The 144179-nt window shown below is 34.3% G+C and overlaps 1 long non-coding RNA gene across 1 annotated transcript; it reads left to right on the forward strand.

The window, feature by feature from the left end:
• Positions 1–14036: 14036 nt before the first annotated feature.
• Positions 14037–90876, forward strand: LOC123632201. The gene is made up of 3 exons (XR_006733294.1): positions 14037–14170; positions 32686–32740; positions 90548–90876. It is a non-coding gene; the product is annotated as an uncharacterized LOC123632201 (long non-coding RNA).
• The last annotated feature ends 53303 nt before the right edge of the window (positions 90877–144179 follow it).

A 144179-nucleotide genomic window follows, 5' to 3' on the forward strand; every position in this document is an offset into this window, starting at 1 on the left:
GATATTACATTCATGTCTTTAGAAAGTTCATCTAAGGCAATTGCTTGTCTGGCCTTAAATTCTGGTCACCTTGATCAAACACCCTCAAAATTCAATCCTTCCTTTGCTCATGCAGTATATGACAGCTAATTCTTATAATTTTTTTGAGTACAGCCTCTTTACTCCCTTATCAGGCCTAGCATATCCTTAGCCAGATTATGCTGTGATTTAACTGTAGTTATAACCTGCCAGGCAGAAGGCGAGGTGGGGGCAGCTTCTAAAGCAGGGGGTTACCTGTTAACTTTATGAGGAAGAAGCTTCTGCAGCATTTTCCAGCCCAGTAGAAGCACTGGCTCTCATTAAGGAAGGATGAGCTACCTTTGCAAGTTCAGAGGGTCCAAGGGTTGAATAGTCAGCATCCTGAGGGTCATCCATTTAAATTACCCTGTCCTATTTTTTGAGATCTTAGGTTTTCCTTAATGGGGCCCTCATCTTTATTTAACAAACCTGCCTTAGCTGAGCATTTAAGCATCTCTGGAGATCTGTGACTCTGACAATAATCTTTAGTCTGTCACTTAATTGTGTTTAGTCTTTCACTACAGGTGATAAGATCCTCTTTGTAAGGTACAACTGAGACTCTCTAGTTCACAAACTTAGCCATAAACTCCTTATTAACAATGATCAGTCTCTCAATATCCTTCTGAAAGGCATCCTACCTTGCTGTCTTTGTAGACATTGTTTCCCCCCGTTTTTTAAATGTCAGAATCATTACACCTGCCATAGTCTTTTGCTTCACAAAGACATTTTCCTATTTCACCACTGGTGAAATCTTCAGCAATTGAGCCACCACATTGTACGGAAGACTACCCATGCCCCACATACTAACTAGGATATTGTCCTCTTAACCTACCCAGTAGTGATAAATCTTCATCTTACACATTTGCTCAGATCAGTTTTAGTACCAGTGCCTAGTTCTCCAAGAAGTAGACCCAAGATGGATTAAACATGCAAGTATTTTATTAGAGAAAACACCTCTGAGAGCTAAAATAGTGAGGAAGTCTGGTAAGGCTGGGGGTACCTTCAAACAACAATCTGAATGAAAGACAGGGGGAGGGGAATGCTCTTATCAGTGATGCTGCCTAAGGAAGTTTCAACAAGGGCTTTAAGGAGTCTTCAAGCCAAAGTCAGCCATCAGAGGAGTCCCATGCCTTTCAGGAATGGGCATCACTTAATATCCCTGCTATGCTCCATCACTAGCTGAGAGCAGCCCAGAGGCTCTGTGCAAATGCCACAGTAGATTTCACAACATACCAGCTGGGGCCCTTGGTTAGTTGCTTTCTCCCTAGAGGGAGGTAGACAATGCACATGCTCATGGCTATCACACAGAGAAAATCTTTTACTTCCAAAGTCCTTTCCCATTCTGCCTACATTTTCTTCCTTGTTTGTTTTAATTTATGAATTTAGTAATTGTTTTCTGATTATTTTTACTAATATAAACGTGTATAGCAAGGGATTCCCTGTCAAGAGGACCTGGGTTAAATTGCTATCATACTACCACATGACTTTAGGTGGACAAGTAAGATGACTTCTCTAGTTTCAATTTCCTCATTTAAAAAATACTCAAATTGCAAACTTGTGCTGAGAATAAATGAAACTGGGTCTGTAATGGGACATAATGATATATACTAATTTATTTGTTTATTGTCTTTTCCTTTCCTGCTCCCCCAACTCCATGTGCCTTCCACTAGAATGTAAGATCCATGAATCCGAAGGGCATTTCTGAATTGTTTACTGCTGTATCGCCAGCATGAGTATGATGACTGATACATAGTAGGTCCTAAAACAATATCTGTTAAATGGATGAGTTAACTTGTTTAGCTCAGTATTTGAGATATAGTAGGTCTCGAATACATGAGATTTCTCATTTTACCTTAGTCTGAATGAGTACTTTTTTACTGTATTTTATATTGCTTCCTATGTACATGCCAAGAATGACTTCCCTGATAGAAAAATTTTCAGGAAAATACTGAAAGAAATCATGATGGCCAAAGATTTCTGTGACCATTTGAGCAGGGATATGAAAGAAGCAGATATAGATAAATCACAGGTAACTATTTGGGGGATTATTTTAAATTCTAATCATTGTACAATTTTGTAACTGAACATTAAACTTATTATTGACATAGAATGTTTTATTTCAAATACATATTTTTAATTCACTCCACCATCTAACAAATGTTTACTATATTCTAGGTACTGTATGTTAGACTTATAAACTAGCACACATTTGGAAGTTAAGTTGGCTGTCTGTTTCTGGCAAGTGTTCTTAAATAGTAAACTAGAAAAAGACAAGTCATTATTAGAATTCGATTCTTGACACAGAGCTCTCCTTTATTTGATACAAGTGTATGTTATTGTGCCTGGCCTGCCAACACGCCTAAGGCCCTAGTTTTTCAAAGGACTGTGAAGTTTCTACCAGTAGTATATCAGGGCACAAGAGTATATTTTAGCAATAGTAAACAAGTTCTTATCAAGTGTGTGCTCTAATATAGAGCTGGGCAGAAAGAAAATCAGGCTGACATTGTAGATTGTGAAACCCACTGAGTAGGGACCATGTCTAATTCTGTGTTCAACACTTGATTTTTAAATGAAAGAAAAGTGAAACAATTTCATTTCTGACTATTGGAGTTTCTCATTTGAAGAAAAATAAGGTTTTCACCAGAGCTTAGTAGAAGACTACACAGTAGGAGTTTGGAACTTATTTTAAAACATATGAGTTTTTGTGTAATAACTATTTATTTCAGTTTCTTGATGGTTTAACAAGTTTAATACCTTCCCTGAATTATATTACAAATGTTATAAAAAATTTTATTCATCTTAAAAATGAATAATAGACAAATGTGCTTTTGAAATGTGAACTGAATTTATTAATTTAAACCCTGATTTTTAAACCTGGATTGGGGCTGATTTAAAATGAATAATTTTTTAAAATTATTTACTGAGTATCAATATGTATAAAATAGTATTGAATCCACAGGATTTTCCCATTGTTAAAGCCTTTTTCTCAGGATAACACATTTTATTAAACTACCTTTTAAAAATAATGCTTAAAAACGACATTTTATTGTTGAGTAGTATTCCATTGTAGGTATATAGTATATACAATAATTTCTTTATCCTTTAACTTGTTGATAGACATTAAGTTGTTTCTAGCCATGACTGTGTTTCTAATTCAGCTGCCATTATTATTTACATACATATCTTTTTGTGGACGTATATTTTCACTTCTCTTAAATAAATATCTAGGTATAGAATTGCTGAGTTATATGGCAAGCATATGTTTAACTTTATAGAAATTCCAAATTGTTTTCTAAAGTGTCTAAACCATCTTACATTCCATTGGCAATATAGTTTGATTTCCTCTGCTTCCTCACTGACACTTGATATCATAAATCTTAATTTTTAACCATTCTAAAGTGTAGGTAATAGCATCCCATACTGATACATGCAACAATGTGGATAGGTCTTAAAAACTTTAAGATGAATTAAATAAATCATTTACCAAAAAAGAGTATATATTATAAAATTTAATTTAGAAGGAAAATCTAATGTGTAGTGACAGAAAGCAGATCAGTAGCTGTTTGGTGCCAGGAATAGGGCTAAGGATTACCTGCAAAGCAGCGCAATGAGGGGAACTTTTGGGGATCATGGAGATATTCTGCATTTTTATTAAAATAGTGGTTGCATTAGTGTATATATTTATCAGAATTCATCAAACTGTACACTTAAAATGGGTGAATTTAATTGTATGTATCCTACATATCAGTAAAATTGATATACGAAGAAACATCAAACCTGCCTTTGATTATTAACAAAAAATCTTAAACATGTCTGCTTACCATTTTTAGGCATAGCAAGCATTTTAAGAAAGTGAAGCAAGGTTACAAGCACTCCACAAAATCAGGCATTTTTTCCTTCCAGGGAAGCATATCTATAAAAGCTGTCTGAATGACTTGCATTCTGTCAGACTCAATCAAGTCCTTACGCCTGGAGAGTAAAATTCTGATCAGTTGGTCCATTGGGTCAGGTTCTGATATTTCTTGTTTACCCAAATCTGAGTGTTTGTTAATGATAGTTAAATTAATACATGTTATTTGTAAAAAGCAATGCAGGGGAAGAGAGCATCCATCATTCTACCACCTAATGGCAATTACTGTTCATATTTTGGAGTATTTCTTCATTTTTAATGCAATTTTTACATGTCTCAGATAATATGGTAAGTGCTATTTTGTAAGTGCATTTTCACTCAATATTAAATCATTAGCATTTTCCCAAGTCATTAAACATTCCATAAACATCATTTTAATAACTGCGTAATAGCTTATTATGTGCCTGTACCATCGTTAAATATCACTATGTCATTTAGAAATTTTTTTTCTGAACAGCAGACACATTGCCTGGCCCACTGAAAGTTCTCCAAAAATTTTGTTGAATGAATGAATTAGTCATAAATAATATTGTGAAGAACATCTTTGCACCACAATCTTTGTATTTTGTGATTAACCTTAAGATAAATTCCCAGAACTAGAATGTCTGTGACAAACACATAAAAAATGTTAAAGGCACTTGATTCAGTTGTCAAAAGTTTTTACCTTGGAAAAAAAGGCAAAACAATATACTGTATATGGGATTCCAAAAGTTAACTAAGGCAGATTTTAAAATAATTAAATGTGTTTTAGAGAGTTATGGTTCATTTTTAACTATTACTTTTAATAGTATTAATATATTGGTATGATCAATTAGAGACAAAACATTGGCCTTTTTTCTTTTTTAAATATAACCTCACGGTGATCCTATCTCTAAGAGCATCTTGGTTTTAGAGTGCTTCTGATCCCTCTACATTTCTTTCAGTCCAGTTTCTAAATTCAAGGCTTTTTGCCTTGATTGTGTCTTGTGCTGCTATGTTTTGCAACCACTGCCTTCTTTCTCCTCTTTTTGTAATTTGGCTGCCGTTCTGACATTTACTGAGCAGCAGATACCATGAAAATGCATAACTTCTCTGTGGTGGTGGTTGTGGTGGAAGAGTTCACACTTTTTTACTTGGTGCTCTGCTATGCATAAATCTTCCCTGGCTAATTTTCCCAATGCAGCATTAATCATAAGCCTGTGATCTCTTTTGGTACTCATCCCTCTTGGCACATGTCTCTTCAAGTCAAACTTTCTTGTTGCCCAAACTGGCCGGTCTTGAGCCTTAGTGAACACATTTCAGGTCTTGCTCTTCAAGCTGGCTGTACAGGTAAGAGTGCTGCCCTACCTGTAGCACTCTCGGGCTCTATGGCTAGTGACTGCCCCGATGCTGGCCTCTGTCTTCCAGACTGTTCTCCTTCTGATTTCTGCCCTTAATATGTGGGGAGTGGCTCTTTATCCTGTGGCAATGATAGGGAGCTGGAAAAAAACATTTTCTTACCATATTGCTGTAAGCACATTAACCTTTGAAAGGCTCTTGATTTCTTTATGGCATTTTCCAGTTTCACCATTTCCAATTCTCTTTATTTATAGTTTTGGGACAGTTGCTTAACACAAAAATATTGTGATTTATTTTCAAACTTCTACTCCCAGGAAAGCTGGGAGAGAAGCCATTTTTTAAACACCAATTAACAATTAAATAATGTCATATACCCATGTAGGCCATGTGCAAGCCTTAAATCCACATCTATATGACCAAAATAACCAAACTAGTATGTTGTCTTGTTGTTTAGCCATCATAAGAACTAAATCCATATTGCACATACACAGCTTGGTTGGCTTTTGCAAAGATGAGTCTGGAAAAAATAAAATGATTGGAGTAGCTGAAATGAGAAAGTGACAACATCTCCATATTTCATATATGTTTCAACTTAGGAAGGGACGTTTATTCTTTCAGTTCCTTTGAATAGAGTTCAGTAAATTCCTATTTTATTGAACTTTAAAGTTTTTATGTAGATTTGTAAAACCTGTGAGAAAAAACTGGTTTGCTGTTTCCTCCTGGGATATGTATTAAAACTGAGGTTAAAAAGCCTGAATGTTTTTTCGGAAAGGCTCAAATATGTCACAAGGTCACATTGCTTACATGTGACGGTGAATAAAGCTGTGATATTTTGAAACCCAATTCAAAGCTTTTTAGACTAATTATTACTGCTCTTCAGTTTTAAGATATTTTTCTCTTCATTATAAATGAGGTAAGAGAGAATATATAAGTGGTTAGTCAAAAGTGTGGCAAAATTCTCCTGGCAACTGCCCATTTTCTTGACTCCGTTTCTGTGCACTTCATGAGGACATTATCAGAACTGCTGGCTGAGTAAGGGTCGAGGGTTCTGGGAAAACAGGTGTCACTCAGACCATTTTACTTGACAGTGGCAAGCACCAAGGCCTAACAACAGTGGCAAGCTGTACATTTGACATTTTTTGCCCTCCTTTTTACATTTTTTTCTTTTTGATTCACACTGAATCTTCTCTTTTTTGAACAACATGGGGAATACGTGTTGTTTCTGTGCTCTAGAAGGGCTCAAGTCAAATGATACCTGTAGAATTTTGAAATTAAGACAGGATAAAAAGTTATTTGTGGTTAGTGCTTGGGTAATTTGATGATAAACTCTGACTTCTGTCAAGTTATATAAATAAAATACACCTTACAGATGAATTAGAGACAATGAAATATCTTTTTTGGTTCAGTATACTTTGACTTTATTATTCCTACAAACATTAAGTGGATACAACATATTACTTTTTCATTTGACTTCTTTTATATTTTTCTCTTTTTGTTTTTTTCTGATTTCTATTTCTCCACTTCTCTCAATCTCAATCTTTTATACCCTCACACACACACACACACACACACACACACACAAAATTACACTTCCTTCTTTGAATAACAAAGAAGTTTTATATAATATTTTGAGATTTTTATCTTAAGTATATGTATTAAGGGATAAAAGTTGAACACACTTTGATATATTCCTTGAAAAATAGCTGTAAGTCATCTTTCTATTTGGTGCGTACCACAAAAAATTAAAAATTCCTGTTTTTTTCTGTATTGTTAAATTCCTTTTAAAGTAGCAATCCTCTATAAAGATGCCGTCAGGAAGCATTAAGTGACTTTAAATAATTCTGTAAAATATCATAAAGAGTAGATATTTCACCAGATAATCCCAATAATAATTTATAGGTTATGTGGATTGCAACCCTCTAATACTCTGGAATATTTATGAAGACAATTGGGAATTAATTTACTAAGTATTGAGTTTAAAACCACTAGAGAATATTCCATTGCTAAAATAGTATCAGTACAGATGAAAAAAATTTTAAAGAGTATATCAAGATGCAAATGACAGTTAAAAGAAATATCACGATGTACTGTGATGGAATGGTAATGTTATGAATATCTATTGGTATATGCTAGAATTTAAAAAGCCTGTTTTTTGTAAACAGAATAGACACATTTAATCCACATCTGTCAAATTCAGACTTGAACAGCTAAAGGAGAAACTAAAGGCAATGACTTACACTTTTCATATTTATAAGGAAATTTTATACAGATCAATTTGTAAGCTTCCTTCTTTTCTGATAAAATAAAATACATCAATTGTTACCATTTTGTACATGTTTCGTTGTTTTATTTTTCCGGCTCAACTTTACTACACAATTAAGAATTTGCAGTTTGGGCAATGCCAAGAACCACATCTGTACTGAAATCAATTATCTGTGTTTGGTAAGTGGGGCAGAAAATACTTGATAAATATTTTTCATGTGCAGCAAACTCCATGTTCATGTTTTATCCATGATTTTATTGAAGACGCTTAAGAAAATTTCTAAGCAACACTTAAGATTGTGTTGTCTAAACTGCTTTATATTTTGGCCACAGGTAGGGGACTTACTCAAAGCCAAGAAGTCAGATTTTCTGCCATTTTTAAATAAAAGATAGGTAAGAACAACAATAAATGCCTTTGTATAATCTATTTGAATCTGGCACTTTAACTTTTCATCAGAATTGACTTCAAAGCAAAGTAGTTCTAATTGATCATAAAAAAGAAAATACACCTCTTCATTATTATTTCTTTCATCATTTTATTTTGTAAAGGATAAGAATTTAGAAGTCCTGGGACATTTTGTCTCAACTGTTTATTCCCTCTTCCTTAGATAGTAAGAATTCATAAAATTTGTCAGTATTTTATTGTCATCTATTCGATCATTTACAGAAATGATGACAAAACAGTGGGCAACTGTAGGAAAAGTAATAATGGAGAATATTGAAGAATTAATACAAGATAGCAGGATACAAAAACAAAGTACAAGGAAACAAAAACGTTTCCGTTTGTTTTGTAGAGAAACAAAAACGATGATAAAATGTAAAATAATTAGTATGGAGTGCTAATCATTCATTCGATAAGTATCACTGAATACCTACTATGTTCTAGATGCCAATCTATTTCTATGATTTGCCACCAACCACTTTATAGAGAAATAATTTTTCTGATATTAAAATTGTTATGATAAATATTTTCTGATATTGAAACAATGGCTATTTATTGTAAAAAATTTCTAATATAGAAAAGTTTAAAGAGAAAAATTTTTTTAAATCTTTACTAACATCTTTGAATAGGAGCATTACAATATTTAGTATATTTTTTGCATATATATTGTTTTTGTTGAATTGCAAATCTTCTGAATATTGAGCTCTATATTCCACTTTTATGAAGTTAACATTGTTTTGTGATCATTTTCCCATTATATTAACTATTTAAATTATAATTTTAAATGATAATATTTCAACAGTTGTACATATGCACTAAAATCTATTTAATCCTTTCCCTACTCTTGAACATTTGAGTTATTTACAGTGTTTTGTTGCTTTAGGTGACATTACAATGAATTTTCTTATTATTTATAAATGTTTGTTGTGCTTCAACATACTTTCATAAAATAAATTTTTGAAAATGTAACTATGACTATAAAACTGATAATCAGCAAAATTATTTCAATTTAAATGTCTACCAGTAGTTTGAGATTATACCTAATTCCTCTCACTCACACCCCACTATGTATAACACTTAAAAAAGGCAATTACTGGAAAAGGTTTGTTGATAAAAAGGATGAAAACTGGTATTTTGCTTTAATTTGCATTTCTTTGATTACCAGTGTGGTTGAATATTTTTCACATATTTTTCATATATTCATTAAGCATTTACAGTCCTTTTCATATCATAATAGCTTTATGGAATGATTAGTCTTTTTCTCATTGATTGTTAATTATATAATTAATAATATATATTACATAATTATATATTATATATAATTATATATAGCATATAATATAAATATGTTACATATTATATATGATTATATAAATTATATGATTATATATTTTTTATATTATAAATTTTCTTGTATATTTGTACAAATTTTCCCAAATATTGTTTGCCTTTTCATTTTTTTTATATCTTTGTCTTACTGAATTTTGACCATACTCAAATCCTTGGAGTTTTCCATTATAGTTTCTTTATTTACACTTCTGCTTCAAGTTGGTTTCCATCTAGAGAATAGAAAGGTAAAATGATAGAATTTTCTTCCAATTTTTATTTTATCATTAAACACTTTAATCCTTGTGAAATAATTTTGGATTATGACATGAGGTATGAGTTCTGACTAACACAGCTATTTTTACTAGTGATTTTTTCCAGGTGAACTGCTTTAAAAAATAGGAAAATAAACCTATTAAAATAAATAGAATATTGTAAGGTTTTTTGGATTGGCCGGTGCCAGAGAAAGAAAGATGAGCAGAGCTGAAAGGGATAAGTAAAGAGGCTTTATTGGAGCGCTCCTGGGTGAGGGTAACGAGTCCCAAGAGAGAGGGACCCTGGCAAGCTTCACAGTCCCATGGAGTGGGACCAGAGAAGTTGCCCCGCCCAGAAGTCTGAGTGTGCTTATATATGTTTTTAGGGCTGGGGGTGGGGGTTTCTTTGGCGGAAAGATTTATGGCAGGGAGAGCAAGGAATTTTCTGTTGCAGTTTTAGAGCAGGTGTGGAGAAATAGGAGGGGCTGGTGGTATGGGTGGACTCCAGGAACCATGATGGACTCCAGGAGCTGAGACCTTTGTCAGGGTAACCATCCAGGTCTGGTTATTCTTTTAACTCCGCTGGGCCTAGCAGGCATTGTTCTTGGCAGGTCTTGTGGGCTTTTTCTTTTTTTCATTAGGGAGGGGAGGGGTGCCTGCCACCAGCCTTACAAATATAAAGGATAGGAAATTTATCTTTCAAATATTGATTAGGATTGCATTAAGTATCTACATTTAAGTAATTGTGTTAATGTAAGAAAGAATTGATATTCTTTAAATTTTACAGCTACATCCAGGAAAACTTTATGTCTGTTTATTCAAATAACACTATAAAGATTAAAGTAATATTTCACTGGATTATTTACTAGGTAATCTCAAGTTTTTGTTTAAGTTGTTTTTTGTGTATTATCATTTTGATGACATTTAATTTCTATTTTACACAAATTTATAACTTATTATTAAAGGTGATAGCAGAGAGATTAAAAGTGGAATATAGCATTATGTTAAGAGCTTATACTTTTCTCCTTAGGACTGCTTTTGCTGAATCTCATAGATTTTGATACCTTGTGTGCCCTTTGTCATTCAGTTCAAGGAATCTTTTGATTTCCATCTTAATTTCATCATTGATCCAATAATCATTCAGCTCTAGGTTGTTTAATTTCCATGACTTTGTGTAAAATTGGTTGTTTCTCTTGGTGCTGATTTCTAGTTTTATTCCACTGTGATCTAAGAAGATACATGGTATGATTTCTACTTTTTTGAATTTGGTAAGCTACAATTTGTGGCCTAAAATATGATCAAACTTGGAAAATGTTCCATGTGCTGATGAGAAGAATGTGTAATCAGTAGTTTTTGGGTAAAATATAAAAGCTATATATGACAGACCCACAGCCAACATCATACTGAATGGGAAAAGCTGAAACAATTACCACTAAGAACTGGAACAAGACAAGGATGCCCATTATCACTACTTGTATTCAAAATAGCACTGTTGGTGAGACTGCAAATCAGTACAACTTCTATAGAAAACAATGTGTAGATGCCTGAAAGAACTAAAGGTAGACCTAGTAATCCCACTACTGGGCATATACCCAAAGGAAAGGAAATCATTTTATCAAAAGGATACCTGTACTCAAATATTCATTGCAACGCAATTCATAATGTGGCAAAGATGTGGCATTAACCCAAGTGCCCATCAATTCATGAATGGATTAACAAAATGTGGTATATGTATACCATGAAATACTACTCACCCATGAAGGATGACTTAATGCCTTTTGCAACAGTCTGTATGGAACTAGAGACCATTATCCTAAGTGAAGTATCAATGGAGAAACAAACACCACATGTACTCACTAGTAAATTGGAACTAACCAATGAGCACTCATATGCATAGAGGAAAGTAAAACTCAACGGAAATAAAGCAGAGGGTAGTGGGTAGAAGGGGATAGGCAATAATTTTCTTAACAGGTATAATGAACACTATCTGGGTGACGGGCACACTTATAACTATGACTCAAACATTGTAAAAGTGATCCATTTAACTAAAAATATTTGTATCCCTGTAATACTTTGAAATTAAAAAAAACAAAAGAAAACATTGAAAAGAAAGAAAAAAAAGGAAAAGGAAACTGCTTTTGTTTCCAGGTGATCTGGGTGCAATGGTTTTCACACCCACCCATCAAGTGGAACGTCTGCTCTAGTTTTAACTTTTCATTCAGAATTGTGTAAGCTGAACTAATTGAGATGTGTATGGTTTTGGCTATTGTTGATGCTAACAAGATTAGTTTTTTCCTCACAAATTATTGTGGATGGTCTGCCACTTCAAGCTTTATGTTCAATATTGTCTTTTCCCTTCTTAAAATGAGTTATCTGTCTTTAAACTTCTGATTTCTTTGGGTCATTGTCCTCAGAAGCTTTTCTTAAAGCATTAAGGATTTCGCCATTCTTTGACCCAAGGTTCACCATAAATTTGATGTTTTTTGGTGGTTCAATTTTAGCAGAATTCATGTGGCTCTGATACAGGCTCTTTTCAAACTGATATCTTATCCTTCTTAGTGTCTCAAACTAGATCCTGTTCAGACATGATGTAACATATTAGTATGAATTTATTTTGCTCCAAAAAAATCTAAAGTATGTATATAGTTTTGCATATATGAATTTTCCATAAACTTTTTGAAAACTCCTCACATTTCTCTGGGTTAATCTGGCTGTAGTGGAAAGAAGTCTTAGGGAAAAGGAAAGTAAAGCATTTTAATTTACATAGGAATGCAACTGAGTGGGAAAAATAGCATTTTCTTTTCTAATTGTGATTGAGAAGTATGTGCCTGATTATGCAAATAGAAAAAGGAGGCTGAACAACAAAATGGTAAATTATAGTATTACTTTTAAATTTACATAGGTAAAATGGAATAAAAACAACCTTGTCAAATAAGTAAAAAAGATCAATATATAAGAAACATAATTAAGGTAGAAGCAACAAAGTCAAGTTTATAAGATAACACTACATGTGAATGGACTGAATTTTCTCCTTGTAAGACAGAGACTGTCAGGTTGAGTTGAAACACACAATAGGCTTTAAAGACACACACTTAAGACAATGCATCAGATAAAGTATAAAGATTTTAGTATAACTAAAATAAGAACACTTCCCCACTGGCTGACTGAATGGACTCCCTCTTGGCCAAGGGGATACCCTAAAACTGACTTAATAGCCATTAGAAGGGAGGTTAGACATGCCGCATCATGCCCCCCTCCTTTCTTGTAGATATCCTTTGTAACTCATTAACAGGCCTAAGGCTATGCAAAACAAACCTGCAGGTCCTCAATTTATACAACAAATATATGGCTGGTAGCTCATCTCTCATTAACAGATTTCCTTATCTTAACTTAAAACATTCCAAGCTTTTAGACAAAGCTTCATTTATTCAACCAATTACAAGTCAAAGAGTCTACAAACCCATCTATAACCTGTAAGCCCCCCCTCCCCTTGGAGATGTCCCATCTTTTCAGGCCAAACCAATGTCTGTCTTCCATGTATTGATTTATAACTTTACCTGTAACCCCTGTCTCCCTGAAATGTATAAAACCAAACTGTAACCCAGCCACGGAGAGTCCACTTGCTCAAGGTTCTTAGGTGTGGCTCCGGGCCCTGGTCCCCAAATTTGGCTCAGAATAAACCTCTTTAAATTATTTTACAGAGTTTGGCTTCTTTTCCTTGACAAGATAGACAAATGAAAAGGAAGCAAAAATAAAGATGATAGAAGTGTAAGGGTAATATCAGTTATGATGCAATGAATATTAACAGGCTAAAAATGAAAGAAGATACGAGCTAATAATAAAAGGCACAAATTATAAAGAAGATATTACATTAACTTGTATTCAAGAAGCAACAAATAGCTGAATCTGTTTGGAGAGGAATATTTTAATTACTCTTTTTCAGATTTGGAGAGACAGAGGAAACAAATGGTCATAAAAGAAATAAGTTGAATAATGAAATCAATAATATTGAATAATTAGCCAGACATAGAAGTTTACCTCAGTTGGAAAGGGGAGACACTTATTTTGTATATTCCAGAGGATTTGTAAAAACCTGTCTAAAAGTGTTGTCTAAAAAACACTTAGGAAAGTGTTTCCACAAAGGAAACCTTAAGAAATTTAAAATGGGGATTTTTACAGGTCCCGTTCTTTGACTATTACCAAATGTATAAATAAAACATAATAAAAATAAAAACAAAAGTATTTTGGGGTTATTTTGAAATTTGATAATTATTGGATCAAATTTTTTCAAAAGCAGGGAAATTATATCTCTAGAAAGCAAAAGTTCTGAGAGGGATATCATAAATATGTTAATTAAAAACTGTAGAGGAGACCAGACCAGACGAGGAAGAGGAGATGAGACCAGACCAGATGAGGAAGAGGAAACCAGACCAGAGGAGAAAGAGGAGACCAGACCAGAAGAAAAGACTAGACTGGGTGAGGAAGAGGAGATGAGACCAGACCAGACCAGAGGAGGAAGAGGAGACCAGATAGGACAAGGAAGAGAGTGCTAAATATTTAATACGCAATACCTCATTCAGACCTCATGAACCATCCTATAAGGTAGGTATTGTTCTTTACCTTGTTTACGTAAGAGGAAACTAAGGCTTAGAGAAGTTAACATAATCTGCCCAAGGGAACACCTTAACTCATGAAACTGAGAATCAAAACCAGGCCTGACTCCAGAGTCTGCTCTTAGCCATTATGCAAGTTCTGTCTGCCTATATGGTTGTTCCCACAGCTTCCTGCAAAGGCATCCTTAGGCTGGCCCTGGGGCTGAGCCACAGCTGCTGTCCTGGTGATTTCCAACCCCAGATTTTATTTTTACTATGGATGGGGGAGGGGCACAGTCTTGGGCTGGAGGGTAGAAGTTGGGCTTCTTGTGCTGCTCTGTCTCTGGACACAAGAGTGTGAACTCTCAGCAGGCATCTCTTGCACTAGGCCTCAATTGCCCCATCGGTAACACAGGAAGAATAACCCTACTCCTGGTGCCTGCCAAAATTACTCCTTTTTGAGATCATATATGGAAAAAGTCTGCTTAAAGGATTAGCACTTATTAGACTATGTATAGATCTAGCCCCCAACCAAAGTTCCAGACTTAATTCCCAAAGTTCCCAGCAAACTTGGAAAACCTCCAGAGGATCCTTACCTCCCTGCCTTTGTTCATGCCTTTCCACGTATCTGAAAGGCCTCCTCATCTTCACCTACCATAATCCTACCTATCCAAAAGGCCTAGTTCATAGGCTTCCTCCTAGAAGGGGTTTGTGGACAGCTGTCCTTGAAGTGATCCATTTCTCCTACCTAATGTTTGCCTGTAAGCACCTAAGACAAGCATCACTCCTAGCTTTACCATATAATTACTGATGTACAGGACATCTTCTCTGTGGAGGACATGTGTTGGTTTTTTCTTGCCTAATATCTTCTCCCCCTTTTAGTAACAGCAACTTGATTTTCCTCTGGTGAACAACCTTCCCTCACTTTTAATCCTTATGATTTGGTGGGTCAACCTCACTTCCAAATCCAGAGGTAGGCATGTATTGTGGGCCTATTCAGAGTTATTATAGTGGATTCAGTGAAGGGCAGGTGACTCAATTGAAACCATTGAGAATTACTCCTAGGACTTTTGCTAGGACCATTGGCATAAAAACCTCTATTTTTGCTATAATTAGATGTAAATGTGGAACTGTGAGGGGCTTTCACATGAAAAAAAAATTCCTGAGCATGAAGCCACCCAAGTGCAGGTTATAGAAAGAGACCTAATCTGGAAGATAACAGTGATGGAAACTCTTGGATCTTAGATTCAGCTATTCCTGAAATAGAAGTAAACTGCCTAGGACAAATAAATTCTGTCCCCTGCTCACATTCTTTTTTTCCTTTTAAGCTAGTTTGTGTTGGGTTTCTGTAATGTAAAATTGAAAGATAGGAACAGATCCTCCATTTGTTTATGAACTTTAAGGGGCCAAGGGCCTGATCTTTTTAACTTGACATTTCTTAGCATGGTACCTGGTAAGACAGAGGGTTCTTGAGGTATGATGGTTGATTCATTCAATCTCACTTCACCTGAGTGCCTACAATGAGCTGAGCTAAGCACTGGAACCAAAAGGAATAATTAGACAGTCCTTGCCCTCAAGGAGTTCTGAATTTAGAACAACGAGGAAGTATGAAAATGAACACTTTGTAATATAAGTTGGGCTATAATAGAAAAAAAAACCCAAATCTATAAAAGTGTTAATCAGCTGATTAGCCCAAAGAAACATTCTGCATGTCTGTTAAAAACTGATTGCTTTAAAAGTGTTTTATTCCCCCAGACTGAAGAAATGACTTCAACTGCATAAAAGCTTCCCCCTCACTCCTGCCCCATCTCTTACACCTTTAGGGTAATAATAAAGGTATATACCTGCTTACTTTAGGTATATATGGTAACTTTCTTCGGCAGAGCATGAGGTACCTTCAAGGGTATGATCAAATGTCTTTGCAATATCATCAAGAGATATGAAGGGGAGACTGAGGAACAGAGAGAGTTTGGTAAAGTGATGGCCTGAAGTCACCCAAGTGATGCAGGACAATTTAAACCAGGGTTTCCTGATCCTCTATTTATTCAGTTCTCTTGACCTTCAACCTAGTTAGTTCTCTCTTCACTGAGATTACAAGGTAGAAAATGTTTATGAACTGGCATAACTTCCTTGTTTGTGTCAGCTTTACTATAAAGGCTGAGAAAGATGCTTTAATGCCCCAGATCTGGCTGCATCATTCACTATAAAGTACGTCAACACTGCTTAATGCAGTAATGAGCAATGCAGCCATTTGGCCACACTTCCCAGGTATTTAAATGAATGCTGCTTACACCTCTGGTGAAGCAGAATACTACTTCCTGGTTAATCAGCAACTAGGAAAACCAACCCTGGGAACACCAGAAGCATCTGGAAAAGCAACACATTCATATATTCCAAATTCATCCAGAGCATCTTCATGGCCTGAAATGTAAAACAAATACTACTTACAAACCAAATGCTTTGATGTGCTATTGTTGCTTTTAAAAACCTTTGTAAAACTTAAAAAAGAATAAAAACTGTAGAAATTATTTTATGAAATTAGAGAAATGATAGCAAAAGAATACAAAATGAGGAAGACAGAGGACATACCATACAGAAGTTAAAATTTAAAATTAATAAAATCGAGTATAGAAAATACTAAATGATAAATAAAATCAAACTTGTTTGTTAAACAGGTATAATATAAAGGGAAACACCTCATGATATTTATTAAGAATAAGAGTATATAAATATTGTAGGTTTAGTTTCAGACCACTGCAATAAAGTGAATGTTGACATAAAGTCAGTTACATAAATTGTTTTGGTTTCCTAGTGCATATAAAAGTTATGTTAACACTATACTATAGCCTTTTAAGAGTATAATAGCATTATGTCTGAAAAAATGTGCATACCTTGATTAAAAAATATTTTATGACTAAAAAATGCTAATGATCTTTTTGCTTTTGGAGGGTCTTAATGTTGGTGGCTACTGACTGACCAGAGTGGTAGATGTTGCAGGTTGGGATAGCTGTGGCAATTTCATAACATAAAACAATGATAAAGTTTGCTACATCAATTGGCTCTTCCTTTAAAGAAAGATTTCTCTGTAGCATTCAATGCTGTTCGATAGCATTTTACCCACAGCAGAACTTCTTTCAAAGTGAGAGTCAACCCTCTCAAATCTTGTCAGTGCTTTAAGAGCTAAGTTTATGTAATATTCTAAATCCTTTGTTGTCATTTCAGTGATGTTCACAGTATCTTCACTAAGAGTAGTTTACATATGAAAAAACCACTCCTCATCCGTTAAAATTTTATCATGTGGGTGCAAGCAATTTAGTCACATCTTCTGGCTACATTTCTAATTCCAGTTCTTTTGCTCTTTCTACCACATATGCAGTTACTTCCTCCACTGAAGTCTTGAACACCCCTCAAATTTACCCATGAGAGTTGGTATCAGTGTCTCTCAAACTTTTGTTAATGTTGATTTTTCCCTCGTCCCATGAATCAAAAAATTTTTTAATGGCTTGTGGAGTGGTCAATCCTTTCCAGAAGGTTTTCAATTTACTTTGCCCAGATACTTCAGAAGAATCACCATCTATGGCACCTATAACCTTACAAAATATATTTTGTAAATAATAAGATTTGAAAGTAGAAACTCCTTGATCCTTGGGTTGCAGAATGGATTTTGTGTTACCAGGAATGAAAACAACATTAATCTTCTTGTATATCTTCATAAGAGCTCTTGGGTGCCCAGGTGTATTGTCTATGGAGCAGTAATATTTGGAAAGGAATCTTTTTTTGTCTGAGCAGTAAATCTCAACAGTGGGCTTGAAATATTCAGTAAACCATACTATAAACAGATGTACTGTCACTCAGGCTTTGTTGTTTTATTTATAAGGTAAAAGCAGAGTAGATTAAGCATAATTCTTAAGTGCTGTAGGATTTTTGCAATGGTAATTGAGCATTGACTTCAACTTAAAGTCATTAGCTGGATTAGTCCCTAAAAAGAGTCAGCTTGTCCTTTGAAGTTTGAAGCCAGACATCGACTTCTCCTCTCTAGTTATGAAAGTCCAAGATGGCATCTTCTTCCAGTAGAAGACTGTTTCATTGACATTGAAAATCTGTTTCGTGTAGCTGCCTTCATCAGTGATCTAACTTAGATCTTTTGGATAGCTTGCGTTAGCTTCTCCATCAGTACTAACTGCACCACCTTGCATTTTTATGTTAAGAAAATGGCTTCTTTCCTTAAACCTCATGATCCAACCTCTGCTAACTTCCAACTTTCCTTCTACAGCTTCTGTACCTCTCTCAGCCTTCATAAAATTGAAAAGAATTGGGGCCTTGCTCTGGATTAGGCTTTATAACAAGGGAAAGTTGTGGCTGGTTTGATCTTTTATCCAAACCTCTAAAACTTTTGTCTCCATATCAGCAATAAGCTGTTTCACTTTCTTATCATTTGTGTGTTCATTGGAGTATCACTTTTAATTTCCTTCAATAACTTTTCCTTTGTATTTACCACTTTGTTAACTATTTGGCACAAAAGGTATAGCTTTAAGCCTATCTGGGCTTTCAGCATGCCTTCCTCTATAAACTTAATCATTTCTAGCTTTTGATTGAAGGTGAGAGACATGTGACTCTTCCTTTCACTTCAACACTTACAGGCCATATTAGGGTTATAAATCGGCCTACTTTCAATATTGTTGTGTCTCAGGGAATAGGGAGGCCTGAGGACAGAGAGAGAGAAGGGAGAATGGCCCATCTGTGGAGTAGTCAGAACGTACACAACATTTACTAAGTTTGTTGTCTTATATGGGTACAGTTCATGGTGCCCCAAAACAATGACCATAATAACATCAAAGATCACTGAACTCAGATCACCATAATAGATATAATGATAATGAAAAAGTTTGAAATATTGTGAGAATCACCAAAATGTGACACAGAGACATGAAGTGAGCACATGATGATGGAAAAATTGTACCAATAAATGCTTGCTTGACGTAAGGTTGCCACAATCCTTCAATTTGTAAAAAGCACAGTATCCACAAAGCACAGTAAAGAGAAGCCCAATAAAATGAGGTATGCCTGTATCAAGTACTCCATGGAAATAAATGGCAGAAAGGATGGTTAATGTCCGTGCAAATACAGTTGATCCTTGAACAACCTTGCTTTTAATTGTGTGGGTCCAATTTTATGTGGATTTTTTCAATAAATGTATTGGAACATTTTTTGGAGATTTGCAACAATTTGAAAACCTTGCAGATGAACTGCATATAGCCTAGAAATATCAAAAAATTAAGAAAAATGTATGTATGTCATGAATGCATAGAATATGTGTAGATATTAGTCTATTTTATCACTTACTACCATAAGATATACATAAATCTATTATAAAAAGTTAAAGTTATTAAAATTTACACAAACACTTACTGACTATATATGGAGCCATTCTCAGTCAAGAAAAAAGTAATCAAATGTAAAGATTTGGTATTAAATTATAATTACGTAAAATTAACAGTAGTGATACTGTAGTACTGTACTTCTGTAATAATTTTATAGCTACCTCCTTTTGCCATAGCAGTGAGCTCAGAGGTTGACAGTAACACCATGAGATGCTAATCATCTGCACGTGAGTTTTTCATCTCTCTGGTAAATTGCATATTATGGCAAAAAGTGATCCCTTGTGGTTCTTATGTATTTTTCATTGTGTTTAGTGCAATACTGTAAACTTTGAATAATGCCATGTGTCCTATACAAAGTGCCACTAGTGATGCTGGAAGTGCTCCCAAGAAACAGGAAAAAAGTCATGACATTAAAAGAAAAAGTTGAATTGCTTGATATGTACCCATAGATTGAGATCTGCTGTTCCAGTTGCCCTCCATTTCAGACAGATGACTCAGCTTGTAAACAGACAGTGTAAACTTAAGGTATCAATAAGTATAGTATAGTACTGTAAACGCATTCTCTTTTTTATCATTTTTCTCTTTTTTCTTCTTTCTTTTTTGACAGGCTTTCACTTTATTGCCCAGGCTGGAGTGCAGTGGTGTGATCACAGCTCACTGCAATCTCCAACTCCCAGGCTCAAGTGATCCACCTGGCTCAGCCTTCTGAGTAGCTAAGACTGTAGATAAGAGCCACCATACCTGGTTGATTGTTTTTTCTTTTTTGTGGCCATGGGGCTTTTGCTTTTTGCCCAAGCTGTTCTTGAGCTCCTGAACTCAAATGATCTTCTCACCTAGGCCTCCCAAAGTACTGGGAGGCATGGGCCATTGCACCCAGCTCTTTATGATTTTCTTCATATCATTTACTTTTCTCTAGCTCATTTTATTGTAAGAATGCAGCATATAATACATATAACACAAAAACTATGTATTAATTCACAATTTATATTATTGGTAAGGCTTCAGGTCACTAGTAGGTTATTAGGAGTTAAGTTTTGGAGGAGTCAAAAGTTATATACTATGTGGAAGATTGACATCCCTAAGCCCCATGTTGTTCAAGGATCAACTGTATAGAATTTCAAAAAATGAGTCACTAATTGCTAGAGAAGAATTTGAAAAAATAATTAAAGGCCTATCTTTGAAAACTATACCAGGTAATTTCATTTCTGATCATTTTATGGACTATATACTATAAAAATATTCCTACTTTATTACAAAACAAAACAAAATAAATCTGTTATATAAAATACATTGTCAATAAAATAAAACCCAACACACACACTTGGAATAATATATTTGTTAATGATGTGTATTTCAAATAAGTAAAATACACTTTAAAAATCAACAATAAAAAGTCAATCTTTAAAAAAAAGGATTTTACTGTTTAAAATAGATTTTAAAAATTGAGCAAATCATTCACAAAATAGCCTATGCACACTAATAAGAATATAAAAATTTGCTCAACTTTTTTTAATTTTATCAGAAACATGCAAATTAAAACAACATTGGAACATCCTTCACACCCACTAGAGAAGCAAAAAAATAAATGACTGGCAGTTACCAAAGTGTCAGAGCAATCAGTAGTTCTTAAATTACTGATGGGAGTGTAAGATAATATAATACAACTACCCAGGAAAACTACTTGGCAATTCCAAATCCCATCCTACATATTTATCAAAGTGAATTAAAACCTATTAATAAAAATCTTGTACAAAGATGTACGTAGCATCTTTATTCTTGACACCTAAAATGTAAAATCAACAGAAATGTACATAATATGTGAATGTATAAACACAGAGTGTTACATTTATATGGTGGATTACTACTTAGTAGTATAAAAATAACAAATTACTGGTACATCCAAAAAAAATGGATGAAACTCAAAAAAACAATTTTCTTTTTTGCTAAGAATAAGTAGTTACCTATAAATGTCAGACACAAAAGAATACTTTCTGTATGATTTCATTTAAATGAAATTCAGGACCATGCAAGATTAGTTTATAGAGGTAAAATTCAGAAAGATGACTGCCTCTGGAAAGAAAAATGAAAGAACTTTCTGAAGAAATAAAAATATTCTATAACTTGATTGAGGCTGCAGTGATATGTGTGTATACATTTGTCAAAACCTATTTAACTATGCACTAAAATATATCCATATTATGGTATGTGCCTTATATCTCAATAAAAATGTATATGAGGATATTTACAACCAAGGAAGTAGGAAAACTTTATAGAGGAAATGACAAACTCTGATGAAAGGTAAAACTAATAAAAAACACATGAGTATTTTGTGTGGAGTTTAACTGCTTGATTTAAAGTGTATGTGGGGGAGCTAAAGACTAGCCAAAATCATTTTAAACAACATTGTGTGAGAATTCGCCAATTTTCAAGCATAATTGTAAAGATATTGTAATAAAAGTGCATAGCTTAGTCTCAGAAATAGACAACTATATCAAGAAACATAATAAAAATCCCAGAAATGAAACTAATATATGTAAAATTTAAGATGTAAAAGAGGTAGTACTATAGATCAGTGAGGAAAAGATGGACTATTTAATAACTAGACAGAGGACAATATATTATTCACATTAAAAAGTAAACTAAATTTAAATCCCACATTATATAAAAATTGAAACCAAATGGATGAAAAACTTAAATGCAAAACAACACTTAAAAATTTAAGAAGCAAATATGAAAGACTATCTTTTGACCTTTGTATAGGGAAAGATTTCTTAAATACAACAGAAAAAGAATAATCTGCAAAGTAAAATATTAAAAATGTTAACATTAAAATTAAAACTTCTGTTCACTTATCTAGGGAAGAGAAAGCATAATCAGAATTATACCTCATATCTGAATAAAGCAGTTTAAAAAAAAAGGAAGGGGCACAGAAAGGCAGAGCACATTTGAATACATTTGCCTCATGTATAAATAACAAAGAGTCCATATTTACAATACATAAAATCTTTTAAAAATCAATTAGCATGAAAAAGAATAAAAAAATAAAATGAACATTTTTGTATCAAAAATACATAAATGATGAATTATATATGAAATTTGCACAACTTCATTAACAATCAAAGAAGTACACTCACCAAATCCAATAAAACAGTATTTTATATATACCAGAATTTTAGATTATAAATTGACAATGACAAATTTTTATAAGGATACAGAACAATGGAAACACTTATGTACTGATGGTGTGTTTTAAATTATAATATTATTGAAAATTTTAAACTATTTCAGGAAAAATTTATTTCTATTTTATAAATTTGTACATGTGCATATACAACAAGCCAGCAATTTAACTTGTACCTGTATACCCTCAAAAAACTCTTGTACGTGTGTGCAAAGTCATAAGAAAGACAATGTTCATCAAATAATTATTTGTGAAAGAAAATCATCATTGTAATTAACAATGAAAAACTAGAAATATACTAAATATCCATCTATATAGAATAGTTAAATGATGCCTAAGAAACTGTAGTGTAATATTATAATGATACTATAATTCAGTAAAAAGTTAATGAATTACAGATATGCACAATAATATGAGTTTTATTCAAATCCAAAGAATTCAATTCTACTGTGATTAAAATGGACACAAAATATAGATAAGGATAGAAATCTGCCTAAAACCTGCTAAGAAAAGTATAAACTAGAAAACTATAAATCCACCTCATATATCAGTCTTGAGTTAGTATGATAAAAATGTTATTCTTTAACTATTAATAAATTTAATGAAATCCAATCAGAACTATTATGGAAATTGGATAAAATGATCTTAAATTTTATATGAAAGTCTAAATAAATAGGTGTATAAATAGGAGTAATTAATCTATGAATTAGATTGATGTAATACAACAGGTACAAAAATAAACTTCAGATAGTTGTAAAAGAATATGTACAAGTACCTAGGAGATTACATACACAATCTGGGGTCTATGATTAGAGAGGCAGTCTAATCAAGAATGGAAATACAGTTGCCAGAAAAGAATAGATAGGCATGCTTGATGAAATAAAAATGGAAACTTTGCATAGCAAAAGATCAAGTTGTCCACAAAGTTGAGTGGCAATATTAGGGTAGAAAGAGAGAAATAAAAATCCCTTACATTGTTTGTTATCATGCTCACTAGAACACTATATATGACCTTTGAAGGAATTATTTCATTATTATAATTAGATGAATACTTTCCAGTGAAAGGAAGTTATTACCCATTTACTTAATTATTCAACAAACATGTTTTGGGCACCTATTATGTTCTAGTCTTGTTTAAGGTCCTGGGGATGTTGTTATAAACAGAGCTGAAAAAGAAAAACATGCCTTCATGGAGCTCACATTCTAACTGAAAAAACAAAAAAAGGAATAGATAGTAAGTAAATATATAATGAAAAAATAAGTAAAATATATATTAAAGAAAACAGTAAGTAAAATTTCTAATATAATTTATAATATGGTTTCATTTAAGGTAGCAATGGATATGAACATTGTGAAATATTACTGGTAGCAGAACTATAATGGATAACAAGAATTGACCACTGAATTTGACAAAATAGAGTTTATTAGTGACTTAGTTTTCATACTGTGTATAGTGGCAAAAGCCTGAGTGGAGTGGGTTACATGGGGAGGGGAGGATGACGTGAGATTAGATGTCTTAAAAGCAGTTTTGATGTAAAATGAAGGAAGAAATTAGGCAGAAGCTGGAAGACAAAATGGGGACATGAGAGAGCTGGTGAGAGAAGTAAATGAGTGGTATGAGAGAACAGAAATAAGTGCTTGAATAGTGTACTTGATTAGGCCATATGTGATACAATCCAGCAGAGAAAGGAGGGATTTGGTCTTATGTAAGAGTATGGACAATTCACCCACAGTAATAGAAGAAAAGGCAAAGGCAAAATATAAAGTCACAAAAGCAGGTTGTTAGAAGTGTGAAAAAAAAATGAGATAAGCTTGTGGAAATTCTGTTATATTGGTTTTGTATTTTCTCAGTGAAATAGAAAGTAAGGAAGGATATGTCAGAGAGTGAATATGGGGGAGGACATATGGGAGAATTGAAGAGGATGAGGTATGAATCAGACCTTCTTCTAGGTGACTGAGAGCATGAATGGAAATATAGAACAATCAAACACTAAGGACAATTCAACAAGAAGAAATATCAATCCTAAATATTTATGCACCTAATGCAGGAGTGCCCAGATTCATAAAGCAAACCCTACTACATCTAAGCAAGGAGATAAACAGCAGCATCTTAACACATTGACTACCCCAATGAAATAATACCATGTATCTTCTCAGACCACAGTAGAAAAAACTAGCAATCAATTCCAAGAGAAATACTCAATTCTACACAATGTTATAACATTAAACAACCTGCTGTTGAACAATAATTGGGTCAATAATGAAACTAAGATGGAAATCAAAATATTCCTTGAACTGAATGACAAAAGGGTAAAAGCTATTAAAACCTATGGGATCTAGCAAAAGCAGTACTAAGGAGAAAATTCATAGCTTTAAATGCCTACATCAAAAAGACAGAAAGATCACAAATCAAAAATCTAATGACACATCTCAAGGAACTAGAAAAGGATAGCATACCAAACCCAAAGCCAGCAGAAGAAAAGAAATAACTAAGGTCAGAGTAGGACTAAATGAAATGGAAAATAAAAAAGAATACAAAGAATCAAAGAAACAAAAATTTGGTTCTTTCAAAAGATAAACAAAATTGATACACCTCTTGCTAAATTAACCAGGAATAGAAGAGAAATGACCCAAATAAACTCAATTAGAAATGAAAAAGGAGATATTACATCTACCACAGAAATACAAAATATCATATGGGAATACTACGAAAATCTCTATGCATATAAACTCAAAAATGTAGTGGAAATGGACAAATTCCTGGAAACATACAAACTCAAAAGACTCAATCAGAAAAAATGGGACTCCTGTATAGACCAATAATGAGCAACAAGATTGAAGCAGTAACAAAAAAATCTTCAAACAAAAGCAAGCCTCAGACCAGATAGATTCACAGGTGAATTTGACCAGACATACAAAGAAGAGCTGTTACCAATACTGCAGAAATTATTTTATAACATTGAGAAGGAGGGAATTGTCCCTAACTTATTCTATGAAGCCAGTATCATCTTGATACCAAATCAAGGAAAGGACACACCCAAAAGGAAATTAGAAATCAATATGCCATATGAATATAGATGGAAAAATCCTCAATAAAATACTAGCAAACCAAATTCAACAGCACATCAAAAAAATAATCCACCATGACCAAATGGGCTTCATTCCAGGTATGCAAAGATGGTTCAACATACAGAAATGATTAAATGTGATTTACCACATAAACAGAAGTAAAAATCATATGATCATCTCAATAGATGCAGAAAAAGCATTCAACCAAATTCAGCATCATTTTATGATTAAAAACCCTCAAGAAACTAGGCATAGAAGGAATATTTCTTAAAATTATAAAAGCCATATACGACAAACCCACAGCCAACATCATACTGAATGGGGAAAAGATGAAGGCATTCCCACTAAGAACTGGAACAGGACAAGGCTGCCCACTGTCCCACTTTTATTCAACATAGTGCTGGAAATCCTAGCCAGAGCAATCAAGCAAGAGAAAGAAATTAAGGGTATCCAAATTGGGAAAGAAGACGTCAAGCTATAACTTTTTGCTGATGATATGACCTTATATTTACAACACCCCAAAAACTCCACCAAGAGACTCCTGGAATTGATAAATAAATTCAGAAAAGTCTCAGTTTACAAAATTAATATACACAAATTAGTAGGATTCCTATACACCAATAATAGTCAAGCTGACAGTCCAATTAAAGACTTCATACGATTCACAGTTGCTACAAAGAAAATAAAACACCTAGGGATATATGTAACCAAGGAGGTGAAAGGTCTCTACAAAGAAAACTATGAAACACTGAGGAAAGAAATCATAGATGACAGAAACAAAAAGAAAAGCATATCATGTTCATGGATCAGTAGAATCAACATTGTTAAAATATCCATACTACCCAAAGTGATTTACAGATTCAATGTAATCCCTATCAAAATACTAATGTAACATTTCACAGATCTAGAAAAAATAATTCTATGCTTCGTTTGGAAGCAGTGAAGAGCCCGAATAGCTAAAGCAATCTTAACCTGAAAGAACAAATCTGGAGGCATCACATACCAGACTTCAAACTATACAACAAGGCTATAGTAACCAAAACAGCATGGCATTGGCATAAAAATAGAGACATAGACCAATGGAGCAGATCAGAGAACTCAGTTATTAAACTATCCACACAGCCAACTGATCTTTGACAAAGCAGACAATATACACTGGAGAAAAGAAGCCCCATTCAATAAATGGTGCTGAGAAAATTGGGTAGCCATGTACAGAAAAGTGAAACAGGATCCCTATCTCTTACCACTTACAAAAATTAATTTAAGATGGATAAAGGACTTAAATGTAAGCCACAAAACCGTAAGAATTCTAAAAGAAAATGTTGGAAAAACTCTTGTAGATGTCAGCCTGGTCAAAGAATTTATGAAGAAGACCCCAGTGGCAATCACAGCAACAACAATGTAAGTAAATGGGACTTTATTAAATTAAAAAGTTTCCACACAGCCAATTAAATAATCAACAGCACATACAGACAACCTACAGAATGTCAGGAAATATTTGCTAGCTATACATCCAATAAAGGCTAATAACCAGAATCTACAAAAAACTCAAGCAAATTTTCAAGGAAAAAACAATAACCCCATTAAAAATTGGGCAAAAGACATGAACAGTAGCTTTTCAAAAGAAAATAGAATGGCCAATAAGCATATCAAAAAGTGCTCAATGTCACTAATCAGGGAAATGTAAATTAAAACCACAATGAAATATCACCTTACCCCAGTTAGAATGGCTTTTAGTAAAACGTCCAAAAACAATAGATGCTGATGTGGATGCAGAGAGAAAGGAACACTTATACACTATTGGAGGAACTGCAAATTAGTATAACCTCTATGGAAAATAGTATGGAAATTCCTCAAAGAACTAAAAGTAGACCCACCATTTGATCTAGTAATGCCACTGCTGGGTATTTACCCAAAGGAAAAGAAATCATTTTATCAAAAAGACACCTGCACTTGAATGTTTATTGCAGCACGATTCACAATTGCAAAGATGTGGCATTAACCCAAGTGCCCATCAATTCTTGAGTGGATTAACAAAATGTATATGTATGCTACAGAATACTACTGAGCCATGAAGAAGGATAACTTAATGCCTTTTGCCACAGTTGGAGAATGGAACTGGAGACCATTATCCTAATCAAACACCACATGTACTTGCCATTAAATTGGAACTAACTAATAAGCACACATATGCACAGAGGGAAGTAAAACCCAGTGGAAAAGCAAGGGGGATGGGAGAAAACCTTTCCAGTGGATACAATGAACACTATCTGAGTGATGGGCAGACTTATAACGCTGACTCAAGCATAACAAAATAGATACGTGTAACCAAAACCATTTGTACCCCCATAATATTTGAAAGAAAATAAATAAAAAAGCACTAAGAACACAATTGAGGTCTGTGATCCTAAATGTAAAGTGATTTCGGAAAGCATTGTGTGTATGCATGGGAGAGTATTTGTTTTATTCATTTTTTGTTTCATCATCTGGTAGGATGAATTAAAAGAATTGCAAGGCTCCTTGGTATTTACACAAATGAGTTGGAAACTTATGTCCACATAAAAATGGGTGTATGTATGTTTATAGCTGCTTTATTCATAATTGCCACAATTTGAAAGCAATCACATGTTCTTCAGTAGGTAAATGGATAAACTGTGGTACATTCAGACAATAGGATATTATTCAGTGCTAAAATGAACTATCAGACCATGAAAAGACATGGAGGAACCTTAACACATATCACTAAGTGAAAGAAGCCAATCTGAAAAGGCTACATGCTGTGTGATTCCAACTATATGACATTCTGGAGAAGGCAAAACTATAAAGATAATGAAAAGATCAGTGATTGCCAGAGGTTGGGAGAGAGAAGAATGAATAGCCATAGCACACAGAATTTTTAGGGCAGTGAAACTACTCTGTGTGATACCATAATAGTGGATACATGTCATAATGTATTTGCCCAAACTCATAAAATTGTATAGCACCAAGAGTGAAACCTAATGTAAACTATGGGCTTTTGGTGACAATAATATATCAATGTGGTTCAGTTGTAAGAAATGTGCCATGATGGTAGGGGATGTTGATAATGGGGGAGGCCATGTAAGGGTGGGGACAGTAGATATATCAACCTTTTGTTCAGTTTTGCTGTGATAGTGGTAGTTATAGATTGAGATCTTACAAAATTGTAGGGGGGTTATACAGGAAAATAATTGAAATTTTCAAAAATTTCAAAAAGAGGATATAATGTCTATGTTGAGATACATGAAAATTCCAATTTAGTAGTCTGTTTTGCACACAGGTTCCATGAGACACTTTGAACAATATTTACCTGTGCTACTAGATATGGAACTCCTCCAAAAAATCTGCTAGATGTATTTAATATTATTAAACTATTATAGATTTATTTTTTATTATTTTTCTAAAGCATTTTGGAAGCTATTGATATAATTTCTTGAGAGTGATGTCATTTTATCATCTCTGAGTTCATTTTATATAACTTAAGAGTATTCGTTTCAAGCTTTAATGCCCACTTGTTCATATATATGTATTTGTATTAACATATAGGTATATATATGTGTGTGGTTTATGATTGATAAACTTTCATATTGTTTCTCTAAACATATTGTTTCTCAAACTTCAAATTCATATACTGAAGCATCTTTAAAAATATATGTCCCCATAAAATAACACTTGCCATCTACTCTCATCTACTTAGGATGGTTTATTTTCTACTCTGTTCATTTTCCATCCTTTATATGCCCTTTATAAGGTTTCAATACCAGAACTTCAGCCCTAATCCAATGTTTGTTTTTGGCTGTTGAAGCCAACTTGTAGAATCTCTGTTTTTTATGGACTTCAATACGAAATCACTTCACTAGGCTACAAATTATCTGCTGAACTATATATTTCTTTATGCATAGTTAAAATTATTTTTTATGAGATGTTAATTTGTACTAAATTTCTATTTATTCTGTGCATGTTACCTCTAAAACATCTCTAGAATTTTAAAGTTTTCCAGAGAGGAGGGAACTTAAGATCATTTTGTTCAGTACTTTGCATACTGTGCATAAGATGTTAATAAATGGTCTAGTTGTCCCATACTCTTTCTTATAAGACAGTGATGAAACATAGTAACATGTTAAAACATCTGTGAAGTCCTGAAGTAAAGAAACCTGATCAAATTCAACACAGCTTTTCCCAAAAGTATCTGATATCAAAATTATTACCCATCTTTCTCTTTTCTTTGAACAGCTATAAACATCTCATTGAATGAATGCTTCTCAGAACACTTTGAGAAGTACCATTCTCTTTATAAATGAGCACACAGAAGCACGTATATTTACATGTTTTTCTAAAGTTGTATGGCTATTTATTAACAGAAAGAATCAGAACTAATTTGGCCACCCAATTAAATGCTTCTTTCTTCCTGCAGTTTGTCTCCTGGTGCTTTCTTATCCCAGTGCTGTGCTGAGCCACATTGGAGCCTGAGGCAAAAGAAAACATCAGTAACACTAATCCCATCTTTATTTAAAAGTTTGATATTTTGTTCATTGTGGATTTATTTTCATAAATCTTAATATTTAAAAATATCAGTTAAAATAGTATGCCCCTTGATTACTGGGTTTTTTGTTACCCCTTCTGTTCTTAAGAAGGATCCTTATCTGGCCCTAGTCCCCGCCCTTCAAAACTACATGTATCTCCAGTTTTAGAATATCCAAACCATTTCATATTCCAAGTTATCTAAAAACATGATGAATTAGTCAAGTTCCCATATCAAAACTCAATCATTGGTGACTTCGATTTCTCACATTTGTAGGCAGAAACATGCCAATATCCTTTGCCTTTTTACTCCTGAAAATAAAAGTATCTTTTCAATTATTTTGTATATTAATTTATAAATACCATGCACACTATTGCACACTTTCTGAGAATTTGAAATTTTAATTACATTATAATTAACAACCTATATGTTCTATTAACTAGTTCCTATGTGCAAGGGAATAAGCTTGAGGCAGAGATTATATCTACTAGTTCCACTTGATGAAAATACATACTCAGTAACTCGGTGAACTCTAATATGGCATTGCCCAAAGTGTGTTTCAGCAAGGAGTATGATAAGAGTTTCAGGGGAAGAAAAAGTAATAGAATTAGTTAAATAGATAAAGATCTGAAAAAAATAAAAAGATTCTTCATGTCAGGACTTCTCAGAGCCTTTAATGTGCTAATGATCTTTAGTAATGTAAAAGAAAAACTTACAGAATGCAGTATTTTTAAAACATTTGACTATAGAATATTTATATCTATGTCTGCATATATGTAAGCTTTTGCATTGAACATCTGTAGTGGCGCTATTGTTTCACAGATCATCTTTGGAAAGCACATCTCTGATAGACCAGTCAAGCTTGGATTTTGTTTTATAGAAAGTGTTTTTCAGATGATATGTAACTCAATGTTCAATTATACCACTTTGCTTTCTGGTAATGGCTCACTAATCCCAAAGCCTAGCTAGGACTCTTCTTGTGCATGGGAAAAATATTGAAAATTAATCAATTGTTTTACCAAGTAGCAATTTATAAGAATAGATTTTATTTTTCTGGTCAACACTTGTGCCTTTTCACAGTTGAATTTTTTTTAACTCTTGGGGAGCTGTTAACTGTTTAATGATAGAGTTCCCCCGAATCAGTCATATTTGGCACAGCTTTATTGTTTATTCCTATTGGCTGGTACCTCTGACCTATTTACTTCAAATGAAATTTTGAAAATTGAAACCTCCTTCCTTGCCAAACTTCTATTGTTTCCCATATACAAGTCACCCCTCTCATCTGGCCATCCCTGAAGCCTGGAAGAACTCTTATTTTCCTTCTTTTCCTTAGTTTCAGATATGCTTAACAAAAATAATTTCTTGCTCCCTATGCCCAATTACTAATTTGAAAAAAATATTAATCTGCTGAAAAATTAATATGCAGCCTAAACTTGCCATTGTTGAAAATAAATGTAAAAATTTAGAGAAATTTTGGATAAGACGCGATAGTGGTGCTTTCAACTACAAAGATTGAACATTGATCATAATTTCAAATCATTTCCTCTAACTCCCTCTTCATGTCTCTTCTTTTAGGTGTGAAACCTTTGATAACATATCACAGTACATGATGATATACCATCTAACAATAGTATCACAGCAAACAACCACAACACACTTGAACTTATTTTTATCAATTAGTTTTCCGATAAGAACATCCAATCTACAGTTTTATTCATTTATTTGGCCACACACTGGGACTGTATTTGGATTAGAAAGCAATTTGCTCACCCTACTTGGCATCTTTAGCAGAATTACTTTAGAAGTTTGAGTTTTTCAAAATGTAACAGGTAATTGTTGTTTATAAAATATTAGGATGGCAGAGAGTCGGTGGCAACTAAAAACATTCCAGTGTTTGCTGCAAGGCATGAGGAGACAGTGACACAGCTCATTTCCTCAGCCGAACTCTCTTTGCTGCCTTGTACAACACTTATTTCAAAGCACGCCACAGCTTAGAACTGTCGTGATCCCCATTAATATAAAATCATTGACCCCTGCTCCCGCTGGTGCGACTAAATTACATTCTGCTGCTCAGCGGCAGCCGCACATGGGGCCAGCGCTTTTAGTTGTCGCCAGGTGCCTTGATGCCAGCGCAGCCCCTCCTACGCCCAGGGTTTGCCTTTAATGAGGATTAGGCACCTTCAAAGAGGAGGACCCACTCCCAGGATGGAAGCCTTTCTAATGGTGTCTGGGCTTATCGTAGGCAGTAATTTAGTATCTCAGCCGAGACTGCAGAGAGATTCATTTCCCCCTCTAAGAAATTGCAAGAGTGTGTGGTTTTGTGATTGGCCTTTTTTTCTCTCCCTCTCCACCAGCACAAATTCAAGAGAATGATGCCTAACGACATCACGTTTTTATGAGACCTAGAAGGTGAGTGTGGTGAACCAACATCCCAAATCCTGGCGTATCCCAGGTAGGGAAGTTACTCTTTTATACTATCTTTATGTTATGCTTTATTAATAGTACTAAACTCACTCACAATGCCCCACACTGAATTCATCTTTGCAGTTGGGGTGGTGGAATTCCTTTATAAAAGAGTTGATAGCCAGACCTGGAGTGTGGTCTATTTTCTCACTGTGTGGTCTTCCTGGACATCAGCTCCTGACCCTCTGGGCCTTCCCTTCAACACAGTACCCTTGCCCACTGACAGTGAGCTGATCAAGGTATAAACCAACTAGAGGGGGTTGGAATTTGCAGGAATCTTCTCTGTACAGTCCTAGCAATGATTTTTGCCTCGATTGTTAAGGGATAAAGCTGGAGAGTTAGGTAGTGAAATGTAGAAAACAGTCAATGGATGTAGAAAACATAGTAAGTTTAGGTAGGAAAATACAGGAAAAATTTCTCCCTTACATAAATTGCACAAAAATGAAAAAAGAAGTAATTTGATATTAAACCATATTAAAGTATGATTATTTGAATGTATATACATATATTTGCACAATTATTTGCAATATGTTTAGATAAATTCTGTATATAGCAAACTGTTACCCAATAAAAAGCTTAGAAATAATTTGTTGTCAGGATAAAATATGGTGTTTGAAGCATTATTTGTGGGAAAATCAGATGTGTTTGGTGAGGGAAGGAATAGATATATCAAAGTAAAACTCATGAGTTTAATCCAGGAAAATTTGTACTCTTTTGAGTCAGTCGGTTTCATTTCTATTTCATTTTCAGTAGTGAAACCAAATCATAGTATTTTATCTATGTAGTAAATGACAACACTTAATTTTTAGTTTTAAAATGTATTTCAATAAGAAAGTGGTGCCTTAACTCAGTCCTCATGCACATTGGAACCAATCAGCAACATAAAATGGGACAGAGTTTAATCAATACTATGCTGGTCACACTTACTGTGTACGGAGACTTTGTCTGAATTTTCTACTTCATGATTCCTATCAGAAGAAACAAATTAAGTTTTATGGCCGTAGGGAGTATCTGCAGAGAGTTCTTACTAAATGGAGAGAGGTTAAATGGTCTATACTATTTAATTACAAACTTTATAAACACTGTTTGTTGATAAAAATCCACTTTCAATAAAAATTTACAAAAGTCAACAATAATATAGGGAAAATGTAAAATTTCTGAGGGTTGCATTTATCTCTGTAATATATAAATAAATATAAATAGGATAAATAAAAATAATATTTTTTTTCACTGTATGTTTTATAGGGACTTGCTTTTGGTTTCTGAAATTATTTTTTCCCCGAGGTTTAATTGTGTTTCATGAAATTCAGTCTCTAGATTAACAACTTGCTTCTGAAAGCTGATACCCAAACAGAGGGCTTTCTTTCTAGAAGAGTGTCCTAACCCCAGTCACACGTCTGCTAATTTGGCCTTTCTCTTAATCTCTGAAGAACTTGCTGAACAGAAGTGAAACTATGCACATGCTAATGGCTTGCACTCTGCAAACTCCTGTCTCTCCCTGAGAGTGTCTGGTGTGCAAAGCTGAGCTGGAACAAAGATACACTAATTATTCCCCATTAATTTGTCTGCTTGAATGGTCCTAAATACCAGAGTGATTAATTAGCACAAGGCAGCCGGGGCAGGATGTCACACCCTTCTCTGCGTTTAAGTGTCGGCAAGGTTGTGCTCAAGTGTTGACAACAGCATATCTTTAATTTTCTCCAAGAAGAAAAGTTTAGTCAGTACAATTAATTTGAGCTTGGCTGGCTTGCAGGAATAAATGTAACGTGTGGAATGATATTACTGCTGTATAGGCATTTTTTTTTGCCTCCTTAGGGTGCAGTAAAACTTTTTTGGCAACTGAGTTATTGAATAGTGTATTTCTATAATTGTTTCAATTTGGCTTAATTACTTTTGAGCATTTTGCAGCAAAAACATGGATGATAAAATAGAAATAATTATTCATAATAGGCTAGGATGGACATAGATGAATGCATAGATAAGAATTAGAGGCAGACAAAGAATGACATTACATTTGATATCCTTTTAATGAAATGCAACTTGCTCTCAAAAGTTAAAATGTATATCAGTGTTATCAAAAATAATTTGAGACCACTCAACCGATTAAAGATATGAATCAACTTATTTAAAAATGTATAACTGAAAAGTTGCTTATGTGACTTTTTTTCAGACAAGTTTTGATGAGATTTTAAACCTGATTAAACAATATTTTTCCTAGACTAGTCTTCCAACTAGTAACACAGATAAATCAGCTGTAAAGAATAATAAAACATAATAGGTGACATTTAACATTTTCATTATATTCCTTTCTTTTTTTGGTAATTTTATTTGTCAGAGTGCTTTCCTTAAAAAAATTAACTCCATTTTAAAGCAATTATATACTGTTTAGAGAAATAAAATGAAGCAAATAAGTTGCTGCCGCTCACACTATTTTCCTCTTGTTTTTAAGATTGAACTACAAACATGACTCTGGAACAGAAACATAATATTATATAACCAGGCAGTAGTGTGTTTCATTTGTTACATTATATTTCTTTGCTGTTACTGAAATTTTGAATTAATTCATTTTGCAATAGGCATGCTGTTTTGTTTTGAAACAGTGGAAAGAGGAAAAAAAAAAAATAGAGAGTGCCATGCAGCCGGTCCATGGATGTTCTCATCATTTCTTTCACAGGCTTCCTCAGGCTCTATACAAACCTAAAAGGCTATTCAGCAGCAGGGATGTGAGCACTGAGGGAGGGAAGGGGAATCCTATCCCATCCCTCCGTGTATCTCATTGTTCATCGCTTGTCAATGTATTTCCCACACACCCTCTCCAGCCACGCTGTGCCTCATCCGGCTGCCACTTCCATGACCTCCATGACATTATTCTCTCTTTCTCCACTCCCCAGGTCTACAGTTTTGTTTTGTTTTGTTTTTTAAATTTTTCCCAGACTGTGTTACTATAAGACTCTGTCACCCTGGTAGTATAGGATTGTAGAACATATTTGGAATAACCAACAATCAAATGAAAGTCGCTAGCACAACATGCCCTGGCTCCTACTGCATCTTCTGGCCCTAGCTCCATGCTTTCACCTCCAATTTCTTCACAAGTTTTCACAGTATTAACTTTTTTTTAAACCAACATGTTTAACAAAAGAACAAAATTTGGGGGCTGTAATCTCGGTTTTACTATTTATGAAGTGTGTCATTTTAGGGGAAAAAAATACTGCATTTTGAGCCCCATCTTTAAAATAGGATAATGAATATTTGCTCTATTGAGATGTACATGAAATAATATGGAATATGGTCTTTCATGGACTTTGTTTCACAATCTGTCACTCTAGGTAAGACAAGGGTAATTATATGCTCTTGATATTTCACAGTTTATAAAATATTTGCCATATCTACAGAAGGACATAAAATTATTGGCAATGTTCAGTGTTCGATACTTAATTGAAATAAGGTAAATTCCATTTGAGGGTTTTGCTACTTTTCCTCTGCCTCAAGAACAAATAAATCTGCAAGGAGTTAAAATGGTATTGGGTTTCTTTATACCAGAGGGAGAAGTTCTTTGACTAAAATATCTCACTTTAATTTTGAAACATGTTTATGTCTTTGTAGAGACAAGAACCATAAAAAGCTGTAATATTCAAAGCTAAATTCCATTAATTCCTTCCCTCCCTGTATGGATATACTGCTTCCCACACTAAGAGAATCTAGTTCCCCTCTTCTTGAATCATACCTAGATTTAGTTATTTGCCTTTTCCTATAGAATACAGCAAAGTGATGTCCTGGAATTTCTTAGACTAGGTTATGCTAAGCCTTGCAGTTTCCCCCTGGATCTCTTTGTATACTTACATTTAAGGTGCTTCCTCTAAGAACCTGTAAGAAGCCTGAGCCACACACAGAGGTCCCGTGTAGATATGCTCTATTGCTCTAGCTGAGCTCCCATTTGACATACAGCATTAACTGCCTCTCATCTTGAATGTCCAGCCCAATCAAACTTTCAGATGACATCAGCTACCATTTGTTTACAATGTTATGAGAAAACTCAAATGAAAACTCCCCAGCTAAGTCCAGTCAATTGATAGAAATGTGAGAGATAATAATAAATTGTTGTTTTTAGCCACTATGACTGGGGATGTTACATAGATAGACTAATAAAATGACAACATGTTAGCATAATTTAAACTTTTTATATCACAGTGGCAAATCAAGACAATATTCACTGTCAAGGTCAGATAGAACTTGCATAATTGAGGGAGGAATTCTATTTGTGTATATCAGCTACCTTCATTTATTTATTTATCCATCAATCACTTGACTAGCATGATAGAATTTTTGAAGAATTCTTATAAATAAGAGGTTTTAGTTTTTCAATGTATATTGATTTAGAAATGTGCATTACCAATATCATTTTTACAGATTAAAAAACTGAGGTTAAAATTGACATTTTTAATAAATGCATTATAAATCACATTAGGGTCTGAGGTTAGATGTCAGGTTTCAAACTATGATGATTTATCCTTAACTGTAAATTAAGGATAAATTACACTGATTCCTAAGTATAAGAATTCCCTGAACGGAAGTTATAGTTTTGTCAAGTATTTGTCCATATAGAATGTGAGAATTAGAAAGAAAACTCTAACTGGCTACTAGAAAAATGGCACCTTTTCCCTCAACAATTCTTCAGTTAAACTATCCTAATAATGTGGCATTACTCTTGACTTTTTTTAGAAAGATCAGTGCTAATATCATCTTATGTGCTGTGTGACAACGTTGGTCACACAAATCACACCTTTTCAAGGGAGAGGTGGGTGAAAACAATTTAATTTTTGGACTGACTTTTTCAGAAAATATGCATATTTCCCTTTACTTCTTGCCTTTGGCCTTTGACAGTTCTATCTGCTTTTTTGTTTGTTTAAATTACTTTTGTGGGGTGTTCCTTGCTGAAACTTAAGTTGCAATATTCAAAGAGTAGGAGCCTGTATAAACAGATGTGGTGCATAGTAGCGTGTTTGGTATTTAGATACCCAGCAGCTTGTAATATCTTAAGCAATGGAGCACCTCTACTCAGTTCTCTTTAATGAGCACATGGCTACTTAGAGCCAGGGAGGGGAAGAGAGTGTTTTTTGCTTTGTTAAGAGAAAAAAAGGAAAAGAAAGGAATGGGACTTGAGAGTCTGCATTTGTTCTTATCTACCACCGGATGTGTCTTTGCCCAAGCTTTGGTCCATGGAACTACAGTCCCTTGAGATGCTCTGTAAGAGGAATGTTTTCTCCTAGAGATTCAAAAAGCAGTACATGATCTTACTAAAACCCTAAAGATGTTTAACTTGTATTAATCTAGTATTTCTAGACTCACTGGACCTTCAAAACATTTTTTTAAGATAACATTCCATGGAGGAGCTCACTTTGAGAAGTGAGTTTCAAGGAATACGGAGATGTGCCTTCCATAAAAATTAAGCAAAAGCAAAAAAAAAAAAAAAAAAAAAAACAGAAAACTTCCTTTGCTTTCATATATACTCATGTAATATCACCTTGACATTTAATTTCACTAGCCAATTGCTTACTCTCTGCTGTTAACTAATATATGTTTTTTGATAATGGTTTAAAGTTGAAATTACCTTAAAATTATATGTCTGCCTAAAATGCTCAGCCTTTTTCAAAGATCACATGTATTATTTATTACTTCAAAAGATCTAATTCTAAGAACTTACAAAAACACAATCAAAATATTCTGCTACAGAGTAAATGGTCACTAGAACAACTGGCCATAGCCTGTCTTGTATTATAATTAGTTATTGTCATGAATTTTTCTTTGCTGGCCACCAAAGCTACTTTAAGGCAAAGACAATATCTTATCCACCTTGCCACAGTGAAAAGCCTTTGTTGAATCATGTTGATTCCTGAGACCAGGTTTCTTATGAATTGTGATATAAATATATAGGTGCTGTTTAATGTTCTGAGTCATACAATTTAGTAGTGTGCTGACTTTATCAGGTTTCTGTATTTTTTAAAGATTACTGACATTTTATCCTCAGTTTGTATATTGGAAACATTATAAACCCACATCAGCTCATCATCCACTTCAGCATAGAAACACAATCTGTTGTACCCTTGATAAGCTCCTTGAGGACAGGGATTATGTTTTCTAGCTTCTCTTTCTGTCCCTCCCTCATAGACCTTCAGCAATATTTTGCACAAAAGAATTCAATAAGTAGTTGTGGAGTGAGTATAAATAACCAAACGAAATATGCTGAGCAATTTGTGACTATTATGACTTCCTCAATATAATGTTATTTTCTAAAAATCAAAATCCTAGACTTGATGTTTATGGCAACAGATGTGCCAACCTTGGGCTGCTTTATGCACTAAATGGATTTTTCCTGTTTGCTTTTTCTTCCTTGCTCTGGTTCCTGCTTATTTCCAAAGCTCTGAATATTCAGCTTATGCAGTTAAAAGTTAAATTTCAAAGATAATGAATTTCAAAGTGGGTGTTTTATTAACTGCAGCAATGAACAAGTGAGAGTTGCATTACACTGTGACAAAAGTTCTTCAGCTTCTATGGGCCCTTGTGTTCCCAGATGAAGAGCCAAATGGAAATGTTCAATAAAACATGTGTGAGACTGCACAATAGAACAGTCCTTACATTTTACATCAAGCTACATCAGGGTCACGAGAGGTGTTTTATTAGCACAGTCAACAATAATATCGTGATTTTTATTAGGAGGAAAAGATAGTGAGAGACTACTAATTATTTTTCAGCCTGAGGGGCATTTTTTCTTGAAATGACTGTTAATTTGATCATTGTCGTGCAGTTCACAGATTTACATGAACTTATTTCACTGTGACACATGGTTAAGAACCAGACTAAGATTGTTGCTTTATTAATGGTTTTCAGTAAATGTATTCAAAAGTGCTAACTGTGTGGGTGTATGGATGATATTGATAGCACTCGGAAGGTTGAATCCTTTTGGAAGTAGCTAGCCTGAAGCCCTTTTCACATGATATTTTCTTTGTTCATGCAGTGAGATGTTAAGCCTACAAGAATGAAATGAAATCCCAGTGAAATAAGAATGGTGTTGTCTCAGATATTACCAAAGTGGCTTTTCCAGAAATGTTTCCTTTCTTGTTTTTCTCTCCCCCTAAAAGGGCAAGCATTAGAGTACACGAAAAAGCCAGTGATTTTTCAAAACACTTCCTTTGGCATAATCAAGAAAATACTGCACAAGGTTTTTGTTGTTAAATGTTATAGAATAAGCATAATCTAAAAAACTAATAATTTTTTCTTGTTGTATGTATAAATCTAAATTATTATAATTTTTTAAATCTGCAATTTTTTTAAAACTGAAAATGAGAATTTTAAGCTAGTACTGAATGGGCTCATTTTTATTAATATTTTATCTGTCATTTTTACAAATGTTATTAATCTGTTAAAATGTCCTATAAAATCTTCTCCTGGTTTGATACTACAAGAGAGTCCACATAGACATATTTTTAATAGTGGAAGAAGTCTTCAAAAAGGGGAAAAGTTTAACACGTAGAAGGACAGAACCAGTGGTGCATCCTGCAGTGTTCTCTATTTAATTTAAAATTATCTTGTTCTAAATAATGTAATGCATTCAGAAAAAAAAAATCCTGAATTGGATTCAGAGAAAATTGGTACTTTTCTTGACATAAGAATGTTATTAAAAATCTGTTTCTTAAGATAACAAATTTTTAATGTGAAATTACCAATGTAAAAATGATTTGTAAATTATAAGATATATCAAGATTCTAAGCTATAATATCATTATTAAATGAAAAGTTAATCTATATGTTGAGCATGAATACCAGCCTTGAGCATAAAAGACCAGTATATCTTTGTTATATACTTTTAAATGATCAAAAACTACAGGAAATTTGGCATATATCATCTACATAACAGAATGATCTTAAAAGGAGTATAGTGAGTGGATGCCATTAAAGTCTGAATCCCATCATGTTTATCCATGGCAAGTGTACATAATTCATATTTTTAAGGACATCCTTATTGTTAAAACTGCTTGATGCAGCTTTTCTTAACTCTTACTAATGGGAATTGGACTTGACAAGAAATGGATTGAAACTTCAATTTAATCTTGCTACAAAAGAGGGAGAAAATACACTATAGCATACCAATGTTATTATTGTCAAAAATAATTAAAGAGTATTATGAGGAAATGATCCCAATTATAACTTTGCCTCTGTTTACAGAGGGAAAAAGTGATTTTCCCCCCAAGTGCAGTGTATATGCTTGGATTGATGAGTAAACTTTCTTTTGAATTATTTTTCTTAAGTTGGGGGATATACCTATATAAAAAAAGAAAAATTTGTCATGTGTATATTACCCATAATTAACCAGTCTCTTTTCAAAGCATGTCACAATGCCAAATTGTGACACATGAAACTTCTCATCCTAAGAATTCAAAAACACAATTACTATTAGGATTTTTTGGCTTACTTACAGCATCCTTGAAAGTCACTGAATCTATTTGTCAGATTCTCAGCAGGACTTGGGAAATTTTGCTTATTTTTTCGTTGTGCTTTCTCACAACTGACTTTCAAAGATCTCATAGCTTTGAATTGTGGCAACAGTCTGTGGTCCAGACATTAATGACATGTTTCTGCTTGTAAGCAATATCAGCCCCCTTAATATGGTAAACCTCCAGTATTCTGAGTCTTCCAGAGCCCCTGCACCTGGCACTGGGCCACATCTGGTCAGAGACAGTTGCTGATGTAATTCACACTCTTATCTGAAAGCAATTTTGATTGGGAACATCTTGAAATCACTTCAGTTATTTCTCAGAAATCTCACAAAAAAATGAGCTATAGATGATTAAACTAGAGGGTCATCTGAAGATCTCACTGAAGATATTTTGATAGAGAAAGTTTGTATTTGTGCACACTGACTTGGTGGGCAAGTGGTAATAATTGAATAATGACTCTTGGGTTGTATTAGTGAAGAAGAGAACTTATCCCATTGCTGGTGCTAGCACATGCTTTTTTATTCAGGCTCATTTGTCACCATAAAGCCTGATTCTTGCAAAAAAAAAAAAAAAAATTATTGCCCAAGTCTCTAAATGACACTGTAAATTAAGACAAAAATCAAAACCATAACCCAAACCTTACACTAGGACAAAAACCATCACATCATAGTCTGTATTTCTTCTAGACTATTTGTTATACTTCTTTAATTTTCATTTAGTCCATATACTTATGGTAATTTAGAAATAAGTATGAGTACTTTGCAAACTTTTATCTACAAAGGAAAGAATTAGAGTTAATCTTAAGAATTAAAAGAGCTAATGCTACCTAAAATTTCTATGTAGTTTTGATTCCTACTTCATAGTTGCAATCATTCATGAGTGAAATCTACATATATTACCACTGTGATTATATGCCTCCCTTCTAAAACTGCTTTCATTTTCCTATGAGACCTGCAAGAGTTAAAAGATTTTTTTTTCCTGGTATCAAGTTACAAGGTACTTTTGTCTTGAATATCTAGAAAAGTAAAAAGAAATAGTTGATAATAATAAGAATAATAACAATAATTGACAGTTAAAGCTTTTACTTTGTACGAGGTCCTGTGCTAAGCGTTTATGTGCATTGTCACATTTCAAGACACAGGCAATATCCTCATGGCAGAGACTTGTTACAAAAAAGAAAATATAAAAACTTAAAAATAAAAAAAAACCACAGGCAATAAAATAAAAGACCATAAAAGTGTTTCTTAAAATCCTGAAGCTTGACTGCATTCAGTGTTCCAGTGATTAGTATTTTGACTAGCATGGCTTTTCTTGCAAACACATGCAAACTTAGGCTCCGGACACTGAAAAAGATTCTACTGAAGACACACTTGGTCATTAATGCAGTCTTGAGCTTTGAGTATTTCTTGCACGTGGATAAGAAGCAATGAGAGCAGCCCATGTTTGTTACTCAGGGAAAGAAGTTGACAGGCAACAAAGGCAGGGACATGACTTTGAACTCTGCTCCAGAATGGTAGGAAAAAAAAGGAAAGTGTGGAAGGAGCCACAGCAGCAAAAGTCCCAGGAAAGAGCCAGAATCTTTTTGGTGAAAGCATCAGAGGCCCAAGAGCTACGATATACTGTGTCCTGGGGGCGTGTTATTCCATTCCTATGTCTACATTGGAAAGTAGATTAAGAAGAATATGATAACACTTATACCATTTCAGCTCTGTTAAGAGTCAGTGTTTTATTTGGGTTGTTTGTTTGTTTGTTTGTTTTCTCTCTCTGTTTCTCTCTGCATTACTTTAAGTCACATCCCTGTAAGGCTACGTTAGTGGTTCTCAGTCATATGCCTGCACTTTGTATGGAAAGCAGCAGCTATCAAGTGCAGACCCATTCGTGTGTGTTGCCGCAGCAATGCATGTAGGAGTGGCATTGCCACAGGTGTTAAATGTGTTATGAAACGGCAAACGACTTTTAAACAGTCTGAAAAAAATAAAGGACATACCTTCATTGTATATCATAGATCAATTTCTGAAAAGTTCCCAAACCAATTATGTTAAGACTGTACAAATAATAGTTTAAGTTTATTAGTAAAACTGAGTTATGCTTTAGGTGCCATTCACAGCTATATAAGTCTCTTAGCAAACTTTAAAATTTGTGCAGGATTCAGGGCGATTCTTTGCAGGATATCTAGCGTCCTTACCCTGTACCCAACAAAATGCTAAAAGTACCCCCAATCATTGTAACAACCAAAAGATGCCTCCACAAATTTCCATTATCATATTCTTGGTGTGACAATGAAAACTAACGGCCTTTATGATCCAGCTACTCTGGCCTATCTGTGCTTCTCAGCCAAGTTTGTCCAAACAAACAATTGATAGCTTTTGTAACTCGAAAACTCAGAAAAGATGTTTATGATAAATTCACAGGCTGATATGATATTTGATTTTTAAATGAGCTCAATCATCCCAATGTTCTATTCCTGCACACATCCGCTTGCCGCTCGTTCCCTTTTTCCTGCGTAAAGAGTGATTTGTTATAAATAAATGGGTGGCAACTCAAAGAAGGCAACTTTAGTTGTTCATCATTTTACATACATAAAACATTCTAAGAAAGTTCTATTTCCAAGTGTCCATGCAGATGAAATGCAGGGGTGTCACAGGTGTCACACAATTCCTTCTGGGCATTAAGGTGCTCTGTGGTGCATGTGTTCATCCCTTGTTTGAGGTGCTAGTTCTTTCTGAAGGCTTGCCATCACAACCTGGAGGGAAACTCCTAATATCCTACTGGTAGGTAGGGTTCTCTTATGCCAGGAGGTCTTGTCAGTCAGTATCTTGAATGGTAAAAGCACTTTATGTAGAGAAATGTCTTCGGCTAAGTATTCCTGTTGAATTCTTTGGAATAACTCTATCTTCCAGAAGTTTCTGCAGGATAATTTTGTTCACTCAGCAAATATTTGTTGAGCAAGTAAAATAAGCCTTAAACTAGGGTAGACACTGAAATCCTTTCCTGCATGGACCAAATAATAAAGTATAATTTTCAAGTTCATTATTACAATAGGAATTTCAATTTAAAACTAATATATTCATTCATACCTATTATAATACTTATTCTATTCATTTTATGACACTTCATAGTATTATAGATAAAATAATCTAAATCTGTTTTCCTTGATATTGCCAATAATGTGGCGTATAACACCAGTCCTGCCCAACTTATGCTGTATTAAAAAATCCACAGGCACAAATTATAGAAAACAATGCTCTTTAAATCCCAAAGCTTCCCCAAATCATTAACATCTGTGAGCTTAATAAATACATTGTTTAGTCTTTCCTAAAAGTGAAATAAAATATTTTTAAACCCAATATACTTTGTATAGACTAGCTTCACTCATCTTGTGGAACAGTTGAAAAAAAAATTTATTATATAAATATACAATCTTCTGGGTATTAATTTCTATTTTTTTAACTAAATATAAGAAGAATTACTTTGTACTGTACTTCACATGCCACATACTATGCCAAATAACATTTGTGTGTTATTTAATTTATTCTCCATAATGCTATGTGAGAATTTCATAATCCACATTCTAGGGATGAGGAAACAGAGAGAGAATGTAAGAGCCATAATTTGAAACCATGACTGAAAGAGAATAAGGCCTCAACCATCGAAACCACAGTATGCAGCCTGGGCAACATAGCAAGACTCTGTCTCTGAATGGTGGCACATGACTATAGTCCTAGCTACTTGGGAGGCTGAGGCAGGAGGATCACCTGAGCCAGGAGTTCAGGCTGCAGTGAACTGCCATCATGCCACTGCACTCCAGCCTACATGACAGAACCAAAACAAAACAACCCCCTCCCACCACAGAACCCATAGTATGCAGTATGTTGGATCAGAACTGCCTCTCTGGGGACCTATGGAGCAACAGCAACTACAAGGGGGTCTGGTCCTGGGACTTGGATTCAGGGAATCCTCAAGGCAACAAGAAACAAGAGTCAAAAGGTGAGTGTGGGGTCAAGTCTTCCAAGAAAAACAAGAATTTCACCAGTTACAATCTATGTCTAAATGACAAATCAGAAGTGTAAGAATAGGCTAAAAATAGGAAAACAAAAATGTGGAGAACAATAACTATGTTATTAAATGAATAACATTTTTGGAGAAGTCACAGTCATAAATTCTTTATGTAAATTATCTGAAATTCCCACAAAAGCCTGTAAATAAGTTTGTTATCATAGTCTCATACTCAAGGATACTGAGGTCCAGAAAGATTAACAGACTTGTTCCAGGGAACAAACCCATTAGGACAGGTTTGAGATTCCATTCAGGACTGTGTGACGTCATGTCCAATGCTGTTCTCCCTGCTGCCTTAAAACCAGGAGTCAGAGGCTGTTTGGAACTGAGGTGAAGGTGGGGAAGGGGCAATCAGGGTGGACACAAAGTTGCTAGGGCACTGAGAATAGTCCTGGGTGAATGCTAGGGAAGAAAACTAAAGCATCTCAGTTTACTCTTTTGGCCTGCATTGTGGAGACAGGCTGGGTTAACCAAGCAGGGTATTGCAAACAGAGTTACATGAAGCCTGCAATAAATGTTTTGAATAATTCATTTTCTGGTCACAAAATTCTAGTGAGAAAGCAAAATTGATATCTTGTCCTGCCTCCATGATGACTAAGCACATCATACCACTTTCAGAAATAAAAACAAAACACATATATAAACTAAAACCATTGCATTATGGGATAACCTAAAGCAAACTAAACAAGAACCCCTGTCTAGCACCAGTCCCTCAAATCAATGAAGCTTTTAGTCCTTTCCCTAAAGTTTGCCAAACTCCTAGGAAAACAAAGTAAATCCTGACTTTATATTACTGATACCTGCAGATAGGTGCAGCCCCATGCAAATATTAATATGATAGTCATTTGAGAAAAAAAACTGATTTTCTTCCCTTGTGAACAAGCAAAACACAGACTTGGTAACCCTGTATTTGGGGTGTTTATTTTTGTTTACACACCTGCTTCAAACTGTGTTCAGGGAGCTAGTTTTTCAGGTTTCCTTATAAACAGTTTGCTTTTGTAAACAAATATGCAACATTTTCTTAATGGTTTTGTCTCTGAATTATTCTTTGACACTAACCTAATGATATATATTCAAAGAGAGAGCATTAATTTATAAACAAATAAAGAAAATTACAAACTTTGTGTATACTTACTGTAAACCTTATATTCATTAAAGAAGAAGCATTTAGAACTGTTTTCTGATGTATATTTCAATTAATTTAACTCAGTTGAAATATGAATTAAAATATTTTTCCTTTCCATATATTTAGGCAGCTGCAGGAAATTATGTCAAATTCAGTAATTTCAGCATTTGTTTATTCAATAAACACTCTCAGCATCTATTATGTGTCAGGCACTATTTTGATCACTGAAAATGAAGGAATGAATAAAACAGATACAGGCGCTGTCCCCACACGGCTCATATTCTAATAAACCATTAATTATTATAAATTACATGTAATATTAAGGATAACCGATTTTATATAATGCAAACATAAGTAAGCAAATGGGACTTCGGATTTCATTCAGAAATTATTATCCTACTATTTTCATGTATTTTTGGAGATGTTTTAAATCAATGTTTAATATTTACTGACCATTACTTGAAAGGCAGACTCTGGAGAAAAGACTGTATTACACAACAAAGAGGAAACACGCTTAGTTCTCCTTTCAATATGAAGGTAGTTAAGATGGCTGACACCTACTTTAAAGCCTTCATATTTTGACAGAAGATTGAAAAATCGAACAGTCCGACTATAAAAGTCATAAACAAATTAGTTAACTGAATTTCATAAAAACGTTTTAGACATTAGAATATCTCTGTATCATTGCAAAACTCATTTCTATTTTGGGGAATAAGAAAGAAGACTAAAGCGACAATAATTGCAGCTTTCATCATTATGAGCTTCCTGAGCTTGCTTTCTGACGTGGATATAGTTGGAAGATAGCAACAGCTTTTGGAGGAGCATATGTCCCTTGAAAATGAAAAACAAAGTGATTTATCACTGACCTTACTAAATGTTACTAATGCAGAAATAAAGCGTATTCCACCACTCTTTGCTGTGTGCTCACAAGATATGCCTTACATGGAGCATCAATGCGCCCATGTATAGATGATCTTTGCTCATTACCAGTCTAGAACCTCCAGTTCATATCATTGAAGTCAGGAACTTGGGGTGCATCTGCAGGGTCATTGAAACACTTGCTCTGAACATAAATTGTCTTAATGGCTTTAGTTCTTTGTTTCGGATTCTTCTCCTTATCTCCATAGGGAATTCGGGGAGGGTGGGTCTGTTACTCTGATGGAAGGCTCAGTGAGGTCTGTATCACCTTGTTGAGGATGCCAGGAGAGGCTGGGGCAGTTTGAGGTATCCTGCAGGGTTTGTGGAGAGGGCGCTAGAGCCTACAGATCATTGTGGATTTCATCCTGGATGGTTTACTGAGCTCTTAGGGGTGCCTGAGGTGAAAATTACAGCAATTTTAAGAGTCTGACACACTTTCCAGCTGATAGCACTAAAACATGACTTGTAGCCTCCTCTCTTCTCCTTGTTTGCTTCTCTGAATGAAAATGGCAGAACTGCTCTCTATGAACTATTAACTCTTATGTGAATTTTCATGAATTAAACTAATTTATCTTTTAAAAATCCATTTATTTTTTTCCTTCTCTATGAGCAACCTATACAATGGAGCAGGCCCACTGTATTTATCAAAGTTATTAGAGCCCCGGGTTTTTAATTACTGGTTTAAACCCCACTGCCCTTCTGGTAAAACGTAAACTGCATCCTGAAGGATGCGGGGAGGTGGGGGGAGAAAAGAAATAACTGATTATACAGTATGCAAATAGGATTATCAGTGACTCATTCGCATTTAAGGCAACTTTTAATGCAATGGATGTTGCCCTGGAGTCCATATCCCTTTTATTTTGTATTGGGGGGGAGGAGTTCTGATGTTGTCAACCAATAAAACAAATTATAAACTCAGATGACAGAGGTTCTTAACAAAATTAAAATAATGAAGAATAGAAATTTGCATGAATAAATAATTAAATGTTTTGATTTGAAAGCAAAAACTTGATCCTGTACTAAAAGTTTTAAGTACATTTCTCCTTAGAATGAAATTATATGCTTGCAAAGAGATCCTTTACCTGGTCTTACTCTTTTGAAATTGTTCTTCACTCTGTATAAAATTATGAATTTACATAATTTTACAGGTTAAGGAATAAATTAGTTATTGTTCTTTCTTTTATACAATTTTAGAAACTATGTGGAACCCAAAGTAAGCATAAAGTATCTATTATAAAATGAACCAAATTTAGGAGTGCATTTAGCAATTCCTATGGATAGTTTTGTGCAGTGCACAAAATATTAGGCTTCTGGGTAGATATGAATTACATTTATACTTCTGACATCAGAATCTACGTGTTAGTTTGAATGCCTCCATGAATTAAGGACCAGGTATTATTTTTCTCCTTTCTTATTATTTTTCAGGAACGTAATAAGGTGAACTGTAAATATTTTACGGATAAAGCTAAGCATAACTAGTAAAGGTCACAGGATCTTTATATTATTAAAAGAAAATATATTTAATATAAGAGATGTTTAGTTATTAATTACAAGGAAGTTGACTAAACTTAATCCCCTTGTGAAAAATGATATAGCTCTATTCTAGTTCTCAAAATTTTTATATTTCTTATATGCATGGGTAATTCAATGAAGACCTTTACTTATAATAATTAAATGTCCTTACTCCTCCCTACAACAACTGCATCTCTCTTAACCCTAATTCTGCTCTTTGTTTTTCCCAAAAGTCTGCTATCAGCTCTTCCATTTCATATCTCCTTTTGGTATTTCATAATACTTCTAGAAATCTTTAACAGCCCTCAGCAATCACATCATAAATCTTAGAGTACAATCTAAAACCTAATTGTTCCCATGCTGTCAAATAAGAGTGGCCAGTAAAAAAATCTATGACTAAAATTATCACTTCTGAGTATACATTCAGCTCTTGATACAGTCAAAAACCTCAATTCATAAAATATCAGTACAATGAATGAAATGCAACTTTGTAATTATTTGCATAGAAGTTACCACTTAAAATGAGCACCAATACCTGTGACATTTGGGCTGTCTAGACAAAGGTTGTTTACCCAAACTAAATCCATTAAAGGTATGTCTCACACTGTTAGCTAAATCCTACTAAAAATATTCTTATTGAGTTCAGCTTGCTCTGGTGCCTAACTCCATGGCATAAATTAAGGTTCAGAGAAAGTCTCTTAACTCTTTCGGATCATTAAAGCAGTATTCAAAAAGAGCAATTCAAGTGATCATTGGATTAATTCAAAATGCAAGCATGCATATAAAGGTTTATTTATCTTTGCAAGTCTTCATCTACATTTAAGACACAAAATTTAGCATTTGAAAATAAACCATAAAAATGATATTTATTAAAGGAAAACAGATAAGAGTGTGTGTGTGTGTGAGAGAGAGAGAGAGAGAGAGAGAGAGAGAGAGAGAGGGAGAGAGTTTGTGTAGAATAAAGAGTTTGTGAGGTTTTCCCTATACGATTTTATATAGATGAAATGATAATCATAGCAAAATAATAACATTAAGTACTGTACCTGTAAGAAGGAATGAGCAGGATTTGACATCTATGCCAAGAGTTTACTGTAATTGCTAAACACTTAGATTTACTTCCTTTATGAAATTTAAAAATTAGAGTTTCATTTGTGATTTTTCATTTCCTTGTCTTTTCTACATTTTAGTCTCACATTCTACAGACTAGTTCCCTGACTCTTATTTCATAGATTTTCATAGGTACATTTATTTGTACCTTATATCTTAAGTCATTACTTTCTTTCTGAAAACATAGACTACAATAGATGAAGCCTGAAACTTTTCAACCAAAGTTAAGAAAAGACTGCTGAATTATCAATGAATTGAAAACCAGACTCAGAGGTATTACCACTTAAATTTTCTCCACTTGGCAAAAATGTGAGGAATGTGAAAAAAACTGGATTTTGAGAATCCATATAGTCTGGTTGTTCTCTCATTGTTGCTTTGATTTTCTTGGTACTCAAGTCATTGGTTTTATTAAAAATATTTTAAAATTGTGTTTATTCCTCCATACCGTGTACTTCTGGGGTTGTTTCTTCAAATCGAAACATGAGCCAGTGTACCCTGTTCCTCATCCATCCAGACTGAACAAAAAATAACAACTTCTTGAAAAATATTTGGGTAGAGTGATTGTAATCATTATTGGTTTGGTTTTTGTTAACCTTTATTTTTTGTTTGAGGAAGATTAAGTCAATCCACCTGGAGTTTAATACTGTATGTTACTATAGTAACTTTATAGCCTGTTTGGCGGTGACAAAGGGGCTTCATCTCGTCCATTTCATGCTCCTGTGTCGACCTACTCCCTCCCAGTGTTTTATTATATCTGTCTTTAAGGGTATCTGCGGGAGCCACAGCTGCTGTGCTTTTGTAACAGAAAGCAGCTTTCACCGTGTGAAATGCTCAGCTCTAAGAGGTCTTACAGGCTGATGGCATTATTGAATTTCAAAGCAAAGACAAACAACATTAAATTGTTTAAAGCTAATATTCATGTTTTCCTGCATACCATGTATTTTTCTAGAGATAGTATATAATCTATTTTTCCAGGAAAAAAGTACGTAATTGTTATCTAATGGAATTATAAATGAAAAGATAGGGAATAACCTTAAGGCAATATAACTTGAAAAAACAAATACAAAATATATTCAGGATAGGAAATCTACCAACTTAGTATACCAAGGGGTGATTTTATTTTAATCAAGTAACTTGATCGCTTTCTTTCTTTCAAGTTTTATAGATATCTAAATGTTGCTTACTGAGTAATTTCTGAATATACTCCTATGATCTATGTATAGAAACTGACTAGTATTATTCACTTTACCAGAACTTTGGCTATTTAGGTTCTATTCTTAAATCAAATTTTAGTCTTGTTCTTTTGTGAGAAAATGTGTTAAACTCAGTTATTCCCAAAGATGAAACTATGTATTTGTAAGGGTCACACTGAATATAGTTTTAATGTACTCACAAATTTTATATATATACATATGTGTACTGAGAAAATATTTTTGATAATATTTCTGTTTTTTACTCTCTCTCATTTATTTAGCCAAATCACTTGCCCAACTTGAAACTTCAAAACATTTGTCTTCCTAATGTGTGGTCCAGAATTTATTGTTTGCTTCTGTTCCATAAAAGTCAACTTTGGTGAGAATTTTTTTTTTTTTCAGATTATCAGTACAGTGATTTTCCAGTTGTGTTAATTGTTGTGTTGGAAAAAGTCGTGAATGCTCAGAGTCTTGTTAACTTGCTAAGCATCTGGTCAGCAGGGTAGTTGAGTTCCAGCAAGGCTCTTGACACCTCTGCCAAGGGTTATTGATACCTCACACACCCCAGCTGAGGCAGATTGTTTTAGTTGGGCTTCATATCCATAGTGTAGCCTGTAGTTAGGAGGGGAAAAAAAGCAAACATGTGATTGACAGCCCACACCTCCTGGGCCCTTCTTACTACCAGACACAACATCTGCTATGCCCTGTGGAGCAGTGAACCAATACACACCAAGAGAATGGTTTCTAGTATTGTCAGGGTGGATTTTGTTTAACCCTTTGTAGTTACTCTCTGGAGAAAAGTGTGAGATGGCTTTTCATGAAGGGTGAGAATGGGAGTAAATTTAGATTGAAGGGGGCAGAGATTAGAATGCTTTGCTTTAAAAAGAATTTTACTTAATAAAACATTGTAAAAAGTGACAAAAAAGGAATCTAGTTTAAGTACATAGAAATAAACTTATTGTTGTGTTTTTCATTGTAAAATGAAGATTTCTTCTATTCTTTGCCATCTTTATATCAGAATCAGGAAAACTGAATTTGTCCAGAGTAATGAATTAGTTGCAAATGGTTTTGATTTTTGTTCACACAGTGTCCTCAAACATGTAAGATTTTTCACATCTAAGCTTATGGAAATTATTACCCAAAATTCAGAAAAATGAGGAAGCCAGTATATTTGTTAAGTAGATTTTTAAAAGCCACAATTTGTTTATGCCAAAGCTTTTAAGGCAAAAGTAAGGTGCATCTAGTATTCTGTACTTTTGAAGTTATAATACTGAAATATGGGAGACTGTATGTGATTTGAGGAAACTTTATTTTTGTTATTGCCAACCTACCTGCCCCACTGATGTAATACAAAAACTTGTATTTGATAATAAATATGATTCATTAAAAATGAATCAAAAAGGTTTTGTAGGCTGCCAGCGATGTATAAGAACATTTAAGGGTTCCCAAAAGCAATTTCCAGGTTAAAATTGTTTTGACATTTTTGAAGGGCTCATTTTTGTATCTGGATATTTTAAGATGTCTTCTGAAACATTTTCACATTTAGAACATATTAGTAAAAAGGTAAAGAATGGGAATAATGTTGAGGCAAAAGCATCTAATTTCTTTACATATGTGCTCTTTGCTACTGATATGAATAAAAATCTGGACACGGAGCTTCTGCATTGAAAAGATATAGCAATGGATATATGAGTACTTTTCACTTGGGCCAGTATTTGTCAGACTAACTCTCCATCATGATACCATATATCAACACTAATTCTTAATAGCCATGATATCTCTGTTTACAATACTGTTAGGACAAGCTATGTTACCGAAGAGCTAGTAGCATTTTATTATGTCTTTACTACAGCAATGTAATTAGCAATATTATTATTGTTATATATTACTCTCAACTCTTGTCAGCCTTATGTTACTCCCACATAATTCATTCAATATTAGGTAGACAAAAATTATTACTTGATTTATATAATGCTAAGCTATTGTTATCATTCCGAGATATATTAATGAATGAGTGTATATATGTCTGGAATTTAAGATCCAGTTGTTTTCAATAAACTTGTTCTCATGCCAAAAGTCTTAGCCAAAAACAGGTTATCTTCTAACAATGAAAATTAAGAAGTACTAATATACAGACAGTTTAAGAAACAGTTTTCTTTTTTCCCACTATTTTGGAATTTTTTTATCTATTATAGTTCTAACGCCACATAGTTCTTATTATTATAGTTTTACTTTATGTCTAGATGTGTGATGGGAAAGTACTTTATTTTTTTCATCATTTTTTCCTTGAGTATTTGTACATACTCAGAAATACAAAAGAAAAAAATTTAGGTATAATAGTTTAATTGCTTTTATTTGATACAATCATATAAACTCTGGGAATAGGAGAATTTAGCTCATTGTGATCACTGATTACTGATGTCTGTCATCTCACTTTGTGTTTTTTATTTGCCATTCATTCTCTGTTTTTCTATCTTGTAGTGTACTAAGTTTCATTTGGTCCCCGTTTTGATATCTGTTTTTATATCTATTCTTTCCATTGTTATGCTTAATTTTCAGCATACATTTAAATATATTTTTCTAAAAAGGTCAAGAATTTATCAGTATCTTCATTCCACTTCTGCTATCCCTCTCTCTCTTTCCCAAACCCTTGCCTTTTGTAGCTGTCATCTGGAATTTTACTTCCAGATTATTATTTAAAACAGTTAACTTCCTTCATTTTTTCTTGTCTTTGATTGCATTGTTCCCTTTTCTTTCTACCCTGTATCCTCTTTGTCCTCTCCCTTCTCCTTTTTCTCCTAATATAAACTTACTAAATTCTAACACTCTTTTTACTTAATTTTTTGTTCATCATTTCTTCTTCTCCTTGTTCTTTTCTGAATTCATTTTTTTCCTTTTGGAGGAATATGTCCTTAAATATGGGTTTTAAAAAATTCTTTCAGAAAGTTTCTCATTGTACTTATCTTGCTCTTGAAAATAGACTTCTTGGAACATTTCCTTTCCTGTGTTATTATAGTCTTGTTCTACTAATAAATAAGTGTTTCCTCCCACTCTGCTTAATAGTTACATTTTAAAAATGTATTTTTACTGTACGTTGACATAATTATTTCACTGTTCATTTAGCTCACTTTGTTTTTTACTAATGTACAATTATTAATCTATTTATTTTTGTATTAAAATTACATTTTTCATTTCAAACACTTCTAACCTTTACAATGATCTGTTCTTATCTCATGAGTATTATTTTCTTCCTTATATTTCTACATATGTAAAATATACATAGTTTGAAGTAACTCTGATTTCCCCATTAACTCTGCTTCTTTGGGAAACATTTCTTTTTGTATAGTGTTTTTTCCTCTTTTATGATTCAATTAACCTCTGAATTTTGTTTATTTTTTTAGTATTTTATCTATCTTTGTGATTTTTCCAATCCAGTGGTAAATTAGTGTTTTATGGATGCTATAGGTAATTACCACAAACTTAACGTCATAAGACAACACAGATATATTGCCTTACCATTATGTAGCTCAGAAGTCTGAAATGGGTCTCACGGGGGCAAAATCAAGGTATTATCCGGGCTGCCCTTCTTATGAAGACTTTACAAGAGACTTTGTTTCCTTGTCCTATCTAGCTTTGAAAGGCCACTCATATTCCTTGGTTCTTAGCCCTCTTTCTCCATCTTAAACAGGAACAGTGTGGTCTGAGTCCTTGTTTGCCTGCCATATCCCTATTTTTCTCTTCTGTGTTCTTCTTCCACCCTTGTGATTACATTGAGTCCACTTAGATAATGCAGGATAATCTGCCTATTTTAAGGTCACCTGATTGGCAACCTTAGTTCTACCTTTTTTCTCCGTTGCAGTGTAATTGGTTTCCCTCATCATCACCTAAAAGTGCACATTTGGGAATAACACCAATTGGGTATCGGACAGAGGTGGGAGGTGAGGGGAGGGGATGGGTGTATACCTACATGATGAGTGCACTGTCTGGGGAATGGACATGCTTGAAGCTCAGACTTGGGGGTATGGGGGGGCATGGGCAATATATATATTATAACCTGAACTTTTGTACCCCCATAATAAACTGAAATTTAAAAAAAAGATGAAAAATAAATAAATAAATATAAAATGCCAAAAAAAATTACTGTATTTCAGATTCTTGCTAAATGAGTATATTTTAGCTGTTCTTGCAAATAAAAACAAAATTGATAACTATGTGAGATGATGGATACGTTAATTTTCTTCACTATAGTAACCATATACATACATATGGTTACTAGAGTGTATGTATATGTATATACATATATGTATGTATATGTAACTATATGTACACTATAATATCGTTTTATACTTTAAATATGCACAATAAAATGCATTTTTTTAAAAAAGCCATCATAATGAAGAAAAAATAGGGATTCAAAAAGTCATCAGTACATTTTAATATTGTGCTCCATCATCAAAGTTTATACAATAAGACCAAAAAAGTAGATACAAGAAAGTAAAGAACAACTACGTTATAAAAAAGAAAAAGAGAGAGAGAAGAAAAAAAAGTGTTGCCACTATTTCTATGATTTTGCAAAGCCAAAAACATTAACTAATAAATGTCTTAGAAATGGTAAGTTGAAAAGGTCACCTAATACATTTTATACATCCCCGTTGAAAATTTAGTGGGAGAAAAAAAGATCATATTTTAAACAGCTACCAAAGCTGTGCCTGGGCATTAACTTAAATGGAAATGTACAGCTGAGAGGAAAGTAACAAACTCTTACCAATACATTTACAAACACTTGCAAAATTGGATATACTTTCTGGATTCTCCTAATGGAAAACTGAATAAAGATGTAATCTTTTTCTGAAATTAGTTTGCACATCCTGCAAATCCAATTATTATCCAAAGAAATTTTCAAAACTTTCCTGTGATTCTGAAAACCATCTAGAAGGAAAAACAAATGGTTATAGTCAAAATTTAAAAAAAAAGAACACAATTATAAAGGAGAATTTACATGACTAGACAGCAAATACATATTGCTCACCTCTAATAATTTAAATAGGGGAACTGTTACATGAATACTATCCATGGAATAGTAAATCTAAACATGGACCTAAAATGGCATCTTCCAATGAGGGCTATTCTAGCCACACTATTTAATGTTGAGACTAACCTTCATCTTCTTTTTTACCACCTAATAAATCATTTAAGTTACTTTTTCCCATTCATTAGAATATAAAGTTCTATAAGATAGAGTTTTTGGTCTTTGATCACTAATATATTTGAACAGTATTTGGAGCATAGAAAGTACCTAACAAATGTAAGCAGAATTAATTAATTATTTCAAAATCAGTAGAGGAAAAAATGTAGTAACCCATAAATAGTGCTGGCACATTTGATTGACTATTTGATTTAAAAATTGAGGTATGCCAAAAAACTAAAATATAAGTACAGCTAATTCATACCATACATAAGACTATATATAGACTAAATAATGGAATGGTTCAAATTAAATATAAAAATATACTAAGGGAAATTTATTTTTAAAATATACATAAAATATGGCATTTCTGTTAAGTTGGAAAGAGCTCACTTAGAAAACCCAGCTTAGAAACATAGTAATCAGTTTCACCACTGGTGAAATTTTCAAGTTGTTTCAGACCTGTGACTCTGGTTATTTATATATGTTCCTTCTATTTGAAGCTTTTTTAAGTTTCTTACATTTATTATTATTAAATTTTGATATCTTATTAAAAATTACATGAATTACCCACTAAAATATATTTGATGATCATGAATAATACAAGGATTTCCATCTCTGGCCATAACACTAACTAGTACTGGAGTTAGCCCCATACTGTAAATAAAAAGAAAACAATATGTGTGTGTGTGTGTGTGTGTGTGTGTGTGTGTGTGTGTGTGTGTACAGTTTGCAGGTGTGGGAAACATACAGGAAAGGCCTTTGATCGCTGAGAAATGGGAAATGCATGAGATGAGATCTACAGTTGGTCTAGCTTTGTACTTGAGCACAATCTAGGTACTATCTGGACATCTCTGTGTAAATGTAGAGTAAAAACAAAGCACAAAGGCACAGTGCTTTCATTGATCTAGATAGGCAAAGATTGGAGTTTGGCAACATTGGAATGTTTTCAAGGTAGGGTATTAGAGAAAAGTGAGCTGTGCAGGAATAGAGTTACCAAAATCTGCATAAGGACTCTATCAAACGTTTGCCTAAAAACAATGCAGAACATGAGCAGGGAGAGATTTTACAAGGCCTGGTACAGAACACCTCCTGGAGACCTGTGAATTGAATGGAAACTGGAGATTTCACAGTGACAAGAGGCATACAGTTTCTAACTAGCTAATGTAAAGAGATCGTAAAGATATGAGTCATTCAATTGACAACCAAGGGAGGCCACTCTTTAGAAAGGCTATTGTAGCCCTAAAGTAAGTGCTACTATAGACAAACCTAACAATACAAGACTAAAGAATCAAGCTCTGAGGTAGGAGGAACTATGATGATGCTACTGCACTGTAGCCCAGGATAGAGTGAGACTGAGACTCTGTCTAAAAAAAAAAAGAAGAAGAAGAAGAAGAAAAGAAAAGAATCAAGCTGATTCCCAGTAAATTAAGTGACTGCCAGAACAAAACACAGCACTAGTTAGAGGAAGAATATGAAATACAGACTTTCAGCTATGTAGAATCCACAATATCCAGCAAAGAATAAAAAATTATTAGTCATGTAAAGAAGCAACAAAATATGTCCTTTGGCCAGGAAAAAGGCAGTTAATAGAAATGACTATGACATCATGCCGACATTGAATTTAGCACAAACAGGCAAACAACAACAAAAATGTGTTAAAGTTACTGTTGTACAGTGACATTAAGGACTTAAGTCAAGGCCTTAAAAGAAAATGTGGCCATGATGAATGAACAGATGAGGCATAAACAGGCTTATTACAAGAAACAAAAAGGTTAAATTAAAAGGGTCAATTCACCAAGAAGACATATGATTAAGTGATTTACCTAGTACAAGAGCTTCAAAATACATGAAAGAAAAACTAGCAAAACTAAAAGGAGAAAGACAAATTAAAAGACATAGTTAAAAATGTTAACTAACATCCCCTCCCTCAGTAATTAAAAAAAAAAACTAGACCAAAGATGTCATATAGAAAATCTAAAAAGTACTATCTACCCTCTTGACCTAAATGAATCACAGAATACTCACACAATACCCACAAAATATACATAGTTTTAAGTGCTTATGAACAATTTACCTAGGTAAACCATATTACAGGAAAGAGTACACTATCTGATCATAACAAATATAAGCAAAAAATCAATAACAAGAAATATTAGAAATTCCCACACATTTTAATATAAAAGAAACCACATCTAAATAATCCATGGGTCAATGACAAATCACAAAGGAATTAGAATATATTTCAACATGAATGATAATAAAATACAATATATCAATTCTTGGAGAAGTACCTAAAGCAAACACTGCTTAGAAATGAGTTTATAGCTTTATAGCCTTATAGGAGAGGAGATTAAATGTTTAAAATAAATGACCTAAGGTTTCATTATAATGTTAAAGATGAATAAATTAGATTCAAAATCTATAGAATAAAGAAAATAATAAAAGGCAGGAATAAATAGAGAAATTGAACAAAGCCAAAATTGATTCTCATAAAAGATAATAAAATGAATCAAATATTAGAAATATTGATCAAGAAAAAAATAGGGAAACCAAAACACTGATACAATGTAAGAAGAGAGATCTCACTACAGATTTTACAGGCAATAATAGATTAATAAGAGAATATTATTAATGGCTTTTTTCAATATGTTTGACAACTTAGATGAAATGAATGAATCTCTCAGAACACAATTTCTAAAAACAAAAGATTAAATAGAAAATCTGAAGAGTTAACATGTCTAGTAAAAATTAGAATTTATTATTTAAAAAGATGTATATATACACATAAAACAAAACTTTTTCATAAAGAAAATTCAAGGCTGGAATCATTTTATTGTCTAATTTAAATTCTACTAAGATATTTAAAAGTACTAATATCACACAAAGTTTCTCTGGAGATAAAATGAACACTTCAAAACTAATTTTATGAGGCCAACATTACCCAACACCTGACAAAAAAATTACCAGAAAAAAAATTTAAAACTAATATCTATCACAAATAAAGATGTAAAAATTGTTAACAAAATGTTAGAAAATGAAGCCAGCAATATATAAAAGGATAATACATACTAAGCAAATGGAGAATCTTCAAGGCATGCAAAGTGTTTTAACATTTGAAAATAAATTATTGTAATTCAGTATATTATCAGACTGAAGGAGAAATAGCTTGGAATCCTCTGAATAGATGCAGGGAATGAATTTTCTTGATCTTGTAAAGGGCATACCTAAAATACCCATAGCTAATATCATGCATAATGATGAAATATAGAGTGATTTTTTTGTAAAAGGTAAAGATGTCTGCTTTTACCACTACTACTCCACATCGTGCCAATAAGGCAGGAAAAAAAATAAACATAAATTTTGGAAAGAAAAAATTAAATCTGTCTCTACTTGCAGATAACAGAATTGTTTACATAGAAAATCACAAGGAATTTTTAAAACAACTGCTTGAACCAGTAGGTGAATTTAGCAGAATTGCAGGGTACAAGATTAATATACTAGCAGCATATAACCAGAACATGAATTTAAAAATCAATCCTGTATACAATAATATCTAAAAACATGAAAAATCTGGCAAAAAGTATAACAAAGACTGCAAAAATTCACAATGAAAATCATAAAACACTGCTGAGAGAAATTAACAGAAGTCTTAATCAATGAAGAAATACACCATGTTTGTGGAATAGAGGGTTCAAAATTGTTGAAATGTTGATTTTCTACCCTTCCTCAACTGATCTATAGATTTAACACAATCCCAATGTAAATCACAACAGGCTTTTCTTATAGAAATATAAAAGCTGATTCAAAATTTATTTGGAAGTGCAAAATACCTAGCCTAGCCAAAATTCTTGGGAAAAGATATGGTGGAGGATTTGCACCATCCAACTTCAAGATTGCTATAAAGCTACAATAATTAAGACAGCTTGAATTTTCTTTAATGATAGATAATGGCATTAATAGAATAGACTAGAGAGTTAAAAAATAGACCCACACTTACACAGCACAATTGAATTTCCACAAAGGCATAAAAGCAAATCATTGGAAAAAGTCTTTTTAACAAATGAATCTAGATCAACTGAATATCCATATGGCAAAACATGAAGCTCAAACTCTACCCAACACCAAACATAAAAATTAATTTGGGAGGCATCATAACCTAAATGCTAAAGCTAAAGTTATAATGCCTCTTAAGGCAAACAAAAGAGATTATCTTGGTGAAGCGTGGGTAGGCAAATATTTCTTAGGACATAAGTAAACAATTACTGTGAGAAAACAAAATGAATAAGAATGATTAATACATTTGGGAAATAAAAATTATCATTATGAGATTGTACTATACAGCCACTCAAATTACTGAAATTTAAAAATGAAAATACCAAATGTCACTGAGGATTTGAAGCAATTGGAATACTCACATATTGCTGCTGAGAGCACAAATGGTACAGCCATTTAGGAAAAAAATTACAGCAGTTTCTTACAAAGTTAGATTTACACTTACCATATGACTCAGTAACTCCATTATTAGGTATTTTCCAAGACAAGAAAAAACATATGTCTACAGAAAGCCTTCATAAAAGCAAAATGTTGAAAACAACCCAAATGTCCATTAAGAGGAAAATGAATAAATGAGTTGTATATTATACAAAGGAATACTAATCAGCAATAAAATGGAGCAAACTCCTAATACCCCCAGCAACATGGACAAATTTTACTGATATTATACTGAATAAATGTAGTCAAACACCAAAGAGTATATACTGTATTACTCCACTATATGATAACTATTCTAAATTTTAATAGGAATATGGGTTTCATGAGCGTATCCATTTTCAAAAGTTGTAGAATTTTACACTTATTATTTATGAATTTTGCTATATACAAATTTTACCTCTAAATTAAAGCAAACATTAAAACTTGTCAGTAGGCTTGCTTTTCACAGTGGCATGGATTAGCAATCCTGAAAGTACCTTCTATGTATTCTAGACATTAGTGAATAAGTAAATATATTGAGGATAATGGAAGGCAGCCTTCTTTGTTGAGGAAAGGAGTTACAAATATAGAAAGAAGGAATACTAGAATGTACCCTGTGGCACTGGATTGCAGTCAAAAGTATCAATATAAAACTAATTTCATATATATTTAAAATATGTAATACATATATTCATATATACTTACATCATATAGAATATGATTACATATAGAATATATTTTTATTTATCTATGTTACGTAAACACATGTGAGTGCACACACACATGCATTTCCTAGCTCTGTAAGCTAACAGCTAACACTAATAGCAATTAAGAAAACTAGTATGTAAATCTTGTTTTCTAAGTATCATTTTCCAGAAAAAGAAACCAAGGATACTTGGAAAAAATGGTTGAATCTTAGGGCTTTGACCAAAAAAAAATAATAATATAAAAGTAAAAAGAAAAAAATCACTACAAGATGAATCCACAACATCTTTGTGTAACACCAATTAATCAAGTCCTAAGAAATTATTGGGGACTTGTCAAAAGGACACAGTGGCTAACTTGAAGGGGCTCATACTTGATCAAATCTAGTACAATTTGAGTATCATAATAAATAGTGACAGTAAATAAATAATGATACTAGTGGATTATAAATCATTGAATAAAACAAGGATCCATGAGTCCATATAATACATAAATAAATAATTAGGTAAATAATAAAAGTTCTCCTTTACAGTAGAATTCCAACTATTCATTGTAGAAAAAAATGATGGAGTTGGAAATCATCAATGAATGCTAGAATTAGTGGGTAAAAATTTTGATGTGGAACAGGATGTTGTATAGAAATTATCTCACCATAAATTATACTCAAAACATGTCCATGTAAGTTACAAGTGAATTACAAAAAAAATAATAACTTTATAGTGGAGAAACCTAAAGGATGCAGCATTCACTAAATAGTCAAAGTTAGCATACTTAACATTGGGTTTTGTGTCTCCTGCTATAATGCCCCAATGACGGCACAACGTTTGTGTTACTCCTGCCAAAAACACAAACCTAAATCTAGTCGTGAGGAAATATTAGACAAACCCACTTGAAGTTATACCCAAAAGAGTATAACTAGTTTATACTCTTCAAAATCTCAAGGACAAGAAATACAAAGAATGCAGAGCAACTCTTCCATATTAAAGGATTCTAAAGTTCTATAACAATATATGATACCAGATTTTACCATAAATGGAAAAACATTGTTATAAAATGCATTCCTGCATCAACTTATAAAATTTAAATATGAACTCTGGATTATATAATAATGCTGTATTACTGAAATTCTGTGGTTTTGATCATTTTACTGTGGTTTAATGGAATATCTTTGTTCTTCAGAATATACACTGAAATATTTGGGGGAAAAAGAAAACAATGTCTCCAACTGTGTTTCAAACAGTTCATAAAATATATAAATGTACAAATGAAATAAAGATAGAACCATAACAAAATTGGCACAATAGGTAAACCATTAGTAAATCTGGACAAAAGGCTTACTGGAATCTTAGAAATATTCTTGTGACTTCTCTGTAAGTCTGAAACAATGTTAAAATAAATACTTAGAAGAAAAGTAATACACAATCTTTTCACTTGAGGATTCACAAATATTCTTTCAATCTTGTTAAGTATAATTTTATCTATCTTCTGCAAATACTTTTTAGAAAAGGATATCAAAGACAACCCCAAGGTTAACTGATAATTGTATATAATTCTGAAAGGGACATTTTTAACCCTGCAGCATATGTGCACATTATTTTCTGAATTATATTTTTATTTTAGTCAAAAATTTGTATTTTAAAGGAGATTTCTTCATAACTTGCATCTCATTTCCTCTGTAATTTGTCTGTAATATAATGATTTTTCATGGATACTATTTTAATTTTATATTGCACATTTAGAAATTGTGATTTAGCACCTGTGAAATTTCCTGATTTTATATGATTTCCAAATTCAGATTATTCTACTACATTTTTTTTTTTTTTTGAGACAGGGTCTTACCCTGTCACTCAAGCTGGAGTGCAGTGGTGTCATCATGGCTCACTGAAGCCTCAAACTCCTGAGCTCAAGCAATCCTTTTGCTTCAACCTCCCGAGTAGCTAGGACTACAGCCATATACCACCACACCTGGCTAATTTTTCTTGTTTTTTGTAGAGACGGGGGTTTCACTATGTTGCCCAGGCTGGTTGAGCACCTGGCCTCAAGCTGTCCTCCCACCTCGGCCTCCCAAAGTGCTGGGATTACAGGCATGAGCCACTGCACCCAGCTCTACTATTAATACTTTTTAACTTATCTCTTTACTTTACTAACCTGTAACTTTGCTATTGTATTGTTTTTTTTCCAGTACAGACATTGGTTGGTAATAAAGTATGTTGTGCCTCAACAATGCAGGTTTTCTTCTAAAACTCAGAGGTCAAAGTAGAACACATGGGTCTAATAATTTTGGACTACAGAGAATATTGACATGATCTGTTCTTATTATTTCACAATTCTCTTCTTAACCATAACTTCCTTCATTTAGCTGATTCAAACTAAATAATGTATTATTTATTAAGTATAGTCATTAATAAAATAAATATAATCAAGGGAGAATATGCATCAACAATAATAGTAATACTTCAAAAATAGAAGTTAGAAGATTTAAACACACTCTTGTCTTTTAAAGGAAAATCTAGTTCATCACTCTCATTGCTAATTGAATTAAATGACATTCCAAAATATCATTGAAGAACAATTTGTTCCTTCATTAACTTATTTTTATATATTATCCATAACTGGTCATTATGCACATGAAGTTATTCTTAATTATTATAAAGTTAAAAAAATTACTTGTGTCAGAGGTACTACTCCCAAATAGAGAGCTATCAAGGGCAGTATCCAAAACATATGACACAGATATACAGACAATTAGCTCTACTCCTTATCATGTCTGGATATGGAAAGTCATAAAAATACATTAAATATTCTTCTTGACTGTATGTGCTATCAGGGTATATTTTTGTACTCTATTTTATATTCCTAGCTCAATTAAATGCTAATGGTATATTCCTGATAGGTTTTCATTTTTAGATTCCAATTTTCTACTATTTCTGTAAGAAAGTCATGGTAGTTAAACCCTCATCTCTCACAAATAATGTTTCTGATGATCAGGTTGACCTCCTTTGTTTAATTAATTCAAGAGCTAAGCTGCCCACATTTTTAAGTTATCTTCAATTATACGGGATATAATTACTTCTATGTTGGGTTTTGTTTTACTTTTTATTTAAATTATATTATATTTGAATGGTAAAATGGTGAGTATTTTTCACAGGAAATAGATACCTAAAATATTACCAATTAATGCCTATTTTTCTAAAATATACAATTATAAATATAATTTACATTATTAACATATTACTTTTTTCCATATTTTATAGGCATGCTAATTTCATTATCTTTTCCTGTGTGCGATGATGCTTAAGAACTAGACTGTTTTAAGATAGCACCCACATCTTCCCCATCTTTTACTTCATTCCCTCTAGTGGCTAGCACACTGCACTTATCAATTAATAAATGTCTTCTAAATAGGAAGTTACTACTTTATCCCAATCAGGGATGTGAAAGGATATCACCGTTAATGCTCAGAAGAGGGTGTGTTTTGAAAGTGATGTTGCAGAACCCACCAAAACAATTTAGTTAGAAAAGTATATTTTGGAATGCCTCTTTATTTAGGCAAAATAGTCTTGTTTCCATCCAATCACATATGTAGTGCTCAGGAGCAAAAAATGGATATACATATTTTGTTGTAAAACAGATGCTATGTTTCCCTTTGGTAATATGTCTGTCATAGAGCTTTAATGTCATTGTGCAGAACCTCATGTCATTTACCTTAGAGTAAGAGGTAGTAAAGAAGAGGGTAACAACTATTAATTGGGCACTTATGATGTAGTATATTTCTGCTAAGTACTTGCCAAGTACCTTAAAGTGTATGTTAGATATATAGTGTTTGATTTGCATGCTCAAGTTTGAATAATGGGATACTTCTCATGCCAACTTTTGTGTAATAATACCCAACATTTGTAACTTACTAAATACAAAGTAGATACTATTAATTGCTTCATTTTGCAGATGAGGAAACTATTATAACTCACAAGTACTTGCAGAAAAAAAGTGGAGCCAGAATTAGAATTCTGTTTCCAGAACTCACAAACTTAACGTCTACGTTCTATTATTCTCTAAAACTAGATGGAAGAATAGATGAGTGGAAAGACAATTATGACACAATGAGGGATAAATACTGTCTCTTTGGACCATCTAACATACTTGAATTAACTTCTGTAAGCATTTACTTATTTACTTACCGTGTGCCAGGGAATGTTCACAAAAGAGAAAAAGAAAGGAGAATTACTTCGAAGGCCAGAAAGCATGCTTAAATTCAAAAGAATAAACATGTAATGAAAGCTTACTACAAACCAAATGATGTCCTCATCCCAACTGATACAAGATTTTTGCCTGGTAGAGCATCTTATAACACAGTTGGAGATTAACAAAGTTGTCACACAGGTATAGCAGAGCACCAAAGAAGATGTAGGTGATCTTGAAGATCCCTTATGCTGAATTGTAAAGAAAAGATCTAAATTTTGAACTGGACATAGTGGTGAGGGAACACCAGATATTAGAAACAGTATGAAAAGGCACAGAAGTTTCAATTAGCAGAGTATATTCAGAGCACGCAGACAACATATTAAGAGCAGATTATAGGGTGTTTCATGAGAGAGGATGAATATTATTAAATGAATTTTGAGAGCAGACAGGAGCCAGAAATAACTGGTACAAATGAGCCATGGTTTCATTGGTTAGCTTTGCTCAGAAACACTATTATGTCCTAAAAAACAAAGGCTAATAAATATATGATCAGCAGAGATAGTAAGAATTGACCAGCAGGACATATCCATCTAGGTATTAAATACTCAATTCGGTGTACCTGCCCTGCTCCTTGGCTTTGGAAAAGTAAAACAACTCTTTAAAAACTGCATCAACTTATAGCCATCAAAGACCTGGATAGAATTTTTATAAAGCAAAATCAAAACAAACAAACTGTAGTATTACTAGGAGATCCTGTCTGTCATATAGGCTAAATAGCTCCTTATGCAAAATATAGAGCACCTGGTAACTTTTGACTTGCTGAGGTTATTTCATTTATTGTATAAATACTAACAGCACGATGGAAACTATTGTGTTTTTTTTATTATTTTTTTATGTTTTTTATTTCAGGATATTACAGGGGTACAAATGTTTAGGTTACATATATTGCCTTTGCCTCATCCGAGTCATAGCTTCAAACCTGCCCATCCCCCAGACGGTGTGCACCACATCCATTAAGTATGAATATACCTATGCCCTCCTCTTCCCTTCCATCTGCCTGACACCTGATGAATGTTACTACTATGTGTGCACTTTAGTGTTGGTCAAGGAACAGAAGACATTCTGTAAGGAAGCTACTGTTTTTGACTTAACTCTTGCCAAAATGATATGGCACTTACCTCTGACCAAAACAATCACATAATAGTAGAAGTAACAGAAGTGGCTATATTATCTTACCATTTTTGTCTTAGCATTTATCACATTTTTGCTCCCCTTAGTAACATAATTAGTACAGTGAAGAAGTTTTAAGTACCTTATTGTCAGTTCTTAGTGTGTTTCATAAAACTTGCACACTCAACCACCTTACAGCACAACCAGAAACAGGAGAGTTTTCTAGATAAACATGGAAAGTACATTTCCAGAAGTTCAGTGACAAAAGACTCTTAAAAAGCAAATTATTTTAAAATTAGTTGTGAATTATACACTGACCCCATACAGAAGAAATGCTGTCTAAATAAAGCAGTGCGGCTTCACGCAGACTTTCCTAATGAGAGAAGATTTCAAAAGGGTGTGTGAATCAGGCAGCAGGAGTAGCACATGAGGAAGATGAAGGAGGAGAAAGAACATGTGCTTTCCAAGTCTTCAGCATTAAGAATAAACTATAAAAATAAAATAAACTATAACTTTATAACAGTTTTAGATTTAAAGAAAAAAAGTGAAGATAGTAGAGAGAGTTCCTATAAACCAAATACCCAGTGTTCCCTATTGTTAACAACTTAGTATGGTGTGTTTGTCACTATTAATAAATCAATAATGATACATTATTATTAATTCATTTCCATATTCTACTCAAGTTCCTTTAGTTTTTACCTAATGTCCTTTTCATGTTCCAGGATCTCATTCAGGATACTTCACCTCAAGCATTTATCATTTCTTTGTGTTAGGAATATTCCAGTTCTACTCTTTTAGTTATTTTAATGTATACCATAACTTTTTATTGACTATAATCACTTTGTTGTGCTATAACATATTGTTCATTCTGTCTATCTATATTTTTGCACTCATTAACCATTCCCACTTTATCGCCTCCTTCCCACTACCTTTCCCAGCCTTTGGTAGCCATCATTCTACTCTCTGTCTCCGTAAGATCAATTATTTTAATATTTAGCTCCCACATATGAGTGAAAACATGCAAGATTTATCTTTCTGTGCTTGGCTTAACTCAATATAATGTTCTCCAGTTCCATCCATGTTGTTGCAAATGACAGGATTATCCATGATTATTAAAAATAGAAATTTAAAAAATTGATTTATACTGGTTTGCACAAAAGCTCTCAAGTGGTATTGAATATGGTATCTATATCAGGTAATCAGGAGGTCTCTGATATAATGCTACTAAACTAGTTCCTTTACCCGAGCTAGTTGACATTTTTATCAATAAACTCAGAATAGTTAGGAAAAGTAAATATAATAGTTAGGCAGCATTCAGATAATTAAATATATTGAGAGTGGTGAGATGAAACATTATTTCTAACTGGGCCATCCCTTACTTGGTGTGTGATGCTCAAGGGCTGTACTCATCAAGATAAATAGCCTTTTATTAAGGGAGGAGAAAGAAGAAATGTAATGAGAAAGCCTTGGCTTGTTAGAGAAGATTGTAGAAAGCAGATACTAAGCACAGAGCAGCAGAAGTGGGGATGTGGCCAAGGAAGTTGATTTCTTGACCTGCCTTTTATACATGTCAATAGATAGATTTAATAACACAGTAGACACTGCAATAGAGTGAGAGTGAGACAAAGCACAGAAAGAAAAAAAAAGGATAAATATAGAAAATATCATAACAGATAAAAGGGACACATATATAATTAGTAAAAAGGGTATAACATACATAATTGATCTCAAAAGGAGAAGAGACATTAGGGTAAAAAACAATATTGGTAGCTATCTTAATCGAGAACTTTTTCAAACTGACAAAAAACATCAAGCCACAAATACAAAAATTTCCAAGAAACTAAACAGAATAAATACAAACTACACAAACCATATCATAGAAAAAATGTTGAAAACTGAAGTCAAAGAGAAAATCTTGAAAACAGGGAAAAAATAAAACAACATAACACATTAACTTTAAAGGAGCAAAAATAAGATCGACAGCCAATTTTCCACAGCAATGATGAAAACCAGAAGAAATTAAAATGGCAGCTTAAAGCTATGAAAGAATATGAAGACCAATCTAGAAATATACATACATATATATACAAATATACTTATGTACACACATATACAGGCATTTATTTATATATATGCATATATATACATCTTTCAAAAATCACTTATTTCTATATAAGGATATTTCCTGACAAATATTGAAAGATTGTCTTCAGGAAGTATCAGCTAAAGGAAATTGCAAGTATGACCTTCTAAGGCCAAAGGAAAACACTGAAAGTTTCATAAATTACTGGTGGGAATATAAATTTATGTAATAACTTTGGAAAAATGTTAGGCAGTATCAACTAAAGCTGAACGTGGGAATGCCTGTGAACAAGCTAATCCACTCCTAGGTAAGTATTCAACGGAAATGTATGGATTGATGTACCAAATACCAAAATATCATAGCAGCTTTATTCAAATAGTACCTGAAAATAACGTGAATATCCCTTGTCAGAGAAATGGATGAATAAATTATAAGATACTCATACAATATAATACCACACACCAGTGCAACCAGTGAATCTCTCTTCTTTGCACCATCATGAATAATTTTTTTTTTTTTTTTTTTTTTGAGACAGAGTCTCACTTTGTTGCCCGAGCTAGAGTGAGTGAACCTCAAACTCCTGGGCTTAAGCGATCCTCCTGCCTCAGCCTCCCAAGTAGCTGGGACTACAGGCATGCGCCACCATGCCCGGCTAATTTTTTCTATATATATATTTTTAGTTGTCCAGATAATTTTTATCTCTATTCTTAGTAGAGACGGGGTCTCGCTTAGGCTGGTCTTGAACTCCTGACCTCAAGCGATCCACCTGCCTCGGCCTCCTAGAGGGCTAGGATTACAGGCGTGAGCCACGGCGCCTGGCCTAACCTACTCTTTAATGGACCTTTTATTGACCTCTCTCTTTCTTGTCTCACTTCCATTCTCACTTGTGAACCCTGGGATCTCCTCTCAAATATACCACCTGCACCCAAACCCTCATCTTACAGTGTATTCATGAGAAATACAAAGTAAGATCAGTGGTCACTTTTGTAGTTGATGATATCTGGGATGGGAAAAGAGGGATATTTCTGGGACGCTGCAAAGAACACAACACACATGTTATTTGTCTTAATCTGGAGGCTGTTAAACTAATATGTTCACTTAGTAAAAATTCATTGTGTGTGTATGGCTTGTTCACTTTTTCTTATATTTGGTATAAATCAAAGAATGGGTTTATACAAATTAGTAATGTATATTAAAATGCATAATAAATATTAAATTTAAATAATTATAAATAATTATACTTGTTGACTTTTCATGTATTGCTTTTGGTATTAGAGTATTAAAATAATCTAGTTTATAAAACAGCAAGTTTTTTTATTTTATTATTTTGTTTTTTCCAAATCTTCTGTGAATTAAAAAATAATATGTACCTATATTTCAATTTTTATGTATGTATACACACATATTATTTTAAAATTGATTTAATCCCATTAAATAATTGAAAATTAAATCACTCACATACATATATTACTATACTTACCTATAGATAAGAAATTAAAGAGCTATATGACTTAAATTTTATATCCACAGTATTCATTTCAGGCTATATCAAATATTTAATACCAGCTATTCTTTGGGATTTGTTAGCAAATCTTTTAAAACTTGCCTGCGGCAGTTACAAGAAGGAATGTAAAAAGTAGTTTTGATTATCGTTTTGGATCGTCAACCTTGACAGTTTGGTTGGGATTTATAGGTATGAAAAAAGAATACACAGACACTCACACCAGTATACCTTTATCCTATTCCTGGGGAAGATCCTCTCCCAAAATAACCAAAGAGCTTGTTATTTGTCAGAAGAATTACAGAGCGGAGCTCTTGGGGAGTAACCCGGGGCATAGGTGTCTAGAAACAAGAATCTACTAATGACCAGTTTGCATCTATAGGCACCTATGAAGAGATTTTTTTTAATGTTTGCTTTTTGGCAGACATAAAACCCCTTTTATTTTATTTTATAGCCACAATCAGGAAAAATATGACACTTTTTACTTTCATTTCTTTATTTAGAAACACCAAAAGAGTTTAAATTTAAAAACAGGAGTAAAAAAATGGGTTGATACCTGGCTTACTGTTAAGAAAAAAGAAAACAAAGTCACTAATTTATTATTTGGATATAATCAGAGGGTGCACTTCCAATATGCACATGTTTTAGAGAAGCTACTCAGGGTTATCGTCCCCTCTAGGGAGGAATCTGAAAGAAACGGAACTATGAACTTTATGACTATAGGAATCCAGCAGTGCCCCTGCAAATAAGGTTGTTTGTTTTCTCTTACCTAATGCTTAACCAGTGCTTTAATGATTCATTAACATGAGGGTTCCAAAGGATTGACTGTTGAAATATCCGTCTTGTTTTTATGGCAGTCAGTTTCTGACTAAGGTCTTCTCTGCTCTTATACTAGAGCATGAATAAAATATATTCATAAGAGGATGATGGTGCCAGGGTAATAGAACTAAAGAATGTTGCATTCAGGTTTTTCCTTAAACTCTTTCACAATTTGATTGGAAGCTGAATTTCAAGATTCTTTGTTACTAACACCCGTGCATCATAATTGCCGAGGCATATTATCATCCATCCTTACATTGAGTCTGCATACAGCTTTACCCTGAAATCCACATGTCTTTGTGAGGCACACATTTTTTTTTTTCATTTAAGTCCTTTTATTACAGTGGTGCCAGCTACTGCTGCTATCGTTAAATGCCTGTCAGCATTTCCATTATAAACCTTATTTTCAGGGGATTTATAACCTAGCCATTTTAATTCACATTCGGCTGAAAGTTGCCATCGAAATTCTCAACATACAGTAGGTGCTGTTTTCTTTTATCACCAAATTTTATTTGAATCTGTTTATCTGCCTGAGATTTAGCAATATGTAAAACCATAACATTGATGTAGAAGGAAAGTCGAGATGTTTTGGTAGATGTTTTCTAAAGTAAAAATGCACACATGAAAAGTTAGAAAGGAGTTATAAAAATTGTTAGACCCTTGGCAAGCAAAAGTCTTAATGGATAATTTTAAATCATTATTATTTACAGTATACTACTATTTTATACTCATAGTTTTTAAAAATATATTTTTGTGTGAACACCAATTCATATCATGAAAAAGTTATGGCCAATTTAGCATAGCATCCTGCTCACCATAATGGGCTTATTGACATCATAAAACAAAATATAAAGCCATAGCCCTTTTGTAGTAAAATAAAATGTCCTAATGTGCAAATTGGATATCTAACTTTAAAAAAAAATTCTAACTTTATTTTGATTCTTCATGAAGAAAATCATGCTTTAATTGAAAAAACATATATATATAATGTTTTATATGTCCTCTGGCTTCTTTAATTTGTTTTTATTGTTAGTGTGAGTATATACTGGACATTTTTAAACACTGTAAAAACAATCATGTAGATATTTCACAAGCTCAGGAAAAAACTAAGATCACCTCAAGTCTTATTACTGGAGGTGACAAAACATAAGAAACAGGCAATCTAAACTTGTAGAGATTTTATAACAATGAATAAAAACTGAGGTATGGCAAAACAGTGTGCATTATGAATACAGACAGCTAAAATCCTAAAGAAAACCATGCAAAACATACAATGTAGGCATAAAAATATTTGGACTTCCTCAGAAGAGTAAGAGCAATATGACAAAGGTAAATAATTGAAAGTCTAGTGGTATGTTTGACGTTATTTTATAGTGACAAAGACATTCTCCTTGATCAAACTTTAGTCAAGGTCTTCTGAGCCCTCTTCTTGACTAGGCTAAGACTTTGTCCCCACTCTCTGTCCTCCCTCCTGCCCTGGGCCAGCCCAGTCCAATCTTAGCAAGAATCTTACTAAATTGGTTTACAGAGAATCCCTGACTTGTCTCTGATAAAGTTCTTCATCTCCTACCTTTGATATCTAAGACCATGGCCTGTCTTTAGAAAGAATCCTGTTAGGCCAGTTTAGCAAGAATCTTGCTACTCTTGATGTCTCCTCTTAGTAATTTTCCATCCACTGACCCCATCACTCTGCTCCCTGGCTACAAATCCACAGCTATCTTAGCAAAGATTTGGAGTTGAGCCCAGATCTCCCTTTTGTATTGCAATACTACCATTGTAATTGTCCTGAATAAAGTCTTCCTAACCATTTTAACAAGTATCAGAATAATTTTTTATTTAAAAATAGTTATCATTTAGCATTTGCCTGGCACTGGCTGTATGCTTTATACTACCTTATTTAAGAATAATAATAAATTTTTGATATGGGAATTATTATTATGCTCATTTTACATATGAGGAAAATGAGGTTAAGCATATTAAAAGCACTTTGTTCAACATCATACAGAGTGAGATGGCAGAGCCAAAACTTAATCCTAGACCAGCCTAATTCATAAGCCTGTGACCTCTTGACCAAAAGGTACAAAAATTGAATATAAGAAAATTATATTCATTTTGTGTATGCATTTGTGCATATCTGTGTACTAAAAAGAAAAGTAAAATTAAATTACATTAAGTGGCTCTCCACTTCTCTGTTTCTTTATGTCTATATCACACTGGGTAGACATCTAAAGGAAAGCTTTTTTTAAACCAGCAATCTGCTGCCCAGAAATCGCTTTCTTTATAGTGCTTTATTTCATGGACTGTGAGGCATGGAACCTTCTTCTAATGATAGCATTTTATGTTTGCAATTTGCTTTTTGAACTTGAGGTTTTCCCCCCATTTATCTACAGGTTTGGCACAACTTTTAGTGATCATTCTCAAAAATGATATAGGGTTAAACACAGAAGTATCAGTTACTATCACTATTTTTCAAATCTAACGTCAAATTTTTGCAACACTATTTTGCCATTTTCAATATGGAAACTGAATTTAATTGCAATGTTGGGGCCAAATCTCTTATTCTTCTTTGATTTTGACCATGCCCTTGAGTTTATAGATACCAAGTTTGATCTTTCACAGCACCATATTTCTCTGTTAGAGCTGTACCTCTAATTTACTGTTTTAGATAACAGACATCTTTGTCGTGGCTCTAGAATAGAATTACTAAAAAGTTTAGCTATAGGAGTTTTTTGTTGATTTCCTTTTAGACCAACAGTTTTTTCCTTTGTACAGTGAAAACTAGTAGGACTTTCTTTGTTCATATGAGCTTTCAGATTGTGCTCATTAACATAATATCAAAATATATTAGCAATTTCTATATAACTGCTTTAAGAATATTGGTTAAGTTCAGAGCACCATCAGAGTTGGTTACCTTGTTTTCAGTGTGTTATTTCATACATGATCTCATGAAGTTAATCCTAGCAAACTACCTCTATCACCTACATTTTGTTTTCTGGATTTCTTGAAATAACACATGACCAATGTTAGCCTTAAAGGCATCTTTAAATCCGGTAAGACTTACACCTATGAGAATGGATACCGATGTAGAAAAAAAGTTTAGTTTTCTAAATTTATTTTTCCATCTTTTCATCTCATCCTCCTTTTCTTCTTAAGTTCTCCCCTCCCTATTTTCCTCCTTAGCAAATTATGGTCAGTTGAGATACACCAAACTGCTCAGAGCTTTTAATATGCATCCATAATAATTAAAATTAAAAACTTTCAAAAAATTCTTTTAAAAATGAAATTTATAACCTCCTCCCCCAAGAAACATATGTTTGTTACTTTCTTGGAGAATAAATGAACTTATGTTTCTTTTTTTGACTAATATGATACATTCTGTATAGTTTTATCACCTTTCTGCCATTATAGTATTTTTCTTGTGGAAGTGGACAGTCACATGAACTTCCACTCCATAATACTATATTATTATAAATTCTTTGCCAAACTTCCATGGAACACTTTACTTGGCATTATAGTTATCTAAATGACTGCCTCTCACTTTAGTTTTCATTTTTGTGGCCATAAAATAGTACCTGATACTAAATCAATATTCAATAAATTTATACTCATTTATTTGAAAAATACTTCCCCCAAATGAGAACAAAAGTAATTTTTAAAAAGTATATGAAATCCATCATCAGAAGAATGACTATTTTATTTATTTAAATGAACATACATGATATAATTAAGTCACACAAAAAGAATAAAAATTACCTTTGGTATGTTCTGAAAAGATAAAGTTGCAGAATTATAGGAGGGTTTCATTTAGTTAAAACAGTCATCTGCACAGACACATAGGCACACACACAAACACATTTCCCTACATACCACACATACATAGGTGCACACATGTATGCATACATATGTACTCCTAACTTTTTAGAAGTTACCTGTAAGGGGGACTATGGAACAGTGGCATGTGTGAGGGTTCATGCTGAATGTTGGTGCTTTTCATTCTGTTTTTAAGTTTATTTTCTATTTTCATCTAAGTTATAAATGAATATGATTCTAAGTGAAAATTTTATGAGTTTTATAAACAACATGCAGACACACCCACCTCTGCCCACCTCAGATTTCAGTTTATCAAAGGTAATTACTTTTTAAAAATGCAGCTATTTCTTCCTATATCACATTTAGCCCTTTCTGTTTCTTATAATGTCACCATATTTCTAAATATCTTGCTAACATTTGATTTTTTTCTTCATTTTTCAAGTTTGTATTATCTATTAATTTTTAACATGGACCTCTCTGACTATACTCCATTCCTGCCATCCTCTCATTATATAATAATTATTTAAGTCATTAATTATGAAATGTCTGATTTCGAATCAAAAGTATAGTTTATTCTATCTCAAACAAGAAGCACTGCAATTAATCGAAGTATGCGTCTAAACTATCAACACAGTTTTGCCGCCTTAGTGGTGGCTTATTTATGCCAGCAGCAAAGAAGCCTGGGGAGCAAGTGGCAATGAAATCCCGAAAGGTGTTTTCCACAGCTTCTTGAGAACTGAGTATTTTTCCTTGCAAGAAGTGGTCCAAAGCGTGGAAGAAGTGGTAATCAGTTGGCACAAGGTCTGGTGAATACAGTGGATGACAGAGAGTTTCCAAATCCAGCCTCTATAGTTTGAACAACGTTGTTTGTGAGACATGTGGTCGAGTGTTGTCTTGCAAGAGGATTGGCCTGTCTCTGTTGACAAATCTTGGCTGTTTAGTTCCAAGCATCCTCATCATTTCATCCAATTGGTTGCAGTAGACATCCACTGTAATGGATTGACCAGGTTTCATGAAGCAGTAGTGGGTAATCCTGGTGCTGGACCACCAGATAGACACCATCTGCTCTTTTTTTAAAATGAATACTTGGTTTTGGACTGTGTTTCGGCACTTCATCTTTATCTAACCATTGTGCTGACGTTTGTGATTGTCAAAAAGAATCCATTTTTCATCACATGTAACAAAACGTTGTAGAAATGTTTCACCTTTAGGTTGTGACAGCAAAGAAAGGCAAGCTTCAAGATGATTTCTCTTCTGACACTTGTTTAATTCATGGGGTGCCCATCTATCCAGCTTCTGTATCTTACCAATTTGTTTCAAATGGCCCCATACTGTTGGAATAGTAACATCAAACTTTGCTACTAATTCACGTGTAGCTTGAGATGGATTTGCTTCCACTACAGCTTTCAGCTAATCATTATACACCTTGGTTTGAGGTCACCCTTGTGGCTCATTTTCAAGACTAAAATCACCAGAATAGAACTTCTCAAACTATCTACGTACTGTGGGTTCATTAGCCACATCCTTCCCAAACAATTTGTTGATATTTTGAACTGTCTGCAATGCATTGGTTCCACGACAGAACTCGTATTCAAAAATAACACGAATTTTTTACTTATCCATAGTTTCACAAAAATTGTTCAATAAAAAATAATTTGAGCCAGGTGCGGTGGCTCATGCCTGTAACCCTAGCACTCTGGGAGGCCGAGGTGGGCAGATCGTTTGAGCTCAGGAGTTCGAGACCATCCTGAGCAAGAGCGAGATCCTGTCTCTACTGAAAAATAGAAAAGAAATTAGCTGGACAACTAAAAATATATAGAAAAAATTAGCCGGGCATGGTGGCACATGCCTGTAGTCCCAGCTACTTGGGAGGCTGAGGCAGGGGGATCACTTGAGCCCAGGAGTTTGAGGTTGCTGTGAGCTAGACTGACGCCACGGCACTCTAACCAGGGTGACAGAGCAGGACTCTGCCTCAAAAAAAAAAAAAAAAAATTGAAAGATAATCAGAAGCCAAAATGTGTGTTTGAAAAACTGAGGATATACCTTCACAATAAACATAATACAAGAAGTATCAAAGTGAAATGTCAGAGATATCAACCATCTAATTTAGTACTTAAAAAATTGGACATTTCATGCTTAATAACCTAACACCTCATAGCTCTAATCACTATTCTGTCTTTATTATTGTTACCTTGAGATTTGAGATGTAGGGCAGAAGTCCCTCTACTCCAGCATAGAGGAATTCTCACATTTTCCTACTCCAAGACTGGTTCTAAGAAAATAGGCGATGTTTGCATCTGGCATCCTCTTATCCTCCTTCCTAGCTTGGCCTCCCACCTTTGAGCACAAATGTTTTCCAACACTCAGTGCTCTCAGATGACACCTCAGTGCACCTCATCTTCTACAGGAAATGCAGGGTAGAGGAGGCCCTCATGCAGGAAGTGTTCAGAGTACCAAGTTTCTTCTTTCATCGGCACTCGAAGGTGGGAGGCAAGGTCTTAAAGAGATATCTTGCACCTATGTTCACAGCAGCATTATTCATGATAGCCTAGAAGTTGAAACAACCCAAATGCCTATTAATGGATGAAATATTGATACTAAGCAAAATGTGGTAAACAAATACACAATGGAATATTATTCAGCCTTAAAAAGGAAAGAAATTCTGACACATACTATAACATGTACGAATCATGAGGACATTATGCTCAGCAAAATAAGCTAATTACAAAAAGGAAAATACCGTATGATTCAATTGACATGAAGTATCGAAAGTAGTCAAATTCATAGAAACCAAAAGAATAATGATGGTTACTAGACACTAGCAGGAGAGGGAAAAGGTGTTGTTTAATGGGTACAGAGTTTCAGTATGTGAGATGAGAAAGTTCTGGAGATATGCAAATAAGTGAGTACACTTAACACTACTGAACTGTACACTTAAAAATGCTTAAGATGGTAAATTTCATATTATGTGGGGTTTTAAAACTGCAATTAAAAATAAAAATAATTTTAAAAAAGAGTTTATCCCTTACAGACTTCAGTCCTAGAGTGGTCTTTTCATACAGTAACTAGATGGAACTGGATGGGTGTTGGCCCTTTCAGCATACATATTCTTTAAATCTCACTATTCTTTAAGAAAGGGTGCATCTCTCCTGATAGCTTATGGAAAAGCTCAAAGAGAGGAATTAAGTGTAGAACCCTGAGACACATGGACTGTAAGTGGGTTGGGGTTGGGAGCAGAAACAATCCTGGGAGCAGGTATCATTCTTGCAGAGCCATCTGTAACAGCATTATTATGAAATGGGGCATGTGGTCCTTCCAAGGATATAAATCTACTACTAGAGCCTGTTTTTAAGTAAAAAATCCATTCTGGCAAGGAATTTGACCAAAGCCTTGGATCTTCTAAGCTGTGATTGCTTCTACTTTTGATAGCCTTTTTCCCAATTCTTCCTTTCCAAAATGGCAGATTTGCTAATGGTTCCTACCCTCTCTTTCCAAGACAATGCAACCATTTATTTAACATACTATTCCAAGATTTGTGTCAGATACTGTGTTGAGAGCTAAAAATTAGGGATTGGGTGTTAAAAGTCATAGCCTTAGGAGGTATATTTTATTGCAGTGTAAAAACAAGTAAATTAATAGTTATCGTACAACATCATTATATTCTTTGATAGAAATGTGAACAGACAGTTATGAGAACCTATAGGAGGAATGCCTTACTCAGCTGGGGAATGAGGAACTTGAGGAAGATTGGGGAAGATAACTGAGTAAGGTCTATTAGAACTGAATCTTGAGGAGTGAGACTTATGCAAAAGTTTCAAAGCAGGTAATATGGGAAAATTTGAAGGAAATTTTGAAATGAAGGGGCATTTCAACTAGTGTGTGTGCAAAGCAGGAAGAGTTGAGAGAGCAAAGCATATTTAATGTCTTCAAACAGTTTAATATGCATGGAAGATGGAAATAATGGGAAATCAGAGCCAGGAGATAGGACTCAGACCCAAACCTTACTCTGGAAAACAAAAAGCATAGATTTTATTCTGAAAGTTATGAAGATTTGTCAGGGTGGCAGTCTGCCCTTGGTTCTTGGTGTGCTCTTGGCCAAAGAATGACCAGACACAGCAAAGTGTCAAGTCCAGACTATTATCCTGGTCCTCTGACTCCTTGCTTGGAAAAATCACCGGCAAGGCCAATGCAATGGAATAACCTCAGGCAGGAAGCAGTTTCACATGAGCAGCTCTTTATTGTAGAATACAATGGATCTGTCTCCGTGAGTGGAGACAGACTGACTCACTCTCTGACTGACTGACCCACTCACTCTCTCACTCACTCTCTTTCTCTGAATTCTCTCTCAGGTTATTTCCTTTTATTGGCCCAGTCCCAGGGAGGGCTCTTGGGAGGTGTGGGATATTACCAGATGATCAACAGGCGTCCTCAAAATTCCAGCTGCATATAGGAGCTCCCTCTCTGAAAGCCCACCTGGGGGAGGGGTAATGGATAATGTATATTTAAGCTAATGACATAATTACCCTTAGTTTACTCTAGGTCACTTTCCAAATCCTATCATGCCTGGGCTGGGGAATTCCCTGACTGATAAAGCATTCTCTCCTTCCCCAGGTGTAGCGGTTGCTCGGGATAGGATTAAAGGTGGGGCAACACCAAAATGGAGTATCCGCCCTTATCCTTCTTCCCAGGTGGAGCAATTGCTCAAGACAGCACCAAAGCAGGGAACCCTCGTCCTGAGAAAAGCCAGAGTTCCTAACTGTCTACCTAACAAATCCACTGAGGGCAAAAACCATAAGGAAAATAAAATTATAAATGATCAATTTAGGATTTTAGGAGAGTACCATGATCAGTTTTCCATTGTAGAAAAATTAATTTGCAGTTCCATAGAAAAGACTTTAATACTTTCTGATCACAAAGATTGTCCTTTTTCCATTTTTGCATTCCCTTTCTCCAGAACTTTCAGAATAAGTGAGAGGTTTATCCTCGTGTGTTAGCTCAGTTAATAACCATGAAGGAAAAAGTTAACCACCTCCCCACCTCACACCAAAGTATCCTAATTCCCAGGAATCTTCCAGAAGATAAATGACTTTTTTATAACTACACTGAATCTCCTTGACTTCTGCACAATTAATGTAAAGAGCAATGTAAGCCCAAATCCACAGTCAGATTCTAATACTTCATCATATCTAGACTGATTTCTGTAATATATTTTATATAAACAAGGCCATGCTCACATAGCCTGAAATATGTAGGTTTTAAAAACACTAAAGCATTTATATTTTGATATTTCTCAACATATTTCTGCCTTTCTTAATTTTTTTGGTCTATATTATATACTTCAAAGTCTTAAAATTACTTAAGAACGTGCTTTATAGTATAGTTTCAAAAACTTATTATTTTAACTACTTTATTTTTGCAGTAATGACAGCATTTCCTGGTCACTCTTCTGTGAACACACACATTAATATATACTTAAAATCTTGGAATGGAAACCAGGTGGAAATTTTTCAGTAACATTAGACTTTTATAACTTAATATATTAGAGACAGAGGCATACTCAAACTAAAATAATTATTCCATTGATCCATAGACAGGTCAAGCGATTCATGAACCAAAATTCTGGTGAAAAGGTTAAATTGATGTTCTTTATTTGATCTTCAGAAGCTTGTGATTATTTAATATGTAGTGGGATTTATATATGAGTTGATAACTTATTGGTTTTCAAACCTTAAATAGGTTACTTATTGAGCATACTATATATAATGTGCTTTTTATCAATACACTGTACCACAGATCTGCAGTATTTTACCACTTACTTTAAAATCAGCGAAGTAAGCAAAATGCCCTTATAGTAGTTTATGTAGTCAGCATTGGCTTTCCAAACTGGTCAGAGATTGAGTATGTTGTTCTACCCAGGATTAAGTAAAAAGTACGTATCTGAGGCTCTAAATTAAATATCTATTGTTGCAAAGTTCCTGAAGTTAACATTGCCAAAACTTTTCATCTGTAATAATTATAAAAAGCCATAAGTACTCTTTACCTAAGGGTAGTGTAGCAATTAAATAGGTAAGATTTTGAGTTTGAACTTGAAATTTTAATGTGGTAAATTCTATTAAAAATTGAGTTTTTTTAAAAAAAATACATATATATATATATATAAAATGAAGCAAAACTATAAAGTGAGTTGCAGCTTTAAAAACCCAATGCCTTAATATTTTTGGTTAATTTTCTAAAATGTTTGGAGATACTGCTTCAAAGCCTTGTAGTTGCTACAAAAACAAGCTAAAATTAACTGTCCGGTTAAGTCTTTAATAGTGGGAACATCAGTTTTTCTATTTTCAGGAGAGAAAACATTTTTAAAGATAGGTAGGCTTTTTATTTCTTTTGCTTTTATCATTCAGGTTACACTCATTCTGTGAAAAACTACATCTCTGACTATTTCATATTAATGTCGTCTATTTAAGTAAATTATTTAATCAAGGAGTACAAATTAAGAAATCCTTTACAGTTCTTCTACTTCATGCGCATAACCAATTACATCAGCATTCAGTAAGATTGGGATTCCTGCTAAAGGGTTAACAAAGAGACATTGATGAATTCTGGCTTCATGGTTCTTATCGCCACTATATTGCAAATACAAGGAGAAAAAAATAGGTCAAATAACTATGTTTTCTCTTCCTTAGTTACTCATTTTACTTTAATTCACAGTGAATTTCACATGCTGTGAAATGTTAAAAGCAACCTTAGATTGTTTCATGCAGTAATGATATAGTTAAGAAGCTCCTTTAAATAAATATGTCAGGTTTCATTCATCTTAGATGCGGGTGATATGAGAAAACTTCACATTTTCGTAGGGAATGATGGGTGGAAGAAAAATTACTCATTCCAATTGCACTGATGGTAAACACAGATGAGGGTCAGAATCTTGGATTTTAGCTAAAATAGATTCTTATAGTGAAAGAAGAGAAATTAGCATAATAAAAATACTGATAAAGGTAATAAAAATAAGACTACTCTTAATAATCATCAATTATTCCTATCCTAACAGGATATTATAATATGTGCATACAATACCAATAACATTAATGAGATTTTAACATGTTAAATTTCAAACAAAAAATTTGCAATTTTTAAATTATAACATAAAGCAATATTTCTTTAAAAAATCAAATTTCTGTACGCAAAATGAGTTTAAAATTATAGTAAGACTTAGTGATGAAACATGAACCCCCCCCCAATCTTAATTTATTCTCTACCTCCCATGCAAGAAACTTTTTTCGTATTTTTTCTCTCTTTGAAATTTGATCTTTAGGAGATTAGCAGGTAATGCACTGAGCCAGAAAGAGCACCTTCTCCCAGAGGTTTAAAGGACTTTGTTAGATGTGGAGCCATGAAAGTCAGTGTCTGGTAGAATTGTAGCGTCCTGTTATTAGGGAACTACTGATTCATTAGGAATTCTAATGCCATAATACATTTGTCTCATGTTTCATTGACCAAACCTATTGTCTTCCTGTCTGCTGCTTCAGGGCCAGTTTAGGCAACAGATGAGAGAGCAACATAGTCATATGCCACTAAGGTAGTTTTTAAATTAGAAAAGTGAAGAGACGTGCTCTGAATCCATTGCCTTATTTTTTTTCACATAGAAGGAGAAGTGGAGGTAACACAGAAAAATAACGGCTGATTTATACATTAACATCCCATTCAAAACATTCGCCCCAGACCAATTAGGAGCCTTTTTCCTACCTCCAGGGCTACCTTTTCACGTATCAGTGTGAAACTCTCAGAGGAGGTCTGTATCCATTGTCTATCCATCAACCCCTTTCATTCTCAGGGAGTGAGCCAATGTAAGTAGCAAGCGTTGCCCAGAATATTTTCAAGGTTACAAATCATTTAACAAAGATAATAAGGAATGTATCAGCTAAAGATGATGGTATGGCCAAAGAATCAGACCTAAAAGAGATAATTCTATCAGCTTAAAAATTATAAAAACAAAAATTCATATCTCTTTTGGTGTAAGAGACATAAAAATGCTGGCTACTTGAAATTTGACAGAGCCATGACCAATAGGATTACTATAAGACTGCTGAATTTTATGCTTGCAAAAACTAGTATATCTAGCACAACATTTAAAATAGTATAAATTTTTTAAATTACCACTTATGAAAGATTTTATGATGTAAACTCAGTGGTTTGCTGAGCTCATACCAACTTGTGAGGGTCAATTGTTCAATTTTCAGGAATTTTGCTTATTTAAATAACCATTATTAAAAATAAAATTACATAAGCCTATAATTAGGAAGCTAAATTAAAAATGAATAAATACAACTTATTATTTCCAAATTATTTTATTTCATTTTTCTGTGATCTTGAGGTAATTTACAACTATAGTATTGGTATGGTAGAAATACTATATAATGGTGTGCTATTGAGAATCTCTTTCTAAGTCCTCATTCAATAACTCTACTTTGGCAGTTGGGAACTGGCCGTAGTAAGACTATTGTACATCACAGAAATTATCAAACACTGTGAATAAGGAATTTTTTCCCTTCTGGAGAGCCAGTTATTAAACATTTACCAGCATAGCACTGGCTATACATCCTATGGTGAAGCAACCAACTGATAAGAGCTCTATGTGTGGAAAAGGACCGTGAAGTCAAAGGATTACCAACAAGAATAGAGAGCGATGTGGGCTGCTATGGTAGTCTCCAAAACTTGAAAAAATACACTGTGTATGCGTGTATGTAATTTTGTAAATTACAACTGCAAAATAATTTTTATCTACTATTACAGGTTACCTGAAGCTGGAAATAAGAGAAATAAAATTCCATACAATTTCTCTATGGATTACTAAACATTTTAATAAATAATAAATTATTATAATTTTGATATATTTGAATTTATCAAAATATTATTCTGTTAGAGGTACTGGATGCTATATAAACCCATCTAATGTCTATTTATGGTTGCAGTAATACTGGTTTTTCTTTTCCTCAGGGCAGCAGAGTTAGGTCTTATATGATTTTTTTATGTATACTGACTTATATGAAACATTGAGATATAAAGCAAGATCAGAAATATGAGACTGTGGAAAGCTTTATGATTTTAAAAATAAGAAGTTTATTCATCTCACAATGAGCCATGTTCTTAAAATATTCAATACTATTTAATGCAATTTACCATGTGGATTTCATCCATCCGACACTACTGCTACTATTACTTTATTGGGGTACTACTGTTTCATTAAGTTTTAGTTTAAATTAATCTTGAGATTGGATATAGCAAATGTTTAAGACTGAATTTAAATATTTAGAGAAAAAATATTTCTATTTTCTTTATCCATGGGCATTACAGAAGAATTAATTTATTTCATATGATAAGGTACATTTTTCTAGGGAACAGATATGGTTCTAATGGACTGAAATTGTTGTTGATGTGAAGTGATTTAGGCATAGTATAGATAATGGCAATTTTATAATGACTTTCATAATGTTGTTCTTCCAAACAATAAAGGCTTTGTTAAATTTGATATATATGTGTTTATACATATTGTGTTAGAAGCTAAAACCTACCTTTTTATAGGCACTGGGAACATTAACCTTCTCTAAGACAGAATTGTACATTTTGCATAAGAGTTGTACCCTTCATAATAATTATGTTAGAATATTTTGATCCTTTGTTTTTATAATTTGATACTATGATATATACACTATACTACTCATTAAGTATTTCTGTCCCCAAGTTTCTAGTAATTTTGATACAGTTCTGCTTTTATGTTAAGGGTCCTGCTCAGTGGACCCCTGTTAGGAAAAATGTCATCTCTAAGAAAACATATATAAAATCAATTTCCTTTCCTTTCTGCAAAGAGTAACATTCTGTGCATTTAATGTTTTTACACTCTTCTACTAGAACAGAATGACATTTTCACCTCAAGAAAAAATACCTTCTCTATGGCCAGATATTCTCCTTGCTTAATGTGAACCTTTAACTTGAAATTTTAAAAAATCTAATTTATTATATGCAGGAAGTTGAGTTTCACTCCTAAAATGATGCCTACAATACCAGAGCATTTTTAATTTAAACTGACTTTCCTATGTAGAGAAAGGACCACAAATTTTTAATTATGAATATGAATCCATGTATCCCGAAAAGAGTTAATGTTTCTTTTGTTACTTTTTTTCTATTTACTACAAGAAAAGGAATAACTCATGATTTCTTCATGAATGAGTTGTTTATGTGTGTTTTATTTGTGAAAAAAATTCATATGCTATTTTATTTTTAAGAACTACCTTTGAATAAATAGGGTAAATATAAATTGGTAAGGACAAAAGAATCCACTTTATGGTACACGAGTCAAAATGTCTTGGGAAAGTAGTAGACAATAATGCTCAGTAGTGAATTCCTTCAGGATGATTATTTAAAATATAAAAACATAATTATTTGTATAACATCTTTTCATACGTAGAACAGGCTTTTGACTTTAAGCCATATTCTAGTAGTTATGAGCTGATACTGTGCAAATTTGTCAAAGGGTATACCCTTCTGATGATAAATAAGAGTGAAAATTGAAGGAAATAAATCACAATTATAATGGATTGAAAGAGAAACATCTTGACAGAACTTTACTTTCAGTATAAAATAGCTTCCTCTTTTCAACTTACATTAATGTTGCATTTGCATTCACCATGCATATTATTTTGGCATTAATATATATTAGGATCACTAATGCCTAATAACAGAGACTGTAGTGTGCTCTGGCTTCAAAACATACCTCAGCAATTTTTTTGAGAAACAGGGAAATATGTACATCTCTCTGGGAAAAAAAAATCAAGAGGTTCTTAGTTGTAGATTAAAAGGCTGATGCTAAGCCATCTTTACTGAATATTTTAGATGTTGCTGGTTGCTAATATTTAGAACAAATAACATAAGATACATTAAACCTACAGTAGGCATGAAAAAGGACAGTATAATTTTTGTTTGAAAATGTATTTAAATAATCTTGATTTTTTCAGTTTAAAATTAGGGATTTTTTTATGCATTGTATTTTTCTATAAAGGATCACATAGAGATCATCAAAATGCCATTGTATTTAAATCTATTCTTCTTATTCAGTCATACTTGTGTCCACTGTTGGCATTAATCTTTTTCCCTTATTAATGACTTGGAACTCAGACTCACAATATTGTTTTACCACTGGATATGTCAGGCATAGGAACAGAATTCTATTTATAAATGCATCTACTGCTAATCTGAAATTATTAGAAAGGAAGTAGAGGAAAAGCACATGACAGTCTTATACAGAAATATTAATGTAGTGAAATATATTTACTGTGTTACCTAAGATGTGACAGTAGTCCCTTAATCTATAAGAATAATCTCTTCTGCTGTAGCAGCAAATATAAAGAAAGATGCATATTATGGATTTTTTGAGTATCAGCATATCACTCTGCTGTAATATATCATGCTTCATTGTGACACATTCCCCCATTTGTCACTTTCTGTCATGTTACTGTATCTCAAAAGGCACAACATTGCCCAACCTTTTTTTTTTTTTTTTAGTAGCAAATGGACACCAAATATTTAACATGGAAAACAGAACTATTTTAAAAACCAGGTAGTCTTAACCAAAAGCTATTTAAATGAATATTTAAAGGACTGGGTACCAGGGAAAGTGACTAAATGTATCTTTGTAGAGGTTGAATATCTAGTGGAAACAAGTGTTTCCCTTTACTTATATGCATTTTATTCTTAAACAACTAGGTCTCCTTTCCTTCCCATTTGATTGTACTCTAAAATGTTTCCTATTTTTTTCCAGTCAAAAATTAGGTTTATTTTTTATCAGTATAAAAATACCGAAACAGTCGAACTGACTTTACCAGCTTTTATATTAAATATTTTGATTTAATGTTTTAGAATTATTCTTTGAATAAATACATAAACATGCACATGTATTAAATACTTAGGACTCTATGTTAGAATTGAAGCAATAGAAGCCACAAGAAGCACAAAGCCATCAGCTGTCTTGCTGACATTGCTACTGAAGGCTGGTGCTATCAGAACCAGTAGGCTTCTGCCAACATTCCAGATACATCCAGATAGAGTAAAATGGAAATGCTTAAGTAAATAGAAAGGAATTGTTATCATTCAGAGACCTTCTCATATAATAATGCCCCATGAACCTTTTTGTACAGATGGAAAGGATTCTCAAGCATCAATGACAATCTCAAACTAATTTGAAAAATATTTTGAACTTTCACCACATAATTTAGTCTGTAGGAAATTTTCTGAAACCCTTTGAGTCAGCACCAAGGAGAGCTCCCAGATTTTGTTCTCTGAGATGGACCTTGAATTAAAAGTGGCAATAGCTGACATTTAGCCCTATGCTAAGGGCTTTGCATAGATTATTGTATTATTTAAACCTCATAGCACTATTGTTAGGTCACTATTACTATTGTTTGTAGATTAGTACTTAGTCTCAGAGAGTTATCAGGGGCTGATTTTTAACTTCTGCTTTAAAGCTCTCAGATCCCTGAAAAACATCATTATATAGTTTGCAATTTTTATTATTTTTGATAAATAACATTTATGTTAAATATGTTAATATTAATATATTATATTTAGGTTACGTTAATATAGATAAATATTATGTTAAAGTAGTAACCTTTCAATGCTATAATTTTTTTTTTTTTTTGTATTTCAGCTCATCATGGGGGTACAAAAGCTCAGGTTATATACATTGCCCATGTCCCACCCATCCCCCGGAGTCAGAACCTCAAGCGTGTCCATTCCCCAGACAGTGTGCAACGCACTCATCATGTAGGCATACACCCATCCCCTCCCCCCACCCCCCACCTCAGTCTGATATCCAGTTGGTATCATTCCCCAATGTTCAATGCTATAATTTTTATAAATTTGGGACAAAATGTTTTTCGTTTTTCACTTATATAGCTAATATCTATTGCACATAAGATATTTTGATGAGTTTGTCATAAAGAAAATTCCATTTTGACTATGACTTTAATATTTGTAATGTTCAGCTCTGTTAAAATCATTCCCCTGTTTGAAGACCTTCAGTCCTTCCCCACTGAACATAAAGTAGATTCAAACACTGGCAGGATCTGGCCTAACCTACCTTCCCAGCTGAGTCTCCCACTCATTTCCCCATATCTATTAATCCAACGCTAGGCTTTTTCCTCTTCAATCATGAAACCTTGAAATATCTTTTTTCTTCCTGTCTTGGCTTAGGTGGCTCCTCTCAGCTAGGAAAGCCTACTGTGCCATGACCAGCTGTAGAAAATCAACATCTTCCGCAAGCTCAAACATTGCCTACTTCAAAGAACTTTTTCCTACTTCTACCAACAGAATTCATCTTCCCCTCCTCTGTGCTCCAATAATGATAGCATTTTTACTGCCATCCTAAGACCCATGTCCTAGGCTTATTGTTTAAATGCATTATTGCTACAAAATATGCACAAAACCTTCTATAGAACATCTGTGCCCATAGTCCTCATGCCTCAATTAAATCATAAACCATGCATTGCCTATTGCTTATTTCTATGTCTGCCATTTCTTTGTTAGATTATAAACTCCTTGAGGTCTTTCATCTAATTCATCTTTTCATTCCTCCAGAAAACCTGGCATAATTACTCACACTGAATTAAATTGAAGCAGTTATTTAAAGCCAAGATAGATTTTGTTTTGAAGTCTTCCTTGGGTTTTAATTAAATCTTCATTAAAGTCAGAAGTTTATAAGTAACCACATTTTAATGGTTCCAAAAATCAGATAGATTATTTCTCTTTCATATTCCAACATTCTGCCCCTTATGTGGATTTGTCTTCCATTTATATGTTCTTTGTAAAATGCTCATGTAATTTTAAAACACACTGAAAACTCTCCATATCCTAGCACACTCCTCTCCTTTTTTGAGAAACACTTGTACACTCTATTGGTTTGAATCAGACTAGGTTTTTTTACTCTGAGAGTTACAATAAGCTATGAACACATATGTGGCACACTTACCTTTTTAATTTGAGGTTTTTTTTGAATTTGTATTTTTTGTTTGGTGTATGTACCATCTCCTCTATTTCCTTGTTGATTTTTACACATTATTCTTATTTTTATTTAAAAAAGAATCCATAATGTAGTCTAATTAGAAATGCTCCCCCTTGATTCTTCTCCCCCAAACATTCTTTTCCTTACCACTGTATTCACTTTAATATATGTCATTCAGACCTTTTCTCTGCTTCCAGATGCATTTCTATGTACTTGTGCAGATAAAATGTTGACTTCTGTGTTTAATTTTGCATAAATTAAAAAATTGTGCATGTATTTTAGAATGTTTTGTTTTTCCAACTTAAAAGTCGATATTGATAAATTTTCCACATGAGTAAACATGTATTTTATTCATGCTTCTGCCGATTGTATAGTTTTTTAGGCTAATGCTGTATCCTGTTATTCAAAAATTCATTGCCTATAGATGAACATTTATATACACTTCTAATTATAAAAGTCAAATAATATTCTTGTTCATAGCTTTTTGTGTGCATGTGCAAGTATTTCTTTAGAATGGATGTCTAAAAATGAAATTTGAGGATGAAAAGGTATATTTTAAATTTTAATAGGTATTAACAAATTAGCTCCCCAAAGACCTGCACATAATTTTATTCCCACCAACAGTATGTAAGAGGATTCCTTTTCTGTACACCTTTTCCAGCACTGGATATTATCAGTCTTTTTAATTTTTGGTATTCTATTTGGCAACAATATAATTTCAGTATATTAATTTATTCTTTTCTGAGTACTAGTGAGATTAAAGATCATTTTATATGTTTATCAGCATTTTTATTCATTTTCTCTGAATTTACTGTTTATGCAACTTTCCCATATTTCTTTTATATTTTAATTGTAGGATGCATTTATATAATTTGGATATTTATTTTTTGTTACATATATTAAAATATTTTTCTGTTGCCTGTCTTTTACTTATATGCATATTGCTATTGGTCTATTGAATAGCTGAGTTTATTGATATATTCAAGGTATATTCATTCTGTGTTTTGCTTGAGAAGGCCTTCTCTCCCTCAAGAATAGAAGCTCATGGTAATACATTTTGTTCTAATAATACTGCATCTTTATTACCTTATGTGTAGTTCTTTATTCTATATCAAAATTTTGTGGGTATGTATTAAGTATATGATTTCATGTTTTCCAAGTGCCTCCTTATTGTTTAAAAAAATTAAGGCAAGTGGATAAATTATACCTATTAAAAGTATAAAAACAAAGTCATTAAGCACAATTACAATATGCCTTTCCAAGCAAAGTACAACTCATGGGCCAATAAAATATAACTATCCCTTGTTTATAGCTTGCTTGTTTTACAGTAGTTACTCAGATAGCTTGACCATCTCAAATCTTTCTTTTCCAGGGGAGAGCTTGTTCTCCTAAGTGAATCTTCTGGGAGGCCATCTAAACAAATTTGAAACAAATATCAAGTCCTCAGGAAGACCAGGTCACCGTCATGCTCAGGCATCAGCTAAATGCAGAGACTGACGCCAATCCCAGGAACATCATCTTCTGCAGACCACAACAGGTTGAGGAGATCATGGCAGGTGCTGGTGGGGGCAGGAGCAGCATAGAGGATGAGCTTTTATTCCTGGAATGAGGAGAGTGGCATATAAGATGTCAGAGAGGTCCAAGACGAAAGAAGGACAGGGACATGCTTGACTTCAGGCAAATATATAAAACACTCGGGTAAGGATTTCATCGTAGCCCTCCTCTGCCTGTATTTATTCCTTAGGCACTACTCCTGACCACAACTTCTTGTTGAAAGTACACATTTTCCAGGAATGGAGGAAGCAAAAATAGTAGCTTCTAACAGTATCTCATGAAATTATTTCCAGACTCATGATTTCTACAAAAAGATGGAAAAAAAATCTCGACTGGAGGCTACTATACCTGTTTGCCTTGGGAAGCAAAATATATAATCAGGTGATGGAAATGGTGATATATTTTGATGTTTATTTTGTGCTACTTGCTTTCTATATTTTATTTTTTTAAAAATTTTGATAATACCTTTTTTAGGTAGGTACTATTACACTCATTTTAGAGATGAGAAAACAGGTTCAGAATTGCCACATAGTAATAAAGTCAGGATTCCAGCTTAAGTATTTCTAACTATCCAGTCTGCACTGTTTTGATTACTCTGCTTTACCAACTGTGGAAGGCAAGCAGATATTGGGCAACTTCCATTCTCCACCAGCTCCACTGTAATTGTCCTCTAGTGGCCCTTACCCAAATGACAGCAATCTAAATGTCCCATTTTGCTGATTTCACAGATAGCCCTTTCAAAAAGATATTGCTCAGTAAAGGAGAAATGCTTGTATCCCTCCATTCGTGTTTTGCATTGGATATAGCACTGATTCACCGATCACAACTCTCCCGTGGCAGCCTTCCTTAGCAAAATCATTGCATACTAGGAAGATGAGTTTGTTTCATTTCAAATGCCAGTGTCCAAATGACTTAGCAGATGTGAAAACTGGGGAAAAATTAAAATGACTTTTCCAGCCCCGCCAAGATTAGAATTCAGGATCCTTCACCTCCCAGGAAAAAATTAAAAACTAAAACAATAAACAATACCCTGAAAGCATTCACCTGCAGAGGCACTACATCTAACAGTTTGCTTCCATAGATTTGCAATAGTAAAATAAAATCTCTCAGGTTCTTGAAAAACCCTATATAATGTGTTTTATGGAAGCAAAATGTCAGTGCCCTTTAGCTCAAGCAATAAAACTCTCTCTAATATAGAAACTGGCTGTGTTTTTAAGCATTAATCATCATCATAAAGCATTGAGAGTCACTCGGTTCGTTTTTTCTTCAGACAGAGAACAGGTTAGTTTTGTCTTTTGTTTTTCCCAGCATTCACTTATCAAATTTTCATAGGATCACAAACCATTTAATTTATTTTCAGAGGACTCATTGTTCTAGGTATTCATATGCTGCAAATAAAACTCAACCAAAGTACATTTGGAAACTGAGTTTTAAGGAACCCTTGTTTTAATAATTAGAGAAAAAAAAACATGGCAATTGTTTCCATTCTTTTAACTCATGTGTGTATTTTGTTTGGTCTTTGGGTGCAGAGGATGGGATTAATCACAATTATCTATGGTTCCTTGTTGACATTGGTTCATACAAGTCTCTCTCTTGCTTCATTTATCCATTCACTCCTTTTACCCCCATTTTCCATTGTCATTCCTTTCCATGGGAAAACATTAAAATATGTTTTCATCTGTAAACTTTCATTTGTTTGTACAGGTTTTATTTTGCTATTTTTAAAGCCATATATTTATTTTTGTTCTTATAGTATATCTTAGTTCAGGCTTTTATAGCAGAATATCATCGATGGGGTGGCTGAAACACCAAACATTCATTGCTCATAATTCTGGAGGCTGGGAAGTCCAAGATCAAGGTACCAACAGATCTGGTGTCTGGTGAGGGCCTGCTTTCTAGTTTACAGAGGACTATCTTCTTGTATCCTCACACAGCAAAGAGTAGAAAGAGAAAAAAAGCAGGCTCTCTGGTGTCTCTTCTTAAAAGGGCACTAATTCTATAATGGGGGCTCTAGCCTTATAACCTAATCGCTTCCAAAGGCCCCACCATCATCTTGGGAATTAGAGTTTCAGTGTATCAGTTTGAGGCAACACAAACATTCAGTTCATAGCAAGATGATTGCTCTTAACTCTGGACCTAAACTTGCGCTTACTTGCTCCTATTAAGTTTTTAAACATTCCAGTTTCTGCTTATACTCTCAAACAAGATATTTGCTTAGCCATCATTTCCTATCCCATTGGTTTTCCTTTACTACTACACTACAATAATGATAATAATTTCTCAATTTTTGGTCCCAGGTTGTTGTGAAGTCATTCTATTTTTTTGCTTTTCTTCTGTTCAGGCTTTCAACAAAATATTAATACATTGCTGCAAGTAATTTGATTATCCTTCCTCTCCATATCTCTGGACGTACTCTCCTGAGTTATTTTTCTCTTTGGAGTCTTATCACATTAGTGTTTTTGATATTAATCTATCCATTAATGCTAAAACTGTGAGGATTGTTAAAAAATTTTTTATCAGAGAAAATCTTTATTGAACCTTTGGCTGTATGTAAAATTCTAAGTTCAAGGTTTCTTTTCCATCAATACTTTAAAAATAAGGTATCTTGTTCTTTTTGTATCCAGTGTTGCTTTAATAAATTTGGTGACATTCTGATTCTTTTTCCCATGTAAGTACTTTACTTTTTTTATGAAGATTTAAAAAATTTTCTGTTTTTATTTGATGTTCATCATATTACTATACTATGTCCATGTGTGGATTTACTTCTGTACCTCTCCTGTAGCAATCTATAATCCCACTGTTATTGGAGGTCATCCATCCAGTTTTAGTGTGGAAAAATTATTTTCATTAATTTTTCAAATATGTCCTCTGATAATTCCACTCTTATTCACGTATCTTTTTTCCTTCATATTTTTATGTCTTTATCCCTTCTTGCTATCTTCTGAGAGAATTCTGCAATCTGGTCTTAGGACTCACAAATTTGTCCTATATCGGATACATGTTCTTTATTATCTTTCATATCTATTTTCTTGTTCATATATTTTCATTTTGTTCTTTTTACAATGTCTTGGTTTTGCCTCAGATTACTCATATCTTCCATAATTTTCTTAGTTATATTTTTATACTTTCTCTACTTTTTTTACATTGAGATAACTTTAAAAATTATTATGGTAAGAACGTTTAATATGCAACCCACCCTCCTAACAGTTTTAAAAGTATACAATACAGTGTTATTATTTGTAGGCACAATGTTCTACAGAAGATCTCTAGAGCTTATTCTTCTTGTATAACTGAAATTTTATACCCCTGGATTAACAACTCCCCATTTCCATCCCCTCCTAGCACCTGGCAAACACCATTCTACTCTTTGCTTCTATGAGTTTGACAGTTTGTTCTTCTGCAATTGGCTTATTTCACTTAGCCTAATGTTAAGGTTCATTCATGTTGCTATGCCTTGCAAGATTTTCCTTTTTTAAGGCTGAATAATATTCCATTGTACATATAGATACCACATTATTTTATCCACTAATCCACGAATGGACATTTGGATTGTTTCTACCTCTTGAATATTGTGAATAATGCTGCTATGGACATGGATATGCAAATATCTCTTTGAGACCCTGCTTTCAATTCTTTTGGACAAGTACCCAGAAGTGGGATTGCTGATAATAACAAACTATCTGAAAAGAAAATCAGGAAAACAATATCATCAAAAAGAATAAAATACTTAGGAATAAACTTAACTAAGCAAGTGAAAGACTTGTACACTGAAAACTAAAAACCAACGATTAAAGAAATTTTTAAAGTATACAAAATATGGACATACATCCCATGCTAATGGATAGGAAGACTTAATATTCTTAAAATACCCATACTACACAAAGTTATGTACAGATTCAATGCAATCCCTATCAAAATTCCAATGGCACTTTTTGCAAAAATTGAAAAAAATGATCTAAAACTCATAAGGAACCACTAAAGACCCTAAATAGCCAAGAGAATCTTGAAAAAGAAGACAAAATCTGGAAGCACCACATTTCCTGATTCCAAAATATATTACAAAGCTACAATAATTCAACGAGTATGGTACTGGCATAAGGACAGACAGATAGACCAATGGAATAGAATAGAGAGCCCCCAAATAAATTCACACATATACAGTAAATTGATCCTCAACAACAGTGTCAAGATACACAATGTGGGAATAATAGTCTCTTTAACAAATGAGTTTAAGAAAAATGAATATTCACATGTACAGGAATGAAATGGTACCCTATCTTACACTATACATAAAAATCAACCCTAAATGGATTAAAGACATCAGTGTAAGAGCTGAAACTGTAAAACTCCAGGAAGAAAACATAGGGGAAAATCTTCATGATATTGATCTTATGTTGATTTCATGGATATGACACTAAAAGCATAGGTAATAAAAGCAAAAATTGACAAGTGGAACTACATAAAAGTAAAAAAACCTCTATATCACAAAGAAAACAATCAGTAGAGTGAGAAGACAGCTACAAGATGAGGTAAAATATTTGCAAAACATATATCTGATAAGGACTTCATTTCCAAAATGTATAAAGGATTAATACAACTCAATCACCAAAAATCTAATTATAAAGTAGGATAAAGACTTGAATAAACATTTCTCTAAAGAAGACATATGAATGGCCAAAAATTATATGAAAAGATGTTCAATGTCACTAATCACCAAGGAAATGAAAATCCAAATCACAATGAGATATCACCTCACACCTGTTAAGATGTCTATTATAGAATTAAAAAAAAAAGATAACAACAAGTGTTGGCTAACATATGAAGCAATTGGAATGCTTCTACACTGTTAGGAGGGATGAAAAATGGTGTAGCTGCTATAGAAAACAATATGAGGTTTTCTCCAGAAATTGGAGATGCTTCCTTTTACATTATCGGTCTACTTGTTTCAATATTTCTGCTTCGGTTGCATATACTGTCCTTTTTGTTGACCTGTCTTATGTTTGAGGTATTTGTACTCCTCAGTTATGTGGCTATTCTGGCCTTTGAGTTCCTGTTTTTGACAGCCCTTTCTGACAGTGCTTTCAGGAGGGGCCAGGGACTTAGTCCATATCCCACATAAATTTTAGGAGAGGGAATGAACCCAGGGATTTGAACTCCAGATATCACAGAACCTTTTTTGTTAGCTCCTCTCGATGGCCTGGTCACCAATGGATGCCAATAATTGAGGATGACTTTAAGCTATAAAGCAGCAGCGGCTTTGGGAGCGGTATGTTTAACTAGATTGTCATTTTGCAGGTATGCATCTTTGGAGTGAGTCTGAGGAAGAGGACTGGTTACCTGAAGACACTTGGTCAATGCCACACTGCTTTTTCCTATTTTTCACTCCTGGAGAGCTTTTGTGCCACACTTATATTACTCCCTTCTTTATCTCTGTAATTATATATGCTATAATTGTCTAAATAAAATGCAAGATAAGGACATACTTTGTGAATCACCAAACTGGATGTAAAAATTTATAAACCTTATTTGAATCCTCATTTAAATAATAAACTGTAAAAAAAAGATGTAATTTATGAGGCAATTTGAAATTTGAACACAAACTATATATATTAAAATATTAAGGACTTATTGTCAATTTTAGGTATAATAGTGGTATTATAGTTATGTTAAATAAAAATTCCTTAATTTTTAAAGATACTTACTGAAATATTTAAAGATTGAATGATGTGATTTAAAGAAAATGATATGAGAGAAGACAGAAGTTGCAGTATAGCTAAAACAAGATTGGCCATGAAAATTGCTGAAAGCTGGGAATTAATTTAGCACATCAGTCTAGTTTTGTTTACATTTAAAATTTTTCATAATAAAAAGTTTAAAAATTGGCTGTAGAAAATATCTTCGTATTTTCTTTTATCCTCATGATTTAATGCTAATGAATAACAATGGAATATATTGATAAGAATAAAGCAAAGCATTAATATTATTTCAAGCTATATCCTTTCTAATTCTCAAATAAAATTTGTACTTTTTATTGCTTCAGTAATGATTTACTGAAGTCTATCCTTGTTTCCAGCATTGACCTTAAGAATACACATTTATTCTTGTTCAAACACAACAATAAATATCAATATATAATTTTTTATTCTAATATCATGGTGAAATATAAAATTTGAACATGAATATTCTTAAGGATATGTTATTGATTTCCTTCTGTCTTCTTTTATTTTCCTTATCTGGGTTTTGGAAATGTCAAAAATATTATCTGTTCTCTAGAGAAGAGTTCAGCACACTTTTTCCATAAAGAGCCAGATAGTAAATAAGTTAGCTTTGTGGGCCATGTGCTCTCTGTTGCTACTGGTGTCACAGGATGAAAGCAGCCATAGATAATGTGTAAACCAATGGGTGTGGCTACATTCCAATACAATTTTATTTAGAAAAACAGGCTGTGGACCATATTTAGTCTAAAGGCTGTAGTTTGCTTATACCTGATCTAGAGGTATCTTTAAGTGTTAGAATACATTGCTAAGGTAGAGAAAACTTGGATAAACAGAAAATTACCTATATTAAGTAGCTGAGATTTTTGTTTCGTGGGAATTCAGGGAGATAGACTATGACAAAATTATCTAATATTAGATGCATTAAAAATGTTATATGTAACATGCTTAAGTTATGAAGCTATATATATATAGCATACATATATATAGCTTCATAACTTATATATATATAAGTCTATGAATCCATCCTCAAATGAAGAAGTAAACTAACTTAACTAAGAATTTACACAGTAAAAGCTATTATATACTTCCCCAATCCATCCAACATTTCCCCTAAATATAGAATTTGGACAATTTTAACAAGAATTTTTGTGTGCTCTCTGAGTATTTAATGATGAATCTTTCTATGCACACATTATAGTCTAGGAAAATAAAAAGATACTTTATTTATCTAAAAGAGTAATATACTTTAGAACTGCTTACCTTGGACACAGCAGGGTCTAGTCCATTATGTATACAGCATTTCATTATACTTGCAAAATTGTAACTATAGAAAGGCAATGTGACATTATTTTTATTATTGTTGATATTAATAGAATTGTTCATAATGCAGTTGTTATTAATGATGCAATGTTATAAAAAGAATACTTAATTATTAATGACATTGATATGACATTATTAATTTTGATACTAAAATGAACATTTCATTATTCTAGATGCAATTATATTGTTAGACACAAGTTATTGCTAATAGATTATACTTTCTGCAGTCTTGTTTTGGCACATGATAATTAGCCATAGGTTTATATAGCTGAATAAAAAACTGGCAATGGGGTTTTATTTCAGGGAAGTAGAGGATCGGAGCATTAACTCAGTGGAACAGTGCCAGGTAAGAAAAATGGTTGGCCAGCCTTTCTTCAGCCCATGTCCATCTGCTCAGGATGACTTCTCAGTCCTATGCTTGAAAGGAGAGCATAACTGACGGTACTGGCATGTAAAGATTGGGCTAGAGAAGGGGCTTCTGTCATGTCACATTTCCTACCCAGTAAATCAACACAGAAATCTCTCTTCTGTTCTGCATTGGTTATTAAGATGTGATATTATCTTGTGATTTATATCGTGTTGTCAAAATGCATTTCATTTTGCTTTGTTTCAATAATACAATGAATTCTTTCTTAATTTTTTTCAATTTGCCTCAGGAGTTGTTATATACTCCATGCTTTTATTTCTTTATATTCTGCCCCAGCCTTATTAATACAAGTGAAGAAAGTATATCCCTCTGTAATTGCTTATAGCCTGTACACTGCAGTACAGCATATTACCTCATTTTAGATAATTCTTTTGTAGTGGCATGATATTCTAACACTTAAAAGCTCTGTGTAGAAGCAAATAGCTTTGCAAATTACTTTATAATCTTGGTCAACTTCAACTGGTTATTCCCACAGAACACTTTAGTCTTTGTCCTTTAACAACCACCCTGCACTTTAAAAATCCTCAGGCACAACTTGAAGGGCAGTTGAGCAGAAAAACTAATAGAAGCAGTAAAATATTCTCAGGCAAAGCCTAGAGCAGGATTTCCAAAAGCCTCTCATACCCTCTTCATGCCTCCAACCCCTCTTGACCTCAGCACCTATAAACACACTTACATGAAGCTATTGCACCTGTGATGCTCTGATGCCTGGGGTTACAGAAATAAGACGCTAGTCAGATTTTGAAACAAGGCAGGTTGATTTTTCTTTATATACTTAGGAAAGTACTTCTGTTAGGTAGTGATTGAAGACTTGTTGCCTCTTTTGTATCTGCTAGTAATCAGAAACTCATCATGAGAAGAAATTAAAAGAAATTTTAGTAGAGTCTGTAAAAGTAAACTTTGAAATTCTTTGCATATTCTTATTCTCAAAATAAAAGTAATACTCTGAAATTTGATAATTTATTCTTTTCTTTTCTTTTCTTTTTTTTTTTTTTGAGACAGGGTCTCTGTTGTCTGGGCTAGAGCGCTGTGGCATCAGCCTAGCTCACAGCAACCTCCAACTCCTGGGCTCAAGCAATCCTTCTGCCTCAGCCTCCCGAGTAGCTAGGACTACAGGCATGTGCCACCATGCCCGGCTAATTTTTTCCATATATTTTTAGTTGTCCAGCTAGTTTCTTTCTATTTTTAGTAGAGACGGGGGTCTTGCTCTTGCTCAGGCTGGTCTCGAACTCCTGAGCTCAAACAATCCGCCTACCTTGGCCTCCCAGAGTGCTAGGATTACAGGCATGAGACACTGTGCCCGGCCCCCTTTTTTTTTTTCTTTTTGAGACAAAGTCTTGCTTTATCGCTTGGGCTAGAGTGCCTTGGCATTAGCCAAGCTCATAGCACCTTCAAACTGCTGGGCTCAAGCAATCTTCCTGCCTCAGCCCGCCCCCACCCCGCCCTAGTAGCTGAGACTACAGGCATGCACCACCACACCTGGCTAATATTTTTCTATTTTTAGTAGAGACAGGGTCTCGCTCTTGCTCAGGCTGGTCTTGAACTCCTGAGCTCAAGTGATCCTCCTGCCTCACCCTCCCACAATGCTAGGATTACAGGCATGAGCCACCATGCCCAGGCTGATAATTTATTCTTAAGATAAAAATATTACTATTGAATTTGATAATTTTTAAAATTTCCTTAAAAATAGGATAAAAGAACAATGAAGAAGCATGACCTTATCTTCCTCATAGAATAATTATAATATCTATAACATACCTTAAATTGTTCAGCACAAAGAGTCTGAAATAACATTTAAGCTGTATTCTGGGGTAAGCGGTTGTCTAATCAGGAAATCTCACACCACAGGTGGTCACCAAGCATTTAATCTGAAAGAAGAGTACAATCCAGAGGTAGCTGTTTCACGTACTTTAGCTGTCTTTATCTCTTGTCAAGATCAGAGCCTTTGCTAATTTTTGTAAAGCCTAAAGGAGAAACAAACTAACCAAATGAACCGAGCTTTCACTGGTGACACTGGTGGCTTGTTAATTATAATAAAGGATATTATAAATGACATTGGTGAAATTAATGTATTGAATATAAATTCATTCGCTGGGACATTGTAGATACTTCTCTATCCTTATATGGGCAGAGCATAAAAGTCCAAGGATCCTGGCCTTGGACCTTAGGGTTGAAAGGTGAACTTCTCTTTAAGCTTTCTTGTGTGCTGCTGGATCAAAGGACTCTTGGTCATATGAGTCTGACAGCAGGTTAGCTATATCTGAAATTTGGAATAATACTGAATTTGCCTTAGGTCAATTTTTCATGCAAGGGTTTTTCTGAACTTCAGAGAAGACAGGAATGCCAAATTTGTAGCACTAACTATATGAATATTTTGTGATTTCTCATTAATAAATATCTATGTGTGTTGCTAGCATTTTAAGCCTAGTAGCAAGTTGTGGGGAGTAGTTAATGTTCACTACCTTGAATTTCCTGTGGCTTTCAAGATATACTAAAAGAATCTAATAAGTTTTTATGACCAGATTAGCTTAGGTTAGCTCACAATAACAGCATGGGAAAATAAAATATGAACTAATCTGGAATTCATTGTATCTAGGACATATATTTCATTGAGTTTTTGGGTGAAATGTGTGCATTATAGAACTCTGATTTATATTTAGAACATCTCCACTACTCCTTCTCCTTAGCTGACGTGATGGAGCTTTTTCTCTGCTTCGATCATTTTTGTTGCACTTCCTGTCTCTTTGGTATGCTCCTGGGCATGGCTAAGCTAATGGATTCAATTGGCTGGAGGTCAGGGGTCTTGTAGTTTGTGTCCTCCTAAGGGCAAAGGAGAAAGTCTGGCTTTAATATAACAAAAAGGTGGAGTTATCTAATAAATAGCATTGTGCTTGGGAGGCAGTAATTATGATTATGGAATTATTCAATTGAGGCCCTACATCTGTGTTTTCTATATCAAATAATCAAACTATGCATTCTTATTTTACATTACTGTTACACTGTATTTCCCAAGTGATTTACATTTACAAATTAGCTTCTGCATGTGAGAGTTTGATCTGAAATGAGGATAGTGATGGTCTTCTCTCACATCAATGGGGAGGCTATTCCAAAGGTTAAAAAATAATATACTGTTATATTATCAGTTTTTCCCTGATTGATTATTCATCTAGATTTCCATTTGCACAATTTCATTCACTGCTAAAGTGGATAAAATGGTTTGATGATCATACAACACTGCTGCAACTACAAATAAGTAATTACAAAAATGTATCATTTATTTTATTGTGAATCAATCTCTCAACCTGGTAAACAGTTTGTATATTCCCAATGACCACCATCATTTTTACTGGAACTGAAAAAGGTAACTTGCCCAGAAACACTTTGGGTCCAAGCTAGTGTTGGAAGTTTTAGGAAAAAAAAAAGAAAAAAGAAAAGACACAAAAACTCAATATGGGCAAAAGATATGAATAGATAATTGACAGAAAAGTAAATGCAAATAGTCCTTTAACATATGAAAAGATGCTCATTCTCAGTATAATAAGAGAAATGCAAATAAAATTACACTAAGCTACCATTTCTCACTTATCAGATTGACAAAAATAATAAAAATGTTACAATATAATTTGTTAGTGAGGCCCTGGGGAAGTAGACACTCATATATTTTTGTTGGGAAGAGGAAATAATATAACACCTATGGGGAATTTGGTAATTGCGTATGTATATATGTATGTGTATATTGCATATGTATGTATGTATATATGTACTATGCATATATATGTACATATTTATATGGTGATGTCGAGTGATCTCTAGGATAAATTGTTAAGAGAAAATGCAAAATACAGAACAGTTTATAGTGTGCTATATTTTGTGTAAGAAAGTGGAAGAAATATGAATATACATATATACATATTTGCTTAAAGAAGCAAGAGATGGCTAAACTAAGAACTAATCAAAATAATTACCTATAAAAGAAGGTAAGAAAGAGGATGAAAGGGATGGAGATAGCAGCAAGACATTTGTGAATGCACCTTGTTACATAGTTAGTTTGAAACCACGTAAATATTTAGCATATTTTTCAAAAAGCAAAGTAAAAGTAATTCTTAAACGTTGAAAGCAAACTAAAACAAATGAATTGAACTATATATCATATTGCTATCCTAACTACAAAAAGAAGGGAATTACTATAACTGACATTAAAATAGTATTTTGTTAGCACATCCCTTGTGAAGCCTAATCTAATGACAATCTAAGAGAGGAACAGCAAAAATATATTAAACTACATTTATTTGACTTATTGTGAATTATAATAATGGCTTTGTTATTTTGAAACTATTAGAAGATAGATACCACAAATGAACAATTATATTGATATCATTAGCAGTCAAGATTTTTGAGTAGTACAAAAGGCATAAAGTTATAAAATCAAAGAAGTTAGCCAAAAATCTGTGATCTTTAATTTGAATCCAAAATATCAGCATGAACTCTCATTTGTTTTCATGTTTTGCAAAAGAATGTATTTTGTGACTCTGCCCAAGAAAAAGGTATAGAAACAATGAAAAATTTATATAAAGCACCCATAGTGACCAGGTTAAGATATTCAAATAATTTTTTCATGAGAAAGGAACCAGGGGTCTCTGGAAAATGGCTAATTCCAGGTCTTGGCCAGGAAATGTACAAACTGAGTTTGGGACAATTTGTTCCAGAAAGCAAGAAAGTGCTAAAAGACTAAAAGCATCATGTTAATGGGACAGAAAAGCCATTAGAGGTTTCTTCTGGCCTGTAATAAGGTAAAGCAAGTCTAGAAGAAAAAGGAATAAAAATTGCAACACAACAAATACATAAAATGAATGAATTCATAATCCACTAAAAAATTTTTTTAAAAATCTTATTGGTCTCCATTAGAAGTTGGCAGCACACGAACTTAGTCTCTTAACTTTCACAACTAAAGAGAAAGAGTTAAGCATTTGGCATACTCTTCCTATATCCATTGTATTTTGAGGCAACCAAATCATCAATGAGAAAAGTTGTTCTTTATGTAAAGAATTCAGCTAATAAATGCCGAAGGAAAAATAGGAGTGGAAAATTGCTATTTTTCAATCCTTAATGAAATAAATAATGGAGGCAGAAGTTGGTCATCAATGAATGCTATATCCATTAGGTGAAAAATTCATAGGGGACTTGGTAATGACAAAAAAAAAAAAAAAAACCCTGAACCCATGGCTCAATCTTGTCATCACCAAAAATAGGAAGTCTGGATATTATCTGACTCAAAAAAGTCCCAAAACAACACATGTTGGCGTGGATGCAGAGAGACAGGAACACTCATACACTGCTGGTGGGACTGTAAACTAGTACAGCCCCTGTGGAAAGCAATATGGAGATACCTTAAGCAGATTCAAGTAGACCTTACCATTCGATCCAGCAATCCCATTATTGGGCATCTACTCAGAAGAACAAAAGTCATTCTATAAAAAAAACACCTGCACCCGAATGTTTATAGCAGCACAATTCACAGTTGCAAAGATGTGGAAACAACCCAAATGCCCATCAATTCATGAATGGATTAGTAAAATGTGGTATATGTATACCATGGAGTATTACTCAGGTATAAGAAATAACGGTGATATGGCATCTCTTTGGTTCTCCTGGAGAGAGTTGGAACCCATTCTATTAAGTGAAGTATCCCAAGAATGGAAAAATAAACACCACATGTACTCACCAGCAAATTGGTTTCCCTGATCATCACCTAAGTGCACATTTGGGAATAACACCAATGGGGTCGGACAGATGTGGGGGGTGGGGGGAGGGGATGGGTGTATACCTACTTGATGAGTGTGATGCGTACTGTCTGGGGAATGGACACGCTTGAAGCTCAGACTCGGGGGGATAGGGGCCATGGGCAATATATATAACCTGAACTTTTGTACCCCCATAATAAGCTGAAATAAAAAAAAATAGGACATGATAGAATGCACATAGTGTCATTTATTCTTTTTCTTTCTTCTGAGATTAAACCTGAATCTCATTCTCTAAATCTCACTACTGTTTTACAGGAATTAGGAATTAAAGAATGCTTCTCAAGTTTTTCTCCATTATACCCCACCTAAGGAGCCTTTTAAGGTAGTTTTTTCTAATTGTTTTACCCATAAAATTTTAATATTCTGTATGTTCTATGCATCTGCCTTTGTACTGTGGCCCTTTGGACTTTTTTCCTTGTGAGTGTATATCACCACCACTGAGAATGCATGAGTCATAGGGACAAGTTAAATGACATCACAAGAAAGGCATCAACCAAATACATAATTGGTAATCATTTTTTCAATATTTTTCAATATTTTTCATAGAAAGCCAAAGACAGAGGGGCACTGATTAAAAACACAAGACATTCAAGAAACATGACTTTGAAATACAATGTATGATTGTATGAAATTTTTTGGATTCATGATTCAAACAAATCAACTGTGAATGGATGTCTTTGTGACAATTAGGGAAATTTTAATAAGGACTGAATATTAGATGATGTTAAGAAATTATTGTCATTTTGGTGAGGTATGATAATGACATGAAGAATTGGGGAAATGCTCTTATCAGTAGAGATGTATACTGGAGTTTTTACAAGTAAAATGGCATGATATCTGAGATTTGCTTCAATAAACTCCAGAAAAAGACCTAGTATGTGATGTAGATAAAACAAAAATTGGAAAAATATTGAAAATGTCATGAACTGGGGTGATGGATAAATTTCTTTTCTTTTGGGTGAGTTCAAAAATTTCCATAAAAAAATATTTGTAAGAGTACATCATCTAAGCATCTCACAATTTGTTATAGAATTCAATAACAATGATTCATTTAGACTATAGGGGAATTATAAAAGTTTTTAAAATTTGAACAACCTGCATTAAAAAAAAAATCTTTCTACATAGTGGAGAAATAAAATGTAAAAAAAAAAAAAAATCCACTCATCTTGGCAACAAATTGATAGGACGGACATTGACAGGATTCCATAGACAAAAATGTATTTGTTTTTACATTTATGGTCATATGGAAAAAACCCTAGATTTACTATTTTTGCATTCCTAAAGAGTCATAATTGTGACTCTAGCTTCTTTCTGCTGTGTCAATTTTCTCTTTGTTTTGGATGTGGAGATGCATCAGTTTTCCCAACTGAAAAATAGGGAATTCTGCTATGTCCAAAGTTTGGCTGAGAAATGCCATGGCCTCTGATCAAAACAGCTAGCCAAACGATATTTTACCTTCACCACTGATGTGGTTGGCAGTGAAACCATTCCACTCATTTCAAACATATTGATTTGTATATTGGATGCCAAAAAATAAATTTGTTTTATATTCTTATGATAAAATTAAATAATGCTGTTGCTAATACATAATATAGGCTCAAGTTGTTGATTTAATAAAAATTCTCAGGAGAATGGATGTTTGGCATAGTACAATATCTCAATAGAATTAATATTTGGCATGGATCAGTGTAGTTAAATGCCCAGTCTTTATTCCAGTCAAAGTTGAAGCAAGAATGTTACTTTTTCTCCCTTTTGTATTCAGTAACATTCAGCTTTCTTGATTGTTTTCTATCAGAAGAACAAGAAATGTCATTAGAGTATTAGGTATTTATTATTGCTAATGGTGGGGTTGTCATTTTACAGCAATTTCTAGGTATCCCTCAAATATTTTCCAGTGAAGTCAGAAGATATTAATGACAGAATTTTCTAAAGCTGAAAGTGAAATATATATCTTAAATGAAGAGGGAGTCTGACATATCTGAGGATCTAGTACTAAGCCAAGATTGATTTTAAAATCTGCATATCACTAACAGATCAATAACATACACTTGCCCAATTCAAAAACAAATTGTTGAACTCTGTTAAGTTCTATCAGTATTTTACAGGTTGATATTTTTCTTTCACATTTATTGTCCAGTTAAATTCTATATAGTAAGTACAGAGTTGTGAATGGGTATAAGAATAGCAGTTTATCAAACTAACTTCATATTAGTTTATGAAATATAAGCATTTCTATTATTTCCCCTTATTATAATGACTAAATTTTGACAAGAATAGAATTCCCAGGAAGATGAAAAGAAAAAATGTCTTTTTCTCCTAGCAAAACCAAATTGCAAATAAAATAATTACTTTTAAGCAATGGTATTTATAGTGATCTTTTTGAGTTTCTAATAAAAAAATCTCAAAATACTTAATCCTCATTTACTCTTAACAAAATACAATTTTTCAGGTAAACCACAAGTTTCTAAATTGTGGAGCTGATTTATAACCAATAAGAAAAACAGATCATTTTAATATAAATGTAAAATTGAAATTGTAGCAAAGGAATATCACACATTTCAACTGTATTCAGCCCCTCTCATGGATTAAGGCTCAACTGGGGTGTAATCTTGATGAGGCGCTGGATGTGTTTCCAGTGAAAGGGGTTAGAATCTGTCTGGCATGTGTGATATACAGATTTCTCTCACTAAAGTAAAATATACAAGTCCTAATATAGCCAATTGTGTATATAAAATATACAATTCATGATTTTTTTAAATTGAGTCATTTATTATAAATTTGGAAACAATTATTCAATATTGAAGTTAAAACTTTAAAAGTCATAAATTCTAACTCACTATGTGACACATGAATCTTTATAATTCAATCTAGGAATTATTTAGCTCTTATATGTTTTCAAGATTGTGTTGAGTGGTGGAAAATAAGAAGTTAGTTTGTGTAAATATTTATGATTCATCCTGTCTCAAGAAGTTAACCAAAAGAGAGCATATTTTAATCACTTATCAGATATATGATTTGTAAATATTTTCTCACATTCTAGGGCTTGCCTTCTTACTCTCTTGACAGTGGTTTTTGATGAAGAAAATTTTAAAATTTTTATGAAGCCCAGTTTGTCCACTTTTTTTTTTTTTTTTGCCGCATGTGCCTTTGGTGTCATAACCAAGAAATCACTGCCCAATCCAATGTTATCAAGTTTTTGGTCTGTTTTATCTTAAGAATTTTATTGTTTTCAGTCTTTGATATCCAACATATATAATTTCTAAAACTCCACAAAACAAATTACCCAATTCAAAAATGAGCAAAGGACTTGAATAGACATTTCTCCAAAGATCTGCAAATGGTCAATAAGCACATGAAAAGATGCTTAACATCACTAATCATTACTGAAATGCAAATCAAAACTTCAATAAATGCCACCTTACACCCATTAGAATGGCTACTATGGGAAAAAAAAATAATAAGTGTCAACAAGAACATGGAGAAATTGGAGCCTTTTCCCACTATTGGTGGGAGTATGAAATGGTACAGCTGCTATGGAGAACAGTATGGTGGGTCTCAAAAAATTAAGAATAGAATCATATGGTCTAGCAATTTCATTTCTGGGTATATATCCAGAAGAATTGAAAGGAGGGTATAAAAGAAATACTTGTTCACCCATATTCATAGCAGCATTATTCACAATAGCTAAAAAAATGAAAGCAACCCAAGTATTTATTAATGGATGAACAGATAAGCAAACTATGATATATACACACAATGGAGTATTATTAAGCCATAAAAAGAAAGGAAATTCTGCAACATGGATGAACCTTGAGGACATTGTGCTAAGTTATATAAGCCAGCTACAAAAAGACAATATCATATGGGGTACTTAGAGTAGTCACAATCATCAAAACAGAAAGTAGAATGATGATAGCCAGGGGCTGAGGGGAGGAAGGAATGGGAGTAATTGTTTAATGAATATAAAGTTTCAGAATTACAAGATGAAAAGAGTTAAGGAGATGAACAGTGGTGACAGTTGCTTAACATTGTAAATGTATGTAATACCCATGAACTGTATGCTTAAAGAGATAAAGATGGTAAATCCTATGGGATGTATATTTTACCACAATAAAAAAATTTGGTGGGGAAAAAAGATCATACAGATAATATCAACCAGAATTGAAGCTGCATATTGGAAGATCGGCCAAAGGGAAATATTTTTTCCCTTAAGTTTTCTTGGAGGATAGGTTTCTGACAATAAAGAGGGTGTTGATGCAGGATCCAAGAGGTAATTTGGGCCAAGAGCACAAACCCACAAAACTGTATAAAAGCATGAAGTGAGCATATTTGACTTGTTTAGGGATCAGTGAACAATTCTGGATGCCTGGAATATAAGATTTATGAAGAGTTGATGTTAGAAAGATAGCTTATGGAAAGACTTGAAAGACCCCAAAAGTTTTTTGAGTTTGTCTTTAAGAAGTGGAAGGTCATTGACAGGGAAATGTAGTGATTAAATCTTCAGTTTAAGAGTGAGATCTAGGAGGCAATGAAATGTGGGGATTGGAGAGGTAATAAATTGAGAGCAGGAAATTGCTGAAGAGACTACTGAAATTGTGCCTGTCTGGGAAAATAACAGTGGACATGGAAAGGAGAAGGCAGAAGTAGGAGACACTGTCAAAACTGAATCAATTGGGCTTTGCAAGGGATAAGTTAAGAAAAGTGAATGAAAGGGAGAAATAGTAAATGAAAAAAATGACAAGGTTGTAAAAGGGATATAGAAACACAGGACTTGGCAGCAAGGAAAGGATTTGGGACAGGATCATCTGATCAAAATTTTCTTAGAGACCTAAGGAGTGTGATATGTTGCTAGAACATGCACGTAGACTCTTTTCTATTTAATTAGAAATGTGGATCTTAGGAGAAAGATGACCACTGAAGATGTAGATGTGAGAAGTAGTGGTTAGTGGAGGATGATCAGGGTCATGGGAATGAGAAAGAACTACCTGTACTGGAAGTCAGGAGGATTGACTTTTACATCTGGTTCTTCCAGTCACCATGTAAGTTCTGAGCAAGTCACCTGCCCTCTGGGCTTCACCTTTATATGTCTACAAAATGGCCTTGTCTACTTCACAGGGTTATGGTAGCAATCACTTAGGTTGGTGAATTTGAAAGTTGTTTATAAAATTCAAAGCATAATTCAGACATCAGAGTGCTGTCAAAACTGCAGAGGGTTTTCAGTCTAGGTCCAGTTGCTCATCACACAAAGATCCAATTATTGAGGCAACAAGGAATGCCAAGGAAAAAATGAATTTTTAATATGATAGAGTCGCGTCAGAAGAATGAGAGAAGCTGCCTCAAATCCATCTCCTCGACTAATGGAGATCATGGACATTTTAAGGAAGGGACGCATGCCTTGGGGCAGGGTGGAGAGGGATGGTAAGTTCTGGCATCAGGAAGTCTGCTCAGGGACGTTCAGAATCTCAGCTCTTTTGTCTTGCAAAAAATCCATCTTTTCTGGGAACCAACTCAAAAGGTTGAGTAGTTAAGGAAGAGGATTATAAAAAACACATAGGTGTCCTTGAAATTTGTTCAAGGAGCCAGTTACAAGAGATCTCAAAATGGTAAATATTTGCCAGCCACAAGATAAATTATCCATTTACTGTGTTTGTTAGGAATTACGTACAAATGAATATACTTTTTGATTTTACTTTTCAGTTACATTTATACCCTTTAAACTCACTTATGTTTCTCTAAATATACAATATCTGTATTGTGCCTTGTAACATCCAGGACATTATATTGGACAACAGAGGAAGGGTATTGTGAAACCCAAACTGAAAACACAATAAATCCCAAGAGCAAAAGCCCTTGGGAAGCTTTCAATTAAGCTGGAGCACCAACATATGCAGGGGAAGCATGTTAAGAAGGAGGTAGTTCAGAACTACCAGAGGAGGATGTATGTCCTGGGAGAATGCAGAGTAGAAAACAGTCAGGTGGCAGAGAGTTTTAAATGAAAGCATTTAGGCAGTGAATTATGTTCAGTCCAAATTGTACAAGGAGGTGTGAGGCATGAATTCCTAGAGAGAAGGAAAGAAGGTGCTCTAGGCATTTGTTACAGTCTATTTATTCAGGTAATAGCCATGCTAATGAAGACTGCTGTTACCCATAATCACTGAAGTCTGCCAGCAGCTCCCGAACAGGGTGTGCACAGAAATCACTTGAGGAGCTCAAGTCTTTCACCAGCAGGTTCTGATTCAGGAGGTCATACTCAGGCATATGTATTCTTTTAACCTTCCCAGGTGATTTTGATGTGACCCAGCCTTTGGTTAAATACTACTATAACAGTGATTCCCAAAGTTGTTTGCACCTTAAAATTACTTAAGGATTTAAAAATTCCAAAATCCAACCTATACTATAGACCAACTAAACCATAATATCTGGAGGTGAGAGGGTAAGACATGGTAATCAATATTGTTTAAGCTCCCCAGGTGATTTCAATGCATAGATAAGTTTGGAAACAACTGCAATTTCCCCTATCCCTCAATCCACTCCCTAGAAGTAGGAGAAATTCTTATACAAGTAAAGAAAAAAATGGATTCCCAAAACACATGTATGCTAATATGCTAAACAAAGAACCTTCCATTTGGGCCGGGTGTGGTGGTTCATGCCTGTAATCCTAGCACTCTGGGAGGCCAAGGCAGGTGGATTTCTCGAGGTGAGGAGTTCGAGACCAGCCTCAACAAGAGTGAGACCCCGTCTCTACTAAAAATAGAAATAAATTATCTGGCCAACTAAAAAATATATATAGAAAAAATTAGCCGGGCATGGTGGCACATGCCTGTAGTCCCAGCTACTGGGGAGGCTGAGGCAGTAGGATTGCTTAAGCCCAGGAGTTTGAGGTTGCTGTGAGCTAGGCTGATGCCACGGCACTCACTCTAGCCTGGGCAACAGAGTGAGACTCTGTCTCAAAAAAAAAAAAAAAAAGTGGCAAACATTTCTCCATCCCCATGGTCCTTACTGGTGTCTCAATATCTTGGCTCTTCCAACTATTAAAAGAAAAAAAAAAATCTGTGTTGCTCTTCCTTCATTGCTTCCATATAGGCAATGCTACAGAAGTGTCCGGGGAGTTCATCCCTCAAGAGAGATGTTATCCTCCCTCCCCTTCCTTTAAGAGAACAATCAGAAAGAGAATGGAGGACAAGTGAAAGGAGTTATGGAGCAGTCAGGGCCAAAGACTTAAATAATTTTGACTGTATATGAAAATGATATATTATTTAATAAAGACAAGTTCTCCAACATATAATATAAGGAACCAGCCAGATATGGATGTGCCTGACTCTAGCCACTTTCAGATAGGACTATCCACTAAATCTACATGATGAAACTGGTGAGTTTGGGTCTTATGACATTACAAGTTTCTGTTATTTTCCATTCCTTTGGGGAATGTCAAGTTTTGCCTCTCCTGTAAAACATTCACTAGAAAAACACTGTATTTTCCATGCCTTCAGTGGGACACTATTTTCTTTGTGATTTCAGTTTCCTCTGAAGTAATGAGTTAGCACCAAATTATTCAGGGGTAGGGTCACTCAGAGCCTAAATAATTCTCTATCCAAAGGATTCTGAAAGTCATAGCACATGGGAGATGGTGTTTCTTAAATCTGTTATGACCCCCCAGTCTTATAATTCTGAGGGTCTAATGTTATGGAAATACTTCCAGTATCAAGGGAGGAAAGCCTGCCTTACCCTGTCTTCCATCATCCTTTGGGTGTGAACAGACTTGGACTTGAGAAAGAATTCAATGAGGATGGCTTCTACCTTTAAAGTTGAGGCTACCCTCTGCAGTGCTTGTTTCATATTCAAATAGCTCCAAGAATAGTTTGGGAACCTTAAAGCCAACCATCACTGAGGAAGCAAATGTTCTTCCATTGGGAGATGACAGGTGGGTACACCGTTCTCAGCCATGTCTGAGGTTTGTCATCTGCCCCCCGTGCCCTCTCCTTGGTTGTTGGAAAACTATATGATGTGAGGCTCTTGTTATATCAGAATAAAGGAGCCTAGCAGTGGATGGACAGGACAGCAGAGTCTGTCACAGTAGATCACACAGGATAAGCTGGCCCCACTCAATCCTGAGGGGTCAGGAACACAGTTTGGAGTTTGAAATCCAGGCAAGATATTCTTGCAACAGAAGAAAAGCCCTACATGTGATGTTCTGCAGGATTTAGGAGTCAACAGAAGAAATACTCAGAATTGCCATGGCCACAAAAAGAGAGAAACCAACATTGTTAGGTCAAGGCACATAGAAAGGCTGGGCTTTTACCACCTAAAAGGAACACATGTGGGCTTCTGTGATTCAGGAATGATAAATGCAAGTTTGGTTGTTCAAGGTAGTAGGTTCAGACTTGTTTTGAGGGTTTTGCATGAGCAGGTTCTTTCCACTAAGCTTTAGAGGTTCAGTGGGACTCAACAATAAACTTTACTTGAATGGGGAAGGAACAAGGTTTTACAGTGTCTTATGCCATTAGGAGGTCAATAAAAATGCATATCCTATTTTCCTAAGTAAGAAGATAATTATGCTGTAGAATCTCAGGATTGAAAGGAACCTTAAAGGTTATCTATTATAAGGACTTTTGAGGCCAGAAACAGATGCTAGCCTAAGTTCATTCACTGATTCAATCATCTACTTATTTATTTATTTATTTATTTATTTATTTAACAAATATGAGATGAAGACCTGGAGATGGCACTCCTGATGCCATTGTATTCTTATAATCCAACTGGACCCTCCTGCTGGGAAGAGAAACTTAACTGGTGCCCTTGGCTGCCCCCAAGCTGCCTTAAGGCAATAGTTTCTATTACGATGACTTACAGGACAACAGAAGTCCAGAAAAGGCAAGTGGCCACTGTTCATGATGGTATGCCTAGAGTTACTTGGCTACCACTGGCACAGGGGGGTCGCATTGTCAAGGCAAATGAAGATAACTAGTATTAATTAACATTCAGGGAGTGGGGAAGTCCAAAAACAGAGCATTAAAGAAAATTGGCTGCAGAGACCAAAACAGTTGCAGATACTCCTCAACTTACAATGCAGTTACATCTCAATAATACATCCCAATAAATCCATCATTCCAATAAACCCATCATAAGTTCAAAATATTGTAAGATGAAAATGGGTTCAATACACATAACATACCAAACATCATAGCTTAGCCTTAAATGTGCTCAGAGTATTCACATTAGCCTAAAGGTGGGCAAAGTCATCTACAACAAAGCCCAACTTATAATAAAGTGTTTAATATCACTTGTAATTTATTGAATGCTGTACTAACAGTGAAAAACAGAACAGTTGTATGAGTACTCAAAGTGTGATTTCTACTAAATGCCTATTGCTTCTACACCATCATAAAATTTAAAGTAAGTCCAACCATCCTAAGTTGGGGACCATCTGTATATTTATTGAGCAATCACCTGAGAGCAGGTGTGCTGGTGGAAATGAAGGCACAAGAAGAGTCACTTTAGAAGTGGTGATCTTTGGCAAAATAGACCTTGGAAGCAGAATTACCCTGCAGGACTAGAGAGTACTAATATTTAGACATGCTCTGTTGAATGCCAATAACTTCAAGGAGAAAGAATGAATTGGGAAAATAACCTGACAGGAAAGTAGGATACTTATAAAGGAAAGAAAAATCAGGCCTAAACCAGACTTGTTCATAAGATTAGATGCCAAAAACAGTAGAGTAATATATTTAGAATTTTAAGGTATTAAAGGTTGTATACATATGATCTATAGCCAGTGAAGTTGTCATGCATGTATGAAAGCAACAGGAAGATATTGTGAATGAAACATCATGCTATGACATTGTATGAGAAATATTTATGATTGTAGAGAATGAAAATAATGTAATAAAAAGATCAATTTAATAAATATATATCAAACTTTTTCCCCTATGGAGACTACATTCATTTATTCTCCTGGGGGTCTTTCCAACTCCCTGACATGTACTGCTGGAATAAGGCCTAAGTTCCAAACTTTCCCCCTCCGTTTTTAGTTGGGGAGGTCCTTCCTTCTCTTTCTAAGTCTCTCAAGGTAGGGTTGCCAGATTCAACAACAAAAACAGCAAAAACTATAGGACTCCAGTTATATTTAAATTTCAAATAGACAAAAAATAATTTTTAGTATAGATATGTCCCATACTACCTTTAGAATATATTTATACTAAAAAATTGTTCATTGCTTAATTGAAATCCAAATTTAATTGAATGTCTTATATTTTACGTGGTGATCCTGGTTCAGGATCTCTCTCTCTTATCTCCCATCCAAGTAATAACAAGGCCCGACCCTGCTTAGTTTCTGAGATCAGACAAGATCAGGTACATTCAGGGTAGTATGTCCATAGACTCCCTCTCTCATCTCTATATCTTTGTCTCTGTCTTTATCTCTGTCTCTCTCTATCTCTCCCAACCCTTCTGTCTCTCTAGGATACTTAGCAAAATTGACCTAAGCTTTCAGAATTAGAAGTGAACTAGAGAAGAAACTGTTTGCAGGCAAATTCTGCTTTCCTTCAACCCTGAAGTCATAAGCACCGAGCCTGTTTCATGGTTAATAGGAGAAGCAGAAAGGGGAAAACCCAGATGAAGACTTAAATTAATAGCTTAAAAAAATCCTTTCTCATAACCTTGACTTTCTATTGTGGAAAATATCTATGTAAGAAATATATCTGTGGGAGAAAAAGTCTTTCAAATTTTGTCCTTCAATACACACCAAGGATTTTTAATAACAAGTAATAGTGGCACACAATTTGAATAAAACATATATTTTTCCAATAATTAAGTAAATTATTCACAGTCTCTGTTTGGTGCTGACTTGATCCATGTTTCTTACTTCTTCGCACCAGCTTTTAGTGAGAAATAAACCAGATGCTCTTTTAAAAACATATTCCTAAAACTCTATGATTTAAAAAAGGCAATAGATAAATTTCCTTTGGAATAGCACTGAAAAAAATAAAAAGGATTTTATTTCTAAAGAGGCAAATAAGTGAGAGGAATTCTGATCGGTTTTCACTAATGACTTAGAGGGTGAGACCTTAGAGGAATTCCTCAGCCAGTGCTTGAAATGTCACAGCTACCACAGCACTCCAAGTCCCCGATCCTCGCCTTGTGAATGCAGATTTTGTTCTTGAGGGAATCTGGATATAAATCTGTCACGATTGCATGACAAATAATCCAAAGCACAAATCCCCTACCAGTGGGTGCGTAACGCATCTTTCACGTATAAGCACAAAGCGCTCATAACCTGACTCCCTGATTTGTTTCATCTACCACGTTTCTCCCACGTGGTATGACTGTCTTTGAGTCAGCAAGTAACTTCAGATGTGTGTCTTTTTTAAACTTAATGTATCCTACGTGGAGCTGTTGAACTCCTTGATTCCAAAACCTGTTCTTTCCCGGGGCTTTCTCATTGCAATTAAGGAGAACACTCTCTACCAAGTTGCTAAAATCATACAATCTGAGAGTCATCCTTGATTCTTCTCTCTGCCTCACCCCTCACAACCAATCCTTGAACAAGTCCTATCAATTCTGTCTCCAAAATATGTATTTGATCATCTCTGTGCCCATATTTCACAACTGGATTACCACAAGAACACGCTGCATGATCTCTCTGCTTCCACTCTTTCTTTATTATCCATTTTCCATATAGAAGCCAGAATAGAGTTCTAAAAATGTAAATCAGATTATGTTACATCCTTGCATACAACTGTTTCAGGGCTTCCCTCACTTTTAGAATAAAATCTAAACTCCTGCAAGTCCTACATCATCTCCCACCTGAGGACCTCTCCAACCTGATCGCACGTCTTTGTTCTTCTTGCAGAGTATTCTCCCATCTCATTAGCCTTCCTTCTTATCTGCAAATACAGCAAGCTCTTTGCACAACAGAAACTTTGCACTCACCATTTTCTCTGCCTAGAATGTGTTTATCCATATTTTTCAGTGATTTCTTATTCTTAGTTCAAAAATCTCCTCCTCTAAAGGCCTTCCCGACCAGCTGTCTTAAATTTCATCCCCACACACCCTTTTGGTACTCCCCTATCCTGCACTTTCCCATTTCCCCACAGCCCCTAGCAACAATCTGTAATCTGCTTACTTTTTCTGTCTTATCATCGCTGCGTTCCCAACTCTTAGCATAGCATAAATCACAAAATAGGTGCTGAGTAAATATTTTTTAAATGTGTAAACTCCTTAATGCCTTGTATATTGTCCTGCGAATGATGAACCCATAGGAATGGTAGCACGGCTGACTACAGTTAATATCTTTACCAATGATGGTGAAGATATTAACAAGCCCATCTGGGAGAATTAGTGTTCTCCACTTGATTCCTATGGATGTGATAGTATTAAATGTGAGACTTCCCAGATGATTCTAGAATTAATAGTTATATTTTCTTTCAGGCCATAGCTAAGCAACATTTTTGTTTTCAGCCAGGAGAAAAAGCCAGCAGCTATCAACATCTGTTGTCAGCAAAGTTGGTTAGGGAGGTTCTCTAAAGACCTTACCTATGACTGGAAGTATAATTCTCATTTTGCGGGGTCTAGCAGCCACTGAATTATATCTCATAAACTTCCTGATTCCTAGAGGCATTTTTATAAGGTTTTTGGCCCCAAACTTACAAGATCTGCAATTTTCTAGATGTATGTGTAGTAAGCTTCTAATTGGAGTATCAATTTTTAAATCTCAATAACTATTTACTTTAGATTCAGAAAAGTATTATCATAAAGAATTGAGACTCAGATAACAATATCTAAGTAAATTACAAAGAATATCTTATGATTTGAGATAATTTTTATTGCGTTTATCATGTATTAGCTCACAAAATACAGCTGTTTATTGTTAGCAGCTGTACCAGAGAATAAGACTGTAGTCTACATATAATTTTGACTTAAGTGATACTTATAGATTATTTTTAAAGTTTCTAAGTATTAATAAGCAAAAATGATAAATAATTTATGTGTAGTATTTTCTATGTCTTTTTTATCCCTTCATCCAGGCATTTATTAAACACTTAATAAGCCGCTATCGTATCCCAGACCATAGACTAGATGTGGGGACCCAGCTGTAAGTAAGGTAGTTGGTGTCTATTTCCTCCTGGAGCTTACAGTTTAGCAGAGAAGACACAGTGCTGTGTAACCTTATGCAGTTTGATTCATCCACTAAATGGGAGGATATAGAGTATTGTGTGGGGAAGAGGTAATATTATCAGTAAAAACTTCCTGGAAGAAATGACGAGTAAGCTAGAACAAAAGGGTCTATTGGACTTACTGAGGCAGAATGTGGGATAGATGGGTCTAGGCAGAGGGAAGGGCATGTACAGAGGCCTGGAGGCAAAAGAAAGCACAGCTAGAGGAACTAGAAGGAATACAGAAATACAGCATAAATAAGAGGAAATTATGAAGTAATATTTGAAGGGTTTGTATGAAGCAGGATCTTATGAGTTTAGTTAAAAGAGTCTGGACTTATTCTAAAGAGAGTGTGATACCACTGGGAATAATGTGATCAGGTTTATGCTTTAGCAGGTCTTCTCTGGATACATTGTTGCAAATGGGTGGAAAGAAGAGAAGACACTAGGTGAGGAAGTTGCCAAAAATAAAACCACTTTTAGTCAAAAATATAATGGGGTAAATTAAAATTAAATATAAATGCAATGACAACTCCAGACAGATGGTAAGGTTCACAGAGCCAAACTTGGATTCAAATGCATAAAAAACATAAAATTTGATCTAATCAAATGCAAGATGTATGCTAAATTCATGTTCTACTAAAATGTAAGACACTTAAATAAGGAAATAGAAAAGTAGAGCAAGTGAAACCACATTAGCACAATTACTCAGGGCCCATCCCATGCAGCCATATGACATTCATCTTCCTCTAATATGAAGATCCAAATGGTCACTGCTACTGGTGCCTCCTACCCAGGAAGGTGATGGCATAGTGTCTATGGTGTTTCTCAAGCAGCACCAGTGCAGAGTAATTCCACATGATATATAAACTCATTATGATCCTATTGTTCTTCAGAGAATTCAGGGTGAAACTATTTGATTCCAAACATTCACTTAAGGGTGCTATATCATGGCATGCTTTTGTGTCCTTTTTGTGAACAATGTCACCAACCATGCAGACCTTCACCTAGAGTACTGATGACAAAGTGTTAGAATGTCCGGGTTTAAAATGTACATAACTTATTATTTCCTTAAAAATCTTACAACGGCGTATCTTAAAAAATGTTCACAGACAACTGTTTTGACTTTTTCTTTTACCAGTTTTTTCAGCTTTCTCTGAAGAAAGGAGAAATACTTCATATACACCTCCAAACCTGCACAGATAGGCAGGGCAAACTTTTAACAGTATGAATTGAAATAAATTGTTAAGCGCATGTTCAGTTCCAGATTTTGAAGCAAAAATAACTTTGAACATTTTGGGGCTAGAATTAACAAATATTATAGAATTTCCTTCCCACATTTGAAATTTTAATTTCATAGTATTTTCAGTCCTCTGGGCTGAAACGAGGACCAGATAATATTTTAGCAAAAAAGGTGTTTTGTTTTCACGCTTTCATCATGCAAAAATAACCCAACTAATTTAGCCCTAACTTTCAAAAAATATTCAGTTTTATGCAGAAATCAACTATGTAGATCTCAGGCCAAAAGGAATATTTATCAGAAAACTCTGAAGCAAAGATTTTTATAAAAATATACTCCTCCATAAAGTTTTATTTTCAGTCATCTTTGACATGATGTAAATGAATTACTGCATTATTGCCTACTAGTTATCTCGTATCCTTCATCTGCCAGAAGTTTGTAAGATATTTGTATAAATTTTGATCATTTTAGATTATAAACCCCTGGGGTCAAGCTTAAATATTATAATTTTATAATATATATGAAAATAATAGCAGTTTACATTTGTGGTCCTCCCAAAATGCCAGAGACAGTGTTAAAGGCTATATAGCCATCATTTCTTTTAACTGTATTATAATCTGAGGAGGGAAATATAATTGTTATCCTCAATTTCTAGCTAAAGAAAATAACCAGCAATGGAATTAAATAATTTGCACTAAGGTTCTGTATTAGTGTATGGTGGAGCCAAGAGTCCCTGCCCCAGGCCTTTCTGACTCTGTTCTCCACTTGAAAGTGGTGTCCTCCTTTAGAAACAGCCTCAGGCATAACCCTAATCATTACAATCAGAAGACTTTTCTCTAAAAGAGGTATACAAATGGCCAACAGATTTGTGAAAACATGCTCAGCATCACTAATTGTCAGAGAAATGCAAATCAAAACTACAATGAAAGAATGGCGATTTAAAAAGAAAAAAAAGATGACAAGTGTCCACAAGGATTGGAAAGATTGGAACACTTGCACAGTGTTGATGGGAATGCAAAATGGTGCAGCTGCTAAGGAAATTCCTCAAAAAATTAAAAATAGAATTGTCATATCATCCAGCAATCCCACTTCTGGGTATTTACCCCAAAGAATTGAAATTAAGATATCAAAGTTATATTAGCACTCCCACGTTCATTATAGCACTATTCACAATAGCCAAGCTGTGGAGACAACTCAAATGTCCATCTATGGAGGAACTGATAAAGAAAATGTGGTATATGCACATGATGGAATAGTATTTAGCCTCAAAGAAGGAAAAAAATTCTACAATATGTGACAACGTGGATGAACACTGAGGACATGATTCTAAGTGAATTAAGCTGGTCACAGAAAGACAAATATTTCATGATTCCACCATTTATATGAGGTATCTAAAATCATCAAATTCATAGACTCAGTCAAATAGTGGAATGGTGATTGCCAGGGACTGGAGGAAGGGGGAAATGGGGAGTTGCTAATCAATGGGCATAAACTTCCACTCAAGCAAGAAGCATAAGCTCTAGCAATCTGCTGTACAACATTATGGCAGTTGGCATCAATAATGTATTGTGCACTTAAAAACTTAAGAGAATAGAGCTCATGGTAAGTGTTCTTACCATAATAAAATAAAATAAAATACAAAAATTGCTAAAGTGAGGAGGAAGAATAACAAGGATAATAAAATAATATCATGTATTATAACAGGTATAGAGGAAAAGCTGAACGCTCAAACCTGTTAAATTGATAGCCATTAAAATGATCCATTGTGTTAAGTTCTATCTTGGATTAAATCAACAAATCCACAGATTTTAAAAAGCAAATTATGTTATTTATGGTATTTTAATACTGGCAATAAAATATAAGCTCAATTACAGCAATATATCATCTTAGTTATCAAGATACCTTAGCCAAAATCACAAGCCAGCAGTGGCCATTCTAAAGATTTTGGATGAGCAAAGAAAACATGCTTTATTCAGTTTCCCCTAGTTTTTTCACTTAACCACCTATTCTGAGCACCTCTTCTCCTAGGCTACTGGCATTGTTTTAAGTGATGGAAAGAGGGACATGAATCCTGACCTTAAGAGACTTATTTCCTACACATAGAAGTTGTATGAGTATAACAAATAAGAGAATTACAAGAGTACAGATTGCAAATAAAAAAGTTTTATATAAAGCGAAGACATTGCGAAGGGGAAACCACATAATTTGCCATAAACCGTGGCCTACAGGGCCTATGTGACTTGCTCCCCAGCTGCACTCTGACTTTAGCTCATTCCACACTTCCTCTTGCTCTCTCATTCCTCCTACAACACTTGGGGCATGTATTTGTTTCTTAAAACTCTGAGCTCAGGGACTTTATATTTGCTCTTACCTCTGCCTAGACACTCTTTGGCCAGCAATGTGCCTAGCCAGCTGCTTCTCATCTTCGAAAAGCAGCTCTAACGCTACCTGCTCAGGGAGGCCATCCCTGACCCCACTCCCTAAAAGGTTTCTTCTTCCATCATTCTCTGTCATAGAACTTTTTAAATTTCATTTATGGCACTTAAAACAATCTGATAATATAGTGTAGTAAGTTTCATTTAGTACATTTTGAGTATGAGATAACTGAGAGTGATTAGGTATTTAGGTAAGTGAGTAGGTTTAGAAGTATCAAAGACTTGATCATCAAGGAACATGTCCAGGTAAAACTGGAAGCTCCAGATACTGCTAGGCGTTCTCCTATGCACAAATTCTGGAAGTCAATCCCAATTCTAGATTTCAGATGAGAGTTGGAAGACAACTTAGAAGTCATTGACAGCTATAATCCAGTAGGTTTGGATTGAGTACCAGAACCTGTTTTCTCAAAGTTTCCCAAAGATTCTTCTGATGCCCAGCCTCCTTCTGAGTATGATGATCTCTTTGACAACATCCTGCAGGATCATTATCTCGTCCCTGCTCCGACATTTCTAGTGATTGATAACTCAGATTCTACATGCATGAGATCTTGACATTCTTGCAAAATATAAGCTAAATTATCCCTCCCATAATTTACAACCCCCTAAATTACACTCTCAAATTTAAGCCTACACCTCAACACTTCCTCAAGTCTTTCATTCACATGATAGCACATATTTAAAAACAGCTATAATCTTCCCCACTACAATTTCTGTTCAGTACTTCCTTCCACTTTTCTTCCTTGTAAGAAACAAATATTTGAGTTACCACTGTACACTACACACTGCACTAGCCACGAAAATCACATGGTTTTTATTTCCTTCACAATTCTAGAATTTTGCACGATCCTGCATCTGCAATCTGCCTTATGCATATTATCTTGAGAGTATATTGTCCCTGAATGAGGACACCACACATCTAATAACGTGCTCTGTTAGCTCATTAGCTTGAGTAGTCACCTTACTTCATTGCCTAAACTTGTCTGTCATTCTCATATCTTCATCATGAGTTTGCCATATTTGGATACTACTTCTATAGACTGGTGATTTTTCTTTAAACATTCTCACTTTTGTACCTAAATATTTTTCAAAAGAAGTTTTAATTTCATTGTCATAAATGAAACACCAGTATCACTTTCTATAAACTATAAAATAAATACAAATAAAATGTCACTAAAACTGAAAACAAAAATTAACTCCATGTGTCAATACATATAACTAATATTTTAAATGCCTACATTAAAAAAGTTCCTCAGTGAAAGGAATGGAACTATTTTTATTAGTCATTGATTTTATAATGAAGAGAGGTACTAATAAATCAATAAGGAAATAGCATTTTTAGTTTTCATATTATTTCCCTGAATTTTTATTCATATACTTCTCTAGACAGGAGGGTGACAGTAACATTAGCTGCAATATAATTTAAACTATTAGTAGCAATAGGTAGCTCTTTGATCAATGGGAAGCAGGTGGCCGGGCACGGTGGCTCACGCCTATAATCCTAGCACTCTGGGAGGCCGAGGCAGGTGGATCGTTTGAGCTCAGGAGTTCGAGACCAGCCTGAGCAAGAGTGAGACCCCATCTCTACTAAAAATAGAAAGAAATTATATGGACAACTAAAATATATATAGAAAAAATTAGCCAGGCATGGTGGCGCATGCCTGTAGTCCCAGCTACTCTGGAGGCTGAGGGAAAAGGATTGCTTGAGCCCAGGAGTTTGAGGTTGCTGTGAGCTAGGCTGACGTCACAGCACTCTAGCCCAGGAAACAGAGTGAGACTCTGTCTCAAAAAAAAAAAAAAAATGGGAAGGAGGTGCTAGGCCAAAAGCTTGGTCATCATTTTGTCATTGAACTCCATCTTCACTCTTGCTCCAGGAAACAGGAGCATAAGGAACCTGTGAAATGGAAACAGCTCCTGAGGATGGACATCTGGGCTCGTGCATTAGCCTCCATTCCACCCCCGGCCCACTGCCCCAAAACCCTACTAAGACCACAGCAAAAGAACAGGGAAGAGGAGAGTTCATGGAAACAAAGACAATGGGAAGTAGACAGTGGCAGCAATTGACAAATAGATGGAAAGGCTGTGACTGATTTAACAGATCTGAAAAGCTGAGTCCTAAATTAGCTATGGGAAAAGCCAAGAAGCAGCCTCACTTACACTGTACTGAAAAATTCTCACAAGGCTCAGAAACCAGGTGATATAAAATATTTTTAAAGAAAATTTTAAAGAATGGCTAAAACTTTAAAGAATGGTTAAAAGTTTATTTAGGAAGCAAGTAGAACCCCAAGATATCCTCCTTGCCAACTGGCAGATGACTGGAAATTTATTCTCTGGAAACAGTAAAATTTTAGTTCACTGGACCGAGGGGTGCTAAGCACAGTTAAGGTCAGGAGTGCCGCACTAGGGAGTTTTCATCCTGAATGTTGAATCATCAGCTGTGTTCTCCACCCAGGTCCCAAATGCTAGCAGCCATGATTACACCATCCAAGCAAAAGACTGGAAGGAATTTCTCTGAAGACTCTGACTCTAACCGGCTCAAGAGAAAAGGCTTATATTGACATCTGTATCACTACCAGCCCCAAATTTCCAGGATGAAAATCCTCACCGGTGTTTTTAATTTTAGTGTGGCTCTCCTGAACTTAACAGGGCTTAACACCACTGATCTAGTGAGCCTCACTTTTACACCTTCCGAGAATAATCTTCCACTCATCTGGCAGTTGGCGAATGGGATATATTGGAGTTCTAATTGCTTCCTAAATAAACCTTTAACAATTATTTAAACTTTTAGCTCAAAAAACTGCTTTTAACAATGCCTACTCACACATTCAGAGGTCTCATTTTACTTCTTGTTTGCCTACCCTGATATCAGTAGACATTTGAGAAAAGCCTCTATTATAAGAGGGAGACCAAAGCAAGCATATAATTAAAATAAAGCAACCATTACTATGACCACCAAACATCAGGAAATAGTGATATGGCCCTTTTAAACCCTTAGGTTTGCATTTAATAATCAATAATCATTGATTAGGTGTCTACTGTTGGGGTTTGCGAGCAATTGTGAGATGGACTGAATCAGAAAGAGTCATGATGTGAGCGATTTTACTAAAAAATTTAGGTTAGAGGGTATGACTTAATGAGCTGGCTAAAGGGGTTTGCAAACACTGTCTATGCTAGCCACCCACTCACACACCCCCAGTTTAGGCATTAGAAGACCATCTAGGGAAAAATTTACATCTGTAGAGCAGACAAAATGCACTCACCCAGGATTGCTGCCTCAAACTGGTCTGAGATAGGAGAGAGATTCCCCAGCGATCATCGCTTTTTTGTTGAATAGTTCTTCCCAGTAAGGAGCTTGGGTTGGGAGTGAAGCTACCAGTGGCTGACATCTACCAATCTAGTAGCACCTTCTTCCTCCATAGACAGAAATGAGCAAAAGGGAGAAGCAGAGGCCAGCAGGCTACTTTAGTGCAGGTATCTCCACACAATAAATGTGAGGAAGGGGGAATAATTGTTCCCCTATAATACCTACTATGTTCTGGTCTCTTTTCCATGTGAACTGAAACCAGCCTTATTCTTTTCTACATATCACTATTCAATTGACATTTATGTAACTTATTTTTACCTAATTATGTTTGGAAAATTTTTCCAAGGTGTTGACATATTTTCAAAATCTGAATGTTATAATAACCAACTTACCCACCACATTTTTGATCTACACATTTAATATCTTATCCTTCCTATATGTATATCTAAATAAATAAAATGGTACTATGGCATATGGCTAAGGACAGGATCCTATCCCTTCATGGTAACAAGGATATATCAGGTAATTCTTTTGGGTTTGGTTATTTGACCAGTTGTAAATCTTCTTGCCTAAACACAGCTCAGTCCAAATGTCTTGCCACCAAGATAAGTTGTCATTTTATCAGCAAGGAAATAAGAAATTTGATAAAATATTGTTCTGAAATTAATATATTTGATGTCCACTGGAAATTTCTCACTCATTTGTGTTGTAAGCATTTTCTTTAAAAAGAAAAGGATAAAAGAAAATGGACTTGTATAAATGATTTGTTCTAGGCGAACCCTTTCTAGCTTAGTAATGAGCACCACTTCCTTTTCCTAGTGCTAAGAAAATAACCTTTTAAAAAACTTTTCTGGAATTTCATCAGTGACAAGGTCATATTCATTTACCTGTAGTTTTTATATGTTGCCTTTTTCTCCTTTTTGCAAATCGTAGAAAGCAGTCCTATTTCTGATTTTCTAGCAAGTTTTTGTCAAAGGTCATAGACAGGCTCTGCAGTCACATCTATGACTTATTTTTGTTTCATAGGATGAAATTCACCCAGCCTAGAAATTTGGATTCATTTAAAGAATCTCAGTACTTCCCTACTGTCTTCTCACATTTACCTCTTCATCATTTTTACCCTTTCCAGTTTGCAAGTCATTCTCCTTGAAGAAAAAGACAAAAGCAAAATACTTGTGTAGTTTTGCTTTCTCTGTGTCAGCTGTCAACTCAATCTCTTTCCTCAGTAATAGAATGATGTATCTGTGTAGAGTCTCAAAATTCCTTTTTGCTAAGCATTTGTCTTTAAAAAATGTCTAGGAGAAGAGAAAGAATGTGGCAGAATTCTTTGTATCCTGAATGTATGCATTCATTTCCTTGCTTGCCCATTGAGTCATTCATGGGACAGTGATTAGGCACCCATTTGCCTGATGTCAGATATTGTGCTGAATATAGACGATAGAGCCTTAAGACTGATATCACATCGCTCCTGGCCTCAAAAGACTTCATGGTTTAGTCACTCTGTGTATGTTAGGGTTGAGGGGGTGGGAGGGCTGGGGAAATGCAGATTAGGAAAGTAAAACAGCAAAGAGAATGTAGAGTATTATATGCTCCAACTGGGTGCTAAGCCAAGGACATGTTGCCAAGGCTAATGCTTGTGATGGGGACGCTGCACAGAAGGGTCCGACAAAGCTTCCAGGGACAATCAACCTTTGAGCTGAATCTTGAAAGAGGAGTAGGAGACAGCATTCTGGACAAGTCGAGGAAAGTCAGAGCAGATGGAAGAGATGATAAATGGTTAAAGAAGGCACAACCTGTTTAAAATTCTTCCAGTCATTAGACCTGGTAGCTCATGAAGTTGAGAGGTAATGAGAAGACATATCCTTTCTTAGCAATATGTTCTTTAAAAGTACAGTTTTCAGGTTGCTAGTTTAGATTTCCTCAAGTATTTTTTTTTTTATTTCACTTTCATGCATGCTTGTTGAGAGCTTGTATATAAGAAGTGATTTAAAACTTCATGCTGGTCTTGTCTTGTTCACAGCAAATTTATAACTCCTGAAAAGCAGTGTCTTTCTTCAAAGGCTTGGCACAGGGAAAATCTTCTGTCCTGGAGTGTCCTCGTTTCAGGTGGTTTGTTATCTCTTATACTAATATACTTGTCCCACTGTTTACAGACCAAAGGCCTTTGTATCAGGAAATACTAGAATTATTGAAATCCTGGCCTTTAAATAATTTAGAAAGCAGAGAAAAATAAATAATGAAAAGCAGAGTTCATAGCACAAACCAACACAGTATTTACGTAATTATTTTTTCATAATATTTCATCTTAGTCTAAAAAGAGTCTTTTGGTGGCTCCAGATGATCATTTAGAGACTATCATATTCCCAGGCAGATAACAGAAATTTTCTCCTCCAACTTCCTACTAAAACACACAAAAACACATTGAAACACATACACACATACACATTTCTAACAAAAACTAGCACTAAGACTCAACCTATTGCCTGAATTTTCGTGGGATTTTTACCAAAACAAACCTAACAAAAAATATTTTAAAATTGTAAGCCATAGTTTATCCTCATATTTTGCTGCTGCAGAAGACATAGGTAGCTTCCTCATGTCTTCTTCATTTCTTTTTCACAGGTGCTCCGTTATTTCCCTTCAGTAATCTAAGTCTTCACTAAAAAAAAATAAAAATAAATAAAATTGCCCCAACTTGGCATTGTTAATTTGAGGTGTTCAGTTTGCCATTTCACCCTAGATTTTCTTTCCGCATGAGTCACAGGCAACAATTCCTAGGTGACAGCTCTCCAGGAGAGGGGCAGGGCACATGGTGACTGTGGGAACCAATGTCCAGACCACCCCAGCCCATGAGTACAAAGTGATGTCACTTTAATTTTAGTGTTTACATTGCAGTGACTTGAGGCCCTTTTTTTATTGGGTATCAATACAATCTTCCCCTCAGTAATTTTCCTAGCAGCATTGTCCTGGAAATATTTCTTGGATCCCCAGTGAGGGTATATATAATATGTATTCACAAACAACTACCATCCCTAAGTGGCATCTGTTACGATCCTTGTGTCTGCTACAACTGTGTCTAGCTGAGGTCATCAATCTTTAACCCACCTAGAGAAGTCTCACAGGTGGTGCTGTTCATGTGCCAGTCTCAAGATTCCCAGTGTCTATGTCAAAGATCTCCAGGTTCCCAAAATCCCCAAGAACCAGTAGGTCTTGTATGAGGTGAGAAAATGCCTCTCTATCAATGTCTCAGCTGTATTTAATTACTTCGGTTCCTAAGCACCTCAGGTCATGACCTGACTATTATAAAATTCTTTCCTCAGCATCTATGCTTTGCTCCGCTCTTTTTCTCATATAGGCAACTTTCAGCCTGCCCTACCCACGAGATCACTTTTTCCCAACCTCCTGCCTTCCCACCCCAAATCACCCATACCCACAGGAACAAGCAAATGAGCAACAGTTCTGACAAGATATGTTTTTTTAATTGACAAAATTATACACATTTATACTGTGTAACATGGTGTTTTGATATATGTATACATTGTAGAAGGGCTAAACAAGTTATTTAACATATATGCATTACCTCATGTACTTATTTTTTGTGGTGAGAATACAAAATCTACTCTTTTAGCAATTTTCAAATATACAATATATTGTTATCAACTGCAGTCATCATTATGAACAATAGATCTACTTATTCTTCTGTCTAACTGAAATTTTGTGTCTTTAGGATAACATCTCCCTATTTCCCCCATCTCCTCCCAGCCTCTGGTAACCAACATTTTACTCTCAGTTTCTATGACTTTGACTTTTTTACACTCCACATATAAGTGAGATCATGTGGTATTTGTTTCTTTCTATCTGGCTTATTTCACTTAACACAATGTTCTCCAGGTTCATCCATGTTGTCACAAATTACAGAATTTCCTTCTTTTTGAAGGGTGAATAGTATTCAATCACCTATATATATCACATTTTCTTTATTCATCTGTTGATTTCATATTTTGGCTTTTGTTATTGTTAATAATGCTGCATGAAAATGGGAGTGAAGATATCTCTTTGACATATTGATTTCATATCCTTTGGATATATCCTCAGTAGTAGGATTGATGATCTGCTAGTTCTCTTTTTAAGTTTTTGAGGAACCTCCATACTATTTTCTGTCACAGCTATAATAATTTATATTCCCACCAACAGTGTACAAGACTTCTGTTTTCTTCACATCCTCGTCTATACTTGTTATAGTTTGTTGTTTTGAGAGTAGCCATTTTTACAGGTGTGAGATAATACCTCATCGTGGCTTTAATTTGTATTTCCCTCATGGTTAGTGATGCTGAGCATTTTTTCATATACCTATTGGCCAGTTGTATAGCAAGTTCTATTTCAGATTATTCTCTATGAAGAAACAACTCCCTCCACCTCTACCAACCACCTTTCTCCACAAAGGCCCAAATCGACCATATAACAACACACATACACCCTTAAACAAACAATCGAATTCAACTTGCCACTGCTACATTATCAATTAGAACACTTAATATCATCAATAGTAAAATGTTAGTTTTCCTCAAGAATATTCATGGGTACCTAACAGATTATTATCCAAAAAGGGGCCATAACTGCATCTGCCAGCCCTCACACTGTTCTTACAATGTGATTTTGAGACTTTTCCCATTGAGATTCAGGGTCTATGTTCACACTCCTTGAATTTGGGTGGGTTTGTGACTATAGCAGAAGTGACACTGTATGATTTCCAAGCATAGTGTATAAAAGATAACACTGTTTCTAATTTTCTTGGGATGTTTGATCCTATAACCCAGCCAGTACAGTGTGAGAATCCTAAGCAGCTCCTGGAGGGGCCCACGGAGAGAGGAACCAAGATCCTGGGTCCATGTCTCGGCTGAGCTCCCAGCACCAAACTGGCCTGACCCCCAGTCAACCAACCTCACCTGACACAACAAGCCGCGGAGATGAACTATACCTGCTGAGCTTCGTTTTCTGAACTCAAAATTGCAAATTTGTGAGCAAAATATATGATTGTTACCATTTGAAGCCATGGCATTGGGGGTTGTATGTTATGTAACAATAGATAACTGAAATATAATTTGGTACCTGGAAGTGGGGTGCTCCTGTAACAAAAGTCCTAAAATGTGTGGTATTGCCTTTGGCTTCAGGCAGCAAATATAAGCTGCAAGGCCTCCAGGACAATTCGTGAAAGCTCATGGGCTTGGAAGAGAGCATTAGCAGAAGTCTAAAGAGACTAGAGGAGGCTGTCCATGAGGGCTTAAAGAAAAGTGGGGAAAATGTTTTTGGACACTGGAAGATAGACAACTTTTCATATGTAATGACAGGAAATTTGACAAACCTGTTGTCTGAATTACAGTGAAAAATGAGAAATTTGTATAATTGGTGATCTAACTAAGGAGATTTCCAGAAAAAAAGTGTTTTTTGAGTTTTTCAAGCTGCCTAGACTAAAATGCTAGAGATAAGAGAAAAGCTAGGAAAATAACTGATCAGATTTTAGGTAAAATTTGAGGAAATATAAATGATCCAAGACCTTCAGGGATTCCAAAATAAAACTGTTTCTCATTCCCATCCTCTCCTGATTGGCAAACTATTCTCAAATTAAGAAATTACTTATAGTCAAAGAGCAAATAAAAAATATTCTATGAGATCCTTTGTTACAATCTTAGAAAAATTTAAGGTGATGCCTCAGAGTCACCCCTTACCTCCGTATGAGACTTTTCCCACCTGCTGGTCTCACCTTCAAGGCATTCAGATTTTATTACCTATCTAAATGCACTCAACCTTTCCTGATCACATACCAAGTGTACTGCTCTGGGAAAACTCTGTACCATTTAATTTGTGACTTGACTTTCAATAAGACAGGCATGGAGTCATACAGGGGCACAATAGATGCTCACAAATTCTAATGAAGATGCCTTATCTTGTGGTCTTTGTGAACTGTTCCTACCAAGCCCTATCCAAGCTGTAGATTTAGCAGGCTCCTTGCTTTTTGTTTTGTTCTTTGTTTTTAGTTTGAGGTTGCTTATTATGCAACAATTAGATTATGTGAAAAAAGATATTAGCTTTATATTTAGATTAGATACTTTCTGATAATTTTTCTAATAAAAACTCCCACAGAAGTGGATAATACCAATGGTAATAAAAATAGTTAAAATGTATGAAACTACCCATCACAGCATCACGTAACTAATTATTCAATATTAGAGAAATAGGTACATTGTGTTAATAGATAAATTGTTTGACTATTGTGAAATTTTTTGAAGTGTTGTTGTTATTTAAGAACTTAAAAACATTCTAGTCATAAGGTGCATGGGGAAAAAAGACACCAATATATTTTTGTACATATGATTACATCTATGAGAAAATAAATATTCCAAAAAAAAAAAAACCCCAAAAAACAAATACTGTGCATGGATAAAATAATAGAAATGCATTCAGGAAATTCCCCTCAATGATGAGACTAGGATGGTTTTGCTAATCTTTCTTCTATCTTTCAATAATTTCCAACATTTCTAAAATATATATTATTACATGCACAATAGAAACACACAATATGCCAATTTTTATAAAAACTCAATGATTTGATGCAACTTCAGGACAAAGCAAAATTATGGCTTTCTGCCTGTTAGTTGTCATTTCAAGATTTCAAGGCAAATAAAACATGACATATTTGTTTTACTTTTTTGAAAACATTTTAAAAATATGCATAGATGAAACTGGTCCTTCCGTTTATTTCCCTAACTTTCTCTGGGCAAAATTTTGAAATTTTCCTACCAACATGTGAACTCCACAGGGGCAGAAATAGATCTTATTCATCTTCCTATATATATATATATATACATATATATATATATACACACACACACACACACACATATAATTAGCACATTCTGCAAAATGATCTTTCAATAAATATTGTTGCTTCAATATATTATTTTGATGACTCCTCATCTTTCTCACAACAACTATATGTGTCTTGAAGTACCTTGGGAGATAGATGTATTTTTTTCCCTGACTAGGCTCTTGAAGAGCTGCTCTTCTATGTGGTTTTGACTCCCTTCCCTGTATAGATAATTCCTCAATCTCTATTTTTACCCCTCTCTCCTCTTTCAGTCCTGCATTTCTCAGTGCTCTGCTAATATCTTCATGGGGCATGCTTATACATTGACTATTTCATTATTTCTCAAAATTGCATCTTTATTTTCTCATCCCTATAATAAGCAAAAAGTTTTCTCACTTTTTCATATTTGCCATTCATTTATAACCAGAATGCTCTAAAATTATTTATCTGCTTCTCCTAGCTTATCACTAAGTTGTCTTTATTTCTCCCCCATTACTGGGAGTAAAAATAATAAAATGATTGGTTTTGTGTAAATCAACAGCTCAGGCACTCAGCTCCATCATAGAGCAGGCATTTAGTCAAATCTTAAATCATTTCATCTTTCTCTTTTTAATCCATTGCTCTTGTTATGGCAAACAAGCACAAACTACTCCTTCTATTCTTTTCATGTGATAGGTCTAAATCCCTGTGGATACAGCATCTTTCTCATCTATCCCTTTGCCACCATAACTCTTCACCATAAATCCCCACTGACACTATTTTTTTCTTTGTGTCACTAATGAAGATGATTGATCTGAAGCTGTAAATTTTCCAGTAGCCAACGCTGTTGACTTCCCTGATACTTTGTAATCAGGCAAGCAATCAGTTAAAAACATAACAAAACAAAACAAAACAAAGAAAATACTTTTGAAAATTAGAAAAAAAAAGGATTCTGGGGAAATCAGTAATCTGGTGTTGCAACGAGAAAAACTAACATGTAAAAATCTTACAATTTACTTTATTCATTGACAAGTTTGTTCTGATTTTTGTGTGTGTTCATATATTTGCTTGTTTTTCCAGGTCGGAAAGAGAAGATATGGTCATATTAAGAAAGATAGATCCATTTGAAAATATCTGAAAATATCAATATTCTCATCTTGCATATTGCAGATGTGTATGATATGTGACTCCCTACTGGTAAACAGAATTGATTATTAAGTAAATGAAGTGCTCAATGACACACTGCACTGAAGTATGTATAACACTTAAGAGTATGTGTAGAACAGAAACTTCACAAAATAGAATGTGCAAGGCAATGCCATAAGTTTGTAAATAAAGGTGGAACATATTAAACCTTGCTCAGGTACTCACAGGCAAGCAAAGTAAACAAAAATCAATTAATCATATTTACATATTAGGTTATCAAAAAATTTAAATTATATTCCAAATGGAGACAAGGAGACCATGAAATTATTACCCTTCATCCTTTGTTTGTGGCATTATCAATTGGAGCAAAATTTTGGAAGATAGTTTGGCAATATATTTTTCTACAAAATATTTTCAAGCTTTGAGCCAATAATTGCATTTATGGAAATTATTTTTGAAAAGAAACACCAAAACATAAAAGTATGCATTTTTATGATAGTAAAAGAAAAATATAATAGCTAAAATTACTGCCTTCAAGTACTCAATGAAAATTATACTACAGGTAAGAATTATTAATATAAATACCATGCTATGGAAAATGTAGAATATGGAAAGTGATATGACATAGTATGATACTTTTATTCCATTTCTTCTTGTAAAGAAGAAGCCTTAGAACACACTCAAGAAGTGTAGAACACAGAAAAATACAAAAATTAAAAACCAAATTACCTTAAAATCATACTATCCAGATATAAATTCTATTACTATTATAATGTATTTTGTTACAGGAAAATATATATAGATTGGTAATCAAATGAGTACACAGATATATATATATATATAGATATATAGATAGATACAGTTGCATAAATATATAGTATAACTATGGTGTTTACTGTGTAATATTGATGCTAAGTGAGATAAGGAGACTATGAAATTGAAAATAAAGTTAATACTATGATAAAGAGAAAAATTAGGGGAAAATGAAGAAAATACTGCAGCACATTAACACTGGATTGTAATAGTTAAATGTGGTTAATTTTTATTTCAACTTTGCAAGAATTTTCTTTGTCTGTTTTTGCTTTTGAATAATGAAGATGTGGTAAGCATATGGAATTTCAACGGCCCAGGATCATATACCCTTCCTCCTCGGGAGGACACTCCAAAATAAATAGGAGGTAGAGTTTCCAACAACAGAAGCTGAAAAGGGACAGTTGGTACCTTTCCCAGCTGCCTGGCTCCTAGACCTCAAGTACAGGACCCGATCAGGGTCCCTCAGACATTCTTGCTCATGACTCTGAGTCTTGGGGAGTAAAGTTATGGTGACAGCCAAGTGATTTTAAGTGACTGTGGAAGACAGAGATGTAGCCTTGTGTCCAGAGGCAATAATACCAGTAGCTATAAATTAGTCGAACTTTCCCTGGGGAATCCTCACTATGCTATACTTCCCCTGGATGAGCTTTCAAAAGATATGAACCTAATAAAACCATACAACAAATATATTCTGTGCATGTGTGCATTTTTCTTTGAGGAGGATCCCTAGATTCCCTCAGATGGGCAAAAGATTCTGCAATCCAGGGTAGGCTAAGGGCCATTGACATAGGTCAGCATTACCAAAGTGCCCTAAATATTTCTGAGTTTCATCTGTTCCTTACAAGGTATCTCCACCAGACTTTACCATCTCATTGGCAGAGATTTTAATGAATCAATATGTTTTTTTAGTGAACTAATGAATCAAAGGAATGAATTCTGTTGGGCATGGTTTGGTGGACAGGATACAAGTGGGAGATCATCAAGGACACTCCAGGTCAGGGATGGGGATAATGCATGAAGCCACTGGAGTCTTCTCCTAGAAAAATGACAAACTAGATCTCCTGAAAATCTCTCACTATAGAACATCTAAAAACATCAGATAAAATACATACAATATCCTCTTCACTAAAGGAACAATGTTGCAAGATAGTAATGGAAATCCCCTGAGTACTAGAAAGAAATTCTGATCTAGGAGGTAGGTGAATATTACAGCTACCAGCAACCTGGGGCACCTAGAATCTTGAGTAGCATCAGCTTTAACTTTAAGGGGCACATGCAAAAAGAGGGAGGAAACATCTGCGGTCGATGGAAATCCAATATTGGTTTAACTCTGGCCTTTCCTGCAGTTACCAATATTGGATTCCTGGTGGCTGCAAATGTCTCCTTCCATTTGGTGGAGATGAATACACCATTCAAAGTCTTAATAGCTCAATTCCTCCACTGTTGAAGTTTTAATAGCAATATTTCTATTATTTGTGCAGATATATAAAAAAATCTAATATATGCTACATTGCCATATCCATGTATGGACAGAATTTTTGCATCAGACCACCTTGTGGGTCTGTATGGGCTACCTTTGTGTCAGGTACTCACCCCAGATCCAAACAGCATCCTGGCATTTCATGCATAAGGGATCACCTGGGACTCCTTCCCTCAGCAGGATTAAATGGGTAAAAACTCCTTAGAAAAAAGTGTGGAAGGAATTCTGAGGCTTTTTCTTTCCAATGAAGATGGTGGATGAGAAAATCCGCCAGCCAGAGTTTCTGTATAAGAAAGATAGATTTTAGAAGAAAGGTTAAGCCTAACACATTCTTGAATCACAGCTTTCAAACTCCAGTAAAACAATGAAAAGAAAAGAGTTTACATGTAATATTGAATGTATTACATAACCAGAAGCATATTTTAATATGTTATGTTAAAATGTGACTTAGAAAACTAACCCTGATAAGCTGGGAAATGAGTGATGTGTCAGTCACTCATCTATATGAAAGCATATAAGCAAAGGGTAAAATATGTGACAAGAGACAGAGTGGTAAGACTCCCTGAGATACATATTTATTTTCCTTTAGAGGAGCAATAAAGGGGAAAACAATATATTAATGTAACATAAATAATATATTAATTGATTTATACTAATAATCATAAGGTTGAATCATATATTAAATTGATAAATGTCACAAAATTTGGGTGGTTTGCAAGCACTAGATATAACTGAAAATATGTTTATCAATCTAGAGAGGTTACAGCTTTGAATAGGAAATATCAAAATAAGTTTAGGCTTTGAAAAATGTAAGTAACGCATCTTGGAGGAAAAATTCACAGATAATCAGGGAAATGGAGCTACTGTACTTGGAAAATGGTAGTGTTGAATGAGATCTGGGAATGATAGTAACAGAAAATTAGTATGAGATTGCATGGGATGATATAGTGGTTTATAAAAACTGTTTGGGCAGCACATGCAGAGATAACACATCATGAGTCAGACAAGTGTGTCCATTTATGAAAACCTCAGTAGCAGCAGGATGTCATCATGCTGGAGTGAATGCAGAGAGGGGCTACAAAAATGATTGAGGGGCTGGCAGGGCTGATGTGAGGCAAGATTAAAAAGAACTACATATGTATGGCATATCCAAATGTAGACCGTATCGACACAAAATGATGTGCTCACAACACTGAGGAAAGAGAGAAAACTTTCCAAGGAAGTTTAAGCAAAGGTTAACTGCTTAAACTTGGGAACACTCTGAGGAAAACTAAAAAAGAAGTTAAGGTGAAATAAGGGCTCCCTAGTGGGTTAAGTGGAGAAAATAAGTATATTACTTTGGTTCTCTAGACCCATTTTGCAACGTGAAAAAAGTACTAGAATTTTTTAATTCTTCAGTTTCCACATCTTTAAAATCGGGATTAATGATCCCTTTTTAGCAAACTTAATAGTTTTGAATGATAAGATCAATTCCAGCCGTATTCATTTATGTTTTATTTTTATAAAACATTTAACACAATACCTAGCATTTGGTATAACAGGATACAGATTTTATTTCAATAAGTGAATAAAGTTGATCTAAGAAATGTGAAATATAATTAAGTTTAATGAAATTTATTAAGGGTTAAACGTGAACACGTAACATGCAAATTTGAATTTACTGTAGTAAATGACATCAAAAAGCTTTCAGTCTCGTGACTGAGTAGACATGTATTCAAGCACACAAGCAAAATATGTGAAAGTCTTTTTTCAAGGACGAAATGAAAGAGGTGGCACTGGAACCGAGCCTCAAAGGGTAGTAGGGAGGCAACAAGAATGGATTGGGTGGAATGTGGGGATCGAGGAGTGAAGAAGATGAGTAAATGACACTTGGGGGAAAATATGAAACCCATGGCCAAAAGCACGAGTGGCTTGGTATGGCTAAAACAAAAAAAAGAAAGGACATCTTGACCATATGTTATCAACTGTCTATATATTTGGAAATACTCCATTTAATCAACTAAATTCTAGTTTATATTTATAAATTTATTTTTATGAGCCTATAGATATTTTATTTCAGTCATCTTTATTAAACCAAGAGCCAAGATGGCCAGTTCTACTTTATATCAGGTAAGAAACAGTCAGGTTTATTTTGGGCTTATAAAAAATAAATAATTATGTGTGAAGAAATCTATATCCTAAAAAATAATAATGTAAACAGAATGCTAATTTCACCTGTACATCTCAGTCCCATGATAGCAATTATTTTGTGTGGTTAGAATCATTGACAGCAATGTTGAGAGCTAAGATTAAGTTTTAAAAATAAATTACTATTACCAACAAATTTTGGACTATTTTAGAGTAGAGATTAAAAATTTAAAAAGACACTCAATATTAGTTATATAATCTCTACTATATGTCAGTGCAGTGCTATACTTTTTATGTCTCAAAACCTACAAGACAAGTATAGTCATCAATTTTGTAAATGAGGAAATTGAAGTTAAGAAAGTTTAACTAGCTCAAGGGCACACAGCTAGTAATCAGTAACGCAAGAGTTTAAACTCAGGCTTAGAAATTTCAAAGTCCAAGTACCTTTCACTAAAAATGCTCTCTACCAGTGTATAGTAAGAACTCTTTAATAAACATTCAATATCATTGTCATTAAGGAGGGGGAGGCATTAATACTTTAAAGTTATCACATGATAATCTCAGAAATTCTCATTTACTATTATAATACCATAGTTATAAACCAATTTGATTTTGTTTTTCCTGCCTTAGTTGGAAGAGTAATCTCTGGGAAAATAGCTCTTTGGAAGGACATCTTTTAATTTACTTAATGAACTAATCAAGATCATCAAGTATCAAAATTATTATACAAACCAATGCATAATTTGAGAACATATATGTTCAAAGGATATCAAATTCATGATAAATATTTAAGGAATTAGTCTGTAAACTTGTGTTAGTCTTTTTTGCACTTTTAGAAAGGAATACCTGAGGCTGGGTAATCTATAATGAAAAGAGATTCATTTGGCTCACAGTTCTGCTGGCTGTACAACAAGCATGGTGCCAGCATCTGCTTCTGGTGAGGGCTTCAGGGAGCTTCCAATCAAGCCGGAAGGTGAAGGGGGAGCAGGTGTGTAACACGATGAGAGAAGGAGCAGAGAGAGGGAGGGGTCCCACTCTCTTTTAAAAACAACCAGCTCTTGCATGAAGTGATGGAGGGAGAATCCACTTTACCACGGGGAGGGGATAGAGACATTGATGAGCCCCCACGACCCGAACACCTCCCGCTCAGCCGCATCTCCAACTTTGGAGATCAAATTTCAGCATGAGATTTGGAAGGGCCAAATATCCAAACTATATAAAAACTACTGGGTGGTATTTACACAAAAATGCATATCAAACTAGATCAAGTGAATTCTTAAAGAAGGTAGTCGGGAGACTGATATATTGACATTAACTACATGAAAAGTGGTTAATTATTCTTGTTTTTCCAAAGATGCTTTGCTAAGTGGCTAGACTGAATAAGACAACAACAAAATAGATTTTTCCTCTTTTTACACATTTCTAGGAGTGTCTACGTGCCAGGCTATGAGTCAATATCCTAGCACTGTGACTCTTCACCTCTAGATCTTTGGCAAGTTATTGCAGTCTCTTTGTGCTTGTGTGTGTGTTTCTTCATTTGTAAAGTAGGGACAATTTTAGTATCCAAGTCAAAGAGTTATTGTGAATATTAAACTAAATTAATTAGTCCCTATAAATATTTAGTCCACATGAGTGAAAATGGAAGAAATCATTGATATGGTGGAAAGAAATGAAGAGGATGGCATGGGAGCAGGGGCCAGGCCACAGGGTGCTCTGCAGACCATACTAAGAATATATTTTTACCCTAAAGGCACTGAGAAGCCACTGAATTGTTTTAGGCAAGGATATGACACAATCAGATATGTAACAGAGAATAATGTTGAAGTTAAACAAAGAGGTTATAATCAGTAATTATTTACTTTCCCATTCTGGAATAGATTAAGGTAACTATTTAGTCATTTTGTCATTTTGAAGTGGGATCTTGGTCAAGTTCTGGTAGAGTACCCCTGTTCCATGACTTCTAAAATAGAAAGGCTCATCATTGCATAGCATAAGGAAAAGACAGTGATCAAGAGAATGATAATAATGGACCTATTTTAAAAAGTAAAGTTAGAAGGGAGAGAGAAACAGTGCTATCTCAAGCTATTACACCTACCATCTATACTCAGGTATGGTCTATGTAGTATTCTTACATAAAAGTGATGCCACATAATACCTCACTTTTGATACATATGTAAACAGAGAGAATGAAATTAGGAAATGGAAAAAGATACTGCATACATATACATATAAATATTTTAGGGTATCTTAATATCCTGAATCTATTATTGCATATCCATAAATTAAAAATACATAATTAATGAAAATTTGAGGAAAATGTAATTTGTTCATGTTTTAAATAGATAAAAAAATATGTGGATAGATAATGAGACAGATAAACAGCAAAAGAGCATAATGAGGATATTAGAAGTGAATTGCATTGAGATAATTTTGCTCTAAAAAATAATTATTTGGGTTTTCTCCTGAATTTAAAGGCAATTCAGAGGAAGAAAGGGTTTCAGGGCAGCCAGAAATCAGCCAAACCCATAAAGAGCCAAGTATAGCTCCAATCTATCATCTGCAGCACACTAGTGCTAAGCCCTACCTCAGCCAAGACAGTTGAGTATAAAATGTGCTCAGACCTCCTGATTCCTTTCCAACGTTTTGCATTCTGCTTTGGCTGTTGTTCATTTAGGTTAAATTGTCACTTTCTCTTCAAAACAAGAAAACATTCTTCATCAACTTAAAAATGTTCTAGAGAAATTTAATGAATGCAAATGATTCTAAAATCTAAATTATAAAGTTGGTTAAGAATCTAGGTAATATATTTTAAAATATCATGTTATCAAATTATCTGAATTATCCATGAAAGATCTCTTTCTTTCTCCTTTCTTCTTTCCTCACTCTCACCCTCCCTTCTTCCCTCTCTTTCTTTCTCTCTCTTCTTCCTTTTTTCTTTCCTTTCTTGCTTCCTTCCTTACTTGCTTGCTTCTTTCATTTCTTCCTTCTTGCTTTCTCTCCCTATCTCTCCCTCCCCTCTCTCTCTTTCTGTTTTTCAGCTGAACTAGTTAAATGGTTAGTTGTTTGCTTCCTATCCAATGGGCACAATGCAACAGAACCTGAGTTATGATAAACAAATAAGTTATTTTGTCATTGAGAGATTTTCCAGTTTACATTTTTTACAGCTATTTCTAGTCAACACATTGCTCAGTTTTGTGTCATCAATTTAGAGAGGACAAGAGACTAACCTTAGACCACTGCTTTTGTCTAATATTACAATCTAGGCCTTTGGTCTCCACTAAAGGTTATATTGAAGAAACTAATCATAGAGGACAACTCTAGAAAACATCTCAGAAACTGGATATTTCCATAATTGAAACACCTAATATTTCTGTAGAAAGCATATCATACTTTTCTTGTACTTCATAGATTAGAGTGATTATAGAGTTTTTAATATTTTTTAGTTCCTTCCTTCCTTCAATATTAATTCACTCACAAAACTATTGTGTGCTAGCTATATACAAAATCAAAGAAGCTCCTAAGCTTAAAGAATTCACAATCTAAAAAAAAAAAAAAAAGAATTTACAATCTAGTCACTTACACTTTCCAGAAACTATAAAAGGTATCTCTTACCATCTCAACCTGAAGCTGAAATGTTTTAATAATTTAAATTAATAGTGTGGGAATACTGGGTAAAAGACTTCTGAATCTAAGTTCAGGATCTTTCCATGATTCCATATTTTTGACAATCTTTGCAAGTAAACATCAGCCTCTACCTATCAACCCTTCTGTCTTAGTCTGTTTGTGCTGCTACAACAGAATACCACAGACTAGGTAATTTATAATGAACAGAAATGTATTGGTTCATAATTCTGGAGACTGGGAAGACCAAGATCAAGGTACCAGTAGGTTTGGTGTCTGGTTAGAGTTCAGTCCCACTCCCAAAATGGCACCTTAAGTGCTGCATTTTCCAGAAGGAAGGAACACAGTTCCTCACATGGCTGAAGAGCAGAAGACCCAAGAGCGAGCCCACTCTAGAAAGGTTTTTTTTTTTTTTTTTTTTGAGACAGAGTCTCACTCTGTTGCCCAGGCTAGAGTGCCATGGCATCAGCCTAGGTCACAGCAACCTCAAACTCCTGGCTCAAGCGATCCTCCTATCTCAGCCTCCCGAGTAGCTGGGACTACAGGCATGCACCACCATGGCCGGCTAATTTTTTCTGTATGTACTTTTAGTTGTCCATATAATTTCTTTCTATTTTTAGTAGAGACAGGGTCTTGCTCTTGCTCAGGCTGGGCTCGAACTCCTGAGCTCAAACAATCTGCCTGCCTCGGCCTCCCAGAGTGCTAGAATTACAGGTGTGAGCCACCATGCCTGGCTCTAGAAAGCTTTTTATTAAGGCCTTAAACCTACCCATGAGGGTGGAGGCCTCATGGCCTAATTTCCTCTTAAGGGTCCCACCTCTTAATACCATTATTTTGGCAATTGAACTTCAACATGAGTTTTGGAAGAGACAAATATTCAAACCATAGCACCATTTTAGTAAGCACCAATAAGTATTGACAATAGCATGGTCTCTGGAGTCAGGTGGATCTGAGCTAGGACCATAGCTCTGACTTCTAATACCTGAATGGATAGATTGCTTACCTTCTCTAATATCCCCATTGATGATAGAAACTGGTCATACCTGCCTTACCAGGTTGTGAAGATCAATGAACGAGAAGGGAGATATGAGACTAGTGGGACATGATTGAGACACTCACCATGAGTGCAACATCTAAGAAAGGATGGCACCAATAACATAAATAATATTTTATACAATAGTTAAAAAAAACTCAGATTGGCAAATTATGATCCATGGGCCAGCTGTCTGTTTTTATTAAATGAAAAAGTTTTTGCCAGAAACAAGGTTGGGGCAAGGGTAAGGCAAGTGAGTTAGGGCTATTTCTGCAAGTACAGGGTTAATCCTGCCTTCATTTGAAATTCTGATTCTTTTTTTTCATCATTGTAGTGAAGAGAATTTCTAAAACAGGCCCCCAAAGATTCCCTTTCCTACTCCTCAGAACCTGTGAATACGATGAGATGTTACTCTCATGATCATGTTATGTTATATGGCACAGTTGATGATCTCATGAACCCTTAAAAGCAGAGAGTTTTCTCTGGTTGATGGCAAAAGCAAAACTTAGAAGAAGTCAGGGAGTTTGAAGTGTGTTAAGAATTCAACTTGCCATGGCTGCTATTGAGGAAGGAATGTCAGTGACCAGCAGACAGTAAAGAAATGGGACTTCAGTCCTACAACCACAAAAATGTGGATTCTGCTATTAACAAGAATGAGTTTGGAAGGAAATGTAAGCTATGATTTGATTTCCACCTTTTAAGATCCTAAGCAGACCCAGCCATGCCATCACACATCTCTGACATACAGAAACCATGAGATAATAAATGGGTACTTTTTTAAACCACTAAGCTGGTAGCAATTTTTATGCAACAATAGAATCAATAGAATCATGAATATTTTCCATTAATCTATGCATTGCATTAAAATACCCTTTATCTTAATTACTAAGGTTTTTCTTTGACCTCCTTAAATATTTTACCTGAGTCAATTGTTTCCTTTACCTCGCACTAGTCCTGGTCTTACAAAGCTTGGCATAACATAGACACAAAAGCGCATGTTCATATACCACATTTTACTAGGGGATGGCTGTATACCTACATAATGAGTGCGATGTGCACTGTCTGGGGAATGGACACACTTGAAGCTCTGACTCAGGGGGGTGCGGGACATGGGCAATATATATAACCTGAACTTTTGTACCTCCATAATAAGCTGAAATTTAAAAAAAGCGCATGTTCTTATCATTATCCTTTAAGTTCACAGTGGCCTCTAATTCTTGTCTTATTGATTGGAAATCACCTTTATGTTCCCCACTTCTTCAAAGTTTCTCTTCCCTATCTCTTCCCACATGATGGCCATTTCCATTCCTTCTTGCCTACATCAGATCAACCTGGCCCCGGGCCCACCCAGGTGATTATTACTGCGGTATCATAAGGCTATCACCAGCCATCATGCCATGTTATTGTCTTCTTTAAAAGGCCCCTGACTTTCAAATAATTTAAAAGTATTTTTCTCCTATGTACATGGGGACAATTCTTCATCATTTGGTATGACACTTTGGATTCAGATTAATACTAAAATTTAGTATAGATTTCACCTCTTTCCAACTTTATTTAAAAAAACCCTTTTGCTAAATGTAGGGGATGAGTTTGAAAAACATGAGTTTGGATATGGGGAGACAAGAATAAAAAAGAAAATGGGGGGAAACAAGAATAAAAAAGAAAATGGCTAATAAATTTGCTCTCTTGTCTGGAAAGTTTGTGTCTGAATTGTTACAGTAGCTCTTTCTTGTTCAGGAGTCACTACTTTATTACAAAAGGAAGAGAAGTGAAGTAGCTATACGAATCATACTAACCACCCATATTAATGATTGTTTTCACTACGATTAAATCATAGATATTTTATATCTATAGAAACTGGTCATTTTTACTGTGCATGTTGATTCATAGTTGCATAACTAATCATGACAACTTTATTAATTGCTTATTATCAAGGGTTTTCTCTTTTATTAGAGAACAAGTGACTTCCTTCCCTTGCACTGGTGTGCGTATATATTTCTGTGTGATAGAGATTAATGTATAAAGCTTTGCAGGAAACTGCCTCATTGATTTTGTTGCCTTTATATTTGTCTTCCTTAGATGACTTCCACTAACATAGATAGAGGATGTATAGCCCATTTCACTGGGACACCCAGGGCCCCGCCTATGGTAGTTAGAGTTCTGGCTTGAGTTCAGGAAGTTGAGTAAATAAGAGGTTAAAAGGATATTTTTATAGAAATTAATGCATCATATCATTGCTATTTTTAAGGTCTCCACTACACTGCCTCTTTGACGGGGGAACTTTTATATAGTATTAGTCCTTGCTTGTGTTTTGTATACTGATTAGAAAATGCATTACCAACACTGATATAATAATGTGTTCCAGAATATTATTTAATGTTGTAATGAGTTGTATATAAGTTCTATGGCGTATTTTCAAATTCTTCAGATCTCATGCTAACCAATCCATAGCTCTACTGTATAACTTGAAATATTTTTAACTCCTGTTTTTTCCCCCATCATGAATACTTAAATAGATTTCTGGGATTTTTATGCAGTAGTAAATTCCACTCTTAAACATAACTTAATCTAGCAGCATCAGAGCTAATCATGAATAAATGTAAACTACCTCAGTACATGGTACCTCCTTTAAGAGAAAACCCCCAAAAAGTCTTTCTTGAAGAAAAGTATCACATCAGTACCTTAGAGTTTTCTGCGCTATGATAGTGCATTGAATACAAGAAAGCTGATGGGGTAGTTTTAAAAAATGTCCTGACAGAGTCAAGGTGATGGCCATTTTTAGCTGCCCTGCTATCCATCACCTCTTTCAGCCAAGCATACTCCATCATATGCAACAGCCTCATGAATTTATGCATCAAGCTGTGCAGCCAGTCGTGCCGAGGGCGCTGGTGACAAGTGAAATTGCTGTGCGCCTCATTTAGCTGTTTATTGCGCCTGAGTACGTGTTGCAGCTGTCATCCCACGATGGGATGATAGTGCTCGTTAATAGACAAG

The sequence above is a fragment of the Lemur catta genome, chromosome 2 (genome assembly GCF_020740605.2).
Source record: "Lemur catta isolate mLemCat1 chromosome 2, mLemCat1.pri, whole genome shotgun sequence".
Classification (NCBI taxonomy): Eukaryota; Metazoa; Chordata; class Mammalia; order Primates; family Lemuridae; genus Lemur; species Lemur catta.